This window comes from Glandiceps talaboti, chromosome 11, assembly GCF_964340395.1.
Source record: "Glandiceps talaboti chromosome 11, keGlaTala1.1, whole genome shotgun sequence".
Taxonomy (NCBI): Eukaryota; Metazoa; Hemichordata; class Enteropneusta; family Spengelidae; genus Glandiceps; species Glandiceps talaboti.
Genome location: NC_135559.1, coordinates 493,410 through 637,588, shown reverse-complemented (window position 1 = coordinate 637,588; position 144,179 = coordinate 493,410). Strand labels below are relative to the sequence as shown.

Genomic DNA, 144,179 nt, shown 5'->3' with positions numbered 1-144,179 from the left:
TACACTTCTCTATATTGGATAGGTCTCCCATACACTTCTCTGTATTGGATAGGTCTACCATACACTGCTCTATATTGGATAGGTCTACCCTACACTTCTCTGTATTGGATAGGTCTACCATACACTTCTCTATATTGGATAGGTCTACCATACACTTCTCTATATTGGATAGGTCTACCATACACTTCTCTGTATTGGATAGGTCTACCATCCACTTCTCTATATTGGATAGGTCTAGTATACACTTCTCTATATTGGATAGGTCTACCATACACTTCTCTATATTGGATAGGTCTACTATACACTTCTCTGTATTGGATAGGTCTAGTATACACTTCTCTATATTGGATAGGTCTACCCTACACTTCTCTGTATTGAATATGTCTACTATACACTTCTCTATATTGGATAGGTCTACCATACACTTCTCTATATTGGATAGGTCTACCATACACTTCTCTGTATTGGATAGGTCTACCATACACTTCTCTGTATTGGATAGGTCTACCATACACTTCTCTATATTGGATAGGTCTACCATACACTTCTCTATATTGGATAGGTCTACCATACACTTCTCTGTATTGGATAGGTCTACCATACACTTCTCTGTATTGGATAGGTCTAGTATACACTTCTCTGTATTGGATAGGTCTACCATACACTTCTCTGTATTGGATAGGTCTACCATACACTTCTCTGTATTGGATAGGTCTACCATACACTTCTCTATATTGGATAGGTCTACCATACACTTCTCTGTATTGGATAGGTCTACCATACACTTCTCTGTATTGGATAGGTCAACCATACACTTCTCTGTATTGGATAGGTCTACCATACACTTCTCTGTATTGGATAGGTCTACCATACACTTCACTATATCGGATAGGTCTACCATACACTTCTCTGTATTGGATAGGTCTAGTATACACTTCTCTGTATTGGATAGGTCTACCATACACTTCTCTGTATTGGATAGGTCTACCATACACTTCTCTGTATTGGATAGGTCTACCGTACACTTCTCTATATTGGATAGGTCTACCATACACTTCTCTATATTGGATAGGTCTAGTATACACTTCTCTGTATTGGATAGGTCTACCATACACTTCTCTATATTGGATAGGTCTAGCATACACTTCTCTATATTGTATAGGTCTACTATACACTTCTCTGTATTGGATAGGTCTACTATACACTTCTCTATATTGGATAGGTCTAGCATACACTTCTCTATATTGGATAGGTCTACCATACACTTCTCTGTAATGGATTGAGAGGTTGTTGACGACAATTCATCTATTATACAATCTGATCCATTCACTCCAGGGTCCCTGCTTTATCTAGGCATTTCATGTCTAAATTGCGTCGCACAGAGTGAGATCATCGATCACGTAACGTCTTGTGAAATTAACAGTACAGTGTAGAATATCAACCCTTAGCTACTCTACGAAGACGTACTGACGCTATATCTGATTTCTTCTACACCATCTTTGAAGAAGTCATGGTAACTTTCACTTTGCCACCGAGTTTATTTGATACACCATCATCGTCCGCATACATTGTATTATATACCTTTCAGACTAATTGAAACGCGTCATCCAGTCATCATGGCGTGGATTTTCTGTAAAAATATTTCGAGCAAGAGGAGGAATTATGTCACTGTTTGTACAAATTAAACGTTTTCAATGATAGTTTACCAGATCCATGTGATACTCCATATTTGTGGCATTGACGTGTCTCTCATAACTCTAAAATATCCCTATATTAATATTTCGGTACATTAGGGCGATATTGACATCAGTTGTCTTGGTAACAGATTTTTGCTACAAAGCAACTTCATATATACTTTTTTCACGTTTTTGAGTGTTTGGTTATTTTCGGACCGATTTTCCGCTTGATACTTTAAATATGATTATAGCATTTCTGGGCACGAGATGTGATGTTTTCAATGCTTCGTCATCCTTCAAAATAATATCAACGTTACCATGGAAACCGTCTCCTGCGAGTTTGCGCAAAGAATCCAGAGGGGCAACATCAGTTTTCTGGCGACCCCGATGATACTATAACCAATTGTGCTGCCAATATTTGTATTTCAAGCCAGACAATTTTTTTTTCTCATAATTTCAACCTTGGCGCCAAGACTATAACAAGTAGGTCTTGATAATCCAAATAGGAGTGTCTGGAGCAAAGGTCAAAGGTCAATAGATGCGATTATCATAATGCGAATTTTGACAAGCGTATTTCCGTTTTAAATAATCGTTTTGATGTGTGAAGGACACTCTCAGTGTTCCAAGGTCGGCTGTGAGGAGATCGGTTAACTTTCTTTGCAATATTAATTGTTATTAAAGCATTGCAAAGAATTGTGGTCTGTACTTCAACATTATCACGTCCGTTCACTCTGGAATTCCGACTTCCGCTCTTAACTGAAACCGGAACAATCCATTTTAAAAGTAAAACCGGAACCTCAGTAAACATAGATTTTAAATAGACTCAGTTGTGTCAACTACCTATTAAAGCCTTTAATAAGGACAACATATGAATGCACTATATTTTACATCGCGAAACGTCAATGTCTTTCACACCAAATTCACATGAATTCACGTAATATGGATACATAAATTGAAGATCCCTAACAACACATTCCCTTTAGTACTCTGACACGTGACATGAAAAGTCTACATTCTAATAAACGTGTAATGTAACCTTTTTTCCCCGAGTATTTTCTTATTCACACCCCTTGGTGATGTCGGATAATAAGTAATTTATAAATGGACAATTATAGCATCAAATGTAAGTAGGAATAAGGGACATGAAGAAAGACACAACCCGTTCATACGCGAAGTCCGAATACCTTGAGTAGATTGGTGCTGCAAAACGTTGAATAACACAGTGATATCATATGTGGAAAAACAGCTCAAAACGGTGTTTCAACAAAAATGTCTTTAAAAAATTTTGACAAGTTTTACGTTGGGAATGGTTAGCAGAATGATAATCTAAATTGGTTTGCTAATAATATTGTGATATCGGTATGTGCCTCAGTATTCTCACGTAAAGTCAAGATTTCACCTCAGGGTTTTTTCAAATGTGTTAGAGGGTTTGAAATATCAATGTCGGCTGCATCTAAAGGATTGGTTGCATTGCATGGAATAAACCCTCGAGTCATACACAAAATGAGTCGTCAAAAATTAAGATCACACGCTTCAAGGGTGCGTCACCACACGACATTATACGTCATTACTGAGAGAAATATAATTTTTAACAAAATTGTTAGTGAAATCTCCGTGATTTACACATAGCCTTTCTAACGAAAAGGCAAAGATTAAAAATAAGTGAATTTTCTCATTGACATAGTTCTTTTGATAAACTAAATGATAACATAACTTCTCCTGTAAGTTTCGGCTTGTGACCATGGAGAGTCATCTCTCATGGAAGTGAGGATAGCTGAAATAGTGTAGTAGTGTGTACGTGCGTATTTATCCTTTAAGACTATAGCTAGGTCATCTCCAACAATCAATGAATTTCTTACGCCTATGTCTTGTTACAGGCATGGATCGAATATCTCAATATTCCCCATGTAGTTTTAAATCTGCATTAACTTGAATCACCTGCGATACAATTATGAAAGGTGATCATAAATTTCAGTTCACAAGATGGTGGATTCCACGGAATAGTAACGAATTATGTATGAGTTTGGCAACAATGATCATTTTTCACACTTCCTAGCAGGGTAATGAATAAAATAAGAAAAAATAAACAAGAAGTATTGATTTTATCTCCCATGTACGATCCTCATTAAACAAAATTCAGTGTGCATATTCAGGGTCACCCCTGTTGATGATAATTCGTGACAGCAGAACAATTACTTTTATGCAAAGACGTGCACATTTTTACGATTTGCCTCTTGAGAAACCATTGTTTTACTGAAAATCATAATTTTATGCACATCTGAGAATCACAACAAAGTGCAAACTGCCTGTGCTTATACAAATCTCGGACCACCAAATAATTGACGAACTTTGGAAACTTGAAACAAACGTCTCGCGTTTTGTCACGAGAAAAGGTCTAGAACAAGTGGTGTTTCCATTCTTGGAAGTCAGAGTCCTTGCGGATTATAGAGACAGGGTGTGGTTAACGACAACGCAACGATTTTTAGACGCTTTTGAGTTAGATAGACATTGGGATAAACTGTTATGTTAGGAGTAAGTCTACAGTCCACATTCTATGTACTTACAACATACATGACAGGTAAAACTCTCATCATTATATTCAGAAAGTACAAGAACATATAACATGTTAAGGGGCTGTGTGTACTATAATTTGCAACCCAAAGTGTAATTAATTGTGAGTTAGATTCATACTGCTCCTTTTACAATTACGCCATAAAATACTCAGTTTTGTGAATTACAATGAAAGTAACTTCATATTTATGTTTTGCAAAGAAAATATTGTTTGCGTGTTGTAAGTAGTAATTTATTTTCCATTCTTTAAACGTACACGTACAAATTACAATTACTTTTTAATTGATTAGGTTCGATGAACACAAAGTACAACAGACATCAAATTAGTTTATACGACTTTCTGATCTCTATTTGAAGTGTTTCCGTGAAAAGAGGCCTATCCGCCATCAAGCCAGAGTCTAATTTCCCCTTGCCAAGTATAAGGGCACCAACTTTAACTACTAGTGAGTGTGGTTCATGTCTCAATAGACGATCGCGAATGACACACATATACAACTAGAGTATGACGTCAAGGCAAACTGGCGATATCGTCTATTAATACAAACACTCCCTTAATTATATGCCTTGAAGAGACTTTTCCATCCGATATTGAGACCTGCCACTTCTAAAACTGCGACATGCGACCTGCGAGTTGCAAAACTGCAACCTTTGAGTTGCAAAACTGTGACATGCAACTTACAAAACTATAACATGTAAATTATCAAACTGCGACATACAGTATGCGACTTTCAAAACTGTGACATGCGACATGTAACTTGCAACTTCAACTTATTATCAAACTGCGACAAGCAACAAATAAAATGTGGCGTGGATCTTACAAGCTTAATAAACTTTGACATGTGACTTGCAAAACTGTAACATTCAACAACAGCTTGCATTAATTGGCCTTGGCAAAAAGACGTGACGTACTATACGCGCCTTGCCGACGTCACTTGCTAACACTTACACGATGGTTGTGTACGTCAATACCATTTGTGTACTCACAACCACCTTCAAAAAACATTTGCAGTGTAAAATGAGGGCGCTGTACGTGGTGAAAACAATAGATGGGAAAGGCGACAACTGATAAGGCTTGACTTCATATTGACGCTATGTAACTATTCCGTACTATGAGCTGGTTTATTTTTATTGAGCAAGTACTGACACTTGTCATTGTAGCAATAACAATTTTTCTTCATATTCTTTATGTTTAACTGTTAAAATATTAATTGTATTAATAACCAATGACACTGTACTGGGGTAAGTATTTTGCTCTGACGTGCCTATATGACAGATTTAAAATTACAGCACTTGAATAAAAATCCGTACAAAGGAGAGCACTCTTTGAAAACGGCCAACCATTGTTCTCGCTTTGAACACAACAGCAGTGGGACGAGGATGAAGTATATCTACATATTACATTTTTTTATTAAAAAACGATATATTTCTCTACCTTAAATAACAAATAACAACTTTGGGAAATTAGCAGATGGGAGACAGTTGTGACATTAACAAGATGCATTGTTTCCCCATAATGCCTCACCTGTGTACAGCAGGCCTCTTCTAACTAAGCCAGATTTACCAATTTTAATAACTCTATGGTTGGTGAAAATGACTTTTCTTGGTCCCCTAAATATATATATATGCAGCTGAGATAAAAACCAGTCTCATGTTTTTCCCCAACTGGTCACACTATTGAGCGGCCATTGCATCCAGATGTACGAAGCTCCTAACGTTGTTGATGTAGCCTAAATACGTTTAATATGAGATTAAAATGAAGTGTATTTTTTTTGGTAAATCACTCATCGACCATATGCATCGTTACAGATTGGTTTCTTATTAATGTTTCTCTTCTCTCTCTTTTATATCTACATTAGGTATAAACGTACATCGAAACCCGGGAATTTATTCGTGTTGTCCTGGGAGGGAATATCCAGATGTTACTTTCACCATAACAATTCGTCGGAAACCACTATTCTACATATTTAATTTGATCATACCATGTTTCCTCATATCTGGGATGTCTATGTTGGTGTTTATACTCCCCTGTGAGTCTGGCGAGAAAGTGTCGCTTGGTATTACGGTGCTCCTCTCGCTCACCGTCTTCTTGCTTGTAGTAGCCGAAACTATGCCAGCTACGTCAGAAACAATACCGCTGATCGGTAGGGGGCGCAAATAATTTTCGCATTGCTGTATCCGTTTCATTTGATTATTGTCACCTTTGCATGTATCACAGTGTGTTCATCATTCATACCTTTCCCTATTTTAACCTAAATTGCTGTCTTAATATATACCCAGACAATTGTACGTAATTCATGTACGACAACTTCATGTTTAGATGTCATTTTTATTTATACATACAACGAAATCCAGTTAGGTTGTAACAAATTGTTATCTGGTTCGACAGAAAATCTTACAAACACTAGTAACAACATTAATATTAATGCAATATTTTATCGTGTGGCTCGACAAATATACGACACTGCTACATCACATTGTCTGCCCCAACAAGTACTACACGAATATTGCTACATTTTAGTGTATGACTCGATAAATATCTTTAAGTTACTAACTTTGTTACATTGTATCATTTGGCTAGACAAAACCACACGAACATTCCTACATTGTATCGTCTATCTCGACAACAATCTTATAACATTACCGTATCTTATTGTCTGGCGCCACAAAAAATTGAATCACCATAATAATTAAATCCACTGAAGTGTCTGAAAAAAGTATATGTTGTTACACTGTGTATAATTTGGCGACGATCTGCTCAAACGTATAAGATAATGGTAGCTCACATAAAGAAAATGTAACAATGTGGGTAAGATTTTAACTTTCCTGCAAACAATTGAAGCATTTCAACTATTTTTGATACACTGAACATTTTCGGTCACTAAAATTATAGAAATGATGTATTTACTGATGTCAAGGTTGATATTGTCACTTTTTTCACATTTTACAAAACTGAGTTTCTGCATTCTTTATCCAAATGCTTGGTTTACAAGTATCACGCAGACAGACATGGTTGTAGTTTTTAGGTCGTGGTTATGTTTTCATAAGAAATACAACCAGTAATAATATCCTGATTTCTTTGTAGGTCGTTACTACATTTTTACAATCGTACTGGTAGCCACTTGTACTACAATGACGGTCATAGTGCTAAACTTTCATCATCGACATCAACCTATGCCTCGCTGGATGAGAATCGTGTACTTCCGATTTCTCGCTCGCCTGTTGATGGTCACTTTACCGCCATTTATCAAAGCGAAGGAGGAATGCCAAAACAGTAATTGCGTCATTACCAATGCCAACAATGTGAAGGAGGAAGAGGTCAAGATCATTAAAGCAAGTCCGGAGAGGAAACGGTCTACAAATGACCACACCAAGAAAAACATGACCTTCAAGGACAAAGTTTTAGTTGACATTCTGAAGCAGGTTCAACGGATTGCACAGAGACACGAAGCGAAAGACAAACACACTAAAGTAAATATAGAATGGCGTATAGTAGCAAAAATAACGGACAGATTGTTCTTCATTACGTATGTTGTTTGTGCTGTCACAATGAATGTCGTCATCACTGTACAGGCTATCAAACACATTTAATGACGTCATCATGAGTATCACGCCGATCGATATTCTTATTCCAATAAATGAATGTGACCACGTGACATGTTTGCTTGCCAATCCGAAACATTTTTGCTGATTTGAGCGAAATATATTAAAGTTGGGTGACATGGTGAATTGGGTTAGATCTAAGGTGACAGATGAATGGGGTGTTATTAAAAGAAGAAAGGCAAAGATGGGGATAACAATCACATTTATTGTAGTGTTAAGTCTCTATCAAGAAAGCTGTACCAATATGACAATAGGCAGTGTCTTTTTTTATCCTCTGTTTTACAGGAAATAGTATGCTTTAAATCAGCTGAGCCACGTCGCCGAAGGTCAAGCGGATATAGGCTTCATGAGTTTGAAGGGATAACATCGCCAAAAACGAAATGACACTTGACCATGCCCATATCAGTGACACACTATTCAGTTATGTTCATTGCTTTTGACAAAACAGGTCAATCCATGTATTTCAGAAGTAATTAACTTATTAATGCTGAATGCTGGTTATCGCGAACACTTTGTTGGTGTATGACCTTTGACACCAATGGATGTACTGGATGAAATCAGCTGTTGTCACTGAACGCCAATTCAAGCCTTCAGACAACCATCAGTATTTTTTGTCAGTCCACAGTTATTAGAAGTTTGGACTTTTTCCTCTATGTTGTTTGTTTGTTTGTTTGTTTGTTTATTCGTTTTAGCAAGAACATTACGTTGTAAAAAGTGGACGAAGTAAACACAAACTTCTATAATCTATCATAGGAGTTATTGATATTTCTCTCTCCACTCGCTTATTTCTAAGACAACAACTTGTAAATGTCTTCCGGTTGGTTATTGAAGATGACCTTGGACATTTAGTAATTCCATGGGTGACCTTGCAATGACCTCTATTCCACTGGAGTCATATTAGTGGAAGTTAATAATAATCGAAATAGCGTCGGATGGGTTAACATTGTTACCGATAGTTACATATTTGTTGACTATTGTTTTAGCTTCTCAAGTACGAACGATAAGATATATATGTGAAGTCTCAGACCCGTATAGAAAATCTATTGTGGTCTGAAGTGAAATCGATTAAACTGAATAAAACTGAGAATGAATATTTCTACACAACAGCGGCAGGATTTCCGCAATGTGATCGTAGTAGAATCATTCATAATCATATAAGAGTGATTCAGCAATGACGGTTTTACTTTTAGCAATATTAAATTTGAGGATTGGCCATATTTTAATGTTTGAAGTCAAGATTCTTTAGATTTTCATTTAATGAGTGGATTCAAGTAATAATGGGCATATTTGAGGATTATGATCAACATGTCACATCGTATTGGTAGATTAGATCTATGTTAGTGATTCTTTTGATATGCCAACTTTCAGTTCACAAGACGGGGTGTGAATAATAAACATTTTACAATATCCAATGTCATATCAGAAGGCAAGAACATATAGTAGAAAATATGACATATACATCAAATATATGGATATCACATACATACATACATATTTATATCATAATGTAACAAAATATAGTAGTAAATATGACATACATAAAATAACCCCCATAAATACTTGTGTACAGTGTACATACCAAATGTTATGGGTCTCAATTGTTACATTTGAGGGGGAGTTGCATAATAGATACACTTCATAAGTTCATATAAATTATACTACGGAATTAACATTATATTTGGCAATTCAATTGTTACACATTAACTTTTTACTTTAATATGTTTGCTGGTTTTTAAGTGGTAGAGTATGTAGCTGCGATCCTAATTTCGGCTAAAATCGGTGTACAAAATACACACTAAAAGTTATTTTAGGAGCAAATGCGCCTTAAGTTTGCTATTACATGATAGAGAGGGTAAGTTTGTATAGATAGGCCTGTTGGCTATGACTGTGGGATATTCACATTTCTTGGTACAAATAAAAATAACATGTCAATTTACATCACATGTACGTGCATATGTGTGAGAGCTCTATCAGTTGCTAGGCAACTATTCATCACCATGGTAGCAATTGAATTATAACTTAGTACTGCCCATTTCATGTAAGAGTTCACTCGCTCTGTTTGATACAATCATGTAGAAATCAATAAGAAACTACATATTTTACACTTTAAGATAACAAGAGTGCAATTTCTTGCTACGTATACATTTTGTCTAAATGAAATAAACCATTTAAATGCACTGTAACTAAACACAGACACGCGGGCGCCAATGTTGTGATGCCTGCATTTGATATCTGCATGATGGAATGTGAATTATTTTCATTTATACAAAATGTTGCAAAAACTGTATTCATTCAATTTTACTACCTTAAAGTGTATCATGTACAGTTTTCTATGCGAGTGCATCAAGCAGTGCCAGTGAACACTAACATGAAACTGACAGTAAATGGCATTGAGCCTTCAATCTGTCCTGGTTCAGAACCATCGAAAGCTTAATACCATTTACTAATTTGAACTATTTGTGTATTGTAACAATTGTTTTAATATGTATGGTTGGATAAATGACATTTCTGTATGAAACAGGAGTAACCCCCAAAACCACAACGTTACAGACTGTGCCCGTCAACTGATTTGAAGTGCAGGACACAACAGTAAAAGTTTTTTATTGGAGTTGAATAGTGGTCACCCTCGTCATCATTGCTGTATACATGCAGTTTAGTATTAACCTAGCATTCACAGAAGGTAATGCCTTTAGTGCATTGGATCTGTCCATAGATCCACTGTGATTTGATTTACTTTAACCATCGATTCTTTGGTTAAGTTAGTATGTACATATTTATGTTAGTACATCAATACGTAATCCTTGCACAGAGTACAGCATATATATATATCGTAACAAGAACAGTAAGTCAGAAAATTTCGTATCTAGATTAAATATGCATGAAAAACTCCGGGTTTACAAATACATTATATCGGCACGTAATTGGGATTTAAAGTTTTGATATTAACAGGACATTTTCATTCATCTTATACCATTGTAGACTTGAATGTTCTATGATTACTACGGCAATGGGACAATATTTAATATTTTGAAGTCACTCAATCGTAAACAAAGTACATTCACGTCTGGAAAAGACATGATGATTCAGTTTTAAAAATGTCATTTGTTTTTGGAATGTTTCGTGCAGTGCAGAATTTAATTCATTTGTAAGTAAATCACCTGCACACAGGAGTTTTCATCCCATAACTGACTTCATAGGATTTAATTTAGGGCCAAGTAATAACTAGACGTTAACATTGAACTTGAAACTTTAATTTATCTAAATGTTAATAAAACACAGAATATCACTAGAGTACTCAACAGTACAGACTTCCTTAATCAAAACTGAGACGCTTTGACAAGGTTTATAGAAGTGGTTTTAGTTGGGATTATTTAGGGTATGTAATAATTAAGACAAGCAATCAAAATCAACAGAAGACTTTTAGTACAGTGGATGTTTGGTTTTCATTTGAACGTAGTATCAACCATTATGTAGATAGAGTGATCAGTGTAAGGGCTTATTAGAATCCAGAAACACGAATTCATTACTGTTTATTGTGAATGTTTAAAATAATCGAAATCAGCCTACCTGGTTATCGAATTATTGCAAGAAGGTGAATCACCAAAGATTAATTTGCTTACTTGTGCATTTTCAATGCTTTGAATTCCAATAAAAATTGAGGTGATGACTTCGATTGGTTTATTGTGCTCATTGTGTATATGGTTGACGTGTTAGTGTTGTCGCAGAAATAACGTCAGATGGGAACGTGATTTAGTGGGAACGAGGATACGATAGAGATTGGGTAGCTGGGAACGAGGATGAAAGCAAGAACGGCAGGAAGGACCATAGAGGTCCTTCTGCCTCTTTAAAAGGACAAAAGTTATCAATTGTATGATTGAAAAATATGAACAGAAATGTAAATAGTGTCAATAGAGTAGGTGATACAAGGAGAATAGAAAGCCGTGTACGGTGTAGAGGAAATCTCAAAACTCACTGGAAGTCTTGAAACATGTATAGATTAGTAATACTAAACATTATCTAGCTGTCCAGATAAATCCAGAAATGTTCTAGCGTCGAAGTCGCCACTCTGCAGCGCCAAACAGGAGAACCCTGGCTACACCTATGTTATTCGATTGGTAGTGAGATCAAAGTGAGCATCGCATGTCTTGCTCACATATCTGGTTAATTTGGAAACACTTGGTTGTGAAAAACAATATTAATTGTCTAATAGAGCTACAGAACACTGGTCCTGAGGAAAGAAAGAACCCTATCTAAATTATTAAGTCTTTTATTATTAAAAGGGAACAAATTAGGTTACGCCAATCTCTTCAGTTTTTTAAAATTTTCTCAAACACCGTGTTTACGTCTCGGCTTCTTTTTAGTGTCAAACCTTAATGCAAACTCATTCTTAAGACGAATTTCAATTCAATATAGGAATACTACTTCCTGATATCCAGTATTTGTGGACACTCCACTTACACAGTAGAATTAAAAACTGGACATTTTCACAATCAGTTTTGTTTGTCGGTATTTCTAGAGGTTCTTTACAAACAATATTCTGTTCAGAAATTCCAAAATCATCCTGACAAAATTTACAAATAACATTTCTAATAAAGCTCCAACACTTCAAATAAATTTCATTATATATAATCGTTTAACCCTCCACTGATATTATACTAACGCTTGCACGTAAACTTGGGATTCAACTTTGGCCTTTATATATATATAATATATATATATATATATATATATATATATATATATATATATATATATATATATATATATATATATATATATATATATATATATATATATATATATATATACATGAGGACTTTGGTCACAACTTGGGAGTAGTTTTCATGAATGTGTACATTGAGGGCGCATGTCAACTTCGACTGCTACACTGTATCAAGCTCCTTTGAGTCATAGTCCAAGATGAATTCAACAAAGCAATCTGATATAAAACCTGATCTTGGAAAGGAATCAGTAGTATAGATCTTAAGATGTTTGGGTCAACCCAAATAAAACAACTTGGCCCCGTTTTACTAACTTTATGTACACTAACAATAATGTTGGTATCGCGCTATATAAGAACCCAACATTCATCATTAAAAATGAGTAAAACATAAGCCATTCTGTAAAGGCTATTACATAATAATAAAAAAAACCTTCATCCTAATAGACTTGGAATATGTTTAAAGTGTATGGGTAAACAAACTAAAACAGCTAAAACAGATTTTAAATAAAATACACACTGAACTTGGTTCGGGAGGGGGGGGGGCAACTCCCATAGACGGCAATACGCGGAGGGTCCGCGCGAAAGGGGTCGTTTTTTTATGTTGCTTTGTGTCAGAAAGGGTATACTTCTCATGAGGTGGTGGTGGTATGAGAAAGGGTCGGGTGAATCAAAACTGGAGTTAATTAACAGAGACTATGCATTCAACACTGGAAGCGTTTCAGCCTGGCGTACCTACCTTCAAAACTTCTGAACTCTCGCCGCTCATGTCACACGAGATCTAGGGCTAGCTTCCCCTGGGAGCCCTGGCTTTTAATCACTTTGACTAATTAAAATGCAACTTTGTATCAGAAGGGTATACTTTTTGCATAAAATTGGTATCACAACACTTTGGGTTTCAATGTTTGTGAGGAGCCTCTCTGTAATGTTACCCATGCAGTTACCCAACCCCACCTCCCCCAGCCCACCCCCACCCCCGGGAACTTGGCCCATGCCATCTTGAGAGTGTTCAGCAGAAAGCAACAGACAAAAACAAAAGACGTACTTGACATGAACCACGGCGGCGCCGTCAGATGTACCTGTTCATCAAGTCTGCGCGCGCACACAAGCAGACGAGTTCGACAAGAGGCATGTCCGCTAGTACTAGTAGTCTACAGGTGTGTTTTGTGCAACGATCATCCAATAAGTAGAGGACGATAACTCAAGGTAAGCGATTTCACTTGTGATTGCGCCAATCGTTTGTAGTCGTTCTAATTAGGCTTAAGGCTGTGTACTTTACAGGTTACATGTCCACAACGTTACGTCTACCTTACGAATATCACAAGACATCGTGCACCACACCAGAGACATTCAACATTACTCGTACAAAATTGATAGTCATCGTGTCTATGAACTACGTCGATTGCTGACAAGCTCTGTTGTGTTGGCAGACGTAATGACTACGGGACTCGTTGTAGACTTGTGCATGGGCTCAATACTCGGAGAAAGTTTGAACAATGCATTCTATCACTAGTAGTAGTAGTACACTGTTACTACATGCACGACTTTGCTAGACATGACAGATTAACGATGTATAACGGTATTTAATCATATACGTTTCACCAACAGCTTGTGCCAGCAACATTTTGCAAAACAATTTATTGAGAACAGTGGAATTATTTTCAATGTAATTACACACCGTTATAGTTTGTTTATCATGAACACAACCATGCATGTTACAAGATTTTGAAGTCAGTATTACGGAGGTGCCAGTTTTTAAGTGTACTTCAAACACAAATACACAATACATACTAACACAACTCAGAAGCAAATCTTAGTTTACATGTAGAATGATAGCGGTGATGGCTAAATGTGCACATTGAGGCTTGGCAGGGTGTTTTTTTTTAAGTTATTGGTAACCTAAAAATTATGTCATGATTGTCAATCCATTCATATATGATATAAATTTCTGGTGAGAGTTGAAACTTGTTGAAAGCATAAAATAAAATCTTAAAGTGGTCATATGGATGAGGATTGGGTATTTATTTTGGATTTTTCATTTATAAAATAATTCTATCATGGCTTTCTACTTGAAAAAACAATTTGTAATTACATATGTCAAGTCCTTGTTTGTAACTCAATAAATTGCAAAAGATTACTAAAATGTGTAAAATTGTTATTGTGCGCCATGTTTTTGAGTTGACGTTATTAACAAGACACACTGTACGACAAGAGGAAAACAACACATACATTTATAAATAACCCTAATTCAAATTCCTAGTACTACTACTACTAGTACAAAATGGGAAATGAGCTATTTGAAAGTAAGTACAAATATTGAAATAAGCAAACTTTGCTTTGTCAACAGCTTTCAAGTGTCTATAAAGTGTGGAACAATTGTCAATTTTGAGAGCTACATTTTTAATTTTCAACATCAGGTGATATTAGTGAATGTGGTGGCAGCCGCTAGCCGTAGGACATTTTAAAATTGGAAGGTTAAAAAATTTACCCTAAAATGGATTCTTTTGTTAACTAAATGAAGCGTACAAATAACCATAGGAATGCAAGTGAAGTGTAAAGACTGCTTTGTATAGTGCTGTTGTTATAGTGTCAGTGCGCAGATTTCAAGTGTTTTCAATTTCATTTAGCTGAGTTGGAGCACACAATCTTGTTTGTGTCAGAGCAGTGGAGTGTGTGTCAGTGTGTGAGTAGTTTGTGTTGAAAATAAATAGTACTGTACAGCCTATTCAGTGGCTCTGTTTGATACCATTCACTGGCTCTGTTTGATACGTACAACCACACAGAAACCATTCACTGACTCTGTTTGATACAACCACACAGAAACCATTCACTGGCTCTGTTTGATACAACCACACAGAAACCATTCAGTGGCTCTGTTTGATACAACCACACAGAAACCATTCAGTGGCTCTGTTTGATACAACCACACAGAAACCATTCAGTGGCTCTGTTTGATACAACCACACAGAAACCATTCAGTGGCTCTGTTTGATACAACCACACAGAAACCATTCAGTGGCTCTGTTTGATACAACCACACAGAAACCATTCACAGGCTATGTTTGATACAACCACACAGAAACCATTCAGTGGCTCTGTTTGATACAACCACACAGAAACCATTCAGTGGCTCTGTTTGATACAACCACACAGAAACCATTCAGTGGCTCTGTTTGATACAACCACACAGAAACCATTCACTGGCTCTGTTTGATACAACCACACAGAAACCATTCACTGGCTCTGTTTGATACAACCACACAGAAACCATTCACTGGCTCTGTTTGATACAACCACACAGAAACCATTCACAGGCTATGTTTGATACAACCACACAGAAACCATTCACTGGCTCTGTTTGATACAACCACACTGAAACCATTCAGTGGCTCTGTTTGATACAACCACACAGAAACCAATCAGAAACTGTACATGCTATACTATAAGATAACAAAAGGGCAATTTATAAAAGATATGGTTATTACGTAGCTGTCTGCTCTGTACATTAAAACAAACCTTGTACAAAATGGATGGACAATTATAGTATAAATTGACCAGTTTGTAAACAAAAATAGCATAATCATGCACATACATGTAGATGTAGTAAAAATATGCCATTTCAGATACCTGGACCGATACTACAGACTTGTGTATGCACATAAAATGTAAAAATAAATGTAGTTTTCTTAATGGATGCAATAAAGATTCTATTCTAAGTCTATTCCATACATGTACTGGTATGTATGTATGTATGTAAGACATCAATTTATGACTTGACAGTATAACTGACTACATACAACCGGTATGTATGTATGTATGTATGTATGTAAGATATCAATTTATGACTTGACAGTATAACTGACTACATACATATATCGGTATGTATGTATGTAAGATATCAATTTAGGACTTGTCAGTGTAACTGACTACATACATGTACCGATATGTATGTATGTATGTAAGATATCAATTTAGGACTTGACAGTATAACTGACTACATACAAACTCTAAAAGAACTATAAAAATAAATAAATAAAAAAGTTATATTTAATAAATTATATCCCTCGGTACATATACTTTAAATTCTTGACCATAGATGATGTTGTGTAATATGTAATATTGAGTCAAATAAACTGTACTGTACTGTACTGTACTGTACTGTACTAATTCATTTATAGAGGCGTATCTTTGGTTAAATTCGCAGTATTGTGGTGTGATTACAGCCATGTGTAAAGTTAGCAATTAATCATAATTATGAACCATACTGTTCACAGCGTAAATCAATGTGATTCATATGATACATATTTCATTTAGTGTGATATGATTTATGTGTGATCATCTCGTCTACAGCATTCATTAAAACACCACTCCAGGAAATAAAGGCTTTTTCATTAATTTTGGCATCTGGAGAATCATTGCATGGTTTTTGCATCACCTACATTAAATGCCATTTCAGAAAAAAATCAAGTCCCTTATTTGGAGAGCATTGCTGTGGGCAGCTACATTGCATCATGAAGGTCAGCAGAAATATTGAATGGGTATATTCATGACTCCTAAGTGCCTATTTTAACACCTTCAGTCAAATTCACATAAATGGGCCAGGGAAAATTATTTAGTAATACATGTTATCCTATGGGGATCATCACATTGGTGCACATCAATTTGTGTACCCCTTGCCACTAGGAATTGTGGGAGAAAGGAAGTTGGACACAGAACTGGCAAGGCCTCAATATATACTTTATTTATTTTTATTTATTTATTTATTTATTTATTTATTTATTCAGGTAAACCAACGGGCATAAAGCCTATTTACAGGCACCTTTAGAAACAAATAAGGAAAAACAAGCACTAAAAAGATAAAAACAAGGGGTAGCAATAACAGAAAGAAGTGACATGACATAAAAGGCAAACACAGAAATAAAAACAACAAAACGGGTAAAATTATTGAAAACACGCAGCCTGAAGCACACGCCCAAAGGCGGAAACAGGAGTAAATAAATCTATGTTTGGATTTGCTTTAAAAACGTGATTACAAGTGGTTAAACATCTTAAAATTGGGGAATATTTTCTCAGATTTACTCTGGAGGCACTGATGCGAAAGATATGGTTATTACGTAGCTGTCTGCTCTGTACATTAAAACAAACCTTGTACAAAATGGATGGACAATTATAGTATGAATTGACCAGTTTGTAAACAAAAATAACATAATCATGCACATACATGTAGATGTAGTAAAAATATGCCATTTCAGATACCTGGACCGATACTACAGACTTGTGTATGCACATAAAATGTAAAAATAAAATGTAGTTTTCTTAATGGATGCAATAAAGATTCTATTCTAAGTCTATTCCATACATGTACTGGTATGTATGTATGTATGTATGTAAGATATCAATTTATGACTTGACAGTATAACTGACTACATACATATATCGGTATGTATGTATGTAAGACATCAATTTATGACTTGACAGTATAACTGACTACATACAACCGGTATGTATGTATGTATGTATGTATGTAAGATATCAATTTATGACTTGACAGTATAACTGACTACATACATATACTGGTATGTATGTATGTATGTAAGACATCAATTTATGACTTGACAGTATAACTGACTACATACATATATCGGTATGTATGTATGTAAGATATCAATTTAGGACTTGTCAGTATAACTGACTACAAACAAACTATAAAAGAACTATAAAAATAAATAAATAAAAAAGTTGTATTTAATAAATTATATCCCTCGGTACATGTACTTTAAATTCTTGACCATAGATGATGTTGTGTAATATGTAATATTGAGTCAAATAAACTGTACTGTACTGTACTGTACTACAGTTTTTTTTGTATACTATACTATACTATACTATACTATACTATGCTACGCTACACTGTACTGTACTGTACTGTACTGTACTGTACTGTACTGTACTATACTGTTCTGTGCTGTGCTGTGCTGCGCTGCGCTGCACTGCGATGCGTTACGCTACACTACACTACACTACACTACTATACTATACTATACTATACTATACTACACTACACTACACTACACTGTACTGTACTGTACTATACTATACTATCCTATGCTATGCTATGCTATGCTATGCTATGCTATACCATACTATACTATACTATACTATACTATGCTATACTATACTACAAATGTATCAGATACTGTGGCCTATTTCACCAACTTTAATACATTAGATCACGGTTTATGGCATTTCAGATACCTGTGCTGATACTATACACACATAAAAGATACCAAAGCCTTGGCTAATATAGTACATACAACAGACAACATACATCTTATAAGATACTTATGCCTATTTCACTAACTAACAAATATTATGGTGTACGTACGTATAACATATTAAATACCTGGACCTACACTCCTGAAATGACATATCAATATCATGCTGTTGCTAACTGATGATACAGGCTCTATGTAATGTAATCTATATGTCTAGGTATTTGACTGCAAAGGTGTTAAAAGGCAGATCAAAGGTTTTACCTTTGTCTACTTTCTGTCACAGTTTTCATACAATGGAAATCACCAAAGCATGGCTGGACACAGTTGGACAAACAAAATTGGTACTTCTACAAGTTCTAGTCGTGATGCTAGCATGTAATATGCAAGGTCAAAGGTCATAGGTACTGTGAGTTAATTAAGTTGAAGACCGATTAACATGACAGTGATTTACAATTATTTATAGGATACCCTATCATTGTCAGGACACTCTACATGTGTAGTGAAAACCAATGTCATGGATATTATTGTTGACTTTGTGAGGGCATATTGAATGCATGTAAGGCACAAAAAAATTGTGTGGTTCCAATTACATTCAGTTTTAAAATAGGTGGGGTAGGTAGATTTTTTATTTTATTTCAGTACATATTTTTTTTCATGTGTGAGTGTCTAGTTCAGGTTTTCCATTGTTTTCCGAATGGTCTCTGGGTTATTTATTTCTTCCTATCAGATGTACAGCCATTACAGATTGGGAGAATAGTTTTATATTGTCTTTTTAAGTTGATGTCAATTTCCGCATCCACTATTTCTTGCAAGACTTCACGATTTTCATGATTTTATTATTATTTTTCTCTAAGACGCAAAAAAGAAAGTTTAGGGTCGGCTTGAAAAACTAGGTGGGGTCGGGTAACCGGAACCAAACAACTTTTTTTATTTGGCCTAAGGTGACAAACAGAACATCAACAGAATGCCTCTAGGTTCAGCTATAAACCTCATAGGGCAAAGACAATTATATTGTGCATGCATACTACATAGTGCTTCTATCAACTATATCTGTAGGGGCAATACAAATTACATGTATTCATCAACCATACGTGTGCAGTGCATGTGATGTCCCAAAATTCACACACAGTGCAGGTTGATGTGACTATATCATTACATAAAGCAGAGACAATATCAATACATATATTGTGAATCTCACTGTACATACATGAAGCTCATAGAAAGAACAGCAGCCAAAAGTCCAATACAACACGACTCCATATTTCTATAGGCTTGACACATTAGTACTGTACTATTTTTAGATTCACAATGGGTGTATTGTGTTTGCAGTGATTTCCTTAACTTTCTTATCACCAGGATGTAAGAAAATATCAGCAGGCAAGTGGCCTTAACTTTCTTATCACCAGGATGTAAGAAAATATCAGCAGGCAAGTGGCCTTAACTTTCTTATCACCAGGATGTAAGAAAATATCAGCAGGCAAGTGGCCTTAACTTTCTTATCACCAGGATGTAAGAAAATATCAGCAGGGAAGTGGCCATCAGCAGGGCCAGAGTTTGAGAAAGTGGATATCAACAGTGCCTCCCCCTCTTGTAGGAGAGGGGGGGGGGGGGGGGGGGGTCAACCCTTGGGGATTTCATTTGGCTCTTCCCATGTGTTCAGGTATCAAAGAATTGCCTCTGGAAGTTGTTAATGAAACTTGACTTGGCTAGATACCATGCACACAACATGCATGACTGTCATTCAAGTTTGTCTACACAAGCACATAGAGCAGAGACTGCCAATATATCAAGTCTGTACAGCCCAAGATTTACAAATTGTACTTAGACCATTATAAGCCTCTGGGTAGGTACATGTTCCATTCATGCAATGCTTGTACAGGTAATTCATAGGTTTAGCTAGCTATATGAACCATGAAGGTCAAAGAAAGATTTGTAAGAGATATAACGATCGCAAACAGCCAACTTATAACTAATTTCCATTCTACTATAACTGTTATGTAATATGGGTTGAATATTCAAGATCATAACTTAATTTCTTAATACTGTTAAAAGATTTTCTGAAGCGCAAATGTAATTTTCTGCATTTCATCCGGAATGTATTGAGCTTGGCAATTAGGTACTACTATTAAATTACTATGTTTTTTAACAATGTACATTGGTTTGGCTAACAAGTACATGTACATTCATGCATGTCGCAGTACTAGATTCATCGATCTTGATACCACATACCGACTGATGATACTATTAATTCACTTACATTTGGCTACATAATACACCATGCATACAGTGCTGTAATTCACATAGGTTTGGCCACAAACTACAGTCATGCAATGTCGCAGTGCTAGATTCATCGATCTAGATCCAACATATGTACCCATTGTTGGTACTGTTAATTCACTTACATTTGGCTATATAATGCGCAATGCTTACAGTGCTGTAATACATATAGGTTTGACTACAACCACATTCATGTACTGTGCTAGATTAGATTGTCTCGATATCACCATACAGTAGTGTTGGTAATTCAGGTGCAGGGTTCATTAATAGGATTTTTTGTTGCTCCACGAAAGTGTTAATCCGTTTTTGACAAGGTCGTGGAATTTATGTTGCCAGGTGTGACTGTAGCTCTAGGAGACATGAAAGGTGTCAACAATGTCATGCAGGTATAGATGTGGTGAACTTTAGCTTGCATCAGTTGATGAGTTGGACTTTACTCTATTAGGACTACTCAGATAAACTATAAATATAAATATTATTATCCATGATACATCATTTGAATGTAAATCATTTTATTGGGCCATAAAATTGTCTGGTAGGTCCTAGAATAACTTACATTACCATGCTATAATCAAACACCCTCCACCAAATAAAAAAAGTATCTGACAGAATATTATGAAGTAGTAACTTGTTTTGCCATCTACCTGCCTTTATCTACACCCTTGCTTAGTTAGTAATAGTAAAATGACATTTTTAAGATTTTGTGGTCCTGGAAAGTAACAATAAGATATTGTTTGGCTAAGGTTTCAGAACTTGCATAGATTTGCATACCTTGTACAGTAACTATAACTTTGGTACAGAATCCTTGTAAAATACCTATAAACTTTAGTAGATTTTGCCAGCCTTAACACTGCTAAATTAGGAGGTTTTATGTTCAATATATATGACTAATCTTGGCTAGGGCCCCCCTCCCCCCCCCCCCCCCACTCCGCCTATTTTGACTATGTATATGTGCTGCCCTTTGGGATGCATTTTCTAAAATTCTAGCCATTTGGTCTAAAATAGGGTCTGGGTTTTTTGAGCTGAAGAGTCTAAATCGGGGTCGACCCATCTTGCATTATTTTCGCCGATTTTTCTTGGTCTAAAATGTGGTCCATTGTCCTGTACCAAAATAATAACTGCCAATAATTGCCCCAAAATGTTGCCTCCTAAGGACAATGTATTTAGGTCTAAACTTCCACCTGTAATGGTCTAAAATAGGGTATTGGTTTTTTGTCAAAGTGGGTCTAAAATGGGGCCTGGGATTTCCAACACTGGCCATACACTCCTACCAGAGCTGGCCACTGGTACCACCCCAGGGGTTTTGCCCATCTTTAATAACTTTAATAACTATTATTGCCAGAAATTATAGGCTTACAAAATACTCTAAACTTATCTACAAATGTACAAAATATCAAAATTTACAAGTCAAATGAGCCACAAAATAGATAATGTAGAGAATTACAATACAATTTTCTGGCTAGGGCCACAAAATAATACTTTTAAGTTTTTTGTGTACAAACAAATACCCTTCTTATAGAAAGAGGATTAATGTATTGAATTTCTCGTTGATTTTCTGTGGATTTCTATGTTTCAGGTTTCAGTCATTGAACTAAGGCTTGAGAAACATATACTGTAATAACTCAACAGATGGCTATAAAGTATCTCAGTCATAACCTGTAGTTTAACAACCCAATAACTAAAATAAAGTATACACAGCCAAAACAAATTACACTTAGTATGCTTAGTGACAATTCTTTCCAGCCTAGTAGTTTCTTCTCGTTTCATATCCCTATTTTTGAGTGTTTATCTCTCACTGTTTGTTTAAAAGCCACTGTAATAGCTGAAAAGAAAGAAAGAAATCATTGCAATAAACAGACTATTTACGACTGTTGGTTTTCTTCCCCCACTTTAGTCAGTGCATTTATGGAGATTTATGCAATTGCCTTAGCGTATAATACATGCAGGTTGAATGCTTTCTCTTTAAGGGGTTTTATTCTTCAGTAATATACACCAGTCTAGTTTGTCTCAGTTACCAACTTGTAACCTACTTGAATTGCACAGTAAATGGAGCACATTATGTGATTTCTGTTACCATGACAACTATTAACTGTACCCGGCCCTACAGCATTGCGGTGATGCAGTTACATTTTGATGATTTAGAGAACTAATGGTAGTGTTGTTGACAGTAAATAGACTTGAAGTCAAATCGATAGTATAATTCAAAACCACTGCAGGCAAATTGTTTTGTAGTGATAAAATAATTTCTGTGGTACATGTACAGATTGGGTGTTATCATATGACAATCTGATTGATCAGTAACTTTATAAAACAACTACATCGTATACCTTCAGTGTGTATAGTATGGTAAAAAACAACAATCACAAATTTACTGTTAAAACAGTAACACTAACAGTACAAGAAATTCTCTGAACATTGAATAAAAGAAATTTTAATACAACTTTTCAAAAATCTAAAAATATTTATCTATTTTATTATAATTTATCCCACATTCATTTAATAAAATTAAACTTTCAACATAATGAACTGGTTTGACAGCATTGAGGAGATATAGGAATGATCCATATCTGTCCATATGTCTGTCCATCTCTGGACATACATCCATCCATCCATCCATGGACTGCCTACACGTACATCTTTCACACCTACAACTTAGTGTCAACAAAACCTTGTACAAATGTCAGACACTACTATTGGGTAGCATACATATGCAAATCACTTTGATCGTGATCATTACCAGTACTGCCTAACTGCAGCCATTTTTTTATAAATAATTTTTTGAAAAAACTATGATAATGAATGGATGATTTGTAAAGATATTGAATGCACAGAAACTCTATTCAAATGTCTACACATCAGCTTTCTTCTAAACATTTGACCTTTAAGAGTCTCTAAGAACTTTTAAGAATTATCCAGTATAAATTTATTAATATTTTAAACCCTCTATTTACTAAGGTTAGAGGGAGATATCTTTCATTCTGTCTTGTACTTACATGTAGTTAGGCCCCCAACTCACAATTTAGGATACCTATGTCACTACTGACAAGGTGTCAGTGAAAATTTGGGGATTTCCTTCCAAATTTCTTTTTGGCCGAGTAAGTAGAAATGTTCATTTGATATCACAATTTCTTGGTTTGCTGTGGTGGAAAGGTAAAGCAGTGGAAGTGTGCCATCCACAACTTTGCATAGAAACAAGAGACTTCGAAAATGTGCCTTGATAATTTAATCTGCAGAAAGGTGATTTGTAGACACTTTGTTTGTGATAATTTAATCTGCAGAAAGGTGATTTGTAGACACTTTGTTTGTGAGTAAACCTATAGAGATTTGGTGTATCAATGACATGAGTGAATTGTACAGTCACCTACATGTATTGTACAATACTTTGTCATTCTGGTTTGGTTTTTAATACATCACAGTTTGTATATACCGACTGTATTGACAGGGCTCGAAATTGGCAGTAGTCAAGGGCATATAGACTACCAAACATTGTATCTTGACTACCAACTTTGTATTCTATAAGACCAGTGGAAATCAATGGAGAATTGTAGCTGAAACAGTTCACTTGGATAAATTTGACTACCATTGCAGCCCAAAAGTTAAATTCAAGCCCTGAAATTTGATAACACATGCATGAACTGTACAGTCACCCACTGTACAAGACTATGTTAGTCTGATACCAACTGTATTGATGTGACAAGCGTGAACTGTACAGTCACCCACTGTACAAGACTATGTTAGCCTGATACCGGCTGTATTGATGGCATTGGGTGAACTGTACAGTCACCCACTGTACAAGCTAGACTATGTTAGTCTGATACCAACTGTATTGATGTGACATGCATGAACTGTACAGTCACCCATTTTACAAGACTTTGTTAGTCTGATATCGACTGTATTGATGGCATAAGTGAAATGTACTACTGTACAAGACTACAAGACTACATGAGTACATGTATGTCATTTCTATTCAAGTATGATGTCACTGACATCCTCAACTCATTTATTTTGAGATGGTTTGCACACACACACCCACTAATACCACCTCTCTTGAGGCTAGAGTGATGCTTATCTATTGCTACGGAAACTGTAACATTGTATCCTAGCACTACAGGAATTGTTGCCATTTATCATGCCTAGATTTGTAGGGGCTTTTGTGGAGTGCACTCCAGGGTATTTAAACGATTTCTCCATTATTTCTCTCCATTTGCAGGCTGACCTACCAGACAATAATCTCCTTCAGTGTACTAGACTGCCAGACGTACCGTTACATGTATTTACTGCAAAATACAGCAAGATAGGAGGCTTTACAGAGCTGAAACTGTAGTTAGACAAACTAGAGCACAATGTCGTTTCACATACGGGACGCTAAACCAAAAGACTGCGGGGATATTGTGAGACTTATCAAGGAACTAGCTATCTATGAAAAGTCTGGTGATCAAGTTCATATGACAGAAGAAAGTAAGTGAGATGTAACTATGTGTATACACAATGTTCATGGTATTGTCTAGAATTCCCACTTTCCAAATTATATTTACTAAAAATCATTCCATCTTTCTCATCATGAAGTTACCTCATCAGGGGTGAACAAATCCACTGGTCCTGGGTCCGAGACTAGCAATTTTCAATTTTCAATCAACCACACAAATTTTATCTTGTCTGGTCCGTCGGACCAGTACCTTACTGTTAATAACTATGTTAAAAAGTCGTCTGAAGATACAAATTCATAGGCAAGATTTAATGTTTCACATTAGCAGGACCTGGGACCACTAATTCTTTCAGCAGGACCACTGGATTGTTTAAGGCACTGGTCCGGGGACCACCAGTTCACAAAATGATTTGTTCACCTGCTCATTACTACATGTATTCACAGAATGTATGTACAAATGTATCTGTAAGTACTTGTTCTAATGTATCAATTCATGCACATACAAATACCGTTGATACTTGAGCCTCCTTGCACTGCACTGCAATACTGAAAACATCAGATACCTGTGTACATTGAGCACATGTAAATGTGAGCGTTCTAAGTGACGTACACAAAATAATGTGAATGTAGCCATATCTTTATGAAATTTGCTGTTTTGGATAACATAACATTGAAACCGCAGCTTTATTTTTGCTGAATTCATACACAGCTATACTTGTACGAAAATAATACTGAGTGTAAAGTTGATAGACATTTTATCTTCATGACGGTTTTACTGTAGTTTTTTATTTATATTTTACATCTCGGATGTATTAGCACGTTTGTGCTACTTTTTAAACCGAGTATAAATAAAATAATTCAAAAAAAAAAAATAGGCAGTGTCCCCTCCAAAGTCTAAGGTTACATGCACTATGTCTAATATCAGTACATCCAATATTCACTTTCTAGCCCCTTCATTATCATGTACACACTAATGGCACAGCCAATTTACACCTTCATAATACACAAGACTAAAGATCAATCAATGTGTTTTTCAGAAAAGGTTGATGAGCTGATGATTAATACTGTATACATATCACCAGTTGGGAAATTTGCTACCAAAAATCTACAGATAGAAGCTGTAATCATAAACTTGAATTCATATATAATGAATTTTGTATGGTCATTTGTGTCCTCGGCATAATGTCTTTATGGTCTGGTTGTATGCCATTACCTCGGATCATTTACTTTCACTTTGTGACATTAATGGTTCTGTTATCATATTCCCTCAGGAAATCAGTCCTGGTATTATAAATTTCTCCCTTCACCTGTCTAACCAACCCCCTCCCCTCCCCCTCCAAATAAGACAAAAAATTGAAAGTACCAATTCCACTTGTATCGTCTAAAATCAGTGTTTCCATCCTCACAATCACTGGAATTCCCATCTTCATAACTCTAGAATTCCCATCCTCACAATCACCATAGTTTTCCCATCCTCACAATCACTCTAGAATTCCCATCCTCATAACTGTAGAATTCCATCCTCATAACCGTAGAATTCTATCTTTACAATCACTATAGAATTTCCATCCTCATAACTGTAGAATTCCATCCTCATAACCGTAGAATTCTATCTTTACAATCACTATAGAATTTCCATCCTCACACAATCACTATAGAACTCCAACTCAGTGTTAACATTCCTAAATTCAGATATGAACATCAAGTTAACTAATTAAACTGTTTCAATATCAATAAATTTGTCACTACATAGAATAATATATCTTTAATATGACTGCATTCCAGCAGTATGGTCAAGTATATAAAAATTGTGTAATAAACATTTGTATAAACGAATTCATCAGATTAAATAGTTCAATTGGTAGTTTATCATACAATGTACCTGTCAGCTTAAGTCCCATGGTAACCGTTAAGTGGCTAAAATGTAGACAAATTATGACATTTCTAGTTCAGTAACAATAAATCATTTTGTGATGTAGTTGTGAAATATAACAAAAATGACTATTACTTTTTTATTCATCTAAGTTTGATATGCATTACCCTTAGTTCTAGAGTAATTTACAAACCAGATTTAAACTGAATGCCCCCCATAAGGGCAAAACCATAGTTTTTGGGTCTATAAATAATACTATTGTGATGATATTTCTATTGTCTGCACTCTATATAAACAGCACACCCAGAGAGTAGAAAACAGTTGTCTGATGATCGCACAATGCGTGAAACTCCGAGTTACAACCAAGAAAGAGTTCCAGTACTACCAAAACTATATATATATAATATATATATATATAGTCTAACACCAAACCAAATCATTGTAGCTGTATTTTCACATATACGTAACATGTCCAACATTCACACTGAAACCAGTTCACAGTCATGTGGTATTGAGTAAAGTATTTATAGTTTGTCAGAATTATTTAGTTGGATAATGTGAAAACCTGGGGATTACTCTCAATAACTTTCTGAATCTGTGAGTAGCAATATATTACAAAAAATAATTTTTGAATTATCTAGTGTTTATCTACAATGAATCTGAACTGTACCAGTTCAAACTAATGTTAGTCTCATTAATAAAACCAGTATATTTAAGTTAAGGTTTGTCAACATTACAACAACACAGATGGAAAATGTGTTAAAACGTGTGTCTACAGATTTCCATGCTTTGTACTACAAGTTTGATTGGGAACAATGGTAAAATACCTTGGGAACTCGGGTAAATTTTACCTACTTACTTACCATGCCTATCAAAAGCACCTTATGCAGAGACTGTTCATTGAATAAGCTTTGCTTGCAGGGAAATACTGTTGTGGGAATGAGTACTTTTTTTTCACAAGCATAATATTGTCACCATTATGTTTAAGAGATTCTAGAAGTTTAGGACATACAACTATTTCCCAGTAAGAATTTCTGATACCGAAAAGAAACTCCTGTTTCATAATAGAACATAAATTATAAATAACTAATTCCAGAGTGAAAAAGGAACATTATGTTATGTTACAACCCAAATTATGCAAATGAAGCACCAGCTAAGTATAGTGAACAAAAGAAACAACCCTAATTATGCAAATAAAGCACCAGCTAAGTATAGTGAACAAAAGAAAGAACCCTAATTATGCAAATGTAGCACCAGCTAAGTATAGTGAACAAAAGAAACAATCCAAATTATGCAAATGAAGCACCAGCTAAGTATAGTGAACAAAAGGAACAACCCTAATTATGCAAATGAAGCACCAGCTAAGTATAGTGAACAAAAGAACAACCCTAATTATGCAAATAAAGCACCAGCTAAGTATAGTGAACAAAAGAAACAACCCCAATTATGCAAATAAAGCACCAGCTAAGTATAGTGAACAAAAGAAACAACCCCAATTATGCAAATAAAGCACCAGCTAAGTATAGTGAACAAAAGGAACAACCCCAATTATGCAAATGAATCACCAGCTAAGTATAGTGAACAAAAGAAACCACCAATTATGCAAATGAATCACCAGCTGAGGAATTCACTAACTGTTGTCTGCACAACCAAGAAAAGAACCAAATTCACATCTCTTTTTTTCATTCACGACAAATGCAAAACCACATTTTGACAAGAGTTGAAAACACAATGTAGTGGATTTATAATAGTCAGCTACTCTTAAATTCTCTCTTTTAAGTATATTTATATCTGATGTGTATCATGCTTATCTTGCAGTTCTGAAGGAGGATGGCTTTGGAGATCATAAATTTTACCACTGTCTTGTGGCAGATTCAGAGATACCAGTTGAGACAGACAACAGTGAAGATAGTCTGAAGGTTGTAGCGTATGCAATCTTTTTCTATGCTTACAGTACCTGGGATGGAAGAATGATTTATTTAGAAGATATTTATGTCACCCCAGAACACAGAAGTAAGTCTGGAGAATTTTTATTGAGTTGTTAAGCTGTATTTAAAGGAAAGAAAACAAAAACAAAAAACAGCTGATATGCAACAAACGGATATCACTGGCATACATTATAAATGACTTGAAATATTATTTTCATAGAATCATGAGTAACTTTACAAGGAAACATTATCACCTGCACTAGTTGACATATTTCAAATTTGGAACATGGCGCATTTTAAATGAAAAAAATAATCTTTGTGGTAACCATATGTCTTTTAATAAATTGTTATTTTAGATATTTGAACTACAGACATTCAAATTCAAATTTTTTCCATCATTTTTGTGCGTATGTATTTAATTTACATTATATATTATATTATATTATATATTATAATATTGTATTGCATTATATTGTATTATATTACATATTTATTTCAAATTGTAATTTATTGCATTACATATTCAGTAAAAAGTTTAGAACAAGAAAATTATATCAATACGTAGATCTTAAGGTTTAAATAAACTGGAGAAAAAAGCATCACATTTCATATGTAATTTTATATTTTAGAACATCCAATTGTCAATGTTCAGATAAATTTCACATAAGTACAGTATTTTACCCTGGAAAACAAACTTCCATAGAATGGTGTGCGTGTGTGTACTTCACTCTAAGTAACTTGATAAATCGTAGGTATAATTATTTATGAAGGTAGTGCAACGCTTCAACTGTGGCAGGCATGAGGTCATTCACTTGTGAGTCAGTTTCTATGCAACCAGTTACAGGTTTAATACCATGCTGTTTTTATATGTCAATTTAAATGCTGAAGGCATTGTGATTTGTATAAGTTCATTGTTATCATTTTCATCATCAAATATTAAATTAATTTGTTCCTGCTGAAGGCACATCTTAACATTACAAATTGATAATCCTGTGATGAAGACATCTATTTTAACTTCCCTTCACATGGGGAGTTTTTTAGTGTCATTATCATTATCATTATCATTAATATTACAAGAAGTAATTAATTTGATAATATAAATTGATAATCCTGTGATGAAGACATCTATATTTAACTTCCCTTCACATGGGGAGTTTTTTAGTGTCATTATCATTATCATTGATATTAAAAAACCTAATTAATTTGATAATATAAATTGATAAGCCTTTGTGACGAAGATGTTTATATATCTTTTCCATTAGTTTAATTTATCATTACCAATTTCAAGGTGCTATTAATTTATTCCTGTGACATGAAGATTGGACATTCTATATTAATAATCCTTTGTGATGAAATATTCACTACATATACTGGTATCTTCCTGTTAAATGAGTGTTTTATTTAAGAGTGTCACATAGCTCATTTTAAACCACAACACGAAAGTACAGTTTACCCACCTTTACCCATGACCTACCTAATCACCATCTCTGTCCAAGGGTAGTACGAGACACAGTACCTATTGACCGGCTAGTGTACAAACCCAGGGGAGAGATCACTGGGGGTAAATTAAGTCAAAGGTGGAACTTTGTCTCATACTCAACACATTTACACATCCTCTGCTCAAGATTTACCCCAGTGGAAAGACATGGTCAAATACGACATTTTGTGTAGTGAACCTAGCTGGTAAAATTCAAAATGTAGGCAGTAATAATCCTATGTGATGAAGATATTCCCTACATATACATATCTTCCTGTTAAACTTAAGAGTGTCACGTAGCTAATTTTAAATATAGCTGGTAAAATTCAAAATGTAGGCAGTAATAATCCTATGTGATGAAGATATTCCCTACATATACATATCTTCCTGTTAAACTTAAGAGTGTCACGTAGCTAATTTTAAATATAGCTGGTAAAATTCAAAATGTAGGCAGTAATAATCCTATGTGATGAAGATATTCCCTACATATACATATCTTCCTGTTAAACTTAAGAGTGTCATGTAACTAATTTTAAATATAGCTGGTAAAATTCAAATGAGGGAGACCTATGAATCTGCACAATAATGAATAATATTATGGTTGAAACAAAAAAAATTTTAAACACAAATTCCAGAAAAAGTAGCTGGCAAGAAATTGCGAAGTACCAGTTGTTTTTGCTGACTGCCGGCCATTATCTACATCCCTATGTAAGATTAAATAACTGAATTTGAAATGGTCGATTACATGATGGTGTTGTCACAAATGTTGTGGACTTATGATGTGTTGTCATAGTAGCCAAATGGTTTTGTAAAAATCACTAGATGGAGAGAGTGGAGTAGTCAGTACTTTGTAATGGACAGGACCTGTGAAACTAATTATCTCTGAGATTATTATCTGTTGACTCTGAGGCAATCATCTTTTTAATGAGGCTGACATATAGTTAGTCCTTGGAGAGATTGGTTTAGTCTATGGTTTTGTAATATACCATCAAACAGCATGTTAGTGGTTTGATACTAATTAATTCTGTGTTTCTCATGACTCGACCAACCTTTCATTTCTTCACTGAATCTGGCAAAATAATGACAAAAAATTGCCATCCTCTACAACGGGATTAGAAGAAATCATAACGTCAGTGATTGTATGATGACAACCCTATGAATATGTATCTGAGTAAAACATTTTGCTGAATTTTGGGAACTTTTAATAAAACAGATGGTTCAAGGTTCACTTCTGACTTTAATTGTCATTTCTAAGTCATTCTGACTTTAATTGTCATTTCTAAGTCATTCAGAATATTAACAGTAGACTTATGAACTGAAAGTATCATGTACACAAACACACTTACTTTTTTTGTACTTTTTTTTTCTAACTGATCATTTTTAACATGGTACAGTAAGAAACATAGAATTAAGTACGGCCCCCACCAGAATTAAAATCTTAAGACTTAAGTCACGCTTTAGCTATTTTATCCACCAGGGGAAATCATAATGAAATCTTCTTCACATAAATCAAACTAAATCACATTTAGGAAAATAAATCATTTCATGAAAATGACAACTACTAATACACTCATTATAGTACAAATAAAGTACCTGATCATGACCCGGGTGCTTCTCGGTGTGTAAGACGAACTAATATCAGTCCAACTGCAGTATTAAACAACCAACAGATTTTGTACATGGATACAGAACTTGAGGGAATTTGTTAGTATGAAACTAAACAAGCATGGGTTTCTGAAAATTCTTTTCTTTATTGAAACTTCACCAATGTTCCGGTCTCACTTAAGAGGCTTCTTCAGGTATAGGCTATGAAAACAGACAATTCTATAAAAATAGAACACTGTTACAATTACACAACGTGCACAGGTCTGAACATGCTGAAGTTCATAGGGCTACTATTGAATACAGACACAACGTGCACAGGTCTAAACATGTGAAGTTCATAGGGCTACTATTGAATACGGAGCAAGCAAACATGACAATGAATATTTTTAAGGGCTCCAGGGGAAGTGAAATATTAGTGGAAAAGACTATTTCTTTGTTCTCTTTATGATTAAAAGTCGTGGAGTTATTTAATGAGGAGAGAATTACTGACCAGGAGGGATTTATGGGACAAACCAGGGGATAATTTAATAATAGATAAAAAGTAGCATACAGGGAAATCACTGATAGTAATGACAACATAATTACAAGACTTTTTAATAGAACATCATGTAGGAGATGATTTGTTATATATTGTGGAGTACCAACAGATTTTCTGAGTCTCAGTTTTTGTGTTTCTGGTTTTCAGTTCTACCAACAAAAGCAGTCATTGACAAAATAAAAGCCTAGATTCTTTATTTTCTTTCTTCGATGTATTTTTAAATTTGTATATTTTTAAATATTTTGTACCTTCTTTCATAATATGTAGGGGTTGACTAGTTAAATAAAATTATATAAATTATTAATCTTGTACTATAAATGATTAGAAATCATGGGGTGGGGTAACAGAAATTTTATAAAATGAAGTTTGAGTGTATATTTTTACCATCCTACCAAGAGATTAGTTATTGTGTCATCCCAAACTCAATACATATACATATACATGTGTTACTATGGCAATGATATAATTTTATTTTGTGTTTTATTTAAAACAGGCCTTGGTATAGGAACGGCATTAATCAAGAGAATAGCACAGGTAAGTCGGTTTGTTGAGATGGCATAAAATTGACTGCTTTGAGTAAAATTGCTGGGTTTACAATGTACTGTATGTCTGATTTCAAGGAAATGTCCTGTCAGACTTATTTCTGTCTTTAGTACACTTGTATTGATTACTGCTATCAACTTAAAGGAAAAGTCCACTCAGACTTATTTCTGTCTTTAGTACACTTGTATTGATTACTGCTATCAACTTAAAGGAAAAGTCCAGTCAGACTTATTTCTGTCTTTAGTACACTTGTATTGATTACTGCTATCAACTTAAAAGGAAAAGTCCAGTCAGACTTATTTCTACCTTCAGTACACTTGTATTGATTACTGCTATCAACTTAAAGGAAAAGTCCAATCAGACTTATTTCTGTCTTTAATACACTTGTATTGATTACTGCTATCAACTTAAAGGAAAAGTCCAGTCAGACCTGTTTCTGTCTTTAGTACACTTGTATTGATTACTGCTATCAACTTAATGTGTGTTCAGCCATTTTTGGTTTTCCTGCAAAGGTTTATGGGAAAACCTGTGATGACATCACAACTACCCCAATCTCTTTGTCTTGACACTCTTTGTATTTGTTAATACAAAGGAAACGTGTGAGATTTCGTGAGATATTGTGTGATTTTGTGAGATTTTTTGAGATTTTGTAAGATATTGTGAGATTTTGTACTTTGTATTGATATTAGATTTCAGGTAAGTTGTAATAGTGTACAGCAGGTATCAGACTAATTAAATTAGAGTCTACACAAATTTGAACAGATTAAATCAGATCTATCAACATTAATTTCCTGCCAGATATTTAAATTATGTGATAATTAGATAGGTGTAAAGTAGATACTGTAATTTAATCAAATTAGGATCAAATTTGATAGTGGAATTAATAATGTACAAATTAGGTGATGGTATAGTTGAGTTTTTATGAAAGACATCAATTTATTAAACATCTAAATGTAACCGTAGCTCCTTCTCTAACCATTTTAACTCTGACTATGTAGTTAGGGGGTCTAATCTTACCATCCCTAACCTAAATTGTGTAAGGGTTCATTTTGAACCCAATCTGTACCCCTAACCACATTCAGTTGTAACTGTCAATAGCGTCCATAACGTCCTGGCTCCCTAACTCTACAGTAATAGCTAACCGTAACTCCCTAACTCTACAGTAATACATGTAGCTAACCACAGCACTAATCCTAACTCCCTAACTCTACAGTAATAGCTAACTGTAACTCCCTAACTCCCTAACTCTACAGTAGTACATGTAGCTAACCACATCGCTAATCCTAACTCCCTAAACTCTACAGTAATAGCTAACCTTAGCTCTAACTGTAACTCCCTAACTCTACAGTAATAGCTAACTGTAACTCCCTAACTCTACAGTAATAGCTAACCTTAGCGCCAACCCTAACTCTCTAGCTTGAATACAAATTTGCACTCTCCGATATAATACTGCGATGAGTCCAGCCTTCTAGGCTCATTCTAAATTGTATCTGTCTCAAATATTCACTCACCTGCAGTGAATGAAATACATGCAGACTATGTTTACGTGATGGAACCTCTAAGTTCAGAGAATGAACAGGTGATAGTGATATTCACCTACAGTGGGTGAAATTATAGCAAATACATGTACATGTAGACTGTGTCTCTGTGATAACCTCTAAGTTCAGAGAATGAACAGGTGATAGTGATATTCACCTGCAGTGAATGAAATACATGTAGACTGTGTTTATGTGATGGAACCTCTAAGTTCAGAGAATGAACATGATAGCGATAATAATGTTATACTTCTATTAATAAGAATGAAAAATATGTGTCTAAGGAGCATTCTGAATCAAAAATTCAATATTTCGTTGTCTGATTCTGATTCATATTATCACATGGTTAACTTTGCCTAGGTCATTAGTATGCATATATCATCACAGACTGAGTTGCTTAGGCTACACACTTTTAACATTTAGTATGAGATGCTGAGTAGGCAGTGAGCAATAAAAAACACAGGTTGACGTGGCAACTAGCACAGTTGAATTTTGATTCATTTTGTAACCTTGAGGAGCATTTTATGATTCAAGTACTGCTAGACGTATGTGTGATATTGTAAAGAATTCTATAAACATACTACCTAAAGGTGCACCATAAAATACAGTATAGCCAACTTTTAAAAAATATTTGTGTATCATTATGCATGTCAAATTTTATTCCGATTGTGAGCTTTTATCTGCTGTTGGAATATATTAATACACTCACCAATTGAGGTTTTTTTCACTTAATGGAATGCAGATTGGGGATACAATCTTTTCCACATTATCTCAGTCAAGAAATTAAATTTCCAAATGATTTTTGAAGACCGTTTACATTGATCAATAGATTCTCTCTCAACCTTAGAATTGACACTCAATCATGTGTACATACATTGAACAATAGATTCTCTCTCAACCTTAGAATTGACACTCAATCATGTGTACATACATTGATCAATAGACTCTCTCTCAGCCTTAGAATTGACACTCAATCATGTGTACTTACATTGAACAATAGATTCTCTCTCAACCTTGGAATTGACTCTCAATCATGTATACATACATTGAACAATAGATTCTCTCTCAGCCTTAGAATTGACACTCAATCATGTGTACTTACATTGAACAATAGATTCTCTCTCAACCTTGGAATTGACTCTCAATCATGTATACATACATTGAACAATAGATTCTCTCTCAGCCTTAGAATTGACACTCAATCATGTGTATGTACATTGAACAATAGATTCTCTCTCAACCTTAGAATTGACTCTCAATCATGTATACATACATTGATCAATAGATTCTCTCTCAACCGTAGAATTGACACTCAATCATGTATACATACATTGATCAATAGATTCTCTCTCAACCTTAGAATTGACACTCAGTCATGTGTATATACATTGATCAATAGATTCTCTCTCAACCTTAGAATTGACACTCAGTCATGTGTATATACATTGATCAATAGACTCTCTCTCAACCTTAGAATTGACACTCAGTCATGTATATATACATTGAACAATAAATTCTCTCTCAACCTTAGAATTGACACTCAGTCATGTATACATACATTGATCAATAGATTCTCTCTCAGCCTTAGAATTGACACTCAGTCATGTATACATACATTGATCAATAGATTCTCTCTCAACCTTAGAATTGACACTCAGTCATATATACATACATTGATCAATAGATTCTCTCTCAACCTTAGAATTGACACTCAGTCATATATACATACATTGATCAATAGATTCTCTCTCAACCTTAGAATTGACACTCAGTCATGTATACATACATTGATCATTAGACTCTCTCTCAACAATAGAATTGACACTCAGTCATGTATACATACATTGATCAATAGACTCTCTCTCAGCCTTAGAAATTACTCACAACAGGACAAACTTGTGTGGATGTGAGACTCAAGTGATATGATCACAGACACACATTAGTACTGTAAACTGGCCAATAAAGAAAGGAAAGTCTTCATGAAATGATCAGTGTCATGGATACTTTGTACATTAATTGTTACATTGTATCATACATCATTTTCAGACATTTAGGAAAAGAAACATAAATTATTTTTTTCTTGGCCTTTATGCTTTAGGAAGAGAAACATAAATTATTTTTTTCTTGGCCTTTAGGCTTTAGGAAGAGAAACATAAATTATTTTTTTCTTGGCCTTTAGGAAGAGAAACATAAATTATTTTTTTATTAGCCTATAGTGTATATTAGATTGTAGAAAGCATGTAGTGTAAATTACTCTCCTATTAAGCATATACAGTTTTACATGTGGATATACTGTGGTATACTCTTAGCCATGTCTCCTAATTAATTACAGTGTTACATGATATGCTGTTGTATTAGCTGTGTCATTAACCATGAATTATTTATTAAAAATAACCATCTAGGCATAAGTAGGTCTTCTGGAAAATAGCCTCCTAGACAAGAAATCTCTACAATTTTATTAGTGTGATCTCCATAGTCTGCAACATGTAAATTCCTGCATTTATGAAAATGTCATAGTGGAACTATAATTACGATGATGAGACTAAATTTTATGTGATTTGTGTATGCTATAGAAAACATAATTACCAAAGTGCATAGTTTGTAAGAAAACAATTATTTTTAGTAGCTCAGGAACAAAATAAAAGAGAGACTATCTGACACCCTTATACCATATGGCCTTTCTACTGATATGCATATGTTTGACCCTGACACTCAAATGGGTCAAAATTTAACCCCAAATTCAATATTATCCATTAATTTGTTGTATACCTTTTAGTAGTTTTTAATTAATCACTAAGTAATAACAAATTGGGAGTAGATGGAGGATATTGAGAATCACAGAATTAAAGTGTTAGGGTGGGGATGGAGGATGGGAATGTGTCTTCTGCAAACACTTGTAATGTTTTGTATAATGATCTATATCTATACACATATGCTGCAAATATTGAAACTACTGTCATTATTTTCAAAGCAAATGTTGAAATTTCATTTTCAGTATATGTGTATGCATCTATCCATCTACATGTATGTCTATCAATTCACTGATCTCCTTTAACCCCACCCCCCACCCCACCAACCCCCCAAAAATGCAAATAAATAAATAAATAAAAGAGATATATCTTAAAGTCACAGTAGCTGTATATTTTTTGTTAATTTTCATCCATTTGTTTACCTGTTGAAAAAATACACTAAATTTTGACAGGACACAGTTCAGTGTTGAGTAACTGAATGATCTAGTGTGTATTTAGTTATTGATGGTATTGCATACATACACTGACTTGATGTCCATATACAAATAAACAGCCCTGCAGTCTAATTGATTATTTGTTAACTTTTGTTGGATACTAGTAATAAGGTTTGACCATATAAGGCAATCATACATTGGATACTAGTTATAAGGTTTGACCATATAAGGCAATCATACATTGGATACTAGTTATAAGGTTTGACCATATAAGGCAATCATACATTGGATACTAGTTATAAGGTTTGACCATATAAGGTAATCACACAGTGGATACTAGTAATAAGGTATGACCATATAAGGCAATCATACATTGGATACTAGTTATAAGGTTTGACCATATAAGGCAATCATACATTGGATGCTAGTTATAAGGTTTGACCATATAAGGCAATCATACATTGGATACTAGTTATAAGGTTTGACCATATAAGGCAATCATACAGTGGATACTAGTTATAAGGTTTGACCATGTAAGGCAATCATACATTGGATACTGGTTATAAGGTTTGACCATATAAGGCAATCATACATTGGATACTAGTTATAAGGTTTGACCATATAAGGCAATCATACATTGGATACTAGTTATAAGGTTTGACCATATAAGGTAATCACACAGTGGATACTAGTAATAAGGTATGACCATATAAGGCAATCACAGTGGATACTAGCTACATGTATGAGGTTTGACCATATAAGGCAATCATACAGTGGATACTAGTTATAAGGTTTGACCATATAAGGCAATCATGCATTGAATACTAGCTACATGTATGAGGTATGACCATATAAGGCAATCATACATGCTTCAACAAGTATAACTATTGCAACATTGAATTTGCAAAGCTCCACTAGCAACAACTGGAAATTTGTTGAAGATCTTTTGTTAGGTGCAATAACTAACTCATAATATTTTACACCGTGAACAGTATTGCATCACCTGTGGGTAAATATATTGTTTTGTATACAGCCATATACACTATAAATCAGATCAAATTGATTTCTGCATCCACACCCAAAAATCAGTGTCCTCAACAGCTATTACAATTTCAACCTGTTTCTGTGATATAGACCACTCGCTAACATGTACAATGTTTAATTATTGATATTTTAACAAATTTCAATGAATATATTGTGTTTTCTGCTAGAATAATTATACTCCGGTTACAAATACAGGTTTAATATGTGACAGATTCAAAACAGAGCTGTCGCTGAGGATTTAGACTTGGCCTACACTACCAACAGATAATATTAACCACAAATTAAGAATACAACTGTCTTTTTATATGTAAAAATATATCATTGGTTATTTGATGAAAGAATGTCCCAGTTCATTCTGCCAACATTCCAAATTACACCAAACTTTTTCATAACATGAACACAGAAAGCATACTATTGCCATAAATATTTATGATAATTTCACATCAGTTACATGTCTAACTGTCTCACCAGCTGTATCAGTAGTATTTTCAGCCGTCAACAATCTTAGCATTGAGAAAACACACCCACCTAATTCATTGTTACTGTAATGTTCGGTAGCCGTGGTGATATAACATAGTTACACAGCTATTTCAGACTTGTTCATACCTGTAGTCATAGTAACCCAAAATAATGGTAAAGCTATTTTGGTTTATGTCATGACCTGTGTCTAGCTCTGTATTTGATTATAAATCACAACACTGTATGTTTCAGGTTGTTAGTATAGTGAGTATATTCATGTCTTTAATCTGCCTGCCAACAATATCGGTGATTGATAAATGGAAATAGCCACTACATGTACGTGCATATCAGTCTGTTTGTGTTAATTTTACTTCTCTGACTTACTGATAGATAGATAGATAGATAGCTAGATAGATAAATAGGTAGGTAGGTAGGTAGGTAGGTAGGTAGGTAGGTAGGTAGGTAGGTAGGTAGGTAGGTAGGTAGGTAGGTAGGTAGGTAGGTAGGTAGGTAGGTAGGTAGGTAGGTAGGTAGGTAGGTAGGTAGGTAGGTAGGTAGGTAGGTAGGTAGGTAGGTAGGTAGGTAGGTAGGTAGGTAGGTAGGTAGGTAGGTAGGTAGGTAGGTAGGTAGGTAGGTAGGTAGGTAGGTAGGTATAGATAGATAGATAGATAGATAGACAGACAGACAGACAGACAGACAGACAGACAGACAGACAGACAGACAGACATTCAGTCAGATAGACAGACAGACAGACAGACAGACAGACAGACAGACAGACAGACAGACAGATAGACATATATAGACAGACATATAGACATATTGCACATTGAATATTCATTGGTTGCCTTACATACCTTGTGTTGCCAAGTACATTTCCATAATTTCCATACATTACTTGATTCACCATTTGTTCCGTACTCATGAATATGCAGTGTTCAACCATTCCATATTTATGAGACAAACTGCGACCACTAGTAAGTGCTGCCACTAAACAATGGACCACCAATTACTTTCACTTCGTATTTCTCGGCAATCTCACACATAATAATTTAGTGATGTAAAATCCTAAACTGACTCTACAACCCAAAGTTTACAACAATGACTTTATTTCCTGGAGTACCGTTCCAATTTGTTTTGTTTTGATAGTATTACATATATAACTTTTGCGTGGTTTTTTTTTTCTATTTTTATAGATTGGCCTTGAGAAAGGATGCAAGAGAATTCATTTGCAGGTGTTGGATTGGAATACATCAGCCATTGAGTATTATAAGAATAAAGGCTGTGTTGACATCAGTGAGAGAGATGGCTGGCGTGTATTTCAAATTGACCATGCTTGTATGCAGAGATTTGTGGAAGAGAATTAATGTATGATATCTGTCAATGCTTTATCAGACTGACACTTACTGCATCCTTGTTGTTGTACTCATTGCAGACTGACACTTACTGCATCCATGTTGCTGTACTCATTGCAGACTGACACTTGCTGCATCCATGTTGTTGTGTTCATTGCAGACTGATACTTACTGCATCCATGTTGCTGTACTCATTGCAGACTGACACTTACTGCATCCATGTTGTTGTGTTCATTGCAGACTGACACTTACTGCATCCATGTTGCTGTACTCATTGCAGATTGCAGACTCTTACTGCATCCATATTGCAGTGATCATTGCAGACTCACTCTTACCTGCATCCATATTGCAGTGATCATTGCAGACTCACCCATACTGCATCCATATTGCAGTGATCATTGCAGACTCACTCATATTGCATCCATATTGCAGTGATCATTGCAGACTGACTCTGACTGCATCGATGTTGCTGTACTCATTGCAGACTCACTCTTCCTGCATCCATATTGCAGTGATTCTGCCTTGGGTGCTATGTCCTTTCCGTTATATTCCCGATCTTCCATTGGTCAACATAGTTTTTCTACCTTTGATGCTGTGTCTTCCCGATATTTATGATCTTCCGTTGGTCAACATAGTTTTCTACCTTGGGTGCTATGTCCTTCCCGTTATATTTCCAATCTTCCGTTGGTCAACATAGTTTTTCTACCTTTGGTGCTATGTCCCTCCCGTTATATTCCCAATCTTGCGTTGGTCAACATAGTTTTTCTACCTTGGGTGCTATGTCCTTCCCGTTATATTCCCAATCTTCCGTTGGTCAACATAGTTTTTGTACCTTGGGTGCTATGTCCTTCCCGTTATATTCCCAATCTTCCGTTGGTCAACATAGTTTTTGTACCTTGGGTGCTATGTCCTTCCCGTTATATTCCCAATCTTCCGTTGGTCAACATAGTTTTTCTACCTTTGGTGCTATGTCCTTTCCGTTATATTCCCAATCTTCCGTTGGTCAACATAGTTTTTCTACCTTGGGTGCTATGTCCTTCCCGTTATATTCCCAATCTTCCGTTGGTCAACATAGTTTTTGTACCTTGGGTGCTATGTCCTTCCCGTTATATTCCCAATCTTCCGTTGGTCAACATAGTTTTTCTACCTTTGGTGCTATGTCCTTCCCGTTATATTCCCAATCTTCCGTTGATCAACATAGTTTTTCTACCTTGGGTGCTATGTCCTTCCCGTTATATTCCCAATCTTCCGTTGGTCAACATAGTTTTTCTACCTTGGGTGCTATGTCCTTCCCGTTATATTCCCAATCTTCCGTTGGTCAACATAGTTTTTCTACCTTGGGTGCTATGTCCTTCCCGTTATATTCCCAATCTTCCGTTGGTCAACATAGTTTTTCTACCTTGGGTGCTATGTCCTTCCCGTTATATTCCCAATCTTCCGTTGGTCAACATAGTTTTTTCTACCTTGGGTGCTATGTCCTTCCCGTTATATTCCCAATCTTCCGTTGGTCAACATAGTTTTTCTACCTTGGGTGCTATGTCCTTCCCGTTATATTCCCAATCTTCCGTTGGTCAACATAGTTTTTTCTACCTTGGGTGCTATGTCCTTCCCGTTATATTCCCAATCTTCCGTTGGTCAACATAGTTATACCATCCATTTGGTGTCCATGATATGGCATGATCATTTGTTTTGATGATAAGTGTTCCACCGATTAATCACACAAAGGCATTATTCACCTACTTTTTGAGCACATTTTATGGACAATTGTGAATAAAACATTCTGTGTCTCATTTTGTTTCTCATTGTCATACATTATTGAGTTACTTTATTGCTGTTGTATCTTAGAAAAAAGTATTGAGAGCATCTTAAGTAGATACAATGCTTCATTTTGAGTCTATGGACACTTTGGGTCCATTTGTATTGGTTGGAAAATGGTGTTGAATTGTGACAGTTTCCATGGCAACAGATTGCATGAACAGCATATAATGACTTTTTTGGAAATTTAAGAACATTTTGGATCACATTAAGTTATTCAGACAGTTGTATTATTTCAACCATGAAACACTTTAAAGTCTTAATTTTAATGTGTATATTTTGAATACTTTTTCAAACAGAAATACAAGATGTAAATTGTAAGTTTAAAATCATAGAAATTGTTTTTTGAGTATTATCACGAACGCTGAAATCATGTCACTGAGTCTGAAATTTGTAATCTGAAGTCATTATGTAACCTCCTTATTGTAAGTAACAAGTATGAATACAACTTTCTGTTGTGTTTCTGACCAATCAGAGTGAGTCTTATAAAAATTTGATACCATGACCAATTAGAGTGAATCTCATAAATCACTTGATGGTGATATCATGGTCAATCAAAGTAAATTTTATAAAGTGTTTTTTGTTGATTTAATGACCAATCAGATTGAATCCTCAAAAGAGCTTGATAATGTCATGACCAATCAGAATGAATCTTATAAAGAGCTTGATGATGATGTCATGACCAATCAGTGACTCTTTGAGAGCTTAATGATGATGTCATGACCAATCAGAATGAATCTTATGAATAGCGTGATGATGTCATGACCAATCAGAATGAATCTTATGAATAGCGTGATGATGATGTTATGACCAATCAGAATGAATCTTATGAATAACATGATGTCATGACCAATCAGAATGAATCTTATGAATAGCGTGATGATGTCATGACCAATCAGAATGAATCTTATGAATAGCGTGATGATGATGTCATGACCAATCAGAATGAATCTTATGAATAGAGTGATGATGATGTCATGACCAATCAGAATGAATCTTATGAATAGCGTGATGATGATGTCATCACCAATCAGAATGAATCTTATGAATAGCGTGATGATGTCATCATGACCAATCAGAATGAATCTTATGAATAGAGTGATGATGATGTCATGACCAATCAGAATGAATCTTATGAATAGCGTGATGATGTCATCATGACCAATCAGAATGAATCTTATGAATAGTGTGATGATGATGTCATGACCAATCAGAATTAATAAAAGTATTTCCTGTAGTAAATGTACTTTGTGATGTTATGTTTTTATCACATGAGTTATAGATAGTGTAACTTGATGGTTTGATCCACAGACTACCAACAGTCAAGTTTGAGTTTTATATTGGTTTCTTTTGCAACCGATTTGCTACATAATTCAATTACCAAGTGCACACTATAAGAAGTAATTTTACTGGCTCATTTCAATAACTGTTGTTTGTTACATGACCATGACCCAAAACTTGAAATACATGTCAATCAGTTTGTATTACAGCATATACACTCTGTATTACATCAGATCTAGAGTTGAAATACATGTCAGTCAGTTTGTATTACAGCATATACACTCTGTATTACATCAGATCTAGAGTTGAAATACATGTCAGTCAGTTTGTATTACAGCATATACACTCTGTATTACATCAAATCTAGAGTTGAAATACATGTCAGTCAGTTTGTATTACAGCATATACACTCTGCATTACATCAGATCTAGGGTTGAATCATTTATTTGTTTGCATCATAGTTTGTTGCATGAAAATATTAAGATGAATATTATGAGACCTGTTGGTACAGTCATATTGTACAATTTGTAATAATGAATATTATCAGGCCAATCAGTACAGCCATGTAATAATGAACATTATCAGACCAGTCAGTAGAACTATGTAATGATCAAAATTATCAGACCTGTTGGTACAACCATGTTATAATAAAACGTACATGTAATGCTTTATTTGGCAGACGTCTAATGCCATTATATTTGATGAAGTCTGTGAAATTCAGAGTGTAAACATACACAGGTTAAAACATATTTTGTAAGTAATGCTATACATGTGTCACATATGGTTGCCATGGTAACAGTTTTCTTTCATCTGATTGATGTTATTAAATTACTATTTAGAGAAATTTTGTTTTACTGTTTAAATGTAATGATTTGAACATCTTACATTGGAGTAAATTTGCTTTTTTTTTAAATGTCTGTGTGATTTAAACGTCCAAAACATGAAGTCAGCATTTAAATTTAATATTACATTTTATTAGAATAATGATGTATATGTCATATTATTTATAAAGGGTGTATATTTCATCTGGAATATTGCAATGCAGAATTGATTTCAGATTTCAGATTTTGATTATAACATTCATTTTTGAATGATTCCTGAACTTTAGGTTTGTTGTTAGGGCAGCTGTATTTCTGAACTTTAGGTTTGTTGTTAGGGCGGCCATACTTCTAAACTTTAGGTTTGTTGTTAGGGCGGCCATACTTCTAAACTTTAGGTTTGTTGTTAGGGCAGCCGTACTTCTGAACTGTAGTTTGTTGTTAGGGCGGCCATACTTCTGAACTTTAGGTTTGTTGTTAGGGCGGCCATACTTCTAAACTTTAGGTTTGTTGTTAGGGCGGCCATACTTCTGAACTTTAGGTTTGTTGTTAGGGCAGCCGTACTTCTGAACTGTAGTTTGTTGTTAGGGCGGCCATACTTCTGAACTTTAGGTTTGTTGTTAGGGCGGCCATACTTCTGAACGTTAGGTTTGTTGTTAGGGCGGCCATACTTCTGAACGTTAGGTTTGTTGTTAGGGCGGCCATACTTCTGAACGTTAGGTTTGTTGTTAGGGCGGCCATACTTCTGAACTTTAGGTTTGTTGTTAGGGCAGCCATGCTTCATTCTATATTTTCTCATCACCCTACATTTATTCAATCAGACAAAGTAATTTTAAAACGTTGCTGCCCTCTATGGCAGGATTAAGAAAATTCCCAACGTTACTGATTGTATGATGGCGATCCAGGTATACATATCTGAGTGACAATTATCATTTATTGCCAAAATGTATGTCCTTTAATAAAACAAATGGTTGATAGTTAATTGTCATTTCTAAGCCATTCAGAATGTTCAAAGTACAATTATAAATTGAAAGTACTAAGTCTATCAAAATGTACATACATGTATGTACACTTTTTTTTTTAAATATTTAACCGACCATCATTTTTAAGGTGTTACATTGAGAAACATAGAATCAAGTATTGGTGTCCTTAGTTGAGGATAGCGCCCTCTATAGTTTTCTATTTCACATGACCTGACCAATCCAATGTATATGGAATCTGAATAAAAAAATAAAACTTATTTGGCCAGATCAGAATAAAAGCATTCTTCACTAATAGTGAGATGGCAACACAGTAAGATATGAAAGAGTATTAAAATTATTGTTAAAATCACTAAAATTCAGGACTATTGATAAATTTAATGATGTATCGTATATACTTTGATAATTGTACATTATTTCTAGAGGAAAGGGTTCTTAATTATTTTTTGTTTAGTCTGTAAGGTACACCATGATGGGCGCCCTCACACATCAGTCAACCCCATTCATAGGCTAGTGAGGGCAGAATAAGATGATGTATCTTACAGTATAGTTCTTACCCATCCATGGTATAAATAATAGTAATATAAGTTTTACCATTTTGATGTGAGCTTTGTTGACATTGTATGTGAGTTCTGTTGTTTGAGTTAATTGCAATAAATGAAATATGTTGCTATAGCAAGAGTTTAGCCAATATTTCACCAATAGTAGATGAAATACTAGTAAATGGATGACAAACAAACAAATGCATGACGAGTGCCATATCACTGCTGACTGAGTAAAATTTCAAATGGTATTTTACACTAGGCACCCTGTATGACATACTTGGCACACAGAGATTAAAATCTGTGATGGTAATACATGTATTTCCATAAAAGCTCAAATATTTCAAACATTTGGTAAACATGTTTATTTTGATATCTAATTGGTACTGTTGTTTATAGATTGTATAGCAGGTAGAATCATTATTCAGTTTACTGTTACATAGTGTAAGAAACCCTCTTCCCCTCCCCCTCCCGTTTGTTGTATCTCATCACCTTAAGAAGGCTCCAGTTCTTATCACTACAGTATATCAAGATCGCCCCTCTTGTTCCTACTCAATATTTCATCCCTTCGATTTTCAATTAGTTAGTTGATGCCACTGTGAAGATATGGGGTAGGCAGGTTCATCACTGGAATGAATATTGAAACTTGCCTATTTTCTTTGAATCATAGTGTTTGTAATCGATACACCGAGTAAACCATGATTAGATCGACATTGTTATACACACTCTGACCATTGGTGGCGCTCTACTACGTAAGTCCACGACGTCTAGTACAGGGCGTCACCAACGTTGGAATGTGATCGTGAGATTTGTTGGGCAACTTGCGACTTTCTGTAGATGTTCTATTTTACGAAATAAAGTATTCTCTTGCTGGAATATACTATAAACTAATTGCGTTCTCATTTTGTCTCCTTTTTCGAAATTCCACTACTATATATATTGACTATGCATCTCCACATTTGTCCATCCACCATCATCTCATGAAGATAACAATTCCAAGATATATAGCATGATTTAACCATTACGTAGATCATGTGATGATAATTGGTTTCGCAACGGAATACTGTGTCTTTTCTACACATGCTTATGCTACTTAAGCCTGTACTTGTCTACGTACGTATCCTTTTACAAGATGCTGTAACATAAAGCAAGCCATGGTGTTCCGACAACAAGATAATGTCTCCTGTTCATATGTGTCACCTGCAACCCATATTTTGTTAATTGTTTACTTTTGGACGAGATTCGGGTGTAAACAACTACAATAAGTTGTCAGAGGAAGTGAATGGAGAGTAGAAAATAAACATTTGTATGGATTACGACACGTTTACTTTTAGCTAACCTTCAAAAATTCGACCTCGGCCAACATTACAATGTCGTTCAACATATCTTTACTTAGAAATGTAGAATAGAAATTAGTACACAAGACGGTCCCGATTTAGGTCCCGTGAATGATTTATCTCAAACACACTGAGTCGTTATGACGCCTGTGTTGATTATGTATGTATAAATTCGACAATCAACCTCGGTCCAAATTTTCTAAGATTTGGCAATGAGAATCACTGTAATTAAAACCTACATGTCAACCTTCGAGAATATCAATTTAAGGGTGAAACAATTGACATAGAATGATATGAGGTCAATGTCAGTACAATGAAGGCAAAAACAAGTAATGAGGGAGATATGAACACCTATAGACGTATGAGATTATCGCGCCGTCTAGCTTAGGGGACCACGTAAATTGTCGTATAGCACGCCATGGCCAACATTTGAATCTATATCATATCACAAATAGGGCCTATAGAGATGCGGGTATGTACGACAAACGGTACAAATATTAGCTTTTCTCAGTCTGACAGCATTACACACAAACGACAGAAAAACACAAATAGAAAAAACTGGATGGTGACCGGTGACAGTCTCAACAAAACTCAACTCAAAGGGTTTCCAAAACACACGTGCAGACTAGATGAATAGTTGTAGATAAATCTAAACTTTGTATTGCACCAAAATGATTGGATAATCCTAACTTTCAACCTGTGTCCTCAGGTCTTCTTCAAAATATTGTCCTAGACAGGTGGTGGAACTTGATATCTCTGAAGAACATTCGAAGACTTAACCTGAAACATAAGATTTATCCCAGTATTTTTGGCGCAGTATAAACTTTTAAGTTGTTTGTAACATTGCGTATTCAATTCAAAAGTCGTAATTGTAACACCGACAATTGGTTTGAATTGTTAATTCCCACATTTGCATTATCACTATATGATAGCCTACTTTGGACAATGAACTGTCATTTTATTTTCTAAAATTCTAAAAACAGAAAGTCCACAAGTGTAATACGCCGTAGTATCTATCATGCAAAGAGAATGGCACCGTGGGACTCAGACAGAGAACGGCACAGTGGGACACATACGGAGAACAGCACAGTAGAAGATTGCTCTGTTTTTACATACAAAGAACATTGTCATAAATAACCAATTCCAAAAGTCCGAACAAGACTAAGAATAACCATAATTGATTTTAAAATGTTGATCATACACCTGCATACACAAGATCGGCTTCTTTTCATTTATTTGAATTTGTTTGCTATCATGATAAATCTTCTCACAGAGGCAATGTGAAGGTGTTATTTGGACAAAATAGTTCTGGGTAAAATATTGTGTAAAAGGAAAGTTTACTTCTTGAAATTATCGAACCCCTCCGCCCCTTAAATGAATATCGCTTACCCAACCTATGTGATATCTTGAGACTACCCCTTAACTTGTTGGCTTCGAGACTGACGAGACCTGGCATTGAACCTGATGGCATTTCAAAAATACACACCACTCGAATGTATGTGACCTTGGGTCACGTGACCACATTACCATTATATTCAATTCCAAGGTTATGGTGTGTATAAAAGAACTCTATATATAAATTACCCCATTTACATTTCATTATCGGCTTCAGTGTGGTCTGCTGGGGATTGGGGGAGGGGGGCTTTATATAGAGGGGAGGGATGGTTCCAGTAGTCATATCACAAGAAATTGTTAGGAACATCGGACAACGTAACGGCATGTGATCTCAACAACTGAAAAGGACCAGTCGAAGTGGAACCATAAGCATTCGTTTGACTTTTCACCATGGTAATAGTATTTCAGTTACTCACTGCAGTTCTTTTCTTTGTTTCATCAGGTGAGTGTTTCCATGTTTATATATATTATTGCAGATTATGTAAACTCAGTTAGTTAATTTGTCTAAAAGCTAATCAATCCAATAGTCTAGTACACTACAATCACTTTACACCACTAAATCGTCTCGATGTTCTCTCATTGTCGCATCAACACAGTGATTCAACCGATGAAGTGAACATCAACGACAAAGACATCAAGTGCGCCAAAATATTATAAAGTCTTCACTTCGACAGTCTCGAGTCACAGACTGCTCAGCTCTTATTCAACTTTAGGAGATGTCTATATGTAGAATAGACACAATAACCAAAATACAATATTTCAAACAAAACCGTTGCATATGAGAGATATGATATTGTAAAGAGAGCCGTTCTAAGTGGTGTCAAGGTTAACTTCAAAACCGCGGTAACAGTTTAAGCATTATCGAGACGAGCCAAATAGCATAGGCATAGTACTATACGCAAACAGGATTTTCTAACTCTCATTGATAAGTTTATTGAATGTGTGAGTGGTAATTGTGATAAATCAATGTACTGTATAGCTCCGCTCCGGCGATCACAGCTCATATATAGCCACTTTTACTGCTATCAATATATTGGAATATATATGTAAATACATGTGACCTTTGAACTTAAAATCTAATCATAAATACCCATGAAAACATATCAAATCTCCCCTCGCCTCCTCCACAGTTGAAATATCAATAAACACGTGCACTTTATCACAGGCAAACTTGATAAAGATAAATCAACAGCTTAAAGTTCATGGTATTATCCTAAGTGATTCATTGACAACGGGGTGGGGGCGACACCAAAAAGACCGGCTACTTTCTCATGGCTATAGCTATTTACAATTCAATGGTGCAAGGACAGTACAGAGGGCGATCACTAAAGGCAATGTACAAAAAAACACTATTGTTTGTGTACTTTTGCACAAAGGCCAAAGGGTTGTATGTAAAGTAGACTAAAGATTACTATTTTGAAAGAAGGTACGTTACATGACATCAAACTGTTTTGATTCATATCCTGGGAATAATTATTGTATGTGTATACACAGTGTGGAAAGGTGAAAATATGCCGAGTCCATACGATTGGCTTTGATAATGGCTTTCTCACTTTCTTCAACCGATATTGGTCCGCGGGTACTGGCTGATTTATACATGTACCAATGTTACTAATAGGCCTATATCGTGACTCGCGTTCACCACATTTCATAAATTCGTATAGTCGACGTACATTCACCACATTTCATGATGGTAGATAGAGTAAGTCATAGATTCAGTAAATAGAAAGCTTTGTGTTCACGATTAGGATATGTCTCGTACTCACCTGTGGTTCATATGAGACTGGATTCCCTAAATCGAGTGATATATTCCAACCCAGCCCATATTGGTGTTGGATTCTTTTATTAATCTATTCCCACGGTTTCTTTTGTGAAATCGGTCCGTTTTATATAATTAACCAACATTTTGTGTCATAAATTCGTGTATTATATGTATCAAGATTTCTATCTGTAAATCTAGTAATACCAAATATGTGTATGGTTAAAAAATACAATCCATTCAAGTCAGTTTTGGCGGTGTTACTTTGGTGTTTAGCGGCAAGAGAAAGACTTCTTTCTGTCTTGACCTTTTGATTCCAAAAAGTGTATTAAACTTTATTGTATTTGAAGCTTAGAGTAATATGGATGTTCAGATATTGTCTTTGCTAATAATCACATGTAAGCTTAAAAGAAACAAAAATGATAATTCCTGCTAAACTTTGCTTTCTAGTCTTAGAATTGGTTTGTACATAATTAATTATACACCTTCCTCGACCGTGATGTTTAATTAAGTTTACTTTGTCCTGACCTTAATTCCCTTCTATTATCCTTCAGAAATTATAATTAGATCAAGGCTTGCATATGACAAAGTTCCACCTTTGAAATAGTACCTTGGAATACAGCCTTCAACCATTCCCTTGTATTCAGCAAGGTATAATATAACATGTTTGATTGAAAACTGAAAGGAATGTATTGAAGGTTAACCAAACTAGTCCAACAACTGGCGTAATTACTAGATCAATATACGACTTGGGGAAATAATGTGATTAAGTTTGGACAGATGGAAAATTGTACAGACAAAATTCGACAAACTTGCAGAATTCATTGTCTTACTCGTTGAATCATTTTACCTTGTTTTCTCTTTCACCTTGATGGAACTTTCCCTTTTACCGTGTGCACTTGTCAACCTTTCAAGTTTGAACATGTAGAACTAGCCTTTGTCTTATGTCATTGGTTATGCCCTTCCCTTCAACAACAACAATCATGACAATGGATATATAATCTTGCATACTACAAGCAAAATAATTAAACCGTATTTATATGAAGTATCACCGTTGGTGATAGTTCTATGCTCTACTGAATTCGTAATCGGAAACCGCGTGCCCTTCGCCGAAGTTGTCTCACTCTCTCTCGCGCCCATCCTCTAAGTTCTCTCGCACGCGTCCAAATTCTCTCTCTCTCTCTCTCTCTCTCTCTCTCTCTCTCTCTCTCTCTCTCTCTCTCTCTCTCTCTCTCTCTCTCTCTCTCTCTCTCTCTCTCTCTCTCTCTCTCTCTCTCTCTCTCTCTCTCTCTCTCTCTCTCTCTCTGCAGTTTACAATTGACTTTTTTTGCAAATTGAACATTCAACGCCTCTGTAGCAGTTATTTACCTTAGACGTTTGCACAATTGTTCACTTCATTTACCTACCATACATTAAATTATGACTTTGACCAAAATATTTTCTCACAAGCCCCCCCCCCCCCATACATTCTGACCACAGCCTAATCTCATTCATTTGCATGTAACTGCAAACACTTGACTGACTGTACACAACCCCATTAGTGATTATAGCGGTAAATATCAACATTGACAGTTAGTGTACATCATGATGTGGTCACTACTCATCTCATCACCATTCGTGTTCTTCTTCATTCAAGTTGGTCTGTTCGGTATGTATACCTGTAATATTATTAAGGACTGAAAGTACATATACAGGGCGGTACATACCATTGACCTGATATACACGTACTAGTAGATGATATCGAACCACAGACCGATAAAACTAACGATGTACTGCTATACATTCATCAAGTTCAAGTTAAGGTAACCTTTCCAGTAGAAATGTATGTAAAACTGATTATAAATTTATACATTTAGTAATAGCCATTATCCACGTATTACATGTTCATTCATGCTATTAGATTGTATATATGCATCGATAAACTCAAACGTTGTATAAAAAAATGTACATTTGTTACACGTACGTACGATGCTGACTTCGCGCGCGCTGTCTACTTCGGCTTGATCCAATACCATGAGATCAGAACTTAGAGGTAGTCGTCTTGGAATAAATACTCGGCCTATACCAAACCAAAATAATTTGGTGATTACAACATTTAAAATGGAAACGCCTATACTATAAGCGTCAAAGTGTAAATACAAACCGTTTCCGACCACTCAGTACCAGCGGTGCCGTTTCTTTTGATCGCTTTAGTACATTATAAGGAAAATTAGCAAATAACCCATTATGAAATATGTTTTACACTTCAAAGTGACTGTTGTAGGATAATATATGTCCATTTTTTATATTCCTCGGTGTTCAATATTATATTCTCACGGTCTGTGTTTATTTCAAGTGCAAATGTATACCATCATGTGAATGAGTATGGTCAGTACAGCTGACACGGTAATAACAATAGATTGATTTGTAAGAAATGACGGACGCCATTGTTATGTATTAGATTAGAGTCGTATTAAACAAAGGGGAACCATTTAGTAATCTATATTACTGTTAAATTAATGAACGGTCAAGGTCATTATCATAACAATAGTGTTCACGTGATACTACCCATTCAATGGTCGCGCTGTAGCCTATGAGATTGTACATGGCAAGCTTGATAACTGTCCATCAAATATTCGCATTGCAGTGTGTGAGATTGTATATGATAGTTTTGCTATATCTGTTCTCCAATAATAACTTCAGACACTACAGGTATTTGATATTTGGCTGGGGTTTCACATTAATAGTACTGCTTGTATATTGCAAAGAATTTAGCTTTACTGTATGTATGTATGTACTTATGTATGTGAAACTGTGTCACTATAAATAAATAATATCCATATCTATCTGTCTATCTATCTATCTATCTATCTATCTACTAGTATCTATCTATCTACCTACCTACCTACCTACCTACCTACCCATCTATCTATCTATATATCTATCTATCTATCTATCTATCTATAAGCATTAGTCATGAATTCACAGACTTACCTTTTGATGAGTGCAAATGTGAATGATTACTTTGCGTCTATATTGAATCAATTAGTTATTGCAATTGCAAAATCACCAAATGCTCAAGATTAAAATTTAATAAATATATAAATGTTTTACTTCAACAGAATCCTTAGATGGTCAGAACAATTGGTGTAACTTTGCTGAATCAAATGCAACCTGTACATCGTATTTCCATGGTTACCATGTAACCACAGAGACACATATCAATCGCTGTATGAAGCCTTCCGGAGTTGCTGTACATGTCAGGGTAAGTTACAATTCACGTCTGTCTGTCTGTCTGTCTGTCTGTATGTATGTATGTATGTATGTATGTATGTATGTATGTATTCTCTCTCTCTCTCTCTCTCTCTCTCTCTCTCTCTCTCTCTCTCTCTCTCTCTCTCTCTCTCTCTCTCTCTCTCTCTCTCTCTCTCTCTCTCTCTCTCTCTCTCTCTCTCTCTCTCTCTCTCTCTCTCTCTCTCTCTCTCTCTCCAACAAATATACACCGTTAGTTATAACTAACCAATTACGTTGTTATCAGGTACAAGAGTTGGGTGTAAATCATCAACAGTTGTTTGAGGAAGGAGAACACGAAGTGGAAATAGATAAATGGGTAGGGTTGAGAATACATGTATATATTAGACATGAAACCCTTCATGGTGTACGTGTTCAGGTAAGTTGGAACATATTTTATTGTCATTTATATGTCTTAGATAATGTCAATGCTAGCGTCAGAGTTGGTGAAAGTGAAAGAAAAAATCATTTAAAAACAACAAATGTGTGACAGGCTTCTCATTTCAGGCTAATAGTTCACACGACGTTGTAACGTTTTGTTCTTGCCAATCAAAAACGTTAATGGCATAATTATTCTCCTACGAGATTCTACTAATTATTTAGTGTCATTGATGTTTTAACTGATAATCAATCACCCGATCAGGCAATCAATGGAAACAACGGTCGGTCAATCAATCAATCAATCAATCAATCAATCAATCAATCAATCAATCAATCAATCAATCAATCAATCAATCAATCAATCAATCAATCAATCAATCAGTCAATCACCCGACGCAAGTTGAATCAAACTTATCGAAAAAAATATCGAGGTCGGTGGGAAACTTAAAGTCGACTGTTTGTTCTCATTTACTGCCAGCAAATGACACACACATGCATGCACGTACTCACGCACACACACACACGCGCGCGCGCGCGCGCATTCATATTTTAGAAATCATTCTTACAATGGATACTTTTCTTTCCGTATTATGTGATATATAGGTGGATTACCACATATACAGTCAGCCAATGGGCCTCGTCTATGATCATCAGTTTGAAATAGATAGATATAACTGTCCAGAAAAAGCACCAGGTATAATATGTATTTATTTATTTGTTGTTTTCTTTGTTGTTACCAAACTCTGATTGTTATGGCTAGTGTAATCAGTATTTAGTTACCATTCACCAAGAGAGAGAGAGAGAGAGAGAGAGAGAGAGAGAGAGAGAGAGAGAGAGAGAGAGAGAGAGAGAGAGAGAGAGAGAGAGAGAGAGAGAGAGAGAGAGAGAGAGAGAGAGGGGGGGGGGGGGCATTATTATACGAACGTGATGCGAGGTTCACGGTGCCATCTCTATAACGATCTCGTTGGGAGACATGGAAAGAGTTTGGAATTAATGAAGTGTTCATCATTTATAGACACGTACTCTAATTGAAATATAAGTTTGGGGATATGAGAGGGTGTTTGCTATGAAAGCATGTTTTTATAACAGAGTTTGACATGTATAAAGATTTTGCAGCGTATATACTTAGAACAAATTGAATCCTTACCATGACATTAGGAACTTGGATTGAATCACATCTTGTTTTTGGATGCCAACGTGGTCACTAAACCACTGTGAGTATAGGGGTAAATCGTAACCGTCCCAAATACCGACTACATCTTGTGTATTGAAGTCATCCTCCAACCAATCGTGTGTTTGTTTACCTCTTCTTTTCTTCTGTGAACCAGTTACAGGAAGTTTGGACGACCGAGGCAAGATGGCTATCGGTATTGTTGTCACCGCCATCGTTGTCTCTTTTATAGTGGGTATTCTGCTATGGTACGTCATCAGACGAAAACGTCAATCCAAACAGAAAGCAAACTTAGTAACAAATATGCAACCAGATGCCGTCGACAGATATTCACATTATGATGTCCAATATAAGAAGGAGAGTGATGAAACGGAAAACCAAAGTAAGACGGCGTCTCCTGATGGTGAAACGATGGAAGGTACCAATGTCATCAGTATATCTCTACCTCGCCCTCCTCCAAACCCTCATACTAGAAATTGTCCTGCAGTGATCGACTTCCCACCTGTGTCGTAGTGGTGATAGAGGTACGCTTTTGCGAATAATTGCACCGTTAGCCGATTTCCGTTCTCGTAGTTAGTTTTTTTCCTGTTTTATTTTGGTTTTTGTTTTTATTTTGTTTTTGTTTGTTTGTCAGTTTTTAAAAGTTCATACACCATGTGATGCTGCATTTGAACTCAGACAATCCTACCGTGTGTCGGATGTCTAAGATTTGAAGTTTTGTTAAACATTTAGAAATTAACGACTGTAAATATTATTGATTTTATTAAATTAACATACAATTTACCAGTTAACGAAATTTACATAGATTTATAAGACAATAGAGAGAAGTAGACATTATAAACACGTCAACACTTTTTAAAAAGTGGATGAGTTGTACACCGACTGATTCTTGCTCTCTTCCGACGGAATATCGGTTCTCGTCTGTAAACTGACTAGGCTTTCTCAGTGTGTCATTGGAGATTCGATTTCTGCTTGAAGTAGCCGGACAATTTATGATTCTTTTTATTCAGTGAATTAATTTGTTGAGTGGTCCACAGGTAATCAAAATGGAGTCAAATCGACTTTAAGATCTAGATTTGCGTTATAATGACAATCAGTCTATTTTAGTAGTGTCTGAGTTTTTTACTATCTAGTGTAAATATTAAGTTACGTTACTATTTATGATATTTTATGACAGACTTGTCACTCATTTGAAGATATGTCACACTTAGTTGTGTGTATGTATGTATGTATGTATGTATGTATGTATGTATGTATGTATGTATGTATGTATGTGTGTATGTATGTATGTATGTATGTATGTATGTATGTATGTATGTATGTATTTATGTATGTATGTATGTATGTATGTATGTATGTATGTATGTGTGTGTGTGTATGTATGTATGTATGTATGTATGTATGTATGTATGTATGCATGTATGTATGTATGTATGTATGTATGTATGTATGTATGTGTGTATGTATGTGTATGTTTACTAATTCAATATTTGAATCTGTGAATTTATAAAGCCATTTGTTATCATACAGTTTGAAGTGGCTAAGTCAATGCATTGGCATTGTTCTATGAGTTAGGACCTCAGGGCATTATGCAAATTATGTGACTGTCTCAGAAGGTAAATTATCTGAAGGCACTCTAGGATTGAATGAGAATTAATATGTGATTTTATTAACAACTAGTATTTGTAATAAATCATAACAGACTAGGTCAGACGGGTTCAAATCTACAAATCATTGCTGAAAGAGGATGGTAACTTCACAATCAGTTCATGTGTTGGCAATATCTGTATGTAGACAACCGGGTCATAATTCAACGCCCCCCTCCCCCCCCCCCCACACACACACACGCTTACAGTCACTGCACCAATTGCTTTGACCAACTATCTCACTAACTCAATTTTGAACAACTAACTTACTCACTCACTCACACAATTTTAACTAATTTACTAACTCAATTAGAAATAAGTAACTCACTAACCCAGTTTTAAATAACTAACTCACTAAATTTGAAATAAGTAACTCACTAACTCAGTTTCAAACAACTAACTCACTATACTAATTGAATTAATTATAACAACTGAGTTACTAACCGGACCCCACACTAACTCATTGTTCAACAACTATTTTCATAACTCACGGTCATCACCGTAAGTCAGTTTTAAAAAAAACTAACTAACTAACCAAGTTTGAACAACTAACTAACTAACTCAGTTTGACAACTAACTAACTAACTAACTAACTAACTCAGTTTGAACAACTAACTAACTAACTAACTAACTAACTCAGTTTGAACAACTAACTAACTAACTAACTAACTCAGTTTGAACAACTAACTAACTAACCAAGTTTGAACAACTAACTAACTAGCTCAGTTTGAACAATTAACTAACTCAGTTTGAGCAACTTAGTAATTAACTCAGTTTGAACAACTAACTCACTAATCCCGCATAGAGTTGGTGTAAGTAACTATTTCACCTTTATTATACATAATTTAGGGTAAACATTTCACTATGGGAGGTGAAAATACACATTGACCTTTTTAATCTGAATTATTGCCATTTCATTTTCATTTTATAACGACAATTTTTTTAAAACTAAGTCTAGAGTAAGGTTGAGTGACAACTACATGTGTATGCACTGACTCCCTCAGCTTGAATCTCGGACGACTAAAAAGATTTTTATTGGATTTAGAATACGTGACGTAGAGGGCGTGTGTTGGATGTTTGAAGCACTAGACGTATTTATCAATCAAAAGAAATTAAAGTATCATATTACGATGGCACTAATTTCTAACTACTTATTCTGTAGAAATGAAAAAGATTAGTAGAAAATTTACGAAATGTAACATTGTTGATTTGTTTGGGTTTGTTTTTTTTATCATTATTTTGTGTTGCTTCTAATTTTATAAAGGATATTTACATTCAGGCGAAGTTCACGTGACGTACATCCCAATCACGTAGCCAAAATATTCTGCCAGATTTTCAATCACAAATGATATATTATCTGTCCCAGCGCGGCGACAACTATTCCGTCCATGTCACGTGACCAATCATGACGTAATGCAGCGAATGGTGTTCAGCTTAAAGCTGAACCCAAGGACATATGTCCATTTCAAGTACTATTATTTGTGTGATTTTTGCATCAGTAAGCTTTCGCAGCTGAAGGTATATATGCATTTTAGCTCTACGGCAGCTCATAAGGATCTCTAAGAATCTTATGGTTTATTGGGTAGACATGTTGGAAATACAATGATGAGGTCTTTTGATTAATACATTGTAATTTGGTAAAAAGAGATATTTTATAATGTAGATTTAAATATTGTAGTGATAGATTTTATTTTCACGGTTTGTATTTCGTCCAATTTTGTAATTTTTAAATTTCTAACTTTTGCGTTTTGCGTTGTTGGTTGTAATACATATCTGATTCTTAGACACAATAATTATATTTTGCGTTTACATTTCCTGTTTGTAAAACCATGGAGGAGTTAGCTCAGAATACCTCCACCTTAATAGAGGTACTCTGAAATAGTGTGGGTTTTTTTAAATTTTAACTCCGAGAATGTCATCACACTAGACATTGAAATATTAAAATCTACGCCCTGTCGTTGTTTGACGTTCTTAATTTAGGGATAATTGAATTGTTATTTTCCAAGTTTATGTTCAATTTGTTACTTTTTAAAGAATAAATACGTATTTGCTCTGATAGCATGCGTTACGTCATCACACCAGGCCTTGAAATATTAATTAATCTTAGATTCCGTTCTTGTGTTTATGTTGTTATTTATTAATATTTGATACTGGGATTTTTACAACTAGTAGCTTGTTCTTTGACAGTACATATTGGTTAAGGTTTTGAAATGTGATAGCCCTGTTTTTTCCTTTTCTGCAAGTGCTGTTCTTTTCATTGACAAGGTTTTTCTCTATATAGAACACGATTTGTGTCAACTTGATAGTTTTTACTGGTTATCAGGCTATACCTTTCAGTTCAGTGGCCACTTTATGATAGAGATAGTAATATCTAACTTTGTTTGTAAGTAAGTAAAGGATCGTTTTAAAATATAACATTGACCCTTTTTTCGTCTTTAAAAAAGTTCTTTCATTTTATCTTTTATTTTTCGTGGAGTGTTTTTTGAATTATTCAAGTTTGAATGTATTATAATTTTAGCAATAAAGTTATTTGAACTGAAAGTGTTCATGCAGTATGTGTAATTGTTCAGCGTGCCAATGAAGGAACAGTTAAGGTCAATGATACAACAGAGCTTTGCACCCCTTCCATCCTCCTCTGTGATACGAATATGTTTTGGTTTGCTGGATCACAATATCAAGATCATGAACAGTGTACGGAGTAATGGCGAGTAACATTACGCCTAGAACCTTTTATTTATTCAAATTTAAACTGGTGAAACTTACGTTGAAGTAGTGCTTACAATAGAGCTCTAATAATATGCCAGGTTTATGATACAATGTAAATGTATATCATATCTGAGCTGTAGTAGACGAGATCTCAGTGAAAGTACAAATCAGAAGTTGTACGTGGTGCTTACGTCTAAACTCACTTGTCACAATGATAAAGGTTACAGTCAACGAAAATTCTGACGGGAAACTGTGAACCCTCCACCACGATCAATAAATGTTTTCGTTTGGTTTGCCTTTTACAATGTAACTGTTAGGTCTTATCATGTTAGCATTTAGTTGCAATACGCTTTATTGTTTGAGGTTTTGGTTTGATTTGGGGGTTTTTTGTGTTAGTTTGTTTTTGGGATTTGTTTGTTTGTTTGTTTTTTGGGGGGTGGGGTATTAGTTTTTGGTGTTTTTGAGATTTTGGGGGTTTTTAGCCTTAAATTTAATTATCGTTTCTTGGTTTGTATTCTGCACTGAGTGCAGTTTTTGAGTGCAAACCCCGGAACAATGAAAAGCTCGAAACAAAAGCTAAAATGCACACACCCAAACATTTACGCTACAATTATTGCAGCTAATTAGCGTAGCATCGTGCCAATTAAAAGACATTGTATTCTTGGTGATTATCACGTAGTAAGATTCACGTTGCTGTAGCGCCATTACATTTACCTTGCATGTAGAAGGCCATCCAATGATGTGACCTTTGACCCAATTAAACAAACTAAGGGATCGTCCGCCATTCACTATTATTTTATGCCCTATGCTATGTAGTTGTGTATGACTGTAACAAACGAAATGGAAGAAACATCAGAAGATATTGTCGATGTGATAGTGCTTGGTGCAGGGATAAGTGGTAAGCAAAACTGTAAATATATGTATTTATAATATTATTGGACGGTCGAATCGAATAGCTGACACATTCACATTTACTCATTCAGATAGCATCGTAAAGACTGAAGTGTTGCTAGAGAGAGAGAGAGAGAGAGGGGGGGGAGAGAGAGAGAGAGAGAGAGAGAGAGAGAGAGAGAGAGAGAGAGAGAGAGAGAGAGAGAGAGAGAGAGAGAGAGATGGAGAGAGAGAGAGAGAGAGAGAGAGAGAGAGAGAGAGAGAGAGAGAGAGAGAGAGAGAGAGACAGACAGATGCAGCTAAACATAAATTTATGGTGATATTTGTATTATCATGGTTTAACTTTTTTATATCGGATTATAAACAGGGTTACAATTTTACTTTCAGCGTTGAGGTAAACTTATCAGATAATAAACTGTATCCTCAGTTAATACAGTATGGTAAACAACAACAACAACAATATTAAAAAATAACAACAAAACAATTTATTTTCTCTCTAACACTAACACATTAATATGTTTACAAGTTTTTCAAAAATTTGGCAAGAGGAAGATAATGGTTTCATTATACAGTTGACAGGGTTATTTTCAGCTTTGAGATTATCAGATAACGGTTTCACTATTCTATTGACAGGATTGGTTTCAGCTTTGAGATTATCAGATAATGGTTTCACTATTCTATTGACAGGATTGGTTTCAGCTTTGAGATTATCTGATAATGGTTTCACTATTCTATTGACAGGATTAGTTTCAGCTTTGAGATTATCTGATAATGGTTTCACTATTCTATTGACAGGATTGGTTTCAGCTTTGAGATTATCTGATAATGGTTTCACTATTCTATTGACAGGATTGGTTTCAGCTTTGAGATTATCTGATAATGGTTTCACTATTCAGTTGACATGATTATTTTCAGCTTTGAGATTATCTGATAATGGTTTCACTATTGTATTGACAGGATTGGTTTCAGCTTTGAGATTATCTGATAATGGTTTAAATGTGAAGGTACTTGAAGCGAGGGACAGAGTTGGTGGAAGAATTTATACATTGAAGGTAAAGTACACTAAGAATCTGTATACAACGGCGAGACCGACTTGGCCAATCAGAGGCCTTGATTTCAGTTGGTTATATCAGGAGCCATAACCCACACTTTCTTAGGGGTGTGACCTATATTATGCTCAGCACTCAATTTGCGTGCAACAAATTACACAAAATTTTGAAAAAGATCCGTTTGAGCCAATCACGGCGTAAGTAAGTAAGTAAGATAGACAACTCGTTCGGTAGGGTTATGTGCCAAAAACCCTCGTTTATTGGCGCATAACCCTCCCAAACGTGTTGACTATTACATAGTACTTAATTTGCAAATGACATTCCTGTATGGCTGTTACTAGACAGACAAAGGCTGAAGTAAATCTTGCATAACTGCATAACCTTGGGTGATTGCATAACTTTGTTTAACCAGAATCCATTCTCACAAACCAGAGCTGTTATTTCTTCCGCGACACTGCAAAATAATGGTGCATCTTGGACAGTGCTGTAAAAGATGCTGTGGTTTACGACAATGCCAAAAACAAGACTAGATGTTTTGTGATTTAAATCATGTATGATAACTAGGGTTAGTGCATACTTATTAGCATCGACTTTCTTCATGAGCACAGAAAGTGAAAGTGCAGCAAAAAACACTGCAAGCACAAGTGCAATTACCCCTTACTACCTGACACTGGCACTCACATCATGCATCATTTAATATCACATTTTATCACATGGTTTTGTGTCCAAAGAAGGACAGCACACTCTTTTGCATATCATTTGCATATTTTTTACAATAATGTTTTTGATATTGTATTGCCATGAAAATATGTACACATGTCAGTGCATGCTCTCACTGTTACATAACAAACAATTTCCTGTATTTTTTCATTCAAAATCAATTTTAATTTTTTTAACATATCTAAATTATTTTCAGGGTGATTCTTTTGACTATGTTGATGTTGGTGCAGCATATCTGGGTAGATCTCAGCATAGAATTATAGAGTTAGCTGAAGAGCTGGAAGTAGAGACGTATCTAATGTCTGAAGAAGGAGATGAAATCATTTATACTGTGGTAATAAACACACTTTGATTATGAAACAGTTGCAACTAAACAGATTTTAGCAAAACATGCAGCAAATAAGTATTGTTGAGTGTATGTCTATAATTCACATATATTATTGTCTACTACATCATACTGCATACATTATTTAAGCAATAAACCACCCCCTGGGGATGGTATACCAAAAGGTTTTGATGTGTGTGAAGGAAATATATACACGAGTGATAGCGAGTGTATATATTGAGTTCACTGGTCAAAACCGAGTGGTATACCATTCCCAGGGGTGGTTAATCGCTATTATATTATACCAGTATATTGAAAGTATCAGTATCAGTAATCATTTGCACCCCCTTCCCTGCACAGACTACAACGTTCGTAGACAAACAGTGAACATCAAAAGTTGGACGCGTGCCAACTGTGCATTATCGCTGATTTTAGACGCGCTAGTTCGATGTGTAGACCAATCAGATATAATGTCTGTTAGATCATGTATAAGGATATATTATAATGATAACACATTTAGACTTGCTGCTGATGTACATGTTCTGTATGCTTGCTAAAGCATTTGATTTGAACCACTGTTGTGTCTTGGTCAAACCAGATGTATAAATGGAAACCTGGTAGGATAGAGGTTGTTATGTGAAGGATAGGATTCAAATCTGCTGTGTAACCTGGGACTTGGTAGGATAGAGGTTGTTATGTGAAGGATGGGATTCAAATCTGCTGTGTAAATTGGGACTTGGTAGGATAGAGGTTGTTATGTGAAGGATGGGATTCAAATCTGCTATGTAAATTGGGACTTGGTAGGATAGAGGTTGTTATGTGAAGGATGGGATTCAAATCTGCTGTGTAAATAGGGACTTGGTAGGATAGAGGTTGTTATATGAAGGATGGGATTCAAATCTGCTGTGTAAATTGGGACTTGGTAGGATAGAGATTGTTATGTGAAGAATTCAATCCTGTTTGTATAATGACAACATGGATTGTGGGATGCTTAGGGAGTCAAGGCAGTCTGAAGGGTTGTACCATTATAGGTCTGTCCCAGGTGTACTAATGATAATTTCATTTTGAGCTCTATTCTACTGTAGAAAACATTTTTATTTATTTCTATGAACATTGATATGAAATCATTTCATCATACAATTCTGATAATATTGAAATTATTTGTTTGTGTGTTACCCTTTGTTTTGTTTGTTTGTTTGTCTATATGTTTGTTTGTTTGTTTGTTTGTTTGTTTGTTTGTTTGTTTGTGCAGGGTAAGCGAATGATTACCAATGTTGATGACATTCCACGTTGGTCAAATCCTATTGCATGGATGGATTGTAATAATTTATTCTGGAATATTGACAGAATGGCACAACAGGTATGTGTTATGATTGCATGATGTCACTCAACCTCACTAAACATACTTTGTTTAGGGGAGGAAGGGATCTGGCTAGCCAAATTTCAAAAAATTTCATCCCTTTGATAACAGGTTGTATATTTACTACTGAGATGTTGATAAGTTGATTACAATTTACTGTCTATATTATATACAGTGCTGGGTTTCTGTGAATATTTTAATATGTTTACAATGTGTTTACATTGTATCAATCATAGTGGTTTGAGCACTACAACTTTCACCATGATTTACATCATATACATATATAAATGTGTCATTGTCTTGTTTGTGAATGTTTGTTTTGGGGAAGAAGAGAGGTTTTTGGCCTAAACGATCAAAGTTCACTTATTGAGCTTGTGTGACATTGTACAGTTATCCCTTAGATGGAATAACTTTATTTATAAAAGGTAACGAACATGAACCAATACTGATCAAGTTGTGCAACATATTATAATTAATTTTGTGTCTTTCTACAAAATTTGTGTGATCAAAGAAATGCAACCATTTTGCACGTTGTAACTGATAACTTCATTTCATAGTAAATGAGGGTGTCTTTACCAAGACAAAGAGATTAAGGTATTTTTGATGTCATCACAAGAAGTTTTCCCATGAACCATTGCAATAGTTGAACACATGCCAAGTGCAGTAGGGATTCTTTGTATAAGTTGATGTGTAAGTTGAGTAAGTTACCGAGGTGGTATTTTATCACCTAAAATTAAATGTGAGTTGATCGTAGTAATCAATGCAAGTGTACTGAAGTTAGAAATAGTCTGACTGGAGTTTTTCTTTAAGTTGATAGCAGTAATCAATAAAAGTGTACTAAAGGTGGAAATAAGTCTGACTGGAGTTTTTCTTTAAGTTGATAGCAGTAATCAATACAAGTGTACTAAAGACAGAGATAAGTCTGACTGGACTTTTCCTTTCATACACGTAGGTTCCACTAGATGCACCATGGGAATTTTCTATGGCAAATGAATGGGATTCAATGACATGTGAGTCATGGTTTAAGTCAATGTGTTGGACAAAGTAAGTAAAATTAAACAAATTTGACAGTATTATAAAAAGGAAAAACCTATCTTTTACTTTAAAGAAGACACTTTATTTTGACACCAAAAATGACTTTTACCCAGGTAGTTATGTTTTACCATAGACAAACCAAGGCCTATGCTGATATATTGGTACGTGTGGAGTTTGCAGTAGAACCTAGTGATCTGTCTCTCTTGTTCTTTCTGTGGTACTTCAAAGCAGCAGGAGGTGAGTTTGTTTGTAAACACTGAGTCATGGGAAACACTGAATGAATGGTGTGGTTATACCATACTGATAGCAGTTATCTTGGATAATTGTACTCTCCAAGTTTTCAGAATGGGAATGTGCAACCCAAGTTCAGAAACATCTACTCATGTATAAACCAAAAAAACAGACACATAGTTAGAGATTTGCAGTCACAATCATTCAGTCAGTTACCTTTATTCTGATTCTGTGAAGGTATTTCCAAAGCTAAAGACATTTCCCATGTTATCAACCCCATGATTAGAGAATTTCGATGAAAAGTCAGCACTTGTTTTGGGATTTTTTCCTTTACCCATTTGAGCAGCTTATACTTTCTATGGGCAGACACCCCTTTCCCTGGCCTTTATTCAAATGAGCATGTAAATATTCTGTTCATGCTGTACACAAAATCATGTACAGATATGTTATTTTGTATGAAAGTTATGAAAATAACACAACTCTACAACATTTGAGTAAGTAATCAGGTTATTTGCACTCATGCTTGCAAATTTTTCTGTTACACATTCATTCATATTATATCAGTGAATTATATTCACTTGTATGTTATATCACTGAATATTCTGTCCCAGTTAATGTTTCAATATTTACTTATTTCCTTGTCTTTCTTGTATTAAATAAAATTATGTAAATTTGTTTCAGGTGTAAAGAAAATTCACCTGTTAGAAGATGGGGCACAGGTGAGGAATTGTAAAGGATGTATGTTTTAATACAAAGATAATCCCAAAGAGGTGTTTATAGATAGATGACAAGATGTTAAATTTGAAAGGGAAAGGACACCTTGTCAATTCACAATATTTCATAAAACTTAGATGATAAGTGAGATAAAATATGTTTGTTTCATTCATTTTCACTTTTCAATACTGAGTTGGCATCAATCAGAACTTCGATGGAAGTGATGTACGGGACTTGCTAGAGAATGTATTATTGACTGCGTGCATTGATATACAAATACAATATGCCATATTCTGGTGACTGAAGATCAGTCATTTCTCAGGTAACCACCACAAGAGGGCACACCACAGGACTAAAAGTAAATACATACACGCCAACTCTACATAACAGTAAATCTACGAGACTTCATGTATTACCAGTAACAAAAGACTTCCCACCTAAAGACCATAACAACTCTTAGTAACTTTTGTCATTCTGTAATTATTTGTAGGAAATGAAGTTTGTTGGAGGAACTCAGCAACTTTGTGAGAAGTTAATGGAGAGGATAGGACGAGGTAATTTTAGTAATTCATAATACTTATATGACAGTAGTTGAGTTGAATTTTAATATGCATAGACTAAAACTAATAATGTATGTGGCACAATATTTACTAACCAGAAATTGCAATTTAGCAAGGCACAGTAGAGGTAGGGTCCCACTATGTTAGCAAGGCACAGTGAAGGTACATTGTAGGGTCCCACTATGTTTGCAAGGCACAGTGGAGGTAGGGTTCCACTATGTTAGCAAGGAACAGTGAAGGTAGGGTCCCACTATGTTAGCAAGGCACAGTGGAGGTAGGGTCCCACTATGTTAGCAAGGCACAGTGGAGGTAGGGTCCCACTATGTTTGCAAGGCACAGTGGAGGTAGGGTCCCACTATGTTAGCAAGGCACAGTGGAGGTAGGGTCCCACTATGTTAGCAAGGCACAGTGGAGGTAGGGTCCCACTATGTTAGCAAGGCACAGTGGAGGTAGGGTCCCCAGCACTACATTTGCAAGGCACAGTGGAGGTATGGTCCCACTATGTTAGCAAGGCACAGTGGAGGTAGGGTCCCACTATGTTAGCAAGGCACAGTGGAGGTAGGGGCCACTTTGTTTTCAAAGAAAATGAAAATAAAGTTTTGTTGTTTTAATGTTTAAAGTTATTTTATTATTTTTGTAGAAAATGTGAAGTTATCAGATCAAGTGATCAAAGTGAAAAATAGAAATGATGATGTCATAGTATCTACAGCTTCAGGCAAAAATTACAAGGTAAATGTGTTGTTGTCTTTTTTTGTCAAATATTTGATCTGCCAGAACTTCATTTTACAAGAAAATCAATCTAGGTACTAGTGAGTCACATAATCTCCTGAAAATGAAGATTTTTTGATGGAAAAATATTATTACAAGAGATTTCTACCTTTCCACATAATATATTAATATGCTGGTACTACTTTGTATTTTTATTTAGGAAACATGTCAGATTACAGACCAGATTAATTAAAATAAATTTAAATGAAAATTCATTTTAAAATTATCTCCTAAAACCAGGATGATTGACCCTGCTATTGGTAGTGTGCCCTCAGGGATTATTTCAAGAAATGTATTTTTCAGCCTAGATGAAGACATTCTGTAAGAGGGAGGCAAAATTTCTACAAGGTAGAAAAACTCAAAGCTCTTGCAATCAAGTCCCTTAGATCACTAATTCTTACATCTTTTTTATTGTTTGTAGGCAAAGTATGTCGTCAGCACCGTACCACCGAATTTACTGAGTCGTATAACATTTCATCCATCACTACCATCATCTCGTATTCAGGTAATCATGACATCAATATGTTCATGAGTTAATTTATGTATGATCATCAGTAAAAACATAAATTATGCATTTCTTTCTGAATCACTATTTTCTGTAATTATTAAATATTCATAATTCATTCAAATAGTTATGAATACAATGAAGTGTTTGACATAAAATCATTGTACTTTATATTGTATATAGCCATGTAGACCATTGTTACTATCCATTCTACGGTTGAACTGATAATATTTTCATTGGCTAAAATAAATGTTTTTTACAGCTAATTCAACGAATGCCAATGGGTTCATGTATCAAGACATTCACTTACTACAAGGAAAGTTTTTGGTCAAAAAAAGGTATGATACACAAACTTATGTTGTTGATAATATGACTTTTTGCATTTTCCCATTTTTGAAATAGTGTGTATGGTTCTACAACTGATACCTTAAGTATGTAAGACCTAATTCAGCAACCAGTTAACCTTGACCTTGACCTTGACCTTTCAGTATGTGGTAGACTTATACTCAAGTGTATGGTATTCCTCTACTTTTGTTTCTCTTGATACAGACTCCCTGCCTGACAACATATGTCAAATAATGTCCTCTTCTACAAAGCCCTTGTGAAGTATGGCCACAGAGAACACTGCAAGCACATGTGCAAATACCCAGAATACACCACATTGACACAGAGAACACTGCAAGCACATGTGCAAATACCCAGAATACACCACATTGACACAGAGAACACTGCAAGCACTTGTGCAAATACCCAGAATACACCACATTGACACAGAGAACACTGCAAGCACATGTGCAAATACCCAGAATACACCACATTGACACAGAAAACACTGCAAGCACTTGTGAAGATACCCAGAATACACCACATTGACACAGAGAACAATGCAAGCACTTGTGTTTCATCCTATCGGACAGTCAGGTATATTACAAATTATCTTTATTGTAACTATCTAGGGTACAGTGGTACAGTTTTATCAGATGGACCACTGCTGGCATTAGATGACACAAAACCAGATGGATCTCACCCTGCACTCATGAGGTATGATAGCATTGTAAAATTGGTTTTTACAACATACAGTCAAAGTTGTACACGTTTGAATAGAAACTATGGGATTTATACCCCTCTCATTCATTGATTCTGTGGTGCTTGAAATAAAAGTCAAAATGTCAATAATTGCCGTTACTTTCTCTGTTTTCTCTTTACAAAGATACAATTATGTTATTTTCCAATATTTTTCATTAAAAGTCAGAAAATAAGCATGACATAATGGTTTTATCAATATGCTCATCTACAAGTCATAATGGCAAGGCCCCTTAGGTTACTCATATTATATACTATATAAACTTGGAGAATGAAATAGTCTACTACAATACAAGTAACCAGGATAAATGTTTTGATGCTTTATAGCTTTCTGAATGGAGACTGGGGAAGGAAACTAGCACGGGAAAGTCAAGAAACAAGGTAATAATATACTTAAAGTTCATTTCATTATAATTGTGGGGTAACAAGCCAAACTAAAATACAATAATATTCAATGAGATGCACAGTTTCTTGTCAAAATAAGAAAGTATCCTAAGGTATAGCTTGGTTCCACATCTTTACAGATTTCAAACAGGAAGAATATTTTTAAAGTATAACATACATTTATTTTATGAAAATAATACTAAAATGATAGCATTTTTAGAAGACAAATTGCAAAAACTTTGTTAAATGTGTTTTTACACAAGCAAGACTCTTAGTTTGTAGAGAGTTTGTACATCTATAGCCTTCCTGTACAGTTATTTATAGAATAAACAATTCACTATAAATCCATTGTTTAGAACATCATTACTGACCTGCAGCTGGTTTACAACATTACATTACAGAACATGATGTTTTTCTAGTAGTGGCAAATGTCACAAAAGAGTTATTTTTTTCACAGGAAAAGAGTTTTGTGTGAAATGTACGCTGAGATGTTTGAAACAGATGAAGCTTTACACGTAAGTTGAATATTTACTGTAATTTTGTGCATTCAGTACACTGTACAATATTTACTGTAATTGTGTGCATTCAATACACTACAATATTTACTGTAATTTTGTGCATTCAATACACTACAATATTTACTGTAATTTTGTGCATTCAATACACTACAATATTTACTGTAATTTTGTGCATTCAATACACTACAATATTTACTGTAATTTTGTGCATTCAGTACACTGTACAATATTTACTGTAATTTTGTGCATTCAATACACTACAATATTTACTGTAATTGTGTGCATTCAATACACTACAATATTTACTGTAATTTTGTGCATTCAATACACTACAATATTTACTGTAATTTTGTGCATTCAATACACTACAATATTTACTGTAATTTTGTGCATTCAATACACTACAATATTTACTGTAATTTTGTGCATTCAGTACACTGTACAATATTTACTGTAATTTTGTGCATTCAATACACTACAATATTTACTGTAATGTTGTGCATTCAATACACTACAATATTTACTGTAATTTTGTGCATTCAATACACTGTACAATATTTACTGTAATTTTGTGCATTCAGTACACTGTACAATATTTACTGTAATTTTGTGCATTGAATACACTACAATATTTACTGTAATTTTGTGCATTCAATACACTACAATATTTACTGTAATTTTGTGCATTCAGTACACTGTACAATATTTACTGTAATTTTGTGCATTGAATACACTACAATATTTACTGTAATTTTGTGCATTCAATACACTACAATATTTACTGTAATTTTGTGCATTCAATACACTGTACAATATTTACTGTAATTTTGTGCATTCAGTACACTGTACAATATTTACTGTAATTTTGTGCATTGAATACACTACAATATTTACTGTAATGTTGTGCATTCAATACACTACAATATTTACTGTAATTTTGTGCATTCAATACACTACAATATTTACTGTAATTTTGTGCATTCAATACACTACAATATTTACTGTAATGTTGTGCATTCAATACACTACAATATTTACTGTAATTTTGTGCATTCAATACACTACAATATTTACTGTAATTTTGTGCATTCAGTACACTGTACAATATTTACTGTAATTTTGTGCATTGAATACACTACAATATTTACTGTAATTTTGTGCATTCAATACACACTACAATATTTTACTGACAAATCTCTGAATTGTATTCTTGGATGGGAGTCAGACATATCCCACTAGTATGTACAGGTTTTAGTGTATTTCTAAACATTTTATAAATATTGGCATTGACGATTTCCTTTGTTAGTCATTTTCATATGTTCAAATATCACTGATTTTATGCAGTATAGCATATTAATACAGAACTGTGTGCTTTTGTCTGCTAAACAGTTTCAAGTCTTCATGAAAACAACTTGGGTAAGCCTTGTTAGTAATTTACTGATTCATAACCATGGCAACCTGCAATCATTATACCCTTTTATCACCATGACAACCTGTAATCATTGCATCATCCACCATTTGATTATAGCCTGTAGAGTACATAGATTATAACTGGATGGCAGAAGAATACAGTGGTGGTTGCTATGTGTGTGCCTTACCACCGGGAGTGTTGACACGCTTTGGTCAAGAGTTGAGACGTCCGATTGGCCGGATTCACTTTGCTGGTACAGAAACAGCCACTGTGTGGGCAGGTTACATGGATGGTGCTGTACAGTCAGCTGAGAGGGCAGTACAAGAAGTAACACACAAATCATAATTTTCACATTTGTAAATTTATAGATTTTATTTTACAAAAGACTCACTTTTTAGGAAATCAGTGCCATCATTATAATGGTACATATGATTACATATTGAGAGAGAACCATTTGTTACAGATTGAAGAGTTGTATGTATAAAAAAATAATAGCATTTGGAGAGAACTAATGGGGACTAAATCAAAATACTAGTTTTTAAAGTTTTAAAGGCCAATGTCTCAATCCCATGTCATCACATTAGTGTTATTTTTAACAAGATTACATAGGATCATTCTTTCGTATTTCACACCTAGCTTTTAATCCTAATCCAAGTGGGCCTTTAAGACTTTGAACTTTCAACAAATAAATGAACAGTAAAGATTGTCTGTTGTCATGGCTACAGATTTAGCTGATTTTCCATCCAGCATCCAATATGCTTATATACAGTAATTAATCTTTTCCTAAGCTATGGTACTGGGACTGCTATAATTGGTATATTATTACTAATATTGTTCACAGCACAAGTTTAGATAAAAATATACGTACATAAACAGAGGTCAAAGGTGAGGCTGGCATTAACATAGATGTATTTCTTTATGCTAGTAAGTAAAGTAAATTTTACCAACCCTGTATTAAATAAAGTTATAAAAATTGGAAAAATTTTATCCAACTTTCATTTAAGTACACAAATATAGTTGGTATCAGTTTCTATCATTCATTTACTATCATAATTTCAGGTACTTGAGAGGATGGACAAAATTATCCTGAAGAATACTAAGCGTCAAAGACAAATCAATTGTCAGGTGAGTAGATAAAAATATGTCAGTAAATATCTTCAAAAAAATGAAAAGAGAAAATATATAGAAAAAACAGACTGCTTTATAGATTCCTTGCAGAACAGTATACATGAACTTGATACATATATCAATGGAATAGAACAGAGACATACTGAAGTGTACCCAAGGAGTTTCTCCTAGAATATTGGCTAATTTAGATATGAATGTATCAATTCTTTGGAAGAACACTGCATATATGAAATCATCATCTAAATCTAAATAATATACAAAATATGTCAATTATAGTTCATACTTCATATTCTTTAAACCCTGTTATGTGCTGGAGTGAAATGATTTACTGCATGATTCAAAATGTTTTATCTCTGATATACTTAATACATAAATATGTCGGATAAATGCACAAATACTCATTAGCAAAATCAAATAAAAGAATTTCTTTAATTACATTTTTTTTAAATTTATCATTATCTGCTTACAACTGTAAATAAATGCTTGCGAAGAATATCTGATGACAAAATTTCAATGATTAAATTTTTTGAAAATAATTTAATATTTCATCACTATCTGTACGTATTTATTTTTTTTCTAAATATTTCAATATCTATATGTATGATCATAATTTTTGATAATTTTTTTGTCACTCACAAAAAACATTACAAACAAACTGATATTAATGACTTTTCAACACAGAAGTCGTTTTAAAGGTAACAAAACTAACAAAAATACACAATTTCTGAAAACCAGATAATCACAACTTGTTCTTAAACTACAAGTAATAGCATATAAGGTAAAACTTCTTTTTTCAGGAGGTACCCCAATACTGTTCATTACATCGTTCTTTGGTTGAACAGTACCTACTACCATCAGTTCCAGGTTTGATAACTGGTATAACTTGCCTCAGTATTGTTACTATGGTGATGATTTATACTAAGCCCACTGTTATTAGTACATCACTAAACAGGATATCACACCTCTTCAACAAATGATTGGTTGCTACTAGTCTGCTGATTGGCTGCTACTACTCTGCTGATTGGCTGCTACTACTCTGCTGATTGGCTGCTACTACTCTGCTGATTGGTTGCTACTACTCTGCTGATTGGTTGCTACTACTCTGCTGATTGGCTGCTACTACTCTGCTGATTGGCTGCTACTACTCTGCTGATTGGTTGCTACTAGTCTGCTGATTGGTTGCTACTACTCTGCTGATTGGTTGCTACTACTCTGCTGATTGGCTGCTACTACTCTGCTGATTGGCTGCTACTACTCTGCTGATTGGCAAATTGGAAGTAATGTATAAGGGCTTGAAAGGTGTTCCACAGGTTTGTCAAGCAATCATGATCGACACTACACCAGGAGAGGATTTTTTAGGTGGAAATCTTCAACAGATGAGCTACATCAAACCAGGTGTTCTCAATACAGGTTGTCAACAGATGATCTACAGCTAACCAAACACTGCTCCAATGTGGACATTGCTATCATTACATCATCTCAGGATAGAAGACATTTTTGGGGCATGGTGATGGAACATGAACTAGAACCAGGAGAAGCACAGGGAAGTACGGATGAAGAAACGCACAGTGAATGAAAGACTCATGGACTAAATTGATAGTTCTATCTCATGTCTCAGGTGATACAAGTGATGTGATGAGTTGTTATAAATTCAGCCAGATACCTGACATCAAAACTCAGGATATATGTACAAATTCTTTCATTCGAATCATCAAAATGTATGATTAAAAAGACATATATTGGCACCATGTCAAAGTACATTGTGAAAAAGTAGGGTTTACTCAACACGATGCATGGCTGCCTCTCGGAAATGTCTTTTACCATCTAAGTACAACATTGCCTCTGAAATGAAATGAAAACAAAATAATTATATTACAATTTATTAAGTTTTAATGACCACTCTGGATAGGAGTCAAATCTAAATATTGTGATGGAAATTTTATTTAAAATAAAATTTCTCTAAATATTAATAATTGTTGATTTACAATAAATTAATAGGTATGAGGATGAAATAATATTATGGGTAGCAAAGCTATGAAATCATGTTTTAAAATTTTGTCAAATTTATGGATGTTACCTGACCATCAAATGTATTTCAAAATTCTATGTTGTATTTTTGTTTCGAGATGACTTAAGATGAAATATCAGTGTTTTTGCTATGATTGGGGAACAGAAAGGGGGAAAGGGGTAAAAAAAAGCAATGTTTCTCACAGAATCTATGGTAATTTGTATGGGAACCTGGGTAAAAAGGCTTGGGAAGAAACAGTAGAATTTACCTTCTTACAGCCCTTAGCAAAAACATTAAATACTAAAGTTAAATTTTGTTGATTAGAATTTTGATTCTATTAATTCATGATAGCATTACCATGACAACATAATAAAGTTCTTACCGTGTTTTATCAACTGTCTCTGTTTTCCGTGTGTGTGTGTGTGTGTGTGTGTGTGTGTGTGTGTGTGTGTGTGTGTACGTATGGATGGATGTATGTATGTATGTATGTATGGATGGATGGATGCATGTATGTATGGATGGATGGACGGATGTATGTAAGCATTTCATATTAAACACAGCAATAAGTGGTTGAACACTTCATGAATAAATTACCTGGAAAGGTTTTAGGGATTACTGGTGCTACTGGACTCTCTTTATCAAAGGTGAAGTGGAAGTCATTGGTTGTGTCACGTTGCCCTGTCTTAGGGTCAACGACCTCGGCATGAACTCTGATCTGAAGAAAATTTCCATCAGTGTATGCAACCTGATGATTTAAGAAAAACATAAGGTTTACATACATATAGTTACTTGGACTAACTTGTATTCATTACACAAAATGGCTGGAATCACAGAAAGATTACATTTTACTTCAAATAAAAAAAAACAACAGTTTTATAACCTACAGCTCTAAAGAATCTCGCAAATATTAAGCAAAGAAAGGACTCAAATTTATTTTATAGCAAATAAAGTATTTTTATTCCATTTCAAATATGTTTTGCCAGAGTTGCCTGTACGTACATCAGGTCACAACAATCATTGTTGACTTGACATCTTTACCTTACTGCTCTGAGTACTAGTATTTTCTCTATTCATTAATTGTATATATTTAGTTGTCTAACTTCATTTACTTTCTACATTTTGGGGGCAAGAAATCACACTCGGTATTGGTTTGAGATTATTGTCTCTGTCTCCAGGCTGTCAGTCTATCAGTGTAACTTTTCTCATAGACAGTATCACCATGGTAACCCTAAATGATAGATGTTACCAGTGCCTATAGCAGTTACTGAACGATGTAGTGAAGAAGAAAGTACACCAGAAGTGTTTATACCTGAGATGAAAGGTAGAGTAAAGATCCGATAGCCACTGGTTTCCTGAATAAGATGTCATCCACAGCAGTTACCATAGGACGGGATTTACTGCAAAGTCAAATAGTTGTGTGTCATAGGGTGTAACGTTATTTATGAATGAGCAGAAATAATATCATAGAAACTAGTCAAAGATTCGAGTTATTTCAAGTTGTAAAACTTACCAGTGTACATAGGCATTGGCCCAGACTAACTCAGTAAAACTTACCAGTGTACATAGGCATTGGCCCAGACTAACTCGGTAAAACTTACCAGTGTACATAGGCATTGGCCCAGACTAACTCAGTAAAACTTACCAGTGTACATAGGCATTGGCCCAGACTAACTCAGTAAAACTTACCAGTGTACATAGGCATTGGCCCAGACTAACTCAGTACAACTTACCAGTGTACATAGGCATTGGCCCAGACTAACTCAGTAACTTACCAGTGTACATAGGCATTGGCCCAGACTAACTCAGTAAAACTTACCAGTGTACATAGGCATTGGCCCAGACTAACTCGGTAAAACTTACCAGTGTACATAGGCATTGGCCCAGACTAACTCAGTAAAACTTACCAGTGTACATAGGCATTGGCCCAGACTAACTCAGTACAACTTACCAGTGTACATAGGCATTGGCCCAGACTAACTCAGTAAAACTTACCTGACAGTGTGTACATAGGCATTGGCCCAGACTAACTCAGTAAAACTTACCAGTGTACATAGGCATTGGCCCATGCTAACTCGGTAAAACTTACCAGTGTACATAGGCATTGGCCCAGACTAACTCAGTAAAACTTACCAGTGTACATAGGCATTGGCCCAGACTAACTCAGTACAACTTACCAGTGTACATAGGCATTGGCCCAGACTAACTCAGTACAACTTACCAGTGTACATAGGCATTGGCCCAGACTAACTCAGTAAAACTTACCTGACAGTGTGTACATAGGCATTGGCCCAGACTAACTCAGTACAACTTACCAGTGTACATAGGCATTGGCCCAGACTAACTCAGTACAACTTACCAGTGTACATAGGCATTGGCCCAGACTAACTCAGTAAAACTTACCAGTGTACATAGCCATTGGCCCAGACTAACTCAGTACAACTTACCAGTGTACATAGGCATTGGCCCATGCTAACTCGGTAAAACTTACCAGTGTACATAGGCATTGGCCCAGACTAACTCGGTAAAACTTACCAGTGTACATAGGCATTGGCCCAGACTAACTCAGTAAAACTTACCAGTGTACATAGGCATTGGCCCAGACTAACTCGGTAAAACTTACCAGTGTACATAGGCATTGGCCCAGACTAACTCAGTAAAACTTACCTGACAGTGTGTACATAGGCATTGGCCCAGACTAACTCAGTACAACTTACCAGTGTACATAGGCATTGGCCCATGCTAACTCGGTAAAACTTACCAGTGTACATAGGCATTGGCCCAGACTAACTCAGTAAAACTTACCAGTGTACATAGGCATTGGCCCAGACTAACTCGGTAAAACTTACCAGTGTACATAGGCATTGGCCCAGACTAACTCGGTAAAACTTACCAGTGTACATAGGCATTGGCCCAGACTAACTCAGTAAAACTTACCAGTGTACATAGGCATTGGCCCAGACTAACTCGGTAAAACTTACCAGTGTACATAGGCATTGGCCCAGACTAACTCAGTAAAACTTACCTGACAGTGTGTACATAGGCATTGGCCCAGACTAACTCAGTACAACTTACCAGTGTACATAGGCATTGGCCCAGACTAACTCAGTAACTTACCAGTGTACATAGGCATTGGCCCAGACTAACTCAGTAAAACTTACCAGTGTACATAGGCATTGGCCCATGCTAACTCAAAGGCTTGTCTCATCAAAAATCCACCAAACACTTTGTTATAAAGATTTTTCTCCTGAAAATGATAAAATTGAAAGCATGAAATACAAAATACTCCAGATGCAATCAAGAATGAAATTGTGGGATGGTATTACAATAGAAATAATCTGTGAATTAGGACAGATTTAGTATGACATATGAATATAATTAATATACTTTGTGCCATGTATTTATTTTCAGTTTGGAAAATGTTGATAACAAGGGCCATACATGTATCATGATTTATTACTCACTCAAGGAATGGTGCACATATCTGTAATATTGCCCACCCAAGGAATGGTGCACATATCTGTAATATTGCCCACCCAAGGGATGGTGCACATATCTGTAATATTGCCCACCCAAGGGATGGTGCACATATCTGTAATATTGCCCACCCAAGGAATGGTGCACATGTCTGCAATATTGCCCACCCAAGGGATGGTGCACATATCTGTAATATTGCCCACCCAAGGGATGGTGCACATGTCTGCAATATTGCCCACCCAAGGAATGGTGCACATATCTGTAATATTGCCCACCCAAGGGATGGTGCACATATCTGTAATATTGCCCACCCAAGGGACGGTGCACATATCTGTAATATTGCCCACCCAAGGAATGGTGCACATATCTGTAATATTGCCCAGCCAAGGAATTGTGCACATATCTGTAATATTGCCTAACCAAGGAATGATGCACATATCTGTAATATTGCCCACCCAAGGAATTGTGCACATATCTGTAATATTGCCCACCCAAGGGATGGTGCACATATCTGTAATATTGCCCACCCAAGGGACGGTGCACATATCTGTAATATTGCCCACCCAAGGGACGGTGCACATATCTGTAATATTGCCCACCCAAGGGATGGTGCACATATCTGTAATATTGCCCACCCAAGGAATTGTGCACATATCTGTAATATTGCCTAACCAAGGAATTGTGCACATATCTGTAATATTGCCTAACCAAGGAATGATGCACATATCTGTAATATTGCCCACCCAAGGAATTGTGCACATATCTGTAATATTGCCCACCCAAGGAATTGTGCACATATCTGTAATATTGCCCACCCAAGGGACGGTGCACATATCTGTAATATTGCCCACCCAAGGGATGGTGCACATGTCTGCAATATTGCCCACCCAAGGGATGGTGCACATGTCTGTAGTATTGCCCACCCAAGGAATGGTGCACATATCTGTAATATTGCCCACCCAAGGGACGGTGCACATGTCTGCAATATTGCCCACCCAAGGGATGGTGCACATGTCTGCAATATTGCCCACCCAAGGGATGGTGCACATGTCTGTAGTATTGCCCACCCAAGGGATGGTGCACATGATGTCTGCAATATTGCCCACCCAAGGGATGGTGCACATGATGTCTGCAATATTGCCCACCCAAGGGACGGTGCACATGTCTGTAATATTGCCCACCCAAGGAATGGTGCACATGTCTGCAATATTGCCAGGCTGTGTGACTCAGTAATACTAGAAAAATGAATCATTTAATAAATGGATTTCCTTTTTGCTGCTTTTACACTGGTCTCTAAAATCAAAGAAGTAAGAGGTAAATCTAACAATTAAAATCACTTCAATATAATATTTTGTGGTTCTGTATAGATTGCAGGTAGATTATTTACCTGAGGATGGCAAACAATGATAGTTTTTAGTCCAGTTTCTTCCATCCATACAGACCCAGCTGGTTTTACTCTGGCCTTGAATGTAATGGACCTGATAGAATGAAATCATTACAAATATATAACATCAAGTTAACACCTAAGTGGTAACATTTAACTGTTGAATGAATTTATGATATAGATAAAATGTTTACCTAGAGTAATAGACTTTTACATTAGAGTTGGTGAATATATTATTGTTATCAGAAGATTATAGTGACTGGTCAAAACATCTTTAATTTCTACCTCATATTATTGTCATTATTCATTTAATTTTAAATCATTAACTTATCACAATCTCAACTTTCACATCTCAACCAACATTCGTATGCAGTATTTACATGTAAAGAAGTTACAGGTTTTAAAGGGGAATACCGAAGGAAGTAAAGGCATTTTCATAAACTATGGGTTCTGGAGTGTCATTTCATGATTTTACATCACATAGTTACTTGCGATTTCAGAGAAACATCAAGTTAAACACTGAACCCATGAGTGATGGCCCTCACTGGACTTCTTAGGAGACAAGTGTTTATATACTCATAGAACTATGCAGTATAAGTAAAGATTATTATTGTGCCTTTTAGGATATCTTTGTTATGGGCCATTGTATCATGGTAGTCTGGATAAATATGTTTTCATGGTTGAACAATGAATATTCATGACTCCACAAAGTGCATATTCCCTTCAATGTAAAACATCTCTCATGAATATTCAGTGTGCAACCATGAATACATTATCGCATACTTGTATGCAAATGATATGGACATTTCTGTATGATTGTTCCTTGTACACAAAAGTGTGTGATCACACAGTATGATTTTTATGGAACTTTTTATGGAACTTTTTCTGGTAAACATATGTACCGTAATTTTAACAGAACCCCATGAGGCCAGTGATTGAAAGAATGTGTACCAGGGGGAATTGGTATTCGTGCTTGTTGTATTTTCTGCTACACTTTCACTTGCTATACTCAGAAAGTATGACTGCCGAGAATATCGCAAGTACTTGTGCAAATATTCCAAATATGCCACACTTGCATTCACAAATCATGGAGTTTTGCCATATTAAATTTGAAATTCTTACTTTGGGTCCAGTGTGTCTAGAAATAATCGGTGAATAAGTTTAGTTTCTTCAGCATTTGGTGGTGTCTTAAGTAAAGACTCCTCTGCTTCTTGCTTTCTTCTCATTTTACTTTCCTCTCCTTTCTGAAAAAGTGTTTTCTCTTCTTCACTCTCAACTTGTAGAGGACTGACATATGCCTTTCTGTTTACACGAATGTTTGATGAAAATATGGTAAATTATAATTACTTGGCAATTAAAACTGAGTATTCATAAAAATGGATCATACCAGTATGATGAGTATTCCAATGTCAGATTAGGATGAAAACTTAAATGTGAAAAACTTGGTCCTGAACAGAAACAAATATTTGCTAAGGCTCCACTGACAAAATAGTTGTAATCTGAGACTGTGTATTCTAACAAAAACAAATACTTGCTAAGGCTCCACTGACAAAATAGTTGTAATCTGAGACTGTGTATTCTAACAAAAACAAATACTTGCTAAGGCTCCACTGACAAAATAGTTGTAATCTGAGACTGTGTATTCTAACAAAAACAAATACTTGCTAAGGCTCCACTGACAAGATAGTCGTAATCTGAGACTGTGTATTCTAACAAAAACAAATACTTGCTAAGGCTCCACTGACAAAATAGTTGTAATCTGAGACTGTGTATTCTAACAAAAACAAATACTTGCTAAGGCTCCACTGACAAGATAGTCGTAATCTGAGACTGTGTATTCTAACAAAAACAAATACTTGCTAAGGCTCCACTGACAAAATAGTTGTAATCTGAGACTGTGTATTCTAACAAAAACAAATACTTGCTAAGGCTCCACTGACAAAATAGTTGTAATCTGAGACTGTGTATTCTAACAGAAACAAATACTTGCTAAGGCTCCACTGACAAGATAGTCGTAATCTGAGACTGTGTATTCTAACAAAAACAAATATTTGCTAAGGCTCCACTGACAAAATAGTCGTAATCTGAGACTGTGTATTCTAACACTGGTTAAACATTGTCACGTCAGACTATACGTTAGACATATAGTTACATTCAAAATTTATCAAGTCAGAGTCAAGTATAGCTACAGCTAGGTTTATACTTATAGAACCTTTCCAATTGTGAAAGTCAGTACCATTTGGGTTATCTTCATCACCTGAGTGGAGTGCACCGTATACTTTTGTATGTGACTGAGTTTACTTTAAAATTATATCCATAACAACCATAAATAATCTAACATTGATCTTGATGATTCCTTGAAACCATGACAACATAACATACTGCTACAATGCCCTCTAGTGGCAGTGAGTCAACAGACTAGAGGTTCTAGTTGGAAGCTTTCATAAATAGTACACCCTCTAGTGGCAGTGAGTCAACAAGGCTTGAGGTTGTAGTAGAAAGCTCTCAAAAGTTAGTGCTTTCATGTTTGCAATTGTGTGAAATTGGTGAAAAACATTCTTCAAAATGACAGCAGTATCTATCAACAGTAATCTTTCCTACCTCTGGTTTTGAGGGTCTCTTGATACCATAACAAAGCTTGCATCCATAACTTGTGACCAGGTACCATCATCACCAATCTAAAAACACAACAAATTTTGACATTGAATCTTCAATTGCATGATTACAAGACTTCTAGCTACTTGTGAGTGAGTGAGATCAATAAATTCACACTTTCAGGGTGACTTAGATTGAAACACGACAGGTTATAGTCTTGGTTACGAAGCCTCACCACTGATGGCGCACTTTGATCCAAGGGAGAGACTAGGGCATTATGAGAATACATATTGTAAAGGAACATGGCCACTGTTGGGATCTATGACAGCTCCTGATTGGACAAAAATTACTCTTAATTTTCATTTCATAAATTCTAAATACTTAATGGAAATAATAGTATTGTTTTCAAATCATCTGTGTTAGCTATAGGAGATCAAAATACTTTATTTTCACTTAACCTTTCACCTTTCAGTCACTTCTTACCTGTTCTACATTCATTGTCACTTCTAGGGATGTTGCCCCAGCCCATGTCACTTAACCTTTCACCTTTCAGTCACTTCTTACCTGTTCTACATTCATTGTCACTTCTAGGGATGTTGCCCCAGCCCATGTCACTTGACCTGACAATTTGATATCTTTGTTTGGTACAATAGACTTAGCCTGCAAATCTGGAATTCAAGTTCATGAAACAAAGATCAAAGTTTGTACATGTCATTGACATTGGTGATACCCAGCACTAATGATGCATATAATGCTGGGTTCAATATAAAATGACAAGAACTTACTCACAATGAGATAAACATTGAAATAAAAGAGTTTAAATTTCACGTCACTGGGAGCAAGTTCTTGTTATTTTATATCAAACTCATACATATCTCCTCATGTTGTAGTCTTCTCATGAAGTGTACATTCTTCTGCAGTTCAGCTGATCTCCATTTATTCAACAAACATATAATTTTTTGTTTGATGTGGGGGTAAGTAACATTATTGCTCTGGATTATTGATTGCTTCAACTGGAAGTGAGAAATCTAATTTGTAATCTTTCATGTTTGCTATTCAACCTTTACTGTGGAACTTAAAAAATCAAAGTGACATGCATATGCCAACTACAGTATCTGACAGTTGTGCTAGATTTGATTGAAATTGGCTTATTCATTTCAGAGATACAGGTGGCCACAGATGAACAAATCCAAAGAAGTTGTCTCCCTTGGGCTTTGTCTAATAGATACCAATCTCAAATCAAGTATCAGATAATGTAAGTACAGTCCTTATTCTGAATTATCTTAACATCTGGTGCACAAAAATGACATATATCATTGTTACCCTACCAGTTCAAATATGTTCCTCTAAATCAAACAATTGATACCGGAATATGATTTGAAAAATTTCTTGACAAAATTATGATAAAATAAAAGTAGAGATTACCTATTCTATCTACAAGAGCTGTTACTATGACGATGGGAGGTGTACTACATCCTTCAATCTTGTTGTGTTGATAACAGGTCCATACTGAAACAAGAATTGAGAGAGTACTGAGATTAGATGATCTGATGTTTTCAATGAAGGTAAGAAGCACTTAACAGTCATAAATATTTATTGTTCACCTATTACATAAATATTTCTACTGACTTCCATGAAGCAATGCCAATGGCCTATAGCAAAGATACCCTATAAATGCACAAGATCAACTTGTTGTTTATTTGAAATCATAAGTACAGTAATTGCAAGTGGTGTAAATCGTGAACTGACTCTCCAGAATCCATAGTTTATGAAAATATCTCTATTTCCTGGCATAGTGTTTCCTCGTAGTCTGTAAGGTACACGGTGACAGGGCGCCCTCACAAACCAGAAAGGAGGCCCCCTCAAGGGCTAGAATTTTAGTTCACATGATTGATCAACTTTATTTCAACAGTAAACATATCACTATTTATAATCCATATACCAACTTTGATACTCACCGGCAAATGTATCTAAATTTTCTAGAATTCTTCCAAATCTGACCAAGTTGTGTATGTTGATATATTTAGCTTGCAATGTCTCATCTGTTCCTAGCGGTATAATGGCTTCCCGATAACTGTCTTTCATCCTTTTCACAGGAAGGTCTTTCTGAGACTCTGGTGGTTTCAGAGTGTCAAACCTATCCTGGCCATCCCTACAAAAGTTAAATTACTAGTATAGACATTCACAATAATTCCTTTTTAGGCCTAAAAACAATGTGTGGTTCCAATTACACTCAATTTTAGAATAGGTGGGAAAGGTAGATTTGTATTTTATTATTTTTGAAAAAAAAATGTTATGTGTGAATGTCTACTTTTGGTAGTTACGTTTTCCATTGTTTTCCATATGGTCTGTGTTATTCGTATTGGTTTCTTCCCATCAGATGTACAGCCATTACAGATTGGAAGAACAGTTTTAAAGTGTCTCTTTAAGTTGATGTTAATTTCCGTATCCACTATTTCTCGCGAAACTTCACAATTTTTGCAATTTTATTATTTTTTTCTTGAATACATACACATATGTTTAGGGTACGGCAGTGAAAGACTAGGTGGGATCACGTAACCAGAACCAAACAATTTTTTTAGGCCTTACAACAGATTATTTTATATAGACAATACTGAGTATATAGCAAATGCACTCCAAATTAAACATGTTGAAACTAAAAATATTGGATTTATATCTAGATTGTTTTATGTAACTACAACAGGTGTCTATGTCACTGATTCTGCAGTTCTTCAAATACATGTACAAATCAAAACGTTCACAATCACAATTATTTTCCATATTTTTCACTCTAAATCATGTTTCTGCAGGTATGATCATATAGTCCTCAAATATTTTTCTCATTCAGCCAGAAAATACTTGCTACATAAAGTGTGAGATCAGCATATACTTATCTTTGACTTATTCACATGACAAGGCCCCTTATGTGTACACTTATCTTTGACTTATTCCCAAGACAAGGCCCCTTAAGTGTATACTTATCTTTGAGTTATTCACATGACAAGGCACCTTATGTGTATACTTATCTTTGACTTATTCACATGACAAGGCCCCTTATGTGACTCATATTTTTTCTCAGTTGAACAAAGAAAAGTATCCAGAGTAAATTCAATACATATTTATTTATTTATACCAGTGAAATATAAACAAAATTGTGATATCTGTTTTGCATGATATCAAACTAAGATAAATAAGACAAAGATGACAAAGAAGTTCCCCAGTACAATATAACCACATGTACTGGAATTCACTTGTTTATATACATGTACACTAAAACCACATGTACTGGAATTCACTTGTTTATATACATGTATAGTACCCACCTCCATGGTGCTTTCCTTCCAACCAGTTTTGTTAAATCTTGTCTGACTTTGTAAGAGAAAAAAAAATGTGATGTTAGTCGATGCATTTTGGGATAGTTTCTGTTTATGTACTTGATAATTTAAGTTGAGAGTTAACTTAACACTAGTTATGATAGACTATGTTAGTACTTGCTAAGCATGTAGGATTGACTGTAGTCATTGGATATGTACTCGGAAGGTAACAAACACTGAAGGATGACAGTACCTCTGTTGGTGTGTAAGTCTTCAGCAATTCCTTCATTGCTATGCAACCTACGATCACAGTTAGAGTTATCAAAATTGCCAAAAGTGCTAAACTTGACAACCTTTGTATCAGAATCCCATATATTATTTGAATGTGTTGTTTACACATGGACATCAATTAATTTTACATCGTCGAATCAATAATTAGTAAATAGGTAATTTAGAGCATTAGAAAGACTGGATCACTTCCAGTAAAGGTATCATTACTTTCCAGGTCGAAATGTCAATAAGTTGCAAAGTGATACAACTGCAAGAAGTAAGATACCTTCAACGATTGTTCGTAATCCAGCAACACTTGAACATGCAGCATAATGTCCCAAGAAATGTCGACTTCTTCTCTGGAGAAGCCTCATTAAACACCTTTGAAGAGAAAGAAGAAAATATGCTAAATGTATTTCACTGACTCTAACCTATGTATATTTATTAGAGAATTGGTGTCAGAGATAACTACCAGTACTAAAGTCTGTGAGATTTTATATTTGCATTTGTATTTATAATGAGTTCCCCATGGCTCCGAGTACTATAGTAGTATTTATTGTGGATCCCCACCTGGATGGTAAAATATTTTCTTTTATGTCTCTTTTACCACGCTTGTTACCATGGTTCACAAACTGTTAGCAAATTGTTGTTCCCTTTCTCCTAAAATACACGACCGTACATGTACCTCGGACATGTACACAACATGTAAGTGATACTTCCATGTACAGTACACATATCATTGATAACAGATCCATGAGTACACACACTAATGTATGGTGTACATTCACCTCCTCCTGATGTTTTCGTAAAATTTTTAAATCATTTGCAAAAATTCCTAAATAAAACGATCGCCCTCTATGTCAAACTAAAATTATCATCCAACGTACGTAATTTGTCAGCCACCGTGAGTAATCAGATCATTTATCGTGTAACTACAGAGATATGAGATCGAGTTCTGTCGAGTGAATGCACTTACCTTGACGCCGCCATGTTTGGGATATCCGTTTCGAAAACGAGGCTCGGGATTCCCTAGACCTTGTACGTCACTCACAATGGTTAGAACCATTTATATACATTTCAAAAGCATTTGATGACATTGATATATCAATTAAAAGTAAAGTTGGTCCACCCTGGGGAATACCGCGAGATATGTATATTTTGTTTATTAGATTTTATGACTTCAGGGTGATGAGTAGGTTTTAAGGCAAATAAGAGGCAACCCTCGGCTTGGCAAGTAGAATGTGATGGTTTATGGTAAATACAATAATTGTAGCGTTTGTTTTCATTTTGAGGGATTTTTTCTGTTTTTGTGCTGTTTTTTCCTTCCGTCGTTTGTTTTCCGGTTAAATGACGGAACGAAAAAAGCACAAAAACGGGGAGGGGAGGGGAGGGAATCAAAATCAAAACAAACAAACAAACGTTACAATTATTGCAGCTAGCTATGATACCAGAGGCCTTAGAAAACTCTAGATTGGGATTACCTTGATCAATTTCATTCAATAGATATTGAGATAGACTGTTTTATATTATTATTTTTTTTTGAACGCGTATTCTTTTTTTTCAATTTTATGCTTGTCTTGGTAAGTCAGAACTTGATTTGTACTAATTTCTCAAGAAATTTGTTAAAAACTGGTAAATTAGATATGGTCTACTAGGAGTACATCACATATCGAAAACCTTCGAAGGAAAATTAAAGGCGGGGTTATCAATTTGAAAAACACTATGTTTATTGAGGGAAGGAGACACCCACCTACCCACCCACCCACCCCCAACTTCGGAGAATTGTCGTGTTACATATTTATTACCATCACCACCATTATCACCAGGATTGAACTTGAGACGAAGAAAATGATAACTTCTTACGATTTCATTTTTAAAATTATTGCATTTACATGTAATACCTTCTTAACAAAATAATGCCAAAGCAGATTTAAGGTGTCTCATGTGCAGAGTGAGTCTCCAGGGAGCATATCACGAATATGACAGGCAACTTCTGTTTCGAAGTCCTTGGCGTATAAAAAGTTTAGGGAATAGCGCCCCCATCACGTTCTAGATGCATATTAATTTTGGCGCGGCATAAGTAATGCACGGGTACGGAAGCTCGGGAGAAGAAGATTCACGAGAGAGCTTACAATCTGCATTAGATATACTGTAGGTTACAAGGACGTATTTAACAGGTAATAGGTATGTAAACTTGTAGATTCGCTTTGAGGAACAGGGGTGCCATCTTTTCACGAACGATACAAGTTTTCCGGGTTTTGTACAGGCTAGCTAGGCTCACAAGTTTTTTGCTCTCGATCGAATAGAGATGTACGTACATATATTATTAGTAAGATGGAGCGGCATGTTGAGAGGCTCTCCATATAGCCGGGTAGATGATCCGATGATACACTTTTTAACAGAAACGTTGACATTGGAATGTTCTTCAACTTTAAAAAATAAATGCAAATTTGCAGAAGCTATCACAAGGCAAGAAATAGTTTGCTTCATCAGTTACAAATGAAACCTCGAAACAATTTTGCCCCTCTTCTTGTCATTCGAGAAAATACCCATACGGAACTTAGGCCCCATCATCATGAAACAAGGGTCAACAATTTCGCAATGTTGTAAAGTCATATAAAGAAAACTGACACGACACGGCAAAATCTATGTACTTAACTTATGATTTAAAATCTATGTACTTCCTGTAACTGGAACGTGTTTTGAAACTGTTTTGTTAGATACTAGCTGCAACTCTGATATATTGACTACAAATTGGTCAATTACTTATAAGAAGACATTGTAGCTGTTAATTAGTGGTCAATATTATCTGTAGGTAGTGTAGTGGTAAGTTTAAATCTTGAGTTACATGTACTTGTGAGTTGATAAAGGACAGTCACTTGTGAGTTGATACAGAATGGTTATTTATAAGTTGATACAGGACACAGTCACTTGTGAGTTCATTCACGACACAGTCACTTATGAGTTGATACAGGACACAGTCACTTGTGAGTTGATACAGACCACAGTCTCTTGTGAGTTGATACAGGACACAGTCACTTGTGAGTTCATTCACGACACAGTCACTTATGAGTTGATACAGACCACAGTCACTTGTGAGTTGATACAGGACATAGTCACTTGTGAGTTGATACAGGACACAGTCACTCGTGAGTTGATACAGGACATAGTCACTTGTGAGTTGATACAGGACACAGTCACTCGTGAGTTTATTCACAACACAGTCACTTATGAGTTGATACAGGACACAGTCACTTGTGAGTTGATACAGGACACAGTCACTTGTGAGTTGATACAAGACATAGTCACTTGTGAGTTGATACAGGACACAGTCACTTGTGAGTTGATACAGGACACAGTCACTTGTGAGTTGATACAGGACACAGTCACTTGTGAGTTGATACAGGACACAGTCACTTGTGAGTTGATACAGGACATAGTCACTTGTGAGTTGATACAGGACACAGTCACTCGTGAGTTTATTCACAACACAGTCACTTATGAGTTGATACAGGACACAGTCACTTGTGAGTTGATACAGGACACAGTCACTTGTGAATTGATACAAGACATAGTCACTTGTGAGTTGATACAGGACACAGTCACTTGTGAGTTGATACAGGACACAGTCACTTGTGAGTTGATACAGGACACAGTCACTTGTGAGTTGATACAGGACACAGTCACTTGTGAGTTGATACAGGACACATTCATTTGTGAGTTGGTACACAGGACACAGTCACTTGTGAGTTGATACAGGACACAGTCACTTGTGAGTTGATACAGGACACAGTCACTTGTGAGTTGATACAGGACACAGTCACTTGTGAGTTGATACAGGACACAGTCACTTGTGAGTTGATACAGAACACAGTCACTTGTGAGTTGGTACAGGACAGTCACTTGTGAGTGCGAGTTTATTCACGACACAGTCACTTGTGAGTTGGTACAGGACAGTCACTTGTGAGTTGATACAGGACACAGTCACTTGTGAGTTGATACAGGACACAGTCACTTGTGAGTTGATACAGGACACAGTCACTTGTGAGTTGATACAGGACACAGTCACTTGTGAGTTGATACAGGACACATTCATTTGTGAGTTGGTACACAGGACACAGACACTTGTGAGTTGATACAGGACACAGTCACTTGTGAGTTGATACAGGACACAGTCACTTGTGAGTTGATACAGGACATAGTCACTTGTGAGTTGATACAGGACACAGTCACTTGTGAATTGATACAGGACACAGTCACTTGTGAGTTGATACAGGACACAGTCACTTGTTAGTTGATACAGGACACAGTCACTTGTGAGTTGATACAGGACACAGTCACTTGTGAGTTGATATAGGACACAGTCACTTGTGAGTTGATACAGGACACAGTCACTTTTGAGTTGATACAGGACATAGTCACTTGTGAATTCTTTTTGTCATTGCAAAGAAAGGACTGATAACTGATAATTTATAATCTGTTTTATTTATTGCAGACACCAAACAGCTAAGAGGTACAAAACAGACAGGAACAAAAACATGGCTGTACGACGTACTCCAGATATGAGCACAATTGATTACTTTCATAAACCATACCCAGAAATTCTACTTCATAACATGCAGGAACTGTTTGCATCCAGTTTTATGAGTGATATGATTCTTGTAGCAAAAGGTGAAGAGATAAAATGCCATCGCTGTATCTTATCTATGGCCAGTCAATATTTCCGTGCAATGTTCACAAGTGGCTTGGTGGAAAGTTCTGCCAACAAAGTTGTTATTCACGATGTCGAACCAGAAATCTTGGAAGCTGTCATCAAGTTTATTTACACTGGAAAAGTGACAATATCATCACAAAATCTACAACAGTTGTTGGCAGCAGGAGCACTTTATCAAATCGAGAGTTTGGTGGAATTTTGTGCATCTGTTTTCAACAGTGAAATCAACATTGAAAACTGCTTGGAGATACAAGAATTTGCAGAGATACATGGTTGTCTGTTGCTGGCAAAAACTGCAAAGACATTTGCCATTCACAACTTTTGTGAAGTGTCAAAAACAGTCGCATTTCTTCATCTATCCAAGGAGAGACTGGACGAATATCTAACTGATGAAAACTTGATTGTTGAGAGAGAACCAACATTTCTAAAAACACTGCTGATATGGCTGAAGTGGGATACTGAACAAAGAGAAGATCATTTTCCAGAGATATTGAGGCTTGCAGACGTAAATTTTAATGCCTTAGATAGAAGCACATTAAGTAAAGAACCACAGCTGACAGATTTATGGCAGAATTGTAATAATGATCCAACATGTCGGAGATATGAAGTCATACTGATGGTGGAACATGCTATGATATCAAGGTCAGAAACATACGAGGATGATCCTGGTAAATTGCAAAGAGTGAAACTTTTCAGTTATGACCCAGTTACTAATAAATCTAATGATGTATGTAATAAATCATATCCTGTGTCAGGTGCAGTGTTCATTCCTCACTCTGCTGTCAGACCATTTCTTGATTCAGTACTTATCGCCTTCAGAACTGGTAAAGCAATACTGTATAACCCACAAGACGGAAGTGTACAAGACATCACAAAAGATACATCATGTGTTGACTTTGTATGCAATGGTGTGGTAACACTTGATGAGAAGATGTATGTACTCACAGCTTATGATATTGGCAAGTTCATGTGTTATGACAAGTGTCGAGAAACGCCTGTACAACAACTTGCACCAATCGTGATTCCAGTGCACAGCCCATGCATGGTGCCAATGGATGATAAAATCTATGTCATTGGAGGGCAATATGAGAGAGATCCTTACAATGGTAGCCATAGGCAGTATGGCCAATATTTTATCAATGACCTTGATGGCCAAAATGAGCAAGGTCCCTACAGTGGTGGCCTTGGTGTTGTACAGTGCTATGATGTCAAACAAAATCAATGGTCCCTCTGTGCACCCGTCCCTGGTATGGTAGTCTCCAATTGGGCCAGTGCATGCACACTGAATGGCATGATATACGTTATTGGTGTAGATGGCACAGGACAGGAATGCAGTGATAAAGTTTGTCGTTACAACCCAACGATGGATAAATGGTGCCGAATTCCAGGTCTGAGGCATAAGAGGCGATTATTTACATCCACAGTGTGTAATGGGAAAATGTACGTAATGGGTGGCTTGCGACAAGATGAAGATGACGATGAAGAAATTGTTGGTGTGAAAGCTGTGGAATGTTATGATCCTTCCGTTGACGCATGGAAAGTTATTGGTCATTTACCAACTGGTAAATCATTATTTGGATGTGTTGCAATCAGCAAAGATAAAGTCAAATTTCATTGATGGACTCATTTATGACATATTGGAAAAAATTAATGATGACTTTGAACATTTTGACTCTCACTTTGAGCATCGCAAAACCAGTGATGTTAACACAGGTTTACGGGACATAAAATGACTAGGGTATATGATCCATATTTTCTGTTCAAAGACAATGACTTGGCTTGTGCATGGTATAAACTTATGCTTGAGGAGGTATAATTATATGAGTTGCTGATGAACTGAGGGTTTGTCACTACTTGTCTAGTGACAAGGCCCCTTAAGTCACTCATATTTTCCATGGCTGAACAAAGAAAACTTAGGGACCAATATCTAAATATGACAGCTTTGTTTGGATATTTGACACTTAGTCTAGTGATTACACAAAGAAGAGGACAGGATCTATGATTTCTCTTTGCTTTGCAAATGTGACATCTTTAAAATTGTTATTTTGTATTTTTGGTAATATTAGAATCATGAAATATGTTACACTCAGTGGTCAACTTGATGCACTGTGAAACTTGTATGTTATAATTTTGAGGATTGAGAAACCATGTGGGGAAGGTATATATAGCTATAACACTTAAAGAATATGTGGGGAAGGTATATATAGCTATAACACTTGAAGACACATGTGGGGAAGGTAGCTATAACACTTGAAGACACTCACACATTATTCAGTAGTCACATTATACTAGTATTTGTTGATTCTCTGAGAAGTACATGACACTTACTACATCTAACAATATTGGATTACATCTCAGAAAACAACTACATCCTACCTGGTACCCATTCATGTTGCTAGGAAAACATAAGCTAGAAACTGACTCTACTGTATAAACTTTTCAGTATAAAAAAACTCGCCATGTAACGATAATAATTTGTCTTTATCCTTTTTTAATTTCCATAAACATTAAATTAATACTTTTTTACAACAAAATTGATACAAAGTGGATACAATCCTTTTAAAGAAAACCCTTGCATTGTAAAAGTTTACAATAAATATCACCAAACATCAGCACCAAGATGAATCATATCTGTATTCTGTGTGTGTGTGTGTGTGTGTATGTGTGTGTGTATGTGTGATTATGTGTGTATGTGTGTATGTGTGTGTATGTGTATGTAGTGTGTGTGTATGTGTATGTATGTGTGTGTATGTGTATGTGTGTGTGTGTGCATGGTGTATGTGTGCATATGTCTGTGAATGTATGTACATTTGTATTATGCAGCATGTGTGTTTGTGCATGTGTGTGTATGTGTTGTGTGTATATATATATATATATATATATATATATATATATATATATATATATATATATATATATATATGTGTGTGTATGTATGTATGTGTGTTGTGTGTGTGCATATGTCTGTGAATGTGTGTACACTTGTATTACACAGCATGTGTTGTGTGTGTGTATGGGCATACACCTCAATTGAAATTAGGTTTTGACATGTTTTCAAAATACATGTGTTACTGTAACAACTAGAGTGTAGCCTGTAGGTGGCTCTACTCTGTAGTCCTACATCTCCATAGCATTATTATATCTAGTACATGTAGAAAACATACAAGTTTTATAGTTCATCTTAGTAGTGATATGTGATGATACATATATTTGGAGAAAAAATAATGTAATTTATAATAGTAACCAGGCAACAGCCAATAAACAGTTACATATATTACTAACAACTATTTGGCAAATAAACATGCAACACTTTTCGTATTAAAATATTTTGAAACCAAATTTCACAGATAACACTTCCGAATACATCTGCCTTATCTTTTCCTCAGTAATAACAATGAAATATCTGCTTTGATATGATCTTAATGTAGTATGTACCTCAGAGGTAACTGTTAAGAAAAGCCCATCCCAATCGTAATTAAAATCAAGAAAATAAAATCAGGGGTCAAAATGATCAAATAGAATCCAGAATGATATGAAATGAAACCATTTATTAAGAAGCCAAAAATGGCCATCAAATACTGGGAAACTAGCAGATTGGTAACATTTTAGAAAACAAGATTGTGTACCCCCTAACTTTCTGCAAAATAACTAGGAACAAGCTTTCCTATTGTAAATTTTGGATATTTTACTACCTTAAGTTTTTAGTAGAATTATTCCTTGAGATAGATTCTACTTTAAAACTATCTGAATACAAAGCACAACATATTAACACTATGAAATCTAATTTGGAATTCTTAATGCTAAGATAGCTAATTACAAAGCAATTAACTGTCTGCTGGATTTGTTTAGAAGGGATATAGGAAAGGTACAGTCCTAAAAAGTCATTCTATAAATGTGAATATAGTACATACTTATTGCCTAGTTATGTTGACACTAGTAGATGTCTTTTACCTCAAGGGCTGTTACAAATGTATGTAGCAAGTATTTCAGCCTCAGGGAAATAGTTGCTACATAACAGCCTGAGGGGTACGTAATACGACATCTAATAGTGCCTGAATAAGGCCAGGCAATAAGTGTTCTATAACAGCATGGGGTGTAATATGACATCTAATAGTGCCTGAATAAGGCCAGGCAATAAGTGTTCTATAACAGCACGAGGGGTAATATGACATCTAATAGTGCCTAAATAAGGCCAGGCAATAAGTGTTCTATAACAGCACGAGGGGTAATATAACATCTAATAGTGCCCGAATAAGGCCAGGCAATAAGTGTTCTATAACAGCATGGGGGTGTAATATGACATCTAATAGTGCCCGAATAAGGCCAGGCAATAAGTGTTCTATAACAAATATTCTTTCCAGAGTGAAAAAAACCACTGGTAGGACCAGTCTTGTGCTACTGTAATAGTGCCCTAGGGAAAATAGAAAACAACTATTGGCCTCTGTATGCAAATTGAGGTCACTAGTCTATGTCATGTGACACGGTCTAATCTAATCACTGAAGGCTGTATGAATACAAAGTGTTACAATATACTATAGGAATCCTTACAATGGTCATTTCTGTACCAATTGTGAACCATAATAATATACCGGTAACAGTGTTGTTTTCTAGAATAACAATAAATGAACACATTAAACATTATACACCAGTAATAGTACATGCTGTATGTGTGTGTTTACTCTGAGTGGAATAGGTCACTACTATTTGAGTGTCATTTTGCACATGTGGGTCACTGCACATCAGTTTTCTTTACTTAAAATCTCTGTATTAACCTCTTTGTTACAGATGACCTTAAACCTAGGCTGTAATAATGAGTGCATAGAAAATCAAAATATTTTACTACATAATCACAACTCCTTTTCTTCCAGGGTTCTGAAAGTTAGCAAGCTACTGAACATACAGGAAATTATGTAAATTTCACCACATTTTCCTCTCTTTTATCAGATTTGTAGAATACTGCACTGGTACAGTTTAAATGGGAGACTTCACTGCTCTCTCCCTCTCTTTCTCACTTTCTCTTACCAAGAATCTAAATCTTTACCCAAAACACTGATGTGTGAAAGATTGTACATTTTACTAGATTTCCTTCATATCTTATACAAGGGTTCTCAAATCTTTAAAACACCTCCTGTGACAGTGTAGATCTAAAGATGCTGATATGATTAATAGCAATAACCCTAGGGAGGGGTGTGTCATAACATGAAATGTGTCACAAATTATAAAATCTTGTTATAATTCCCATAAAAGAAATTTGCTGTACAGTAGTAATTTGTTGCCAAAGATCACTTGATTAATTATTTTTGTCATAAAATACGTCCTTTGCAGTACAATGAAAGACATTCATTACAGCCTGACAAAACAAATAATTATAAATTAAAAGTGTTCTGTTCCTATTTTAGTCACACTATCTGGTCAATACAATGAAATGCTATATATCATCACAGTCCATGTCTGAGATGAATATCACTCACTTTTCTTTCACAGAACATTTTTTGAGAATGTCTTTAATTTCAAACTTGCAAAACTATACAGCTTTGCTAAACTTGCATTTGTCTATATTATAATAATGACTCTGTCTTCAAAATCTTTACTTAATATGTTGAAATCCCCAATAACTAAAGCATAATCTACTTTCTACACATCATCTTGCATCAGATAGATAAAATGGTTGCCAGGCAATGGGATAAGACAGATTGGTTGGTAGGCAATGGGATCAGACAGATTAGTTGCTAGGCAATGGGATCAAGTAGAAGAGATTTGAGTGACATCTGATCACGACTTCTTGGCTAAAGCTACTCCAATACCAACCAGACTACCAATTGCTAAGGCTGCACCGCCAACGATGGCCATTCCCATCAATCCCTCTGGAGAAGCAAAAAAAATCACATTAATTTAAATGTGAGGGGTGGAGGTGGGGGTTGCTGCATAATTAAAAGGTACCTGTAGTAGTAAGTACTCTACTTACGGACACATACCTAACCAACACTTACTATTAGTAGAACTCTATTTAGGTATTTAGTATACTAAAAATACTAAAAATATGTATACTAAAAATAGTCAAGGAACCCTCTATTATGTTATCAACTGTAGTAAGATTAATTGAGGGCTTCCAACAAAATACACATTTCATGACTGACTTCAACTTTTCACTTGAAGTCAAACCTGTTGTGAACTAGATTAACAACAAGGGCAAAATGGAAATTGATTTGTTTTTTATTTCCTTAGGAGAGCAGACAAGATAATTGAATAACAAAAGGTTTTATAACTGCTACAAAGTAACTCAGTGTATGATATAACATATCAATATAATAAAAATAGTTCTAAATCCATTTACCTTTGTTCATTTTTCCTTTGATTAGTTTTTCTAGTTCTTTTGCTTGGTGATTCTTTGGTTCATTTTTCAGAATTGCTCTCACATAATTCAGTGCTTTGCTGTATTCCTGCAACAAAGAATACAAATTTGTAATACATTTTCTTTCAACTAAAATACATTGGCATAATAAATGTAATATCACGAGGTAATTGTCATAATTTAATATCAAGATTCATACAGAATGGCCAGCTGAGTGTTCGACTCACACATTTTGATATTTTTTATTTTGTTTATCTAAAATTAAATATTTCAGTCATGTTATTTTAATAAGTTTGCAAATAAAAGCGAAATCTTGTGTGGCCATGAAATTTAGCATAATTATGTGAACGGTGTTGGCAAAAATCAACTACACAGGTCATTTTTTTTTGTAACTTTCTGGTTGATATTGATTATTCATAAATAATTGATAAATGGCTGGACAAGTTCCAATAGTCTCCAAGCTGAGAACACTGGCAAACCCGGTCAGACAAACTGAGTGTGAAGTAGGTTGAAATATATGACAGAACACTCTGATAACATTCAAGTACCACTTCCCTTTACAAGTATGCAACCTAAGGGATGTTATAGTACATGTAGATTAAGACAGTTCCTGCAGTAATAGTTATGAGCTATCATGGCAATGACATGTGCCCTCGGTGACCAACTTTTTGACTGTACATCCAGGCTTTCGATGCGTGAGCCTCACTTTTGATCTCTGACGATAAAGATCATGTCTTTTCTGGAAACATCTGTTTTAACTCATTACTTACAGGCACTGTTTTTATGATATTTCACAATATCTCACCTTTTAGTCTGTATTTTCATATTTCTAGATAAAATAGATAATCTGAAATTAAAATGTACTTTTTGATAGATAAAATAATTAATCTCACCTTTAGTCTGTAGTTTCCTATAGCTAGATAAAACAGATAATCTCGCTGACTTTCATCGTCTCCTTTGATGTACAACTGTTCTAGTAGTGCCACACCTTTCTGCATATCTCGTAGATACCTACTACGAATCAAACACCATGCATATTCAAATGTTGTTTTAGAACTGACATCACCTTTAGCAGCCTCTTCATTGAAGAGTCTCTCAAATTTCTAGAAAAAGAAACAGATTGTGATATCAAATAGTTAAACTAATTGCACACAAAGTAATTATGGTTGCAACTGAATTGCAGCAAATAAATTCTATTTGGGTTCAATAGTAGTATTATCAGGGCTCCCAAACAAAATGTTGATACGATATATAAATTATGTGGTGATACAGTCCGCAATAGTATGGAGATGCAGATGATACTGCTATGATATGTTCCTTTATTCTAGTTTCATACAGTATCGTTATGATTTATACCTTTAGCAACCACAGTTGGCATCCAGACTATGTTCCTATGACAGAGTGATACTATGGTACTATTACATTAGTCTCATTTTGGACGTTGGGGAGATCTAAGTCTAAGTGGTCTGGTCAAGTTCTTTCATATGATATGTCAGCGAGTTATAATGATAGACTACACATGCATTTTTGAAAAACTTAAATATTTGGTTTATCATTTCTGAACTGCTATTAATGTTCATATTTGTGGCATAAAACTATACTGTATGGAAACAACAGTACAAAAACGAAACTGATAGCACATCGTGATCAATGCCATGTCATCAGACATCACTTTGTCCCAATCATGTTTCGTCATTTGTTTAATACCTACAAACCGCTTTTAATGCAAGAAGAGTCCAGTGAAGTGAATAAAACTGTTTCAACAAGAGAAATGTGTTCAAAAATTGGTTGGGTGCACTGTGGACGAGGTACGTGGGCATAGTCCTTTTCAGGTGGGAAATCCCAAGTCACTTCGCAAGTGATCCACTGATCGTGTTGATGAAGTCATGATGTGTTCCGGAAGTGCCCTTTCTGAAATTTAGCCACAACAACGTCATAAAACACAAACAATATTTGGTGACAGTTTCAATATTTCCTCTTGACAGACTTGGACAGCACGTTGTCAAATTTCGAACATAGAAAATTAAAGTTACCTTGAGATCCTCTGGGGAAACTACTTCTTCGACTACCGTCTCCATGTTGATTACTGGGGTCAAAGTGTCACGGCGCATGTGTCATCGCTGTATGATGACGTACTCTTATTCCGAACTTTGACCTCACGTGCAACGTCTGTGTCACATGTGCATTAGTCACACCTTTAGTGGTCTAGTCTGAGGTCACACTAAAATAATACATGAGTGTTTATTTTGAACAATAATACTACTCAAACACATATTTTGACTGAACTTTATATGAAAAATTGTTCTTCCGGAATATGTACGAGACAATTGTGACAATGTGAGCTATGATAGGACATTCATGTAACCACAGCAGGGACTCTGAGCCCAGGAACCACAGTGTTGCAAAATAAATAAATAAATTATAAATAAACACACAAATAAAATATGCATGGTAAATGAAATATCATTTTAAACTCATGGACTACTATACATGTACATATGTATACTCTAGTTCCTATATGACGTGACGGTGTTACGATTACTACGATCATCTGCACACACACACACACACACACACAATCCTTGACCACATACAACTAAACACTGGACTACCTCAATATAACATAATATACTTTATTGACTTACAAGTCACTGTATACAAAAAAAAATAGTTGATTGATACAATAGCACCCATCCATGACAAACCAATGGAAAACTTTCCTATTTCAGTCAATTTTGACTATTGGTTGGTTTGTTTGTTTGATTGTTTGTTTGTTTGTGTTTATAATATTTTCAAACAGACTACATTAACAGTATCTAAACCTCTGTTATAGGAATTTGAAATTGTCTTGAAATTTTCTATACTTTGACAGTACTACTAGTGCAGTGCCCATTTGTACATTTTATTTTGTACTTATTGTATCTTTATTTTAATAATTTCTCTACGTGAGATAATAAAGTTTTCTTGTATCTTGTATCTTGTAAATGCTTGCAACTTGTTATGTGAGTAGTAAAGTATTGTCAGTTTGTCTTTTTGAGATCCACTATTTCTGTGTTTGTACTTGATTTCTTTCATCTCAATCTTTTACACTTTGAGATGTACTCTGTGTTGCTGAATTAAAATAAAAAAATAATCTGATGATTACGTTGCCTGGTTAATTCAATTCTTGGTGTGCTGATCACAAAAACTTAAACTTGTAAAAGAAAGGATAATTCAAGTGAAAATAATGATTAAATGAAGCAACTTGCTAATCTAATCATCAGATTGATCTTATCTAATCATCAGATTAATCTAATCTAATCATCAGATTGGTAACATCAGTGATTAGCATATATACATTAGCACACCCAAGTACAGTGAGGATGAGATAAAAGACAGTTTGTCTGAAATAAAGTGTTGTTTGTCTCAACAGAAGTCTTACTTTACAGAACATAGCTACAGTTTGAACAGAAACTGAAATTTATCAAGTAAATACTTTTGTTGTAACAAACATTTACACATGAAGAAAAATGCTAAAGGAAGTAAATTCCTTGCAAACCAAACTTCTTGTTCATGTCAAAAAACAAGTAAATATAAAGTTAGGTATTTGCTCTATGGAATTATTGTAAACTAAATTTGAAACTTCAACACTAACATTGTAACAATGCCTATTTTGTCATTGGTCCTAACATTGAAATCACTATTCTTATTTTGTATGACCTTTCTGGAACTTATTTTGACAAGACATGCATTTACAGCTCATCCCTTCCATTGCCATTACTGGGAGGGTGACTATAACGGCCCATGAAGAGTATTGCATTGGTTCGGTTATCCCGAATTACGAAAATGAATGGGTGATTGGCAATAAATTGAGCGGGCATATCTAATGAGCGTTTACGCATCACTACTGCTGTTGCAGCTGCTGCCTCAGTGCCCTCCTCATTGACCTCAACGAATGCTTTATGTATGACCTTTGACACATAGAGTTCATTGTTACCATTGATTCCTGATAGGTCAGCTTTACCTGCATTAAACAGGTCACTCATTCCCATGGCAGCTAATTCTTTATTCATAATAAAGGCTTGCTCTAACTTGAACTTGGGAATAGATACTATTACCGTGGTGTTTGACATCATCTTTGGCCATGTATTTAAAACATCAGCATTTAATTTCGTCTCAACTTTCTGCAACCCATCTACTGCAGTTGGCAAAATCAAAACCATACTAAGGTGGCCACCTATGTATGGTAATTCAAGAATCTGACAACTGGAGTCCCTATCAAACCCAAAATTAAATTTCCCCTTTTGGTGCATCATAGACACTTCAACTTTATCCTCCTTGGTGATGAAGAAATCAGCTATTTTGGTTTCTTCTGTTTTGAACTTGCTGGCCCAATTCCCTTTGAAATAAATAGCATTAACAAGAACTAATGTGGTCAGTGGATCCAATGATCCTGACGCTATTAAGTCCTTAATTTTACCCTCCGTTTGTTCCTCCACCCATGTATTTATCAACAACCTGGCTTCTTCTGTTTTTTTGGCAAAGTCAACTGGTTTCAGCTGGGCACTGTAGTGTTTGGCTGTGGCATCAAGGAACTCTTGCAAGAAGGTGTAACTTTCTTGGCCAAAGAGACGATTGGCTGATTTGATTGTGTAGGGTCTGTCAGCACTGTACAACATAGAATTGAACTCTTGGAATGTTGTATGCAACTGTGCTTCTTCCATCTCGTTGAATCTCATCACGTTACTCATCTGCGTTGATGTATTTCCACGTGCTCCAAGATGTGTCATTGCTAATGCCGTCGATATGCTGATTGGTGAAAAGAAGACATTTTTGCCAAGTTTTCCATCTGTCAGAAACTTGTACATGTCCATTGCAAACTGTGAGTTTGCTTTAGACAGCTTAACAACATTCTGGAACCCCTGTGGTGTTGCCATGGTAACTGTAATTACAAGGAGAGCAAGGAAAATTGTAGTCACCATTATGTAGATGTTATGAAATCAGAGCAGCTGGAAGGTGTAACAGATGTTAACCAGGTGTGTGTGACTGGTACAGTATAACTGCCAATGAGGCGGCTGGGTCGGAGGTGACATGTGGTTTAAATGCTTCCTGAAATAAGAAATTTTACAATATATGAAGAACTGAAATTATTTTGACTTTCATATATGTTATCATAAATTACAAATTGTTGTTATTTTTTAAAAGTATACTGAATTATGAAATTGTATCTTAGTATGAAATGGAGAGGACATGCATGCAGGGTTGTTCATGCTGAAATGCTGACTTGATTTCACTGGGCTGCAGACACTGCTGTTTAGTTGCCTTTTTTTACTTCTAGATGGAACTATGAGATGTAACATCTCGTTTTCTAATACATGCATGAAATGTTAGGCAATAGATGTCAAATGTTTTAATGAGGGGTGTGGTTTATGCATTCCAACTGATATTGTGATAACATTAATAATGGTCAAAGGAAAAGAAACAAAAACTTAAAACTTATGCTGACGTGTCGTTTCCGGGTTAGACAGCGATGAGTACGTGAAGCTGAACGCTTTGTTACATACATTGTACATAGTTACGTACATAATTACAACAATGTTCACTTCTCCAGTCATATATTTGTCACTTATACTAGAACTAGACGAGACATCACAAACATGCACTGATGATGCACCGTGCAAATACATGTCACTTCCGTGTCCAAAACGTGCAAAAAAGAGCGACCCAATGTAATACTCACCAATATCAGGATTATGATAAGGATGACGACGGTCTGGCTCACTATATCAACAAACTTCCGCAATATCAGTTTTCCAATTTGGCCAACTGTGTTTTCCCAGCTTGCTCAACCATACAGCTAGCGATACGTAGTATAGATAGGCGTTGCTGATATGAAATGAAACTTAAACGAGCGCCCTCTACAAATTTCAGTTTAATGATTTGAGGGCGCTAGTCGTTCGATCAATAATGCCAAATGTTCTGGCGAGGTGAACTATTACGCGGATTCTCTGCGCGTATTGATGCCTTTACATTTATTTAGAATCCAGCTCCATATAAAACTTCTCTTTTTTTTAAAAAATTCTAACTCGTTTAAAAAATAATAGGCATACAAATCAAAACAAAAACAGTACATTCAAAGGGATGATGCCACAGGTACTCGAATCAATCTGTATGGTACGGGGTTTTTTTAAAATGTGTATAGTAAATAAGACTGATTTGAGTACCTGTGGGTGATGCCAATTTATCTTTGATATATCATGGATGGGTGGCTCGGTGACTGGATGGATGGATGGATTGACGGATGGATGGTGTGGTGGGGGGGGGGTGGATGGACGGACGGACGGACGGACGGATGGGTAGATGTATGGCCATAGATGGATGAATAACAATCAAATGATTATGTATTGTGTGCATGCCAGTCTGAACATACATACCTAGTGCCTTCTCTTTCATAAATATTCGCTACTCAGTATACTAAGCAAACGCAATATCGATAGAATTTAAACATTTAATGAGACTGTGGACATCTCATATCATAAATATACAAAGAAAGCAAATTACAGCAAACTATCACACGCTCTACAGGTAGTCGTTATTTTAGAAAAAAAAGTACATACTTTTCGGATTAAAATAAGTTTGCCAGAGTAACGTTCCGTTAACGTTTTGATTTTCGATCTGATTAATCAACGTGACGGTAATTCGTAGGGACTTATATCCTCCATATTGTTAGATCTTGTTGAAACTTCGTTTCAAAATATCTACATTTTTGATAATTTTGTCCCAACCCACGTGTTTTGGTCATTCATTGCTATAGCTATCTCCCCGGGAGCTATCTTTACTACAATATATTGACAAGGGAGACACGACGTATCATGCATATGTGTGATGTCTTGGCATCCGAAAGTCATACGCTTCCGATGAGCGAAGTAGGTCTCTCCGGTGGCGGCGGCGTCTTCGAGCTTCACGATTTTCAGATGAAACTTCGTTCACTATAACGTCGACTCCGCCAACATCTGTCATAAAAGTATTCCTCCTCTCACCGAGTATGGGATCCAGTAACTTGCTTATTATATTTTTGAGAAGACCCACTGTGAGGACGATCACCACAAGGACAAAGAAAATATTCTTCACGATCATTTCTGGCAGCGACAAGATGATTTGAACCAATTTTCCAAGACTGACACGGATAGCCCAACCAATGCCTCTTTTCACGCTGGATAAAGGTCCGGTGAATCTCTCCATGCCTGCCACCGATCGATGTTCTTAATTTCAGTTTCTAAAAGTGTCTGATAAACATGTGATTATCAAGCCTTCAAGTTGCAGTCAGAAGAGCAATATTCAGGATAGGAAGAGAGTTCGAAATCGCATCACTTTCACGCAGAATTCGAGGCTTCAATAACTCAAACTTACAGAATAGAAACTGTCATTCAATAAAGTAACCAACACAATAGTTATGACACTGAAACATTGAGATGTCATGTCCGTGCCCACTTCCACATCAGCTGTAGAAAACTATGTAGAAAACGATGTCGTCTCCATTTGTCACTCACACAATGGAGTTCTAGAATTATCATGAAATGGATCGTTCTTCACAATCATACTTCGACCAGTGGTGGCGCTGTACTATATGAAGCGTACAATAGACAGCGCCACCAACGTTTGAAGGGTTGTGGTAGTGAAGTCAGAATTCCACGTAGAACTATAGCAGTGAGATAAAATGTATCATTTTCGATACATGTGTGCTACCGGTTTCTGCATTTTGTTTATATAAGTCATGACAAAAAGTCCGATCGATTGTGGAAACATAGAAAACATAGCACTGCCTACAGCCTACTGATAGACTGTAATGAAATGTGTTACTTCATATAATGCAAAATTTGGAGTAAAATTACAAATGATTGAACTGGACAGAGTATTTACTCGTCTAACTATACTAGATATTATCCATAATTTAATACATTCAGAAACATACAATGCACAGGTTAGATGTGCACTAGTTGTCCAGAATCTGTCGGCAGGTTAGTTTCGATTACTCTTGCCGCTGGGGTCTCTCTCTCTCTACATCTCTCTACGAGACTCTCACCACTGGGGTCTCTCTCTACGAGACCTCCCAGACTCTCGCCGCTGGGGTCTCTCGCTACGAGACCTCCCCAAACAAGAGTCTGGGTAACTGAGACTACCAGCAGGTATGTGAAGGAAGAGAGCATCATTCTGGTGACAAGAAGAGTGAACGTCTGACAAATCCAGACATTTCTAACACTCAATAAAAAGTCATTGGAGTCGTATTTTCAAAGGTAGTGTGCTTTAATTTAACAACATTACATGAACCTTTGTAACTATTACATCATCATGACAAAACAACTCAGACAAAAAAGTGGATCTGGAGTTAAACCTGACTGAAATGACTTCACTCACAAGTTACATTTTGTACTTATGTTGCCATCGGTTCTATATGTCAAGGGCAGTAAGTGTACATGTGGATACAATCTATCTATAGACCCTCCAGACCCTCTGTTGGCATTGGTGGAGGGTCTATGATCTACCCGAGTTACCCAGTCCATTTACATGTACCTGGATTCCCTGCTAAAATGTGTTTTTGTATTGAATCTCATGGTTGATGGTCTGACATGAAGCAATGCAAATGTTGCAAGACTGCATGTCTTTTTCTAAAGTATCCGAACCTTAACAAATCATTGATTGCAGTCACCTGAGTGCATAAATTATGGGATATGAGGTACTAAACACACAAAACATAAATGCATGCTAACCACAGGGCATTTCATTTCCTGCAGAATAGTACAAAATACTATCTCAATACAAGAATAACTTCATGAAATGCACTGAATCATACCCTGTTGACTTTGTCAAAGTGTGAGTTTTATGATGACAAATAAATCAATAACTACTACATGTAACAAAATAAAATGTAATCAGATTATTCCCTACTTTCATCTTTGGTCATTTAATCAACATAAACATCACGACATGAAATGATTGGTGTCATGTAAGTTTTCCCTACAATAGAAGTAAATAACATATTATATTTGAGTGAAATGAAGTGGGTTACTTTGTTGAAATTAAAGACGAGACTGGACATAATCTTGTCATTATTTCAATCAGTCTGTGATCATGTGAAATTGGTCAGCTTATTAACATGTGACACCACACATTTGTCATCTGATGGACACATTACACAACAGGTATTGCCACTGTTACATTGCAGTTGGCTAACTCATGTGACACCATATGATAGTTATCTGACAGTCACATGACAACATGTGTTTGTGACTTTAATTTGCAGTCAGCTTAGTCATGTGAACACATGATAGTCATCTGACAGTCACATGACACTACATGTGTTTAAGACTTTACATTGCAGTCAGCTGAGTCACATGATGCCACACGATTGTCTTTAACATATTTCAGTAAAATAACAATATTATATTGTTGGTACATAGACCATAGAAAATGAGGTGCAGCAGTGAAGAAAGTGAAATATAACGTGCTTGAGCAAAGTGGCATATACAGAATAAATGTCCGGTGAAATTTGAACTTTTCAGACTGTTCTCCTTCCAAATTAAATGTAGCATATGATATGGTTATAACATTTAGAGTGGTATAAAGAGGTACAGAATATACACAAAATGGAAATCTTGTGCACTTGGACCAAGCTTTGGTTTACTAAGATAGACACAAAATAAAACAAAATTGTGCAACATATGTTGATACAACAGTGATAAGTTAATGAATGGATGTTAGTTTAATTATAGTCTCAGTACACAAGTAAGATGGCTCAATCAAAGATACTCCCATAAACTTGTAGTGCGCTGTTTTAGGACTTCCAATCTTTACACTATCTTGATCACAGGGTGATTAGATTTACACACGATAGGAACTACTATCACGGTATCACCGACTTGTGTAATCTACCACATCCAACAAGAATGGATTCAGTCTGCGTCTATCTTAGTAAACTGAAGCCCCAATTACCAGCGTGTGTGTATATACATGTATATAAATATAACAAATACATGTATATAATCTAAAGTTGAAGATAGTTCAAACTTTTTCAGATACCCGTGGTACTTTTCCTTCATTATCAAATATATATTCAAATAATTTCCATTATACAGACAAAATAATCATAGTTTCCATAATTCCGATCAACGACTCATAATTTCCAATAATTTCTTTCCATACTTTCAAAATCAAATATACTGAATGTAGCCGAAACCAACACTTCAAAGATTGAAGATACTTGCAGCTATTCTTTGGATAATTTTTCATCCAACTCCTTGTCAAATATATATTCACCCAGACCAGAACCAACACGTTTCAAATTACTAATCATGTCTGAGATTTCCTTCATGCTCTCCACTTGTTCAGTCAGAAAGTTACCTGTAATAACAAAACATACGTAATCAGAATGGCAACTGTGTAGTTCATTCCCCTTTCTTACAACTTGTGGATGACTCACAATAGAAAAGGGGTTCGGAAAACAATAGTAATAGAATTGACGATACAAGCAAGTAGTAGGATACACTGGGAACTCTGTTCTTTATATGCACGCACGTTCCAACTTGTAACTGTTACTTACATCACACAAGAATGAACGCGCGTTCCAACTTGTAACTGAAACTTACATCACACAAGAAATTTTTATTTGAACGTCTGCCTTATCATCGGGCTGCATGCTGATTGGTTGATTATGTATGATGTATGACTATATAATGAGTTCATCAGAAAGGGCAACAATGTTAACAACAACAACAACAACAACGTATAACACAAAATATGAATCAATAAATGTAATTCACGACACAACTCTTAGCCCCTAAGATTTTGAAGTGGGTTGGACAATGGTACATGTATTATTATGTATGTATGGACTACTACTTCATGCAATCACATGGTTATTCAACCAAATCAAATTTTGTCTCAGCTGTTCCATACACACTTATGTGATGGTGAAGTTAGAAAAGTCACAAAAATGACATTAGACACCAAGATATGACATCTGTATCAAGCTATCAGCTATCACTCAAAGGCTGGCCAAAGTGTGAGAGACTGCAAGATATGACATTTGTATCAAGCTATCAACTATCACTCAAAGGCTGGCCAAAGTGTGAGAGACTGCAAGATATGACATTTGTATCAAGCTATCAGCTATCACTCAGAGGCTGGCCAAAGTGTGAGAGACTGCAAGATATGACATTTGTATCAAGCAATCAACTATCACTCAGAGGCTGGCCAAAGTGTGAGAGACTGCAAGATATGACATTTGTATCAAGCTATCAGCTAGCACTCAGAGGCTGGCCAAAGTGTGAGAGACTGCAAGATATGACATTTGTATCAAGCTATCAACTATCACTCAGAGGCTGGCCAAAGTGTGAGAGACTGCAAGATATGACATTTGTATCAAGCTATCAGCTATCACTCAGAGGCTGGCCAAAGTGTGAGAGACTGCAAGATATGACATTTGTATCAAGCAATCAACTATCACTCAGAGGCTGGCCAAAGTGTGAGAGACTGCAAGATATGACATTTGTATCAAGCTATCAGCTAGCACTCAGAGGCTGGCCAAAGTGTGAGAGACTGCAAGATATGTCATTTGTATCAAGCAATCAACTATCACTCAGAGGATGGCCAAAGTGTGAGAGACTGCAAGATATGACATTTGTATCAAGCTATCCACTATCACTCAGAGGATGGCCAAAGTGTGAGAGACTGCAAGATATGACATTTGTATCAAGCTATCCACTATCACTCAGAGGCTGGCCAAAGTGTGAGAGACTGCAAGATATGACATTTGTATCAAGCAATCAACTATCACTCAGAGGATGGCCAAAGTGTGAGAGACTGCAAGATATGACATTTGTATCAAGCTATCAAGCTATCACTCAGAGGCTGGCCAAAGTGTGAGAGACTGCAAGATATGACATTTGTATCAAGCTATCAACTATCACTCAGAGGCTGGCCAAAGTGTGAGAGACTGCAAGATATGACATTTGTATCAAGCAATCAACTATCACTCAGAGGCTGGCCAAAGTGTGAGAGACTGCAAGATATGACATTTGTATCAAGCTATCAAACTATCACTCAAAGGCTGGCCAAAGTGTGAGGGACTGCAAGATATGACATTTGTATCAAGCTATCAAGCTATCACTCAAAGGCTGGCCAAAGTGTGAGAGACTGCAAGATATGACATTTGTATCAAGCAATCAACTATCACTCAGAGGCTGGCCAAAGTGTGAGAAACTGCAAGATATGACATTTGTATCAAGCAATCAACTATCACTCAGAGGCTGGCCAAAGTGTGAGAGACTGCAAGATATGACATTTGTATCAAGCTATCAAGCTATCACTCAGAGGCTGGCCAAAGTGTGAGGGTGCCCTAACATAGTGTGCATTACAGACTGGTACTGGGTACAGCCATACAAGCAGGGTGAGAGACAAGACATTTTGATTGCTTTTAGAACAATCTTTTTTAAGACATTGAATTAAGAGTGTAAAAAAATGTCATACCTTCGATAAAATCTGACATTTGGGCATCATTGTTTTTGTCACTGGTAGCATGCAAAGCTATCAATGATTGGTTGACGGTTTTCTCCAATTCCAGAGCAGCCTCCATTGCAGTTAATGCATTACTCCATTCAGCTTGATTTGGTGCTTTGATGTCATGCAGTACAATTCTACCACCTCTTTGGTTTTGAAATTTCATCAGCTGCAACAACAAAAATCAAAGATAGCATTTGTTTAGTGTAACCAGGTTTTTAGTGGGGGCATGAGGGGGGGGGTCTTCTAGGATTAACAATTACTTGATCCCAATATCAATTAATCCATAAGATTCACCCCTCCATGAATACCAATACAGTAGATGCCTTATTTTATTACAAGTTCAAAACCAAAATTTAAATAATAGAAAAAGTTCACAGTTCACAAAATAAAATACTAAAGGTTACATATCAAAATTATTAAATTTGTTATCACATTTTGGAAATGTCTTGTTCCTTTTAGAAATAAAATACTCAAATGCTTTAAGAGCTCTAATAGTTACAATCAATAAATTAAAAGAAGGGAGACCCCATTTTAATAGCCTACAATCATAAATAGTTTTGTTTGGTGTGGGTTTTTTTTTTGCAATAATAATCAAATAGATAACAGTAATGAAAAATTAGGATCTCCTAGAATAATTTGTTTTACTGTAAAGTTCTGTGGGGCCTCACAGAAAAATGAAGCTAATCAAAATGGTTTGAATGCTGTCACTCTCTACAAACAAATGTACTAAATTTTCCTCTGGCTCTGTTCTCTCACAGAATGTACACAAACTACAATTTTATTTATTTGAGTACATGTAACAAAACCCTGGGGAGTTAATAATGGTACAAAACATAAAAGGAAAATACTAACAAAACTAATAACCTATCTCAAAGAAGCATTACATAACATAGTAAAACTAATGAATTACAAAAGCTATTCAATGTAAAGAAAGAGTAAAACAGTGTATGGCAGTAGTAATATAATGTACATTGTAATTGAAATCCTAATTTCAATTCATCCGATCCCATTAAGTTCGCCCATTCCCCCCCCCCTCCCCATTGAATACCAGTACAGTCGATCCTGCTACATGACATTTATAACAATGTATATCAATGTTATAGCTACCTTTTCAGCGTGTCCTCTCTCTTCATCGGATGAATGTTTAAAAAACTTGTGCATGCCGGGCAAAGCAACATCATCCCTGTCAAAGTGAAAGGCCATAGCTTGGTACACATACGAAGCGTGTAGTTCAAGGTTTATCTGCTTGTTAATGGAACTTTCACATTCTTCGTGGTAATTTTGGCGACACACAGACATCTTTGTTATGATGTAATGGCAATGAACCTGATTAATAGGTAGCAAAAAAGCAAGCTAGCCGATGAAAGCACAGGAGTATTAGCTGCGATGTTTACGACAAAGCAATATGGTGGTAATAAAGGGCATTGTGGGTAAGTGCGCCATCACGCGATGAAGAATGCGTATTGTGGCAGCCCTTCGTATTCCCTTTGTCACATCATGCATATAACTTTATAAGTACAAAGCAAGTGTCCGTCTAACCTTGTCTACTATACTAGTTATTGTATTACTTCAATGTCATCAATTTATAAATGTCAAAGGCTTTGCATTCAGGACATAAAAAATTGTTGTCAGTTGACACAATTGTCCAGAAGTTTATAATTATGAGAGTTCTTTTCTGAGATGAGGGAAGTGTGTCTGTGATCAGCGTATGTGAAGTCACGGAGACAAGATTATCAATTTCCCCGTGTAAACACCAACATCTGTAATTTTTGTCATGGTTATAAAACATCGATGTATTAATAGATATATTGTTATGGTTACAAAATACAAATGCTAATATACATATTGCCATGGTTACAAAATACATGTTATTAATTGACATATCGTCATGGTGATAAAATTGATCATACTATCAATTGACATAAAAATGCACAAATAGATTACTTCACAAACGAAATGAGGACGATTTGACATAGCAACGGCCATAGCAACGGCCATAGGCTGTGTTTCTATAGTACTGTAGTTCTGTATTTATGATCTATAGTAAGATTTCATTTGTTGGAGAACACTAAATATAAAATAGACACTAGTTAGCGACAATACAAAACGATGCTTTATTAGGGAAGGGGGGGGGGGTAATATTTTTATCCCAAACTGTAACGTCATTGCACCTATTATATTGTTAGTCTACCATATTACAATTTTCTGCCAAACGAATATTCACAATTTCAAAAAACTTTCAAAAATAGATGAATTATATAACCACGGCAGCTTACAACTGTGTCTTGTTTAACACAGAAAAAAAAACCCGACTTGCATAGCAAAGCATTCATATTTATTCTTTGTAAGATATATGTCACATCATTCACCCCATCGGTCTGTTCCTTCCACTGCTAGCTGATAGGGTGACACAACACACTAACTAGTGAAAGATCTATGAATGTTATAATTCATTCCGACGCCCTCATCGGTCTGTTCCTTCCACTGCTAGCTGATAGGGTAACACAACACTTCGTATCTGACCTGTCAAAGATGTACGAATGTCAGAATTCTCAGAGGACAGTTCTATGAGACATTTTCTTCATACTTAAATGCGTTTAACATAAGCACATACTACTGTAACTTGAAACAGAACTTAAGATGATTGGGATATTGAAAGAATGAATTGAACATAAATCTGCTCCATCCGTGGATGAGTCGAGGGAACTTAGTGAAATCACACTGAATGGACGCTATTAAAAGTCCCTTGAATTCATGGGGTTTTTCAAAATGAAAACTATGAAGCAATCTTCTATTTTATTACTTTTTTATTTCATATAATAATGCAAACATATTTTCAGTAAGTATTACCAGTAGTGACATTTGTCGTGTATGATCACAGTACAAATTTCATTGCAATATGTCAGTCTAATTAACCTTTGTCCTTGGCAACGTTAACGTGTGTACAAATTCATAACAAGTGGTTCCATGGTCACCTCAGGATACGACCTAACTATTGGTTGTTAGGTGTGACAACAGTACAAGTTCAAACGAACAATCTGATTGGAGTAACTAATGGCAGAGATCAACGAGTTGAGTGTCATGTTTGGCAACCATTTAAAATCACAACATTTGATACGGTATCCTAGAATACGACCTAGCAGTTGCTAAGTTTAATGACATTTCATTGCGTGGTATACAGGTTCAAATGAACAATCCAATTGCTGTTACTATTGGCAACGTTTGATCTTGACGATCTGTACATTTACAAGATCCAAATGACACGGTTAAACATATCTGCTATGTTGTAGGGTGAACTGAATATACTACCATGATAGTAGTCTAGCTAACGAACACACAATATATATACCAAGTGGATAGCATAGATGATACTTGCTCGCCGAAAGGCTTCGTCAAATACTAGTAAAAAATGTTCGTCCTATATCAACATTTTAAACAAAGACAAAATAAGGTGTTGGTACATATTTTTTAAATAGATCATTCATATTTTTAAACACTGCGTATCAGAAAGGACAGTTTTACAAAAATAATTGAATTTATCATAAAAATAGTCATCTATATTGTACACTTTAATCAATTTTCTCATTTCCTGGACATATATGAACAATAAAGATACATTCAAGAAATGATGTGTAATTGCGACAATCTTATAAAAATTCAAGTAATATGATAACGAAATGGGTCAAAGGTCATACAACAATACGAAGTTGTTACTGCAAATTGATCAATACTGAGAATTACGTCACGGTTCGTGAGGCATCACTACTCATCAGTAGAAATTTCAAAGACGGTTAATACTGGGATTGAGATACTCCAAAATCTCCAACTTTTTATTTAGTCTTTAGTAATTACGACTGCACGCGAATAATCCGGCTAAGAATTTTGAAACGGTCACATGTTTGATTCCTATAATAAGCTACTAGTGTACCAATTACTACATATATACGTTCATGGAGTAGGCAGTTCAAGACAAGTGTTTAGATGTTTGTGATTTCTTTTTCGTGGGTTTGCTTGCGTGTTCTTTAGCTTCCCTTGACGAACAATTTTACATGTTATATTTCGCTGAGATTACCGTAAAAGTTGTGTCCTTCCAACTTCTGTAGGTAGACAGTTATTAGTCGTAATTCAGACTATTTGAGCTCCATCTTTACATATATCTGTATTTCTTTACGCTGCCATTACCTTTGTCAGCGATGATGAAGCTTCCATCTCCGGTTGGTGCAATTCCCTGTGGGTTGTCCAGGGCATTATCTGGACTGTCGATTCGCGTTACGAATGTTCCCTCCACCGTGTACACCATAACTCGGTTACTGGCATCACAGACTAATACGTGGCCCGAACGATCTCTTGCCACACCTGTCGGCTTGTTGAGCTTCCCACGCCCGTGACCACTTGTCGTTATCACGCGTAAAAAGTAACCATTTCTAGTGTAAGCAACAACTCTATCGTTGTCACTGTCGGACACATATATATTACCAATTCGATCGACAGCTACAAACATTGGTTTCTTGAGTTGTCGGCTTGGACTCTCGGCAGTCCCGTCGATCTTCATCAGCAGATCATCGTCATGATCGAACACCAATACACAAGCCGTCTCGCTGTCTGCCACTATGATATTGTTGTGGTTGTCAACCGCTACACCACAAGGATTTTTGAGTTGATCGTTCTCAATCTTATCAATATCATGTCCTTCCGTGTCCACGATTCGAATGCACTTCTCATCTTGGTCGGACATCACTAGGTCACCATCCTGGTTGATAGCTATGTCGAAAGGAATGAAGCTAAGATCTATTTCATCATGATACTCAAAGTCAACGTCAAAGATGACGACTTTCTTTCTCTTGGGATCAGTCACGTATATTTTGTTATTATCAAAGTCTACAGCAACACCGGTTGGTTCATCAACTTTATCATTTATTTCATATTCAGGTTCGTTGTCATCTACGTTGATTATCAATGGACTGTCACGTATATGTCGACCAGACAATTTCACCGACAATTTGTGTTCACCTGAGATCTGTGGTCGGAAGTCACAGGTATAGGTGCCACTTCTAGTACCTCTGGGACGACATGGTATGATTATATCATCCGGGTCACGCAGGTCAACCCGAAATGCATGAACATCGTGCCTTTCAATTTTCTGGTCACCACCAAAACTTACCATGGCCACAGAGGTTTTCTGTCCACAGATGATTTCTTTAGGTTGGATGATTGTTGGTGGGATGTAGCTGTTTGTTTTCACATCACCAATTGCAGCGATCAGTTCATAGAAGTTGTTCAATTTTGACTTGTCGGTAACAAACTTCAAGGACGGTTCTTGACGATTTATTGGGGATTCTGCCTCCATTTTTTCTCCAATTAAGAAGTTCATTCTTGTAGCTACCTGGCCCATCATTCCAACCACTTCAGGGTCACCATAACTTCTTAGAGTCTCCTTGGACATGTTATTTGCCTTCTCCAACTTGTGGATAGAATCATCTATCTTACTTTTCTTTTCATCGAGATCCTCTCCTTTTAGTTTGCTTGCCACTTCCAGCTTGATTTCCATACGTCTCCTTTGGTGGTGCAGAGTTCGAGACAGATGATCAAAGACCCGTTCCAGATTTCTTTGTGCGCTGGATTGGTCGCGTTTCAGGGTTCCCTTTCCTTCTTCCAGACGATGCTCATATTTCTGTACCGAATCCATTTTATTTTTGATAGTTTTGTCGAGTATTCTGAGTCTGTCTTGGTAGAACTTCTTAGCTATTTTGAGATCAACGACATCATGTCCACGGTCCAGCTCGTGTCCGTTCTTAGCACAGCTAGTACATACTGCGATTTTGCATTTCCTGCAAAATTTTTTCTTCTCCTTCTTATGCCTCCTACATACATCCATCCTTGTATATTTCAGGAACAAATCTTTATCTTGTTTGATGTCGTCAATGGGTACAAGTGTGTGTTGCTTCACCTTCAGGACTCGTTTGTGAGCGTTAGTTCCACACTCAAAACACAGAAACTGGCGACACTCTATACACCAGCTTTCAGCCGGAGAACGATCAGTGCAGTTAGGGCATATAACGTTGTCAACTCCAGCGGCCTGCAACTTTCTTTGAGCCAGAACATTCTTTGGCAATCCATCCATACCATTTGCGTTAACCTCGAATTCTTCATAACAAGCTGGGCAGTTGTATTTCTTTTTGTGTGACCCCACACCGTACGCCCTGTCTAAGCAACCACGACAAACTGTATGTAAACAAGGTAACAATCGTGGATCAGTAAAATCTTCCTCACATACCGGACACTTTCCATCATCCTCCCATTCTGCCGACAAATCCAGATGATCGTTTTCAGACGATTCGGACATATTGTGCTTTCCGAGTTACAATAGCAGGGCTAACTAAGTAGTTCTCACGGTGAACTCACATGTTTGTTTGGTATGTTAGTTCCACAGGCGTCGCTAAGCAATCTCCCATGCTACACGACTATTCCGGGGGTGTAACATGCTTTGGTGACATCAAATATGTTTTGAAACATTTATTAAAGTGAGAGGTCAGCAGCATTGAAATTAGGGTAAGCTTGTATGTTATGACTATCTAGAATGTTTAATCATATTAGTCTTAACGGGTCGTTTTAATTCCTTTCACTCTCAGGCTGTAAAAAACACGAGTAAGCACATATGAGCACAACCCCGTGTATGTATTTTTTATGATAGAGACCTTTAGACTGGTGGTTGGTGGTTGGTAAAAACAAGTGACAAATGGATTATATAGAATGATGGTTGTCATCGACCAGCTTGGTTAAATAGTTAAAGGTCACTTCAGGTCAAATGTATCCGGGTTTTTAACGAGGGCAGAAATGATTAGCGACTAAAGGGTATTAGTGTATCTTGACCAAACATATCGAGATTTCTTAACTCTGCTTCGTTATCGTTGACACAGACAGACAAACAGATACATACATACATACATACATACATACATACATACATACATACACACACACACACACACACACACACACACACACATACATACATACATACATACATACATACATACATACATACATACATACATACATACATACATACATACACACATACATACACACACACATACATACAGTGGTAGACGTGACCAGACAAGGATCTTAGGCAGGGGGAGATGAACAGAAAGAGAGAGAATAAGATGAAAGAGAGACGACCTAATTGAAACTTGTTTGTGTGCATCATTATAAAATTGTGTAACACTAACACAGTCTAATATAACATTATTATACGTTGGGTGAATGTTAGTGACGGGATATAAGTGAGTCTTTTCATATATAGATGCATTTGTAGTATATCAATAAGTTAGTCATTGAAAATACGTTTGTGATGAGTGTGTGTAAGACAGTGAGTAAATCAGTAGGTGCGTTAGTGAGTGTGAGAGTATACCTAGTAAATAAATAAACAAACGCGTGTGTGCAGACACGGTTTTATACGGTGAGTTGGCAAACGTCTTCGTTAGGGCGTGAGAGGACAAGAAATTGGGTGAACTGGTTTATCAAATAATTAAATATATGCAAAATAAACACTATTATTTGTGATTTTAAGAACATTTCCAATTAAAAATTAACAATACAGGATATATTACCAACAAGAAATTATTTCAGCTAATCCAACCATTCGTTTTACATGTGTGTTCAAATTTAGCTAGCGAAGTTACATATTATGCATCTTGGTTTATCAGCTGGTTTGTTCCATCAATGCAGGAATGCAGAGACTGAAACGGGAGTAAATAACGCATTTACTTAGGGGCGTTTTCACATTTGGCGTTAAGCCAAATGTTACTTTATATATTTTTTTTAACTCAGAACAGATTTTGTGTAAAAGCAATGGTTCAGAGGTGAGACAAGATAAATCATTATGATAGTATGATGATGTCTACAGACTCTAACACTTGGAACATTCGGCTGTCAATCATCGGACTCACAAAAGTTGTTAATATTTAGGTATTCCTTTATTCATGACACGATTACTAATTGTTACACATCATACTGACAGTGTGTGTGTGTGTGTGTGTGTGTGTGTGTGTGTGTGTGTGTGTGTGTGTGGATGGATTCATACCAATAGTCATGTGTTTTATCAAATGGAGTAAACATATTTTGGTTGGAAAATTATTTTATTCTAGTATGTAATATACAAAATATGTGACGCTCCTTGGCAACAAATTACAGTGTTAGGCTTTTATGATTAAACAAAGGATTACTTTGATCACAAATCCTGGTCTTACTACATTCTGCAGGTATGTCCACCTGTTTTACTTGCGCAGGACTCAAATGTTGTGACTATGAAAAACGGGTCAAATGGACTAAATTCAGCAAGTGGGCGGTGTCTGGTTTTGTACAAGAGAAACAATGAAACCTTTAGTAGATGCTGTCAACCCTGTACTTAGATATAAAAAAAACACCTCGTTATCGATAGTTGGAATCATATCGTGTGTACCTCTCCTTGAAATAAGTGACACTTTTATCTAAGTTCCTAGCATTACAGCAAAATTAGCATGGATAAAGATAACTTGTAACCTTAACTTCAACCTACGACTCCCTTACTACGAACTACTAGGAATCTACGTAGACAACTTCCAAACAATTGCGCTGTCCGACGTGCCTGATGAACATCTATCACACAATCAAGCACCGACTCACCAAATCATCAAGTTGAGACTTTATAGATCTGTTGTTAATATGTCCCAGAGTATCTGGGTACAGTCAGAACACCTGGTCATGTTTAGGAACATTTTTGAAGGAGAGCTTTGTGCACCAAGTTAACTTATACTTCTGTAACCTAGGTCCTGTCCCATTGTAAAGACCGAATCTAGGAATGTGTCACAGTTGGGAACTCTCAGGTCATTGACGCCTGCAGATATTACTGTATTTTCCAAGCTTCATTAATTTCTGATAGTATGACTAGTGCGTTTATGTGGTGATCAAAAAAAATGCGAGGACATTTTCAAAAAAAATGAACAATAACTTTACAAATATGCCAAAACGTGTCTCAATACACTTGATTTATTTACTGGTGAACAGTATATCAAGCAATCATTAACAGAGACACTTCTAAGTTGGACTGATAGTGGCATATAAATTGGGTTTATTCACCAGTCAATTATCAAAATGACCCGATTTCATTGGTTGGCTTCCGAATAAGGGGTGGCAGAGGTGGCCAGGTCAACTTAGTATCACCTAGCGACGAACCCAGTGTGGTTCTCAAACAAGGATTAGATTTGAAAAATTCTAGTTCTGAATTACTCAACTCTCACTGCAACAGAAAGTGGTGTCCTTAAAACAAACTTATCCAGAATCGAAGACACGTACGCACGAAGGATGTCATCGGACCCAGAGAGTGAAGAAATAGACGTTGATCCATTTTACTGTCTATATTGTAAGGACATTTACAAGGATCCCACCTTGCTGCCTTGTCTGTGCACAGTCTGTCAATCATGTATACCAAAGTTTGGAGGTAAGAAAGGGGTTCTTGTTTGTCCAGTCTGCAGAGAGAAAACTCAAATTCCTGCAGCTGGTTTTGATGTATTGCCTCGAAATGTTCTGATAGAGAGAGAGGTTGCTACGACTGGTAGTGAAACAGGCGAGCACACGTGTAAGAATTGTGATGATCATGAAGTGGTGATTAGTTGGTGCCTCGACTGCCTTCAATTTTTCTGTCAACGCTGTCACGATGCTCACGACCGAGTAGCTGTATGCAAAGATCATGTTACTGTCAAAATCGAGGAACTAGAGAAAACTGACATCAAACTACTGGAGAAGTACAAACGGATGGTCGTGTGTAAGAAACATCAACTTGAGGCAGATAGGCTGTGCAGAAAATGCAACTCTGTGGTATGTAAGGAGTGTACAGTGATCGATCATAGTATCGACAAAGACCATGATGTAGTCATCCTAGAAGTGGCATCTCACCACTACCGAGATATGATTGGACAACTTCACCAACTGGTGGAAAAGAGATCCAAAATGCTGAAGGGAAGAAAAAAACACGTTGAAGCGGAAGAGGAGAGTCTAGTCGTAGAAAACGAGAACGCAAATACAAGCCTGTATGGATACTACACCAAACTGGAACAAGGCATTGAAGATCACAGAGAGCGAATGAGAAATAAGTTAGATGCCGCTTACAATGTAAGAGAGAAGGAGATTGGGGCAAAAAAGAAAGAAGCAAAGAAGACGATGCTTCACATCCAAAGAGCGATTCAGATATCAAACGAAATACTGGAAGGTGGTGATGACAAGGAATTGCTAAACATGATGGGTTTTGTTGCCGGAAGGATGGAAAGTCTGTGTAATGAAAAGCCAGGCAATGGAGGACGAGGTGACGTGGCGACAGATCAGTCCATACGATATGTGAAAGATGGATCGAAAATGAAAGCATTTACGGATATGACATCACAAATTGGAGAAGTAAAAATGAGTACTGCCATCCCACCAAGTCTCATCGAACCCGCCGAAGAAGCAGATGACTTTGACGCAATCATTTGTGGCATTCCATCTGCAATTTCAATCATGAGTTTTGGAGGAGAACAGTTGCTGGCAAAATTCAGTCCATATCAATTCAAAGCAGAAATTCATGACCCAGGGGATATACTCATACCGTGTAGCGTCTCAAGTGCCAAGAGTGGGACATTTCTATGCAAATTTCGCCCGCAAGTTCCTGGGGAACACTCTATAAACGTGAAACTGAACGGCCATTCCATCAAAGGAAGTCCATTGTCTTTCACGGTTCATCCAAACAACACATTAGATGATACTAAAGATGCAGGCGGTGAAGACCTAGCGCTCGTCAAACCCATTGGCATCGCAGTAGACCGTAGAGGTGATATTTACGTTACTGACCAAAAAGATCAAAACAACAGTCGAGTCGTAATATACGATGTAGGGTTACAATATCAAAGGGAATTTCAACTCCCCTTTGGTAATGCCTATGATATAACATTTGATCAAAAGGGTCATCTGTTGATAAGTGAACACAACACTAACACTGTTCGTACCTACACGACCACTGGTAAAGAGTTGAACAAAATCGACCATAGGGAAATGAAGAAGCCATGTGGTGTCACAGTCGACAGAAAGGAAAACATCCTAGTGGCAGACAGTGAAGTCAAATGCATATTTGTCTTCACGGGCAGAGGCAAGCTACTTCAAAAGATCGGAGAGCCTGGTAAGGAACAGGGGAGAATCCAAGAGCCAAAGTTCATTGCTGTGGACCCCAATAAGACCAGTAACATATACGTCTCCGACTCTGAGAATGACAAGGTCGTTACATATAATCGTAAAGGAGTTTGTGGTGGTGAAATTACGGCCAGTGGTCATGGAAGGGGCAAAGTGACCAAACCAAGTGGTGTGGCAAGGGATCGTCATGGCAACATCCTCATCTGTGGGGGATTCAACAAAGTGATGATATACACAGCAACAGGTGGTTTTGTGGCATCCATCGACAGTGATGACGAACCTCTTGCTAACCCCCATGGACTGGCTACAACGGATGACGGGTTTGTGTTTGTTGTAGACACGGACAACAAGTGCATCAAGAAATACAGATACTTCTAAAGGAAAACAAAGACACTCGGCAACGAAATACCAAATCTAGACAATGCGGGCATCCTGGAATATTGAAGTATACACATGTACTCGTATGTCAGTGACATCACCAATGCAATGACGCCATCGATAAATTATCAACTGACATCATTCTGTAAAATAAATAACCAACTTGAGTTTAACTAATATGAAAAAGTAACAATAATGCTTCCAAATACACTGTTTATAGTGGATTGCCAATTTCATAAGCCTAGTCCATTGAAACATAGAATCTCATATCTACCATCGGTCATCGAGACAAGTCAAGTTGTACGTTGGAAATATACTCGATAACGCAAAGATCAAAAGGAAAATGTCGTACATCATGACGACCTCTTCCACTTTGCATGACTGTCTATCCCATAATTTTACAACAAACCAACCAATGGGATATAGGTTATCAAACCAGACATTTTAATGGACGCCGCCTTCAAAAACTCAAAGTTCAAACCATCCAAGCAGACACCCATAGCAACGAGGCACGCTTCAACAACAGTTATAAAATGTAATCATGACTGAATACATTGATACTGAACTTGACATTTAATATAAAAATCAATAGTCTACCAATATTAGATGTTAACTTCGTTTATCAATGACTGGGAATTCATACAAAGCTGTCAAGACAAAGTAAACAAACTATGAATGCAAGCAACTATGGCAACAAACAAATAAACAAACAATCAATCAATCATGACAAAGCAGAAGTCACTTAACTTACGACGAATTTTTGAAAATTCAAATTAAAAAAAAAAGGTAAATAAGGATCAGTATTTAAAATAGCACAAAAACATACCCTATCAAAGTTTTCATATAACTACCTTTGACTTAGTTTGATAATATTACAAATTATTCAAACCCAGTGACACCAGAGATAACCAGGTTGTAATCTTATCTTTCATGATAGCAATGGAATTTGTAGACTTAAAATGACAGATTCATCCATACAACAAATGAAGACAAACACACTAAACACTGTGTGTGTTTGAACTATCTAAACGTGTTTTAGACCATATGATGACGTTTGACATAACTCTTATTCTTTGCAATATCTTACACAGATTTAATATTATATAAAAAAAAAACTATAAAGCACATACAAAGTTGTTAGACAAAATATCGATTCATCTTAAACGCAAATGAACAGTTTAAGGTCCAAACCATTGACTAGAATCATCTCATTTGATGAACTAGAATAATCATTGAATTGTAAACGCAAAAATAAGTGAATGGAAATGGAAAAAAATTAATACATTGGACATTTTAGTTAAGGTGCTGAAACGATGACGATCACTGGTAATTGATATGATGGTGTGTAATGAGAAATGAACCAGTCACCAAGTCATGTTTACAATGATTTATATTATACTTTGAAAGGAGAACTATCGAATTGATTAAAAAAATTTGATCGATGAAAACATTTTAAAGGTGCAGTGTTGAATCTGTTTATTTATTCCCTGTTATAAGAATTTCCCAACCCCTATGTAAAATAATAATAATCATCACCACCACCACCACCACCGTCGCCGCCACCGCTACCACCACCACCACTAGTTAGTTCAAGCGTCAACTCAGTCAGTTTCCTACTGTGTTAATTTGAGTTGAAATGAATACAAATAACGTTAACGTGGGCGTGACGTCAAACATACATACATAGTGATAGAGAAACGAACATGTGTACATGTATTTATACCAAGTAACAGATTGAAAGGGTGACTTACCGACGATAGATTGGCTGGTTGAATTATTTAATTGACAGAGGAATTAATTAATTAATTAGTTAATTAATTAATTAATTAATCAATTAGTTTATGAATGAATGAATGAATGAATGAATGAATGAATGAATGAATGAATGAATGAATGAATGAATGAATGAATGAATGAATGAAATGAACGAACGAACGAACGAACAAACGAACGTACGAAGGGATGGATGGACGGATAGATGGATGGGTGTGTGTGTGGGGGGGGGTGGATGATGGATGGATGCAGTACATGTTTACACTGGTAATTTGTATGGTGACTTTACTTTGGTGACCTCGAAACAGTCGATGAAGTCAATCGTATACAATGTATATGATAGACTGGGGGTAAAAAAAATCAAGGTGATTTGTTCTGTTCCTCATGTTATGATTGTCAAAAGCCATTTTGATTTTGTTTGATTTGGTCTAATACTACTGAACATTCGTCCTAGTCATTTGGCCTTGACGTTCACAGTCAAGTGTCAGTAGTATGATAAATCATCATAGCGTCTGTACATGTCTCCTTATCAAATAGATAGAAACCTCTCCTTGGTTAGTTCAAACCCAGGGGTCAAACCTCATAGGTCAAGCTATAGTTTAAACCGATGCATCATAAACTTTGGGAGTATAATACTAGTAATTAAAATATCATCTGTTGACATGTAATAAATCATCGACATAAATTTAAAAGATAGACAATAATGCAGAAATTGTGTTCTGTAACCTAACTGTGTCTGACAGAAATGAAATTTACATTGAGGTCATAAATATCAAATTAATAATTGTCCAACCGCAGTTCTCGTGTTCTCAGAACAATCACATACAGATGATGATAATTTTGGTCTGGTGCTGTTAGTCGTCGGATGATGATGATGATGATGATGATGATGATGATGATGATGATGATGATGATGATGATGATGATGATGATGATGATGATGATGATGATGACGACGACGACGACGACAACGACGTCGATGATGATGATGATGATTTGATGATGGGGATGGTGGGTATGATGATGATTGTGGTGCTGTAGCTTTACTGATGTTGTTACTGTTGGTGACGTTGGTGGCGATGTTGATGGTGGGTTTAAGTATTCTATTATATTGTCGCATAGCTTATTGATTTTACATGCAGTTACTACCAGCGACGTTTAATTCAAAATGAGAATTCGAAAATATAAAGTCGAATACAAAATCATACTTGACAAGTCAACATTGTAAATTTTTAGTTAAATGAATATCGTTATGACATTTTTAAAGTTATCATTAAATGTTAATTTTCACATTTTTGCCAAATAGTACATCAATTTTTCATCCTGTTTTCAGAAGGTTGATGAATGTAATATGAGACATCTCCTCACTTATTTATTGTTTTTCGGTCGGTTTTTGGTCATATACGTGAAATTCCCCAAAGTACGGCGGCAATTTCGTCATATTGATTGAACATTGTTACTTGTTTATTTCTGTCATGTTATAGTTGACGTTAGCATTAGTTAGATAGCTATTTGGTATCAAAGTAATTTGGTTAGCATTAGTTAGATAGCTATTTGGTATCAAAGTAATTTAGAATAGTTTCCAACTGTGCAAATCTGTCAGTGTATCAATTCAATATTATGCATGGAAATCATGTTCACATAATAACACATATCACTTTTGACTTAGAATGAAAGTACAGAAATACTCAATTTACGTCAATTTGTAACAAAAGTTTCGCGTCGATGCACGTATAATAGCAAATTTCACATGAAAGCATACCGTATAATAGTAGTTCTCATTTTGTAATTCTTGTCTACGACCCAGTCGACCGTGACTAGTCATCAGTTATATGTTGTAATTGTTCGCGTTTCGCCTACTAAGTGGGTTCAGTGACCTTTCACTAGGGTTATGGTGAGAGATTCTTCTCTTCTGAGTTTGTCTACTAAGTTATGTTCGTCATATTGCAAATTTTATTTAGATTAACTAGATTTTTGGTTGCTGTACGCCCTCGATGCACACTTCCAAGCATTTCAACCATTAACAAACGACACAAAAGGGTCTCATTTAATAAATTTGTAAAGTTCATTTTTCCTCACAAGTATCAATGCCTGTTATCAGACCCACTTTTTTCAATCAGGTTTATTCCTCTCTCCATCTGTCATTGCGAATTCCTTGCCGTTGTTTTCCTTATAGATATCTGAATTTCTTGATACATTTAGTATCTGTGTCCACAACCAACACAAACCCGTCATCCGTTGTAGCCAGTCCATGGGGGTTAGTAAGAGGTTCGTCATCACTGTCAATGCATGCCACAAAACCACCTGTTGCTGTGTATATCATCACTTTGTTGTTTGCTCCACAGACAAGGACGTTACCATGACGATCTCTGGCAACACCAGTTGGACTGATCACTTTCCCTCTTCCATGACCACTGGCCTTAATTTCACCACCACAAACACCTTTGTGACTATATGTGACCACTTTATCATTCGCTCTATCCGAGACATAGATAGCATCCAAGTGGTCAACTGCAAGGAAGGTCGGCTCTCCTAATTGTCCCCTGCCAGAACCAGACTCTCCTATTATAAGTAAGAGTTGACCTTTACGGTTCTTTGCTTTGTAAAGAAAGACTAATATGCACCGAGCTTGGCTGTCTGCTACCAGGATATTGTTCTTGCTGTTTACAGCAACGCCGCACGGCTTCTTCATTTTCTTGTGTTCGATTTTGCCGACTTCTTTTCCTTTTGTTGTATAGATGCGGACCTTGTTGGTGTGATGTTCACTGACTACCAAGTGGCCTCTGTGATCTACTTCAACGTCAAAGACCATGCTGCAGGAGAGTTGGAAGTCCGTAAGATATTCCAACCCGTCGTCGTACACTACGATTTCACTGTTGTCGTCTTCTCTGTGATATGTGACGTAGGAGTTGCCTTTTAAATCCACTGTGATGCCAATTGGTTTTACTCGATCGGGAGCTTCATTCTCAATTTGGCTTGTGCAACCTATTAGGTTGTTCTCGTGGACGAAGAAGGACAGCGGACTTCCATTGATTGGGCGGCCGTTCATTTTCACTTGTATTGTGTGTTCCCCAGCTATTTGTGGACGAAAATTACACAGGTATGTTCCACTTCTTACAGTTGAGATCCAACATGGTAAGAAAATGTCATCTGGGTCACTTATTTCTGCTTTGAATTGATGTGAACTGATTTTTCCAAGTTGTTGGTCTGCACCAAAACTCACGATAGTAATTGAAGAAGGGATACCACAAATGATGTCATCGTCATCATCATCATCATCATCATCATCACCTCCATCATCATCACTACCAGTACCAAATCCAGGTTTGATGAGAGTTGGTGGAATAGCAAGACTAGTTTTCACTTCTCCAACTTGAGATACTAAAGTCTGCAAGGCTCTGATCTTTGAACCATCTTTCTCAAATCGTGCAGACTGGTCATCGGTGACCTTATATCGTTCGTTGTAATTACATAGGTATTCAATCCTGGTTGCAACATACGCCATCATTTCAACAAGTTCAATGTCATCCCCGGCGTGTAGTAGTTCTCTTGTCATGTCACGGGCTTCTTTGATTCGAGCCAACATCTTCTTAATTTCTTTCTGTTTTGCCTTGATGTCTTCCTCTTGCACTCCGTAGGCAGCATCTAGTTTGGTTTCCATTCGCAGTTCGTAATCTTTGAAACTTTCATTAAGTTTCCTAAAGAGTTGATCTAACTCTGTCCTTGCCTCTTGTTCGTCTGTTTCAAGTGAATCTTGCTTACTTGTTACATATTTTAGTCTACTCTGTAACATCTTCGATCTCTTCGTCGTACCTTGAAGACTCCGCATCATCTTGTCTCGGTAATGTTTGGCCGTCATTTCTAAATTAAGAACATGGTGACCGTAGTCTGCACTGTGGTCGTTTACTGTACACCCCTTACAGACCATGGTGTTACATTTTGTACATAGTCTATCTGCTTCGGTTCTGTGTGCCTTGCAAACTACCATATGCCTATACTTCTCCAGTAGTTCCACGTTCAGCTCTTCAACTCTGATGATTGCATGGTCTTTGCATACAGCTACACGGTCGTGTGAGTTGAGACAAGTTTGGCAGAAAAACTGAAGGCAGTCGGGACACCAAGTAGTCACCACTTCACCATCATTCTCACACAACTGCTCACCTGTTTCACTACCTGTGGCAGCAACCCTTCTCTTTATCAATACATTTCTAGACAACCCTTGAAATTTATTGACAGGAATACGGTTTTTTTCTTTGCAGGTTGGACATACATACATTCCCGTGTCACCTGCCAACTTCGGTAAACATGGACGACAGATAGAGCACAGACAGGGCAGTAAAACCGGGTCGTTGTAATAGTGTTCACCTAGTGGACACTTGAGTGAGTCGCTGCCTGATATGTCTACCCCATCTGGTACATGCATGTCTTCATTATCGCTATCCATGTTTAAAAGGTGAATCTTCAAGCTCAAGGTTCCTATAACGGTGAAGGATATTAACTAGGCTGGAACACGTCAACTAAACTACTGTTCTCTGCACTATATCAAAACTGTGTTTGGGAACTGTTCACTGATTGTTGCATAGCAATAAATACGAGTGCGGCTGGAGCTTGTCACACCTAAATTACGAGGTAGTCACTGTACTTAGCCAGACGTATATATATTTTGTTTTATTGGTGAAATAACTGACATGTCAACATGGACGGGGAACAATTTTCTAAAAGTTCTCATGATTAACCCCCAAAACTACCAAGTCTATCCATAAACTTAACAGCTGAATTTATCCCAGTTTTCTGAAAGTGAAATATTGAAATTTGGTATCTAGAATATTCAATATGCCTTCAAAATTGACAAACGTATCAGTACACTACCAACCGAAGTATGTGTACTCAGAATAAGATTAAATTGAAGTGTGATACAGGTATGTGGTAAATTGAGTGCTTACTGTACCGGATACGGACACGGATGCGACGGTAACCTATCAATATGTTCCACTAAGGGGTGAAGTCAATAGTTCAAACACTTTTGTAAAACATTGGTCTACAATCAAAATTTAGGCTAAATTGCTACATTTCCAACAATTTGTTAGGCCTAAAACCACCACCCCAACCCCCGTCTAATGTAATTGGCCAAGAGTGAGTGAGTGAGTGAGTGAGTGAGTGAGTGAGTGAGTGAGTGAGTGAGTGAGTGAGTGAGTGACTGGGTGAGTGACAGAGTGATGTTAAACATATAGACAAACAGACAAGACAGAATGACAGGTACACAAGGATGCAGATTGTTTGTGATATTTTCTTTACCCAATTATCGTAGCACATCGATTAATTATTCCTCCGTTCAATCATAAATTGTAATATTTTAATACGGAGCCAGAAACAGAGCCTTCGAAATAGCCAGAAATGGATCCTGACACGTAGCCAGAAATGGAGCCTGAGACGTTGCCAGAAATGGGGCCTGAGACGTTGCCAGAAATGGAGCCTGAGACGTTGCCAGAAATGGAGCCTGAGACATTGCCAGAAATGGAGCCTGAGACGAAGATTTGGAGATTTATTTTATGCATTAACTCTCGAGTCACAGTAACCACATTGCAACAGTTTCAAATGAACGAATTACTCGACAATTTCTTCAAATCTACGATAAAATTAAGTTATTAACTGCAAAACTATTACAGAGAAATTAAGATAAAGTTTTACCTCCCCAGTTTAGACGAGAAAGTGGCTGATATCGATAGCTATATGCGACTTCGCTATACATTCGGTTGATTTCTAACGTACTATGATCAACTGAGGACTTAGTCGCTTGATTCAATATTTGCCATCTTACACTAATCTGATTTATGCGTGTGTTTGTTTGTTTGTTTGTTTGTTTGTTTGTTTGTTTGTTTGTTTGTTTGTTTTTTCAGACATTCAAGTATAACAAAGTACATGTTGATTGAAGGGGGTTAGTATAGTGGCGTTGAAGTGCTCTCAATATCGATGCTGAGGGCGTTGTCTCCTTGATCAATTTCACCTTACGTGATGATTACAAACCTGCCCATTCATCATTACTGCATACAATCATGTAGTGTAGTGGAATAGAACCCTTATGGTCAAACTTCAGAAAAACAGGAAAGTGATGCTTAAGTTCATCTTAATTGGCTGTGCAAGAACACAGCGTGACGATTTTTCTCGAGTTTACTTTGCTTTATTGCTACGTGGTTTCAAAATGTATGTGCCGTCACGTCAGCTTCATAAAGTGTTACATTGTAACATACACATTGATCATGTATATATTATATGAACGTACGTTTATAAATTAATGAAGTATGTATGGACAGAAACGGAAAAGAATGTATTTTGGACACTGCCACCCTATATCATGCATATACATACTAGTAAGTGTAACATTTCAGACAAGAGAGTGGAGAGTTGAGTAAAAGTAGTTGTGGGGTGTACATGTGTTAACTATAGGTTTACTGAGTACTTTCCTATAGTATTAGACAGCGAAATAAAATGTTACGAATACCCCACATTGCTAGATGTAAGACCAGTTTATCTGTAAATCTACAGTCTTTCAGTATCTGCACTATTGTAAACAATGAGTATTGTAAAACTATGTACATGTAGTTCTACACAGTGTCATAGTGTCACGATTTATATTGTTATCAATTGTGCCCTCAACGACCAAATCCTTGATACTACTAACCAAGGCATTAATCCACCCCTTGTGAACCAACTCGCAGACCAACCGTCAAGCCCTTGTACCAACCAACCAACCAACCAATCAAGCAAGCAAGCAAGCAATCAGTCAATTAGTCAATCAGTCAGTCAGTCAATCAATCAATCAATCAATCAATCAATCAATCAATCAAGCACATCAAATTATAACGTGTTCACGAGACACTAAGACTCAGGATACATGTGTGAATCTGATCGTGAAGAAGGTTTGGTTCGTGTCACAGATAACTAACACACATACTTGTCTCTGTTCGTGTTAGCACCTTCTTTCTATTTTGATACTTTTTTACTGTCTCTTTTGCAGATACGTCGAGTATTGTCGAAATACAACGACGCACTCGTATTTATGAACAAACTTTTTTATTAATTTTGAAATCCAACACCTCTTTCACTCCTGTATAAGTAGTTAGATCACAAGATTTTGTTCAAATGTGTTAAAAGTATGTGTGTTAAAAGTGAATTAATTTAAGTAATGTGTTTATTTGAATACAATTACGAGTTTGCCAACACACATGCTATTCATAAGAATTTCGTCTTTCCACGTTACGATTTTCAGTGTTTTAAATAGACGTGTAATTGATTCAAAGGAAACCATATATGTATTTATGGTTGTTCTGTTGATTTTTAATCAAAGCTTTAAATCTCCAGACTCTCTTAACTATAGCAATTAGTTTAACTACAAATATAACTACATCGTTTCATTCAATCTACAATAGGTTTGATTCCAAGCAAGGAACATATGATTATATATGTATATTAATATGTAACGAATGTAATATATATAATTATAAATTAATGTAACGAATATAATCTTAATCTTCTAAATATTAAGATCAACATTTATTCATTACATTAATATCACGAATACGAGTATTATGAGAAATATTAAATATAATTTAGTTATCATTTCTCGTAATATTTACCTAGAATAATGTACTTTTTTCAAGTAGTGAACGTTTTTCATTATCTTGTTAAAAGTTAAAAATATACATATAATCAAAGGAACAAACAATAAAACAATTTATGTTTTTATATAATTGTTTGTGTATAACTGAAAAAATCTTTCATCCCATGACCGTGGACTACCATTGCGGACGAGGGAACCCGTGTAGTGTCCTGTATTGTCCTTTATCTGTCATTATCAAAGCTATTCATTCCATCTACCCTTACTTACGGATTACACGGAGTGGACCTACTGTGAAGATACGAATAGTATTCAAGTTGGTAATGTCAGTTAGTTTAACGGTAAGTTTCGTAAATGATCCCACCAACGACGGAGTTTACGGAATCAGTCGTCAAGTTTATGTTTTGATTCATCTTCTTTACAAGTATCTATATTTCTTGATGCACTTGTTACGTGTGTCAGCAACCAATACGTGACCGTCGCCTGTAACAGCTATGCCGTGTGGATTGCTGAGTTTGTCGGCCTCGCTCTCAATGGATGACAGGAACGATCCATTGTTGCTGAACACCTGGATACGGTTACCTGGGATACCATCAGCTGCGATGATGTTGCCATGACGATCAAGCGCGACACCACCCAAGTAACGAACTAGTCCGCGACCTTTTGCACCAGTACCCATATGACGAATGAATTTACCGTCGGCGTCGAACAGAACGATGCGGCTATTACCGAAGTCAGACACGACCATATTACCGTTTGGCGCCACGGATAAGAAACCGGGGTTCTTCAGTTGTCCTGGAGCTCCACCTTGTTCGCCGATCTGTTTGATAAACTCGCCAAGTTTTGAGAGGACAAAGATGCAGTGGGCATGGCTGTCGGCGACAAGAATGCTGTTGTCCTTAGAAACGGCGACGCCGTATGGTTTCTTGAAGCCTGGGTAGGTGAATTCTCGAAGTGGTTCGCCAAGTAAGGTGTAGACGTGGATTTTGTTGGTCTCCCAGTCGACGTTTATAACGTTGTCGTCCCGGTCTACGGTAACGCCGCTGCAGTGCGAATGTTGGACGTCGATATGGTTCAGGTATTCACCAGACTCATTGTAGATGACCAATCGTTTGCTTGCAGGGTCAGCAACAATTACATCCCCTCTGGTGTTGATAGCTAAGCCGATTGGTTCCGTCAAGGACACTTCACCCTGTGCTTCATCTCCGAACTTCAGGACTGGATTGTTGCCATCGACATAGATGGTAAAAGGGCTGCCATTCACGGAGCGGCCTGATATTCTCACTGACAAGACATGTTTTCCCGGTATCTGTGGACGGAAAGATATATCGTAGGTGCCATCATGGTTGTTTATAACACGACAAGGGACTGTGACTCCGTCTTGATCAACAATGTCCGTTCGCACCTCACTTGCATCAAGTTGTCGACCACGAGTGTCATCATAAAATGCTAACACGGTGGCTGTGGCACGGACACAGCTCATCGGAGAGGACGGGGGTATGAGCATGGGTGGCAAGTTCCCGAAAGTTTTGATGTCGGCAGTTCTCGGAACGACATCTCGGAATTCTATGACAGCTACTTTATTGCTCTCGAACTTGAGGATTGCATGGCCGCACTCAATATCCTGGGGTAAAGGCGCCAACCGAGAGATTTTATCTAGTCGATCGCGCACTTGCTTAGTCACGGTCAAAATTTCGACCTCGCTTCCTTCGTTGAATATTCGCTCTGCAAAACCTTCTGCCGACTGCAAAGTATCGTACAAATCAGAGATGTTCTTCTGTTGTTCATAGAGGTAACCATCCTTCAAAGTAAAGGCAACTTCCAACTTACTTTGAATACGTTCTTTATATCTATTCAGTACATCTGTCAGGTTTTCAAAATGACGTTGAATTTCTTCTTTGGCTTTCTCGTGGTTTCTGTTCAACACTTCAAGATCGTGATCGCTTCTTTCTCTAGTTTTATTCACGTATCTCAACTTTCCCCTGACTCGTTTGAGATGCCTGTTAACTTCGATTCGTTGCGCTTTTAATGCCTTTGATAGCGATTCGGTGTAGTGACCATTCAATTCTCGGTGCTCTGACATCTTGCATTCTTCGCAAATTGGTTTCTCGCACTTTATGCAGAAGAACTTCTTTTCTCTTCGACCGTGCTTCTTGCAATATACGGTACGGCGGATGAATGATATTTTAGCGGCTTTCTGCAGCTCAGACATCGGGTAGATCTTATGATCGTTGTACGCGTCAGTGTTCTCATGTTCAGACCTACATGTTTCACAGAGAAAAACACTGCAACTTGAACACCAACACACAGCAACATCATCAACAGCGCAGTTCCCACATTTATGACTGTATCCTCTGCGAAGTGTCTCGAAGTCGACCAGTAAATCATCATCGGGCAGTTCTTTGATTCCTTTTGATGTTATCGGAATTCTTTCCTCACAGGATGGACACCTTATGTGGGTTAATGTAGACCCTTTCTTCCCTCTTTCCAGCAACTTCTCCAGGCATTTAAAACAAGCTGTGTGGTAGCACGGTAAAATTTTAGGATCTTGCACTTTACCGGAACATACGGGACAAATTGTACGTTTGTTGTAGATTTCCCGTCGTAGATAGGTCGACATTTCGGCTGCGCCCTGAAGCTCAAGCAATGTATTCAACTCATGTTTTTTATACAATTCAACCCGTTCGTGTGCTGACTGACATAATTTACAGAGGAACAAAGTACAAGTTGAACACCAGCATTGGGCAACCGAATCGTCATCACAGTTTCTACACTTTATCTGGTCAACGTCGCCTCTTCTTAGCGCGTCGAAATCAGCCTGGTTGTTTAGAGTGAAATCGTCTGGAAGCTCTTCTACACCGTCAGATGTAAGAGTCACTCTCTCATCACACGATTTCACAGGACAAGACAAATATGTACCTCTTCTCCCCCTTGAGATGAACCCCAGTAAACAACCGGAACAGACGGTATGCAAACACGGTAGAAGCTTTGGATTGACGAACTTCTTCTCACAAACTGGACATGCAAGAGGCCCCTCGCTATACTCACTGCTTTCAGTTGGCGATACAGCCCCGTCGCTCGACATCATCTAGCCACGGTTACACATGCATACTACTTGATACGACCCAAACAAACTGATGTAGAAACGGGGCCAACACACCCTTATTATATGAATATGTGATAGTTAATTTTTAAACTTCACTTATCCCACCACTACTTCGTTTAATGCAAACTTTATTACATTCTATATGTACTGTGTAGCATTAGAATTTGTTGTGGAAATCTACCAGTATCCCTAATGCTATAATTTTCTAATTCGTTGACTCTGAACGGGAAACGTTTTGTAGGAGGTGAGGTGTTGATCGAATGATAAAATATATCGTCAGAAAAAGAAAAGTCATTATCTTCTATGTTACGTTGGTAAGTAGCTCTGAGTATTTTCGGATAAACAATTCACGTGGAAGAAAGTGGGCGATCGATGAACTAAAGCAAGTCGTCACTCACACAGTAAAACCTACAAAACCATTAATCCTTATAACCACTTTAATATCATTCTGTTTTCTCATCTTGATACATTTTGATTTTGTTTACAACCGTTGCCATAGTTACAAATCCCGGCTGACGATGTGAAATACCAATAAGTGTATATCAATCATACAACACTAATTTTGTAACACTTGATGAGACTTAGATGGCTACTTCGTTTGAATCAAAACAATACAATTACAGTTTATCATCTTGTCACCATGGTTACAAGGATGATGGATTGGTGGCGGCGAATTAGCCAGAGGGACAATTCATTACATTCCCCTAGAGTTATTAAAATGGTGATTAAGAACACGTTTATACGATTATCAACTCAGCGTGGATTCTTTGATGAATACAAATGATATTTGATTTGGTAGCAAGTAGATGGCATGTCATGATATAGTCCTAATACATTCCAGGTGTACAGTCACGAATCACTCCCCATAGATAAGATAAGATAAGATAACACTTTATTTTAGCCGTTTAGAAAATTTTACATTTCTAATTTGGTATTTAAACAAAATAAAGTTAATAATGATCTATGAAATATAAATATTAAAATATATAGTAGTTCTAGTGTGTGTCTATTGACTACATGTATCATCCAGGTATATGTAGAGAGCGGTTATAATATCCTTATGTTTTGATTGTAGTATATATCTAAATTGCTCTCCTCTATCTAAGTTTATAAAGTTTGAGTTGAGGGTAGTGATAATACTAAACATTTTTTCTCTTTGTTTTGTATATAATTTACAATGAATTAGATGATGTCTTTCATCTTCTATTTCTTTACAATGTGTACATAGTCTGTCTTCTACTGGTGTTTTTGGTTTTGTATATCTACCCTTCTCAATGGCTAGTTGATGGCAACTTAATCTAAATTTGGCTATTGTTTTGATGTGTTGTTTATTGTTCATTACTTTAATGTATTCTTCTTGTTCCAGGGAATTTTTGAAGTTGTTGTATGTACGTAATTTAGAGTTTTCCCTTTTGTTATTTTCATTCCATTGATTGATATAATATTGTCTAATTGAGTTGTATAGTTCTTGTTTTGTTAAATTGTTGATATTCTTGCTGTTATATAATTGTATATTGTGTTCAAAGGTAGTTAGCCATGAACCTGTGTAATCATTGTTCTCCATGTCATTCATTGCATAATAGGCTAAGTTGTTATTGTCTAATGTCTTGAGGTATTTGTAATTTGTTTATTGCTGAGTAGTATATTCTACTAATCAGTGGTTCTCTCCCAAGTTCCATTCTGCATCCTATTTTGCTCACTCTGTTGCTGACATTTAATATTTGGCGACAAAAACGTAGATGGAATTTTTCTGTCTCTGTTTTGTCCCAAGTTGTTTGATTTTGGAGAACACCCCATATTTCGCCAGCATATGTCAGGATAGGTAGCTGTGTTGTATTCATGAGTTTTTCCTTTATCTTAGTACTGTTTATCTTTGTCGAATATATCTGTGTAAAATAGGCCAATGGTAAAACCCAATTTTGAATGCTCAAAACAATCAAACACAAAATTATTCTTGTAACTACCTTTAATGTTTATGTATTGACAGTGAACGTTTCAGTGTGTTAATGATAACAGAGCACTACATACATACATACATACATACATACATACATACATACATACATACATACATACATACATACATACATACATACATACATACATACATACATACATACATACATACATACATACATACATACATACATACTCAGACTGTCAGATAGGGTAATGAACAGCCATATAGCCTTACAGAGATGGACAGATAGACGTACATAGAGACTAATGTAATAGCCAGAAGGACATACATACATACATACATAGAGACTAATGTAATAGCCAGAAGGACATACATACATACATACATACATACATAGAGACTAATGTAATAGCCAGAAGGACATACATACATACATACATACATACATACATACATACATACATAGAGACTAATGTAATAGCCAGAAGGACATACATACATACATACATAGAGACTAATGTAATAAGCCAGAAGGACATACATACATACATACACACATAGAGACTAATGTAATAGCCAGAAGGACATACATACATACATACATAGAGACTAATGTAATAGCCAGAAGGACATACATAGAGACTAATGTAATAGCCAGAAGGACATACATATAGACTAATGTAATAGCCAGAAGGACATACATATAGACTAATGTAATAAGCCAGAAGGACATACATACATACATACATACATATAGACTAATGTAATAGCCAGAAGGACATACATAGAGACTAATGTAATAGCCAGAAGGACATACATATAGACTAATGTAATAAGCCAGAAGGACATACATAGAGACTAATGTAATAAGCCAGAAGGACATACATACATACATACATAGAGACTAATGTAATAGCCAGAAGGACATACATATAGACTAATGTAATAAGCCAGAAGGACATACATAGAGACTAATGTAATAAGCCAGAAGGACATACATACATACATACATAGAGACTAATGTAATAGCCAGAAGGACATACATAGAGGTAGTGAGGCAAATATAGGCATTGAAACAGCAAACAAATTTGACGGTGCAATATTTAAAATAGTTTATTAACTGATATTTAAACATTTTATATGTATTTTACAGTTTTACAAAGCTTAACCATCACAAGCTACGGGCAGAACTCGTTAGCTATGACGTAGCTGTTATTAGTGATGACGTATACCGTTATTAATAATGACGTATACCATTGTAAGTAATGACGTATACCGTCATAAGTAATGACGTATACCGTTATTAGTAATGACGTATACCGTTATTAGTAATGACGTATAAACCGTTATTAGTTATGTGTAAATTATTTGATGATGTAATTGTAAGAGTAAAATAATGACGTTATTAATATATGACAGTTAGTTGTTCATTCCCTTGGAAAAAGTAGTTTAGCGGCTTTCTACATCAATACAAAGAAAACACGGGGTTGTCTTATAAAATCGTCATTTATGTAAACAATTTCTAGCTATACCATATACAATGTAAATGCAATTCATGTAACTCTTCAAATAAATTGTCAGAAACTACACCTTCCCAATTCCACCAAAATGCATGGAGCAGAAACAAACATAATATGAATCCAGACTCAAGGAGATGTATGACTTGCTCAGTTTGTATTACGTCAATATTGGTTGTATTTCATACTTTTCATCCGTCAAGATTGTTTATTTCAGTAATACTGACACGTGTACGTTAGTTATTCGAAATAGCCCTAGACCAAGGCGCCCCCCCCCCCACTCTCTCTACTCCCATCGTTTGGTTCTTATTGGTTGTTATCAGATAAGATGTACAAGTATGGTCAACTTTACTTTCACATATTGCATTGTAAAAAGACGTTAATTCCATTCTTAAAACACTCTGTATACAATGTATCGCTAAAAAACTAGACAAACAGATTGTCGTCAAGTGCCTCGATTTCAACTTGCACAGCACTTCCGCCATAGGCTGAATTGAACTAAAACATTTGTACGGTATCGTATATGTTGAGAATGAATTAATCATAAACTATTTGTATTCGGCTTCATTATTTTAAATATACGGAATGTTTGTTTTATAAAGCGACATCACTAGACACAGAAAAATAACTGGAAAAAGCAGCATATTATAATAAATGTCTTACTACAGTGAGGAATGCTAGTTTATGGGTTTAACTTGAGAATACATTGTATGCTATTATCGGTGACTTTCCTGGGGATAAAAGATGTACTTTTTGTCATGTAAAAGTTTAGTGGACATGATAAACGAAACCATGAAAATGTCAATTAGTTTGTGATACAGTACACAGTCTTTATGTTGTTGCACCAATGAAATCAAACCTATATATATAGAGCACTTTATACGATGTGTACTTTGTATAGCTTAGTGCACACCTGTTTGACTCTCCAAGGTGTTAACAATGATTTGTTTAATACTCTCTTCTCTTAGCAACCTTGAACACGTGTCATATTATCACATAATTAATGTATTTTCTATATTAAATACCCGTTTCTTTTATATGTTGTAGTGTTGTTTGATGTGTCGGACTCATCTGTTTGTTTGTTTGTTTGTTTGTGCATTCTACATGTTAACACGTTTTGCTATAGAAATGTGAATCAATTCATTATATTGCACACATCAAATATTTTGGACTTTACAGACATCGTCGGAAGTATACATGGTATGTAGATAATCGGATAATTTAAAATAGCCTGCTTTATGCCAACACTCTAATTATTCATTCAAATCGCCTGTCTACAAAAAATGGAATGAGCTGCCAAGAAAGAACAACAGTTACATTAAAAGTATAAAAAAGAGTATTTCTTGAGAAAACGGAATATTTGGGACTTTCTATATTCTCAAAGCATTTATAAATACACTTCTCTTTTCTTTGCATGGCCAAAGGAACTTAGAGGGGAACATTTCGTTGTAAGTTACCGTTGGTAGGGAAGTGACACAATTTATAAGTTACCGTTGGTAGGGAAGTGACACAATTTATAAGTTCAGAAAAATTCATATCGTTTAGAGCAAGAAGTTTTACCACAAGAACGAAGTACTCAAAATGCAACAAATATTTTGAAATTGACCGATCGCAAACAAGATGTACAAGCTAAAAACGCACAGCGCATGTTCCACGCATGCAGTAAAAGGACGGTGACCTCTAGTCTATGCACTAATACCATTATCAGAAAGAGAATTTGAAGCTGTACACGTAGATGGACAGATTAAGATTATCTATTTCAGTTCGCAACGTCACTTCCGGTGATCATGCATCGAAAACACCCTTTCATCACGTGGCATTAATGCAATGAGTAATCTGTGTATTGAACAGAATAATTGTATAACCCATAACCAGGCCGAACACCGTATTTCAATAACTTAATTTTGTTCTGATCAGGACTCAAATTTACAGAAACCACTTTTTAAAGTTTATATATATCTTAACTTTATAAATTTAAAAATGTAGGCACTGACGTGCATTATAATGTTTTCACAGCAAGAGATCACGTTCATCTCCATGGTTTGGAGTCACTTCCCCACCGACAAGGTTTGCCACTGTCTCGTCGTTCTCTAATTCTTCAAGAATATTGCCTAAGGGTAGCAAACTAGGTCTTCTCATAGTCGATTCTCTTCTCGAAAATTCACGGTGCATTTTGGCTTCTTCCTCTGGGGAGAACACATCGGAATCATCATCAGACGAGACTACTGCTTTTTCTGATGCAGAACCTGGAATGGAAATAACGGCAGGATTAGTTACCAGGAACTTATTTTGCAAATCACTAATAACGGTATACGTCATTACTTACAATGGTATACGTCATCACTTATAACGGTATACGTCATTACTTACAATGGTATACGTCATTACTAATAACGGTATACGTCATTGATCATAAGATTTAGTCAATCATTCTGATTGGATCAAGTGTATCGGATCGAGTTTAAAGGGGTGCAATTGTCCAATTGGATATTTCGAGACTTAATCATCACTTTGGTCGATGATTTCAAAGAGAGAAGCCGACAACTCAACCAGCATAAGGTAAGCCTGATGTGCGCCCTCACTCAAGCTATGTGAAAATATGTCAATAAAGGAAAAACCGAATATCAACATACTAGCATATAGTATTTTGTTTTGTTCTTTCTCGTTGGTGCAAACTATAATTACTTTAAGTATACATATGAAGGAGAGTAGTCTACATACTTAAAAGCATGCTGGAGAGCCCTCGAAAATTACATTTGAAAGTCCTCGAGCAAATAATTAAAAATACAACTAATACAATTACCCAGCCAGAACATTATATGCCTGCTTAGGCAAAGAAAAATCTAGAATCAAGATGGCGGCGCGTATATGTTAACATTGCCATAAAGTGGTCTGTAGGTTTACGATAATGCAATTCCTAAGTTCAAGAGACAACTATCTATTTCGTTTAATATTTCTCAAATGCCAACTGCCTCCTCGCCAGATCGAGTAAGATTATACCTAGCTGACTTTCCTTAAATATCGAGATAATGAAAATTGTCACTGGTCTTGTAAGCCCTCTTGTGACATGACAATACATGTATGTACTGAGAGTCCTGCCTGTATAGTGGATAGATTCTAACATGACGTTGTCTTATAACCATAATCTTCTTTCTACAGCTATCTACCCCCCACCCCCAGCGTTATATTATACTCAGAGTCATAGTCATATGAAGTTCTATTGGTTGATACTTTGATTAATCATATTCCATGTAGACTTTACAGTAGACAGATTTTGTTAGGTATCTTTGGTGTACATGGAAATCCACTTACAAATTACTTTCACTTAATACCTCATATAATTATACTCTGACAAAAAATTAGTTACAATTAATGATACAAAACGACTGTATAACATTATATTCTAAGTTAATAAAAATATAATTACGGCATTGAATGATTTATGTTGTAGATTTTGATGAGTTACTCCAACATTTAATTCTGACTATTTATAGGTTTCCTTAGACTTACTCAATTCTCAAGGCTTTCGTCATTCTTCAGTTGAATGATATATTATATTTCTCGTGCAACGACCGTGACAACGTGATTGCGAAACAGTCGGATGAACGTATAGCCCACGTATAGGGTTTGAACTTTGATTGGTTTATCTACTTTGAGATTCACTGATTATCCTAAATGTTACGAATGCTCACTTTGTTAATCTTCTGTTTAATACGATTTACGATCAACGTCACGAGTACCTCGAGGCAATGGTTGTTTACACTATTCATTACTGAGGTAAAACTGATGAATTCACAGTACAATATTCATTACTGAGGTAAAACTGATGAATTCACAGTACAGTACAGTACGTATTCATTACTGAGGTAAAACTGATGAATTCACAGTACAGTACAGTATTCATTACTGAGGTAAAACTGATGAATTCACAGTACAGTACAGTATTCATTACTGAGGTAAAACTGATGGATTCACAGTACAGTATTCATTACTGAATTAAAACCGATGAATTCACAGTACAGTATTCATTACTGAGGTAAAACTGATGGATTCACAATACAATATTCATTATTGAGGTAAAACTGATGGATTCACAGTACAGTATTCATTACTGAGGTAAAACTGATGGATTCACAGTACAGTACAGTACAGTACAGTACAGAACAGTACAGTACAGTACAGTACAATACAATACAGTACAGTACAGTATTCACCACTGAGGTAAAACTGATGAATTCACAGTACAGTATTCACTATCGGGGTAAAACCGATGAATTCACAGTACAGTATTCACTATCGAGGTAAAACTGATGGATTCACAGTACAGTATTCACTATCGAGGTAAAACTGATGAATTCACAGTACAGTATTCACTATCGAGGTAAAACTGATGAATTCACAGTACAGTATTCACTATCGAGGTAAAACTGATGGATTCACAGTACAGTATTCACTACTGAGCTAACTGATGGATTCACAGTACAGTATTCACTATTGAGGTAAAACTGATGGATTCACAGTACAGTATTTACACAACGTTAAACCATCACTCAATTACAGCTGACAGCATCATAATCCCTCATCACTTTGTCTTTGAATGTTTCAACACAAAGATTCCATCGTGGCTGTAAATGGTGAAAATTGGTCTTTGGATGCCCCTCCGAAAATTCATCCATATTCACCATATTATAAGTTTCAGAATACCTAATTACAATGTACCTGTCGGTTTCAGAATACCCAATTACAATTTACCTGTCGGTTTCAGAATACCCAATTACAATGTACCTGTCGGTTTCAGAATACACTATTACATTGTACCTGTCGGTTTCAGAATACCCAATTACAATGTACCTGTCGGTTTCAGAATACCCAATTACAATGTACCTGTCGGTTTCAGAATACCCAATTACAATTTACCTCCATTCTCGCAAACCAGAGCTATTATTTCTACGCAATATTAAAACTAGTAGGGACCGGCTCGTTAAGAAGGGTATCGTAAAACTGTCATGGTTTGCGACGATGTGTACCTCACGATTTCAGAATATCCAATGCATATTACTCCATTTGAATTCAAACCCGCATAGACATATGTAACACATCATATCAGTATAACTTAGGTTAGAGTGTAAATCAGCAATGGCTTTTGGAGTCAGCACAAAATTGTGCACAAAACGTCGTGCTGAATAAAACGTTAGAAATGATCATTAGATTAGAAAGCCAACGACGAGTTTGTAGGCTAGAACATTATCAGAGTAATCTACTCAGGAGACATATTGCCAAGGTAAATGAACCAAAATAGAAAGTATTAATTTGCTAAAAGTAAGTTGTCTCGTTGCCATGGTAATCAAGGAATATATGGACCTGTGTATTGCATGAGCAAAATCAAAAAGTGATAACGTTTCATTCCACTCAGATATACTCCCCATGCCATACGTAGCTGACGGTTTCATAATACCTTTGAGTTTTAACAAAAGAAAATTATTTCAAATTGATAAAAGGAGATGACGAACATGCTATGAAATCTTATCACATTTTGTTTTCTTCGTGATACATGTGGAAAATCATTTGAGTTCCTAACCATACCTTAGTGATAAATTAACGAAAGAAGGAAAGAGACCACGATTTAAAACACATTATCGACTCAAATCAACATGCCTAAAGTAGAAATCGACATGAAGTACAAAACAAATTACTGTCTGCAAAATATATCCCAGGAGATGGAGAAATTGACACGTGTAGGACATGATGTTAGTTGCGATTAATGTCGTTACCGATTGGTCTAATTATTAAACGACGTATAGAGGTCACCAGAGGTCATAGCTAGCTACAAAACAAAACACCTGCTCCTGAGTGCATGGACAATACCTAGTTTCACTTCATTTCTTTCGAAAAAGACGACGATTTTTTTTTTTTAATTCTCAAAAGTATTGATTATAAAATACCTATCTTTTCAATAAACGAACGAATTTACCAAAGATAATAACTGAAAGTTTCAGGAATTTGTTCTTACCATTTAATACATTGGAAATGAGAATTTTTAACAACCAATTAAAGTAATTTTAATTATTTTTGTGTAGATGTCTCGTGTGAGGCAGTCCTTATGTACATTCTGTGTCTATCTTGTCAGGTTTGGACTGTTTCGGAATTTTAATGTTTTAATTCAGTGCTGACAGTTTCTCAATTTCCCCTCGTAGGAGTAATAATGGAGATAATATATTATTGATATCCAATTTGCTAAAAATGGGTCTCAGCGGGATAATGTCTGTCTACTTTAACAAGGTCGAGACTTTACGTTCATTTTTTTTAAATGACAATATCCAAACCACATAACCATGACAATATCCAAACCACATAACCATGACAATATCCAAACCACATAAACATGACAATATCCAAACCAAATAACCATGACAATATCAAAACCAAATAACCATGACAACCAAATAAAAATGACAATATCCTGATTTTACGCGTATAAATAGGCTGTCTCCTTGATGACGTTTGTTGTTTTAATGGATTTCAATCACAGGTTCTTACATTAGTGTTATCTTGTCAGTAGTGGAGTCATTATAATCACTCTTTTGTTCTGGATCAACTTTAATTTTTCACACAAAATTCTAATCCTGATCTAAGCTGAGCCTTTAAAATTAGTAAATCACGTGATGAAAATAGAACAAGACGAAAAAAGGAGAAACCAAGAGATCTCATCCCGCGCAATATACCTTGAAACTCAGACAATCAACCAGAAAGTCCATCATAGGGAGTTTTCCTCACTGAAACTCAAATGTCAACTTGAACAAAACACACACAGAGTTGACGATAGCTCATTGAATCTGCTTATATGTAAGCTATCAAACGTGTTGATAAATTGTCACTGATTGATCAGCACAGCGATGGTACACGGTGAAAATGAATTGTTATGGGAATAGAATAGAGACATAAAATTGTGAAATTTAAACCTCTCAAAAGAGATGTCCGGTGGTCGATATAAACCTATTTACACTATACTGATTCACCTGCTCACGTAAGTGCAAGGCCGGCGTTTAAAACTATGTAAAGAATGATTTGCTAAGTGGATTATGACAACTTGGCAAGATCCCATGACTCTATGTGATCTTCATCTCCAAGGAGCTGACATGTCGAGCACTCGATCTTG

General features: G+C 36.0%; 10 protein-coding genes across 15 annotated transcripts in view; 5 read left to right on the top strand and 5 right to left on the bottom strand.

The window, feature by feature from the left end:
* Window positions 1–11,498, top strand: part of LOC144442383 (neuronal acetylcholine receptor subunit alpha-7-like) — a 70,536-nt gene extending 59,038 nt beyond the window's left edge. For 3 of the 4 annotated variants that reach the window (XM_078131713.1, XM_078131714.1, XM_078131716.1), the window contains 2 exons: window positions 6,104–6,388; window positions 7,330–11,498. In XM_078131713.1, coding sequence (XP_077987839.1) covers window positions 6,104–6,388; window positions 7,330–7,835 — 791 coding nt within the window. In that variant the 3' untranslated portion in view covers window positions 7,836–11,498. The remainder of the gene's footprint in view (window positions 1–6,103; window positions 6,389–7,329) is intronic. The other variant, XM_078131715.1, reaches the window with a different exon arrangement.
* Window positions 11,499–13,723: 2,225 nt separating this feature from the next.
* Window positions 13,724–41,178, top strand: LOC144442778 (thialysine N-epsilon-acetyltransferase-like). Its single transcript, XM_078132151.1, has 5 exons — window positions 13,724–13,773; window positions 25,330–25,577; window positions 29,237–29,431; window positions 33,460–33,500; window positions 40,925–41,178. The coding sequence occupies exons 2-5, from the start codon at window positions 25,463–25,465 to the stop codon at window positions 41,093–41,095; spliced, it is 522 nt and encodes a 173-aa protein (XP_077988277.1). The 5' UTR covers window positions 13,724–13,773; window positions 25,330–25,462; the 3' UTR covers window positions 41,096–41,178.
* Window positions 41,179–60,974: 19,796 nt separating this feature from the next.
* LOC144442296 (amine oxidase [flavin-containing] A-like) lies at window positions 60,975–73,996 on the top strand. Its single transcript, XM_078131604.1, has 17 exons — window positions 60,975–61,082; window positions 62,033–62,127; window positions 63,041–63,178; window positions 64,422–64,529; window positions 65,482–65,573; window positions 65,698–65,801; window positions 66,477–66,514; window positions 67,000–67,063; window positions 67,710–67,798; window positions 68,259–68,342; window positions 68,605–68,680; window positions 69,299–69,383; window positions 69,753–69,806; window positions 70,267–70,324; window positions 71,856–72,065; window positions 72,798–72,863; window positions 73,664–73,996. The coding sequence occupies exons 1-17, from the start codon at window positions 61,007–61,009 to the stop codon at window positions 73,841–73,843; spliced, it is 1,617 nt and encodes a 538-aa protein (XP_077987730.1). The 5' UTR covers window positions 60,975–61,006; the 3' UTR covers window positions 73,844–73,996.
* Window positions 73,499–86,903, bottom strand: LOC144442297 (acyl-coenzyme A thioesterase 9, mitochondrial-like). Its single transcript, XM_078131605.1, has 13 exons — window positions 86,888–86,903; window positions 86,198–86,292; window positions 85,651–85,696; window positions 84,286–84,479; window positions 83,753–83,836; window positions 82,892–82,995; window positions 82,334–82,410; window positions 80,855–81,034; window positions 79,736–79,826; window positions 78,033–78,118; window positions 76,184–76,271; window positions 75,469–75,619; window positions 73,499–74,708 (listed from the first exon to the last, which is right to left on the bottom strand). The coding sequence occupies exons 1-13, from the start codon at window positions 86,899–86,901 to the stop codon at window positions 74,644–74,646; spliced, it is 1,275 nt and encodes a 424-aa protein (XP_077987731.1). The 5' UTR covers window positions 86,902–86,903; the 3' UTR covers window positions 73,499–74,643.
* Window positions 86,904–90,449: 3,546 nt separating this feature from the next.
* LOC144442622 (kelch-like protein 21) lies at window positions 90,450–92,243 on the top strand. The gene has a single exon (XM_078132001.1). It carries the CDS (start codon window positions 90,450–90,452, stop codon window positions 92,241–92,243), a length of 1,794 nt encoding a protein of 597 aa, XP_077988127.1.
* Window positions 92,244–93,555: 1,312 nt separating this feature from the next.
* Window positions 93,556–99,075, bottom strand: LOC144442385 (mitochondrial fission 1 protein-like). Its single transcript, XM_078131719.1, has 4 exons — window positions 99,011–99,075; window positions 97,871–98,080; window positions 96,960–97,065; window positions 93,556–96,489 (listed from the first exon to the last, which is right to left on the bottom strand). Exons 1-4 carry the CDS (start codon window positions 99,053–99,055, stop codon window positions 96,398–96,400), a joined length of 453 nt encoding a protein of 150 aa, XP_077987845.1. The 5' UTR covers window positions 99,056–99,075; the 3' UTR covers window positions 93,556–96,397.
* Window positions 99,076–99,643: 568 nt separating this feature from the next.
* LOC144441884 (leukocyte elastase inhibitor-like) lies at window positions 99,644–102,842 on the bottom strand. 3 transcript variants are annotated; one of them, XM_078131129.1, is made up of 2 exons: window positions 102,697–102,842; window positions 99,644–102,065 (listed from the first exon to the last, which is right to left on the bottom strand). In XM_078131129.1, the coding sequence occupies exon 2, from the start codon at window positions 101,936–101,938 to the stop codon at window positions 100,709–100,711; it is 1,230 nt and encodes a 409-aa protein (XP_077987255.1). In that variant the 5' UTR covers window positions 101,939–102,065; window positions 102,697–102,842; the 3' UTR covers window positions 99,644–100,708. The 3 variants fall into 3 exon arrangements, with proteins under 3 accessions (XP_077987255.1, XP_077987256.1, XP_077987257.1); XM_078131130.1 differs by having other exon boundaries at window positions 99,644–101,898; XM_078131131.1 differs by lacking the exon at window positions 102,697–102,842 and adding an exon at window positions 102,540–102,632 and having other exon boundaries at window positions 99,644–101,898.
* A 2,418-nt stretch (window positions 102,843–105,260) lies between these two features.
* Window positions 105,261–110,911, bottom strand: LOC144441969 (soma ferritin-like). The gene is made up of 3 exons (XM_078131236.1): window positions 110,622–110,911; window positions 109,482–109,680; window positions 105,261–107,354 (listed from the first exon to the last, which is right to left on the bottom strand). The coding sequence occupies exons 1-3, from the start codon at window positions 110,811–110,813 to the stop codon at window positions 107,221–107,223; spliced, it is 525 nt and encodes a 174-aa protein (XP_077987362.1). The 5' UTR covers window positions 110,814–110,911; the 3' UTR covers window positions 105,261–107,220.
* Window positions 110,912–118,859: 7,948 nt separating this feature from the next.
* LOC144442621 (E3 ubiquitin-protein ligase TRIM45-like) lies at window positions 118,860–121,091 on the top strand. The gene has a single exon (XM_078132000.1). It carries the CDS (start codon window positions 118,860–118,862, stop codon window positions 121,089–121,091), a length of 2,232 nt encoding a protein of 743 aa, XP_077988126.1.
* A 3,943-nt stretch (window positions 121,092–125,034) lies between these two features.
* On the bottom strand, window positions 125,035–127,308 carry LOC144442618 (E3 ubiquitin-protein ligase TRIM45-like). Its single transcript, XM_078131997.1, has 2 exons — window positions 126,156–127,308; window positions 125,035–126,071 (listed from the first exon to the last, which is right to left on the bottom strand). Exons 1-2 carry the CDS (start codon window positions 127,306–127,308, stop codon window positions 125,035–125,037), a joined length of 2,190 nt encoding a protein of 729 aa, XP_077988123.1.
* Between the last annotated feature and the right edge of the window lie 16,871 nt (window positions 127,309–144,179).

What these genes read in the sequence shown, in the direction of transcription:
- LOC144442778 (XM_078132151.1), top strand. Translation starts at nt 25,463, where the DNA reads ATGTCGTTTCACATACGGGACGCTAAACCAAAAGACTGCGGGGATATT. An exon ending in AGTTCATATGACAGAAGAAA is followed by an intron (nt 25,578 to 29,236) that starts GTAAGTGAGATG and finishes CTTATCTTGCAG; the next exon opens with TTCTGAAGGAGGATGGCTTT. An exon ending in TGTCACCCCAGAACACAGAA is followed by an intron (nt 29,432 to 33,459) that starts GTAAGTCTGGAG and finishes TATTTAAAACAG; the next exon opens with GCCTTGGTATAGGAACGGCA.
- LOC144442296 (XM_078131604.1), top strand. Translation starts at nt 61,007, where the DNA reads ATGACTGTAACAAACGAAATGGAAGAAACATCAGAAGATATTGTCGAT. An exon ending in TTGACAGAATGGCACAACAG is followed by an intron (nt 64,530 to 65,481) that starts GTATGTGTTATG and finishes TCATACACGTAG; the next exon opens with GTTCCACTAGATGCACCATG. An exon ending in TCTCACCCTGCACTCATGAG is followed by an intron (nt 69,384 to 69,752) that starts GTATGATAGCAT and finishes GATGCTTTATAG; the next exon opens with CTTTCTGAATGGAGACTGGG.
- LOC144442297 (XM_078131605.1), bottom strand. An exon ending in ATTACGAACAATCGTTGAAG is followed by an intron (nt 85,697 to 86,197) that starts GTATCTTACTTC and finishes TCTCTTACAAAG; the next exon opens with TCAGACAAGATTTAACAAAA. An exon ending in CTAGACACACTGGACCCAAA is followed by an intron (nt 79,827 to 80,854) that starts GTAAGAATTTCA and finishes TCATTCTATCAG; the next exon opens with GTCCATTACATTCAAGGCCA.
- LOC144442622 (XM_078132001.1), top strand. Translation starts at nt 90,450, where the DNA reads ATGGCTGTACGACGTACTCCAGATATGAGCACAATTGATTACTTTCAT.
- LOC144442385 (XM_078131719.1), bottom strand. Translation starts at nt 99,055, where the DNA reads ATGGAGACGGTAGTCGAAGAAGTAGTTTCCCCAGAGGATCTCAAG. An exon ending in TTTCCCCAGAGGATCTCAAG is followed by an intron (nt 98,081 to 99,010) that starts GTAACTTTAATT and finishes TTCTTTTTCTAG; the next exon opens with AAATTTGAGAGACTCTTCAA. An exon ending in CAAAGGAAAAATGAACAAAG is followed by an intron (nt 96,490 to 96,959) that starts GTAAATGGATTT and finishes TTGCTTCTCCAG; the next exon opens with AGGGATTGATGGGAATGGCC.
- LOC144441884 (XM_078131129.1), bottom strand. Translation starts at nt 101,938, where the DNA reads ATGGTGACTACAATTTTCCTTGCTCTCCTTGTAATTACAGTTACCATG.
- LOC144441969 (XM_078131236.1), bottom strand. Translation starts at nt 110,813, where the DNA reads ATGTCTGTGTGTCGCCAAAATTACCACGAAGAATGTGAAAGTTCCATT. An exon ending in AGAGAGGACACGCTGAAAAG is followed by an intron (nt 109,681 to 110,621) that starts GTAGCTATAACA and finishes TTGTTGTTGCAG; the next exon opens with CTGATGAAATTTCAAAACCA. An exon ending in AATGTCAGATTTTATCGAAG is followed by an intron (nt 107,355 to 109,481) that starts GTATGACATTTT and finishes TTGTTATTACAG; the next exon opens with GTAACTTTCTGACTGAACAA.
- LOC144442621 (XM_078132000.1), top strand. Translation starts at nt 118,860, where the DNA reads ATGTCATCGGACCCAGAGAGTGAAGAAATAGACGTTGATCCATTTTAC.
- LOC144442618 (XM_078131997.1), bottom strand. Translation starts at nt 127,308, where the DNA reads ATGGATAGCGATAATGAAGACATGCATGTACCAGATGGGGTAGACATA. An exon ending in TGGTAGTGATGATGATGGAG is followed by an intron (nt 126,072 to 126,155) that starts GTGATGATGATG and finishes GTTTTGGTGCAG; the next exon opens with ACCAACAACTTGGAAAAATC.